Source organism: Schistocerca americana, chromosome 3 (genome assembly GCF_021461395.2).
Source record: "Schistocerca americana isolate TAMUIC-IGC-003095 chromosome 3, iqSchAmer2.1, whole genome shotgun sequence".
In the NCBI taxonomy this organism is placed as follows: domain Eukaryota; kingdom Metazoa; phylum Arthropoda; class Insecta; order Orthoptera; family Acrididae; genus Schistocerca; species Schistocerca americana.
In genome coordinates this window covers 124,418,028-124,562,206 of record NC_060121.1, presented here as the reverse complement: position 1 = coordinate 124,562,206, position 144,179 = coordinate 124,418,028, and the positions used below count along the sequence as shown (strand labels likewise).

The 144,179-nt window shown below is 41.7% G+C and overlaps 1 protein-coding gene and 3 non-coding genes across 4 annotated transcripts; 3 read left to right on the top strand and 1 right to left on the bottom strand.

The window, feature by feature from the left end:
• Positions 1-1,436: 1,436 nt before the first annotated feature.
• On the top strand, positions 1,437-1,644 carry LOC124608411. The gene has a single exon (XR_006979055.1). It is a non-coding gene; the product is annotated as a small nucleolar RNA U3 (small nucleolar RNA).
• A 6,331-nt stretch (positions 1,645-7,975) lies between these two features.
• LOC124608556 lies at positions 7,976-8,094 on the top strand. Its single transcript, XR_006979179.1, has one exon. It is a non-coding gene; the product is annotated as a U5 spliceosomal RNA (small nuclear RNA).
• A 1,738-nt stretch (positions 8,095-9,832) lies between these two features.
• On the top strand, positions 9,833-9,951 carry LOC124608559. The gene has a single exon (XR_006979181.1). It is a non-coding gene; the product is annotated as a U5 spliceosomal RNA (small nuclear RNA).
• A 32,955-nt stretch (positions 9,952-42,906) lies between these two features.
• On the bottom strand, positions 42,907-143,758 carry LOC124606906 (WW domain-binding protein 11). The gene is made up of 9 exons (XM_047139009.1): positions 143,440-143,758; positions 117,202-117,327; positions 106,223-106,320; positions 91,371-91,821; positions 86,308-86,564; positions 67,099-67,498; positions 52,411-52,702; positions 46,776-46,873; positions 42,907-43,287 (listed from the first exon to the last, which is right to left on the bottom strand). Exons 1-9 carry the CDS (start codon positions 143,501-143,503, stop codon positions 43,181-43,183), a joined length of 1,893 nt encoding a protein of 630 aa, XP_046994965.1. The 5' UTR covers positions 143,504-143,758; the 3' UTR covers positions 42,907-43,180.
• Positions 143,759-144,179: the final 421 nt, after the last annotated feature.

The following is a 144,179-nucleotide window of genomic DNA, read 5'->3' as shown; positions in this document are numbered from 1 at the left end:
GTCAACAGAACCTGACCCATTCTTCTGCTGTTGTTTCTCTCAAAAAAAAAAAAAAAAAAAAAAAAAAAAAAAAAAAAAAAAAAAAAAAAAAAAAAAAAAAAAAGCACTGTCACCTGTGTGTGCTGCTTCTGTTTGTCTGCTATTGCTAAATCTGTGTTATTTGCAAATTTTGGTGAAACTTAAGAGCATTTACCTGTTCAGTTTTGTGATATGCACTGCATTTATAAGCAGCCAGCCACTACAGATTGCCAAACATTGCATCTGTTCTACATGCAAGGAAAAAAGTGCATGCAAAATTGTTGTGTGTAATCTTGATCACAAGCCCCTCAGGAAAGAAAATAAGTACTGGTATTGTAAGTGTATTTGAATCTTGTATTGTAGCCTGTTCTATTGTCCATTATCAATCACCAAAGTTAAGAAGAGCAATCACATTTACATAGCAGTTACTGTCCATTTTGTAGCCATGGTTACATGGCTCACAAAACTCGTACTAATTTCAAAATTTGATGCAAATAAATGTAATATTTGGCTCTTCAAAAATAAATGTTTATTATTGATTTAACACACACACACACACACACACACACACACACACACACACAGAGAGAGAGAGAGAGAGAGAGAGAGAGAGAGAGAGAGAGAGAGAGAGAGAGAGAGTGTGTGTGTTCACTTCCTCAAAACACAGCACATCACAAATTTGTTTTAGTGATAATAAGACTTTAAATAACCACAAAATGAACAGAAATCCCGTCAGATGCAGGCCGCAATTCAAACATGCACGTAGCCACGCGCACAGCGTGGAATATTAGCACACTGTAATAAAGTCGACAGAAAACAAATCTCCAATCGATGAAACTTCCCTGCAGTAAACTAAGTAGCTGACTCACAAATTAAGAGTGGTTGGACAATTTAAATAAAGCGCAAATGTAATTTCAAGGACTAAACACGTGAAGTAGGTTTGTAATGAAAAAGTGTTATGTATCGTATCCGACCATGTGCTGTCAATTACGGGGCTGCGCAAAGTATGTATACGATCAAAATTTCGTTCTGTTCTTGACCTACGACTTATTGGAACGTAACCCCCCACACTGAAGACACACGTTACTTTGCTTGTGGACTTTGCCCTACTAATACCACTACGAGTACGAGTGTTTCGGAAGCTGCTCTGCTCACAATCGAGGCATCTATCGTCAAGCAGCTGAACTACGGACGTCTTGCAGCATTTCTCTCTCAGTTAGTGAAAATATTTTCTTCCGTCGAATAGAGGATAAAAATGCTGTTAAGAAGCAGCCATTGCGTATATTTAAATACCATAGAAGGAGGTTATGGAACTGTTTTTGCTAAAACTTGGACGTCGAGTGTGTGGTGTAGATTGTTCTTGAACGCTGTACAGTCCCAGCGTGGAGATAAGTATTCGAGTCGGCAGGTGGGCTAGCAAGATCATACTTCACAGGATCATTTCTGTAGTATGTCTTCAACTCTCTCTAGTTCAATACTGGAGTAGACGCAACCACGATGATGAGTGGTAGCACTTTCCCTGAGCGTGAGGCATGTGGTATGGGATTCGTAGGATCTCAACCGCAATCGATGATCGTTCACCATATCCTCTGGGGTGTGGGAAGGGAATTGTGCTTTCCGAGTGGTTTTTCAGTTGCAATGTAAAATAGGTTGTACTGTTCTAGTTACTTGGGTTATGATTATTTGGCTGGAAGTGACTAGTTGTCTGTATAATTCTCGTCGGTGTTTTGGGTTTATTGCTCCGAGTTGTAGTGTTTTGTTACGAAGGGTGAGCCGGGAGCACAAAGTATAATAATAGTAACCCACTACGGCCCAGTGGTCTGGGGTAAGTCTTCCGATTGGGCGCCACGTCGGTGATGTGTGTGGCATAAATAGTTTAACGTGGAATCCGAACCACGTGTCGTTTCTGGTGAATCTTCACATCACAGAGAAGTGGAGACTAGGTTGTTATTGGTACTCTCTGTACCACCTGGCCTGATGTCATTATAAAGTAGGTATAATATTTGCAGCAAGCACGTGTACGAGACCGTGGAGCTTACTTTTTGAGGCAGTGGATATTTCCACATGATCGTTACTAACGCCACATTTTTAATTCACTTGTTGCAGTTTCAGTGTGAAGGAAAAAATAACGTTTGCGCTCTAGAGTCGATCAGGTGTTGGTGTTCTTTACGTTTCTGCTCGCGTCGCTTGGAAACAATATGTATAACGTTTCAAATGCCCTGCCGTCCTAGTTCTGCTTGGTAGATGTCAGAAAAAAGTCTCGAAACCCCTGTCGCTGCCGTTCACTGTGACTGCAACGAACGAAGCAAAACGTCGCATTTTCATTACTTTATGATTATAGTTTTTTAAAAAATATTTTCTTTTCAAAATCGCTACACCATATATAGCCTTGATTAGTTCCGAATTATTAAATGTAGTGAACCTGCCTCCGTAGCCGAGGAGTGAACGGAGTGACGCTATTGCGTCAGTGACAGTATCCACTGCCGCTTTTTAATTACTGAGTAGCACTACAGACTCGACACTGTCTTAAAAGTGTGTAAGACTTGCTAATTTATAACAAACGTTAAATGCATTTTTCAGTCCGTTGAAGTACCAAGTGACATGTCAGTCCGAAGACTTGTGACCTAGGATCGCTGTTTTCAAGAAAACCCGGAAGTTCAAAGTTTCAGTACTGTCCCCAGCTGACAATCCTGGACGCGGCAGGAAAGCGGCTGCGGTTGGGTTGACGTAATGTACACAGGGTAGTATGCCCTGTTCTAAAGACAGACCAGCTGTCATAGCTTTGAAGAGGTTCAAGCTGCGTCAGTAAGTGAAACCGTCTCATGTCTTCAGTGCAGTGATACTTCCAAAATAACGTCGGGAAAATTCTTTATTTGTGTGCATGGCATCAGCAATTTCCGTATCAATAGTTATTCATATTGTTACTATGTATTCAACTACTGAAGATGATTTTTTTCCTTTATTGAATTTCGATTCCCCCCCCCCCCCAAGGGGGGTGTGCTGGCCGCAGCTTAGTATGCTGCTTTTCAGCCTACAGAATTTTTAAAACACAAGAAGATAAGAAACAATAAAAACAGGCAATAAAAAGGTGACTTAAATTGTAAAATGGCGGAAAATTGTGGAAAGTTAAAAAATAAAACAAAGGTTGGGCGATGCTAATAAAATACACAGGAAGCAGACAGGTAAAATAGTAGACAGACAATTAAAAAACATGGTGACAGTCTGGTTTCTGTTTGCAAGAGATACAAAATCACACCCAGCGACAGTATGATGTCCGTTAGCAACACTTCGGAAAAGACGCACAACACTTAACAATCGCTGGAAACACTGCACTAAAAAGTCGGCACGAAGATGACACACCACAGCCAACGGCTGATTGGAGGGTGGGTGGGGGGGCAGGGGACGTGGGTGGATGAGGGGGAAAAAAGGGGGGAAGAGAGGAGAAACGAAAAGAAGGGGGGGGGGGACCGACGGAGGGAGAGGACTCATAAGGGGTGGCAGGGCAGACGCGAGAGGGGATGGGGGAAAGGCCGGTATTACACTATCAAATTTCTTTGTCCAATATCTTTGTCAAAGATATTTGATAGTGTAATAGGGATCTTTGACAAATGTCGTCCAATATTTGATCAAATCTAGGCCGAGGCCGTATATTTGATCAAAGAAATCGCTTGTCTTCTGTTCACTGCAATGCGATATGTTACCACGCGGAGCGCTAGCATCGCTGCAGCGTTCTGTCGTCTGTAATGTTTTTATAACCATTGCCGGTAAATACAATTGGTGTGTGCCGACAACTACCGAATTAATAGAGATGTCTGAAGCTTATGAGGCGCTTTACAACGTGAGGCACCCTGAATACAAAAATACACTCCTGGAAATGGAAAAAAGAACACATTGACACCGGTGTGTCAGACCCACCATACTTGCTCCGGACACTGCGAGAGGGCTGTACAAGCAATGATCACACGCACGGCACAGCGGACACACCAGGAACCGCGGTGTTGGCCGTCGAATGGCGCTAGCTGCGCAGCATTTGTGCACCGCCGCCGTCAGTGTCAGCCAGTTTGCCGTGGCATACGGAGCTCCATCGCAGTCTTTAACACTGGTAGCATGCCGCGACAGCGTGGACGTGAACCGTATGTGCAGTTGACGGACTTTGAGCGAGGGCGTATAGTGGGCATGCGGGAGGCCGGGTGGACGTACCGCCGAATTGCTGAACACGTGGGGCGTGAGGTCTCCACAGTACATCGATGTTGTCGCCAGTGGTCGGCGGAAGGTGCACGTGCCCGTCGACCTGGGACCGGACCGCAGCGACGCACGGATGCACGCCAAGACCGTAGGATCCTACGCAGTGCCGTAGGGGACCGCACCGCCACTTCCCAGCAAATTAGGGGCACTGTTGCTCCTGGGGTATCGGCGAGGACCATTCGCAACCGTCTCCATGAAGCTGGGCTACGGTCCCGCACACCGTTAGGCCGTCTTCCGCTCACGCCCCAACATCGTGCAGCCCGCCTCCAGTGGTGTCGCGACAGGCGTGAATGGAGGGACGAATGGAGGCGTGTCGTCTTCAGCGATGAGAGTCGCTTCTGCCTTGGTGCCAATGATGGTCGTATGCGTGTTTGGTGCCGTGCAGGTGAGCGCCACAATCAGGACTGCATACGACCGAGGCACACAGGGCCAACACCCGGCATCATGGTGTGGGGAGCGATCTCCTACACTGGCCGTACACCACTGGTGATCGTCGAGGGGACACTGAATAGTGCACGGTACATCCAAACCGTCATCGAACCCATCGTTCTACCATTCCTAGACCGGCAAGGGAACTTGCTGTTCCAACAGGACAATGCACGTCCGCATGTATCCCGTGCCACCCAACGTGCTCTAGAAGGTGTAAGTCAACTACCCTGGCCAGCAAGATCTCCGGATCTGTCCCCCATTGAGCATGTTTGGGACTGGATGAAGCGTCGTCTCACGCGGTCTGTACGTCCAGCACGAACGCTGGTCCAACTGAGGCGCCAGGTGGAAATGGCATGGCAAGCCGTTCCACAGGACTACATCCAGCATCTCTACGATCGTCTCCATGGGAGAATAGCAGCCTGCATTGCTGCGAAAGGTGGATATACACTGTACTAGTGCCGACATTGTGCATGCTCTGTTGCCTGTGTCTATGTGCCTGTGGTTCTGTCAGTGTGATCATGTGATGTATCTGACCCCAGGAATGTGTCAATAAAGTTTCCCCTTCCTGGGACAATGAATTCACGGTGTTCTTATTTCAATTTTCAGGAGTGTACATTAAGAAGATTGGAGACCTAACCTGACCTAACCTAACATAACATAACCCTCTCCTGTAGCAAGGAATCGGAGTGTTATAGTGAGCCTGTCTTCTGAAGATATAGCAGTTCTTAAGTGAAAATTGTGCTTTGTGATATGAGGATACACTTCATTGAGCACATACAGAAATGTATGCTCATCCATTCTTAAGTAATTGATGTACGACTTGACGTCTTCCACTGTAAGCTCACGTAACAAGTTTTGTTGAATGCTTTTATCGTGTCGTCGTAAAACCCACGGCTTCACCCAGATTAGATTAGTTTTTTGTTCCATAGATCCGTGCTGAGGAGATCCTCGTGGATGTGGAACATGTCGATTTTTTTTTAAGCTGAAATAAAAATACTAATAGTATGAATAAATACAATACATCATTTGTTTCTATTAAGAATTTCGCCAATGGAGTAGAAGGAGTTGGCCAGTAGTAAGTCTTTCAGGCTCCTTTTAAACTGATCTTTATTTCTAACTAAATTTTTTATGTTTCCTGGCAAATTATTGAAGATGAGTGTTCCTGAGTAGTGGACCCCTTTTTGAACTAAAGTAAGTGTTTTTAAGTCCTTGTGCAGATCATTTTTGTTCCTGGTATTGTATGTATGAACTGAGTTGTTTGTTGGAAAAAGAGATATATTATTTACGACAAATTTTATTAAGAAGTAAATATACTGAGAGGCAGTAGTTAACCTGCAAGCCGGAAGTGTAGGGAGACTCTGTCATTTGGGCCTACGAGAGTTATAGTTTTTTTTTTGTTTGTTTCTCATGCCTAGATAACTGTACAAACATATCGTTGCATGTATTGTAATAATCATTACATATAATGATCCACATGCAACAATATCTCTACGGAAGTATCTAGGCATGAAATACAAAACAAAAAAAAGCTAACCTGCAAATCTCGTACGTCCAAACGACAGTCTCACTGTACTTCTGGCCCGCCAACAGTTTCATTTTCTTTCTTATTTTCCCCCAGTACCAATGCAAGAATCTGAAGTACCCAGTTCTTTGAAGAGGTTTCTGCAGGAGGTCCGTGAATTTACTCCACAAATAATACGTATTACACACTTTTGGACCTTGAAAACTTTTGTTTGACTTCAAGATTTACCCCAAAATATTATCCCATATGACATTATGGAATGAAAGTAGGCAAGCTTTTTCATTTTTATGTTGCCTATGTCTGCTAACACTCGAATTGCAAATACAGATTTGTTAAGGCGTTTCTGCAGTTCTGTGGTGTGCTCCTCCCAACTGAATTTATTGTCAAGTTGTAATCCCAGGACTTTTAAGACTGTCAACCTTGTATGTATGGTTCCATTTTTTTCCCCCACTTCTTTTCCGCATGTGCACACAATGCAATTGGAGTACGTAGAACTGCTGCGGTTAATAACAAGTTGTTGTCAGCCATCTTGAACTTTGACGAAAAATTTGATGACAGTGTAATACCCCTTGTAGCGCTACGTCAAAGATCTTTGTCAAATATATTGGACGGAATATTGGATCACATCTTTGATCAAATCTTTGACAAAGAAATTTGATAGTGTAATACCGGCCAAAGCAGAAGAGGGAAATGCAAAAGGACTCGGGGGGGGGGAGGGGGGGGAGAAAGGAGGCGGAGAGAGGGTAGGCAGGGAAAAAAACAGGATGAAGGAGGGGGGGGAGATGGAGCCCAGGAAAAAGACAGAGGAAGGGAGGGGGAGGTGAGGATCAGAGTTGATAGGAGGGATAAATGGAGGGAGCGAGGGCATCATCCGGGAGGAGGAGTTGACGGAAGCCACCTTGGGAAAGTAGATGTAGGGTGTAGAGATGGCGGATGGGGGTGGGGGACAACAGTGAAGGCGTGACAGAGGGCGGGGGTTGGAGAGGAGGAGAGCAACCAGGGAATGAGGGGGATCAAGGTGAAGGAAGGTGCAGAGGACAAGGATATGTTCGAGGAATAGCAGCAGATGGGGGAAAGGAATAATTTCATAGAGGATCCGCGTGGGGGACGGGAGGATTTATTTTCTTTTTTTTTTCGTCGCAATGCACTTTTAGTTTCATTAAGTTTAAATATAGCCAATGGTGGTATTTTCTCTCGTCACCTTTTGCTTTTAGTGTGGATATTATGTCTGCATTTTCTCCTCGGTAGCGGAACTCTAAATAAATTAAGAAAAAAGATGAGAGACTATAACTGGCGAACAGTGACGCAACAAGGCTGACCACGTAGTATAGTCGTATTTTCAGATGACCTATAACAGTTCGTTGGGCCGCTGCTGGGCGGAAGGCAGCGAGAGGCAAAACTTCCCACCACGTTCCCTCGCACGTGATTTCAGCTGCGTACTGTAGGTATTAGAGAGAGAGAGAGAGAGAGAGAGAGAGAGAGACGCCACTGTCTGTGCTGCCATCTCTTGCTTCCTCAATGAAAGTGGCCAATGAGCAGCCAGTAACGTAGCGAGCCAAGAAATGGATCTGATTAATGAAACAGCTTGTGGTTGCAATCACATGTGTTACTATCTCCAAATCAGAATGTATTCTCCAATACAATGACAATTAATACTTACTTACTGGCGAGATTATGTCCAAAACTTATTCTTACATGATGTGTTCTCGTTGAAAAGGACACAATGAGAAGTCATAAATATCGCAGAAATGTCAGCTTGTGTTACTCTGGCTTCCCTTCAAGACGAATAAATCTTTCGCCTTTTACTAAAGATTTCCGTGGAGGGGAGCATTAAATGAGTCTATAACTAATTTTTCTCAGTGCTCGGCATATGCCGAGCCACAATTTTAATTCGAAAGTAGGTATCATGATGAATACAGGTAAACTGCTGCGATGTTATTGCGAGTGTTAGTGACGTTTGAGAGTTAGTGACGGTGAAGCTCTTTTCTCGGAATAACGCCTAAAACGCGTTGTTCGAACCCGAAATAGCGCGTAACCGTTTTTGGTCGTCGGCGGTCTGAGCATTCACACGACACGACACATCGCGTCGAAAGAACGTCGTGACGTTGTAGCTGTAAAATACACACGAGAGGCGTTACTTCGTTAATCATGGTAGATCGTCATAAAATGCTGAAATTTAGTTTAAAGCAGCTTGCAATGACTGCTGTTGCACTTGATGAGGAACGAGAACAGTGAGCAAAACGAGCCGGTGTTAGAATAAAATGTTAAAAAATCGAGACTGTGAAGAGGAGTTCCACACACTTTCCAATGAGCTAAAGAGGAGTCATCGTTCTATAAATATTTCAGAATGCCAAAACAAGTTTTTTTGTACCTGTTAAGAAAGATACAAAGAGAAATTCAAGATTTAGGCGTCCAACATCACCACAGCAGAAGCTGATGGTTTGCTTAAGGTATGTCTGCATGGGCCATTTCGGTGAACTAAACAAAACAAAGATGGAGGTGCTAATTTCCGGCAGCAACAGGGAAATATCACGTGACTCCTTCAATGGCCCATGGAGGCATACTTCTCGAGAAACCTTGACGTGACGTTCTGCTGACGGCGTATGTAAATGCTGCCATCAGAGGAGAATGTTTTGATGTGACAGTGGCGTTCTGTCAAGTGTGGATCCACCTTTAGGAAAGCGGCTGCAATTGGGTTGACGTAATCTCTCACTCTTAGTATGCACTTCTCTAAAGACATTTTCTTTCATTCAACTAGGTGAAAATTCCAGCTGTAACTGAATGGAAGACGTTCAAGCGACGTAAATGAATGAAATAGTCTCACGTCTTCAGTGTGCTGATACTTCCAAAATAACGTCGGGCAAATTCTCTATTTATGTACATGGTATCGGTAATTTCTGCATCAATAGTTTATTAGTATTGTTACTATGTATTCAACTACTGAAGTCTGTTTTTTTTCGTTGCGATGCACTTTTCGTTTTATTCAGTTTAAACGTCGCCAATAGTAGGATTTTCTCTCGTCACCTCTTGCTTTTAATACCTGTGCATTTCCTCCTCGGCAGTGGAACTCAAAATTAATTTAAAAAAAAAGATAAAAAGTATCAGAGACTAAAATGGGCGAATAGTGACACAAGCTGACCATCTAGTATAGTCGTATTTTCGGATGACCTATAACAGAACAGTTCGTTGGGCCGTCGATGGGCGGAAGGCAGCGAGAATCTAAACTAGTTTCCCCACTCCACAGCGCGATATCTCGCACGTCAATTCAGCTGCGTATTGTAGATATGAGAGAGAGAGAGAGAGAGAGAGAGAGAGAGAGAGAGAGAGAGGGAGAGACACGCGCCATTGTCTGTGCTGCCATCTCTTGCCTCCTCAATGAAAGTAGCCACTGAGCAGCCAGTAACGTAGTGAGCCAAGAAATGGATCTGATTAATGAAACAGCTTGTAGTTGTAATCACATGTGTTACTATCTCCAAATCAGAATGTATTCTCCAATACAATGACAGTTAATACTTACTTACTGGCGAGATTATGTCCAAAACTTATTCTTACTTGATGTGTTCTCGTTGAAAAGGACACGATGAGAAGTCATAAGTATCGTAGAAATGTCAGCTTGTGTTACTCTGGCTTCCCTTCAAGACGAATAAATCTTTCGCCTTTTACTAAAGATTTCCGTGGAGGGGAGCATTAAATGAGTCTATAACTAATTTTTCTCAGTGCTCGGCATACGCTGAGCCACAAATTAAATTCAAATTAAGAAATTGCGATGGATAAAGGAAAACCGCTGAAATGTTATGGCGAGAGTTAGTGTCTGTTAAGCTCCATTCTTAGTATCGGGAAAAATGCCTAACTGGGGAATAAACTCGGGATACCATGGCGACTTCTGGCCGGTTACCGAGCTTGATCGGAGAATGTTTTCAAGATGGCAGGAATAGTGATAGATACAGACAATGATGACGATTTTTCGCTTATCAAAAACGAAGCCGCACTTCGCCTTTTAATGTTGTACGTGAGAACCTGGAATATATGACGGACCATGAGACTATAGAAATAAAAGAACAACACGAGACAAATTGTTTAACAATTCAATAGAAATTTAAAAAGGTAACTCGCCAGTCACTGTTTTAAGTGGTGTGGTTCTTTGATTTGATTATGTCTATTGTGGCACAGTCTGCTAAATAAAACGAAAGAACCATTTTCACTACTGCAGCACATGCCAGATAAACAAGGCTATTGCACGATTCGTCATTTTAATGTGGCTAATTTAGATAATTAACACGGTGTAAATGAACAGTATTATTTTAGAAAACAGACAAATAGTCTCATGGGTCCGTCATATATTCCAGGTTCTCACGTAAAACATTGAAAAAGACGAAGTGCGGCTTCGTTTTTGATAAGCGAAAAATCGTCATCTTGGAAACATTCATCGGTTAAGCTCGGTAACCGGCCAGAAGTTGCCAAGGTATCCCGAGTTTATTCTCCAGTTAGGCGTTTTTTCCCTATACTAAGAATGGAGCTTAACAGACACTAACTCTTGCCATAACATCGCAGCAGTTTCTCTGTATTTGTCGTGATATCTGAGTTTGTATTGAATGTGTGGCTCGGCATATGCCGAGCACTGAGAAATACTGTTCATTTACACCGTGTTAATTACCTAAATTAGCCACATTAAAATGACGAATCGTGCAATAGCCTTGTTTATCTGGCATGTGCTGCAGTAGTGAAAATGATTATTTCGTTTTATTTAGCAGACTATACCATAACAGACATAAACAAATCGAAGAACCACACCACTTCAAACAGTGACTGGCGAGTTACCTTTTTAAATTTCTCTTGGATTGTGAAACAATTTGTCTCGTGTTGTTCTTTTATTTCTCTCAGCAATGATTCTGTTCCACCAACGAACCAGCTACTACTGATATTCAAATATTGCGCCTCTGATGATTTACTTCGGTCCATAAGAAACTTCATTGGTATTGGCAAAGGGACATCCAACAGTATTGCTAAAAGGATATGTATGACACAGGACAGAGTCTACGAGAGACAGATTTTGTTAATTTTTTTCAGTTCTCTGGTGTAATTTAATTAAAAATAAAATAAACAACTATATTTGGAGTTAGATAATTTTAATCTGAAATCCTTTGCTTTAATTTTTGTTTTCTGATGCCAATTTTGAGCTTTATGCTCTAAAGTCTGCTTGTGTTGTTGTTGTTGTGGTCTTCAGTCCTGAGACTGGTTTGATGCAGCTCTCCATGCTACTCTATCCTGTGCAAGCTTCTTCATTTCCAAGTAACTATTGCACCCTACATTCTTCTGAATCTGCTTAGTGTATTCATCTCTTGGTCTCCCTCTACGATTTTTACCTTCCATGCTTGGTGATCCCTTGATGCCATAGAACATGTCCTACCAACTGATTTTTCTTCTAGACAAGTTGTGCCACAAATTCCTCTTCTCTCAATTCTGTTCAGTACCTTCTCATTAGTTATGTGATCTACCCATCTTATCTTCATCATTATTCTGTAGCACCACATTTTGAAAGCTTCTATTGTATTCTTGTCTAAACTATTTATCGTCCATGTTTCACATCCATACAGGGCTACACTCCATACATATACTCTGACAAAAGACTTTCTGACACTTAACTCTACACTCAATGTTAACAAATTTTTCTTCTTCAGAAACTCTTTTCTTGCCACTGCCAGTCTACATTTTATATCTTCCCTACTTCGACTATCATTAGTTATTTTGGTCCCCAAATAGTGAAACTCATCTACTACTTTAAGTGTCTCATTTCCTAATCTAATTCCCTCAGCATCACCTGATTTAGTTAGACTACATTCTATTATCCTCATTTTGCTTTTGTTGATGTTCATCTTATATCCTTCTTTCAAAACATTATCCATTCCGTTCAACTGCTCTTCCTTGTCCTTTGCTGTTTCTGACAGAATCACAATGTCATCGGCAAACCTCAAAGTTTGTATTTCTTCTCAACAGATTATAATTCCTACTCCAAATTTGTCTTTTGTTTCCTTTACTGCTTGCTCAATGCATAGATTGAGTAACATCGGGGAGAGGCTACAACCCTGTCGCACTCCCTTCCCAACCACTGCTTCCCTTTTGTGCCCCTTGACTCTTATTCTTTCACATTTGAGGACAGGTATTTTTATTCTGAAAACAAAACTGACAGTTTTAAGCTGAGATAACTGATAAATCGCTCCTCCAGTTGCTTCCCCTTCTCTCCCAGATAACAAATAGCTGCTGGAGATGATTGTACAAGCCAAAATTATGTATGAAATAGTTAATGTTTCTCAGACATTTAGGGTGGGATGCAGTAACAACCACCTCCAGTTTGGATATGTGCCAAAGGTACATTTCTACCTCAAGAATATGAAAATTGTTATGGTTCTTTCTTATAAAGATTGGCATTTTATTCTTGATAAATAACCTCAGGTCTTTTTTTAATGTTACATGATGTAACAGATGTGGACAGCCGAATCTGTCATCAGATATGGCATAATTTTTTGGGGTAATTCAAGTTATGTGGTATGGATTTTAAAACTTCAAAAAAGAATCATTAGGAAGATGTGTGCCACACATCCAAGAACCTCATGTCACCTATTGTTTAAAAAACTAAATATATTATCTGTCCTGTCACTATACAATTTTGAAATTCTGATTTTCCTGTACAGTAAACCTGAACATTCCAAAGAATTTCACTTCAAACGCACTTGCACAACTAGGCAAAAACAAAATTTTATGCTCCCTCCACACTGATTAAAGCTATATTCGATGACTCTTCAATACATTAGCATGAAAATGTACAATAAATTAAAGTGCTGTGATATTCTGAGCATGGAAATTGGTCGTCTAAAGAAAAAATTACATGAACACTTAGAGGAAAATTGTTACTATTCAGTGGAGGAGTTTATGAATGATGAGGTTATAATTTAAACCGAGCAACTAACATCTCTGTAAAAAAATATTTTTTGTACAAAAATGTAAAAGTATTGTACTGCTAGAAAATTGTTTGATAACTATACTTGTTATTATTTTGAAGTCCGTAAACTAAATCCCTAATATTATATATTGACATGTCTCCAGTACAACAGATAAACGTGATCTAAATATTGTATGTTATGAGATGAAATAAATCAGATCAAATCAAAACCTGTAGAGCAGCTCAGCTGTAGAATTGATTTTTCGTCATCCTGTGCAGCAGGTGTAACATTATTCTGGGAAAGGCCACCTCCCCACTGCAAGCACTTCTCACTCTTCAAGTCACAGAAAGAAATATGACCATAGCTGGAGGAGTTACTACTTTACAGTGACATAATGGTTTTCGTGATCTCTTGAGCACATTAAAAAATGGCTCTAACCACAATGGTACTTAACTTCTGAGGTCATCAGTCCCCTTCTTGAGCACATTATTTGGCAAAACTGATGTTTTGTGGTGAAGTATGCAGGTCCTGTTTAAGTAAATCTAATGAATCTGTTGTTGTCAAGTCAATTTCAGGTTCCAATACGGTTAGGAAGAATTAATTCAATTTATTAGACAATGATTTTAATTTCATTTCATCTGTCTCTCTTGCTAAATCTTCTTGGAATTTTAAATTTTATTTGCATAGTACATGGTTTTTACTTTTGGTGACACGGTTAAGGTTTTTGCTATACTGGTTGCATCATTCCATTAATTCTTGATTACAGCTCTTGCCATTAAATAAAGCTATGTCTTTCCAAAAGACACTTCAGTCCCAGATGTTAGCCAACTTTTCCCTGTAGCGTTCTCTGTTCCCGACCCATTGTAAAGAAGACTGGATTCATAATTTTGTAATAATAATTTTAGGAGAGAATTAAAGGTCTGTTCTACTGTGTATATTTGGTAAACTTCTTCCTATTTTTCATCCTATAAATTCTTCCTGTATAAAATTTAAATGAGTCAGTATTTACAATTCTGTGAAATTTTTACGATTATATTCTTAGCTAAACCAGGTTGATTGTGATGTTTTATTGCTGCTATCTGACCGTAATGGTCATATAAGCTGTTTATTATGAATCTCGCATCTGTTTCATTAAAGACAGTTCGATTTAAAAATAAATTCTCACTCACTTTGCACTAAGTTTTTCTGTTGTTGTTGGGAAATAGGATCAAACTGAAACTGGACATCCATATCTCAAGGTGCTCTCAGTTACAACTATCTGAGATGAAACGTATAGTGAAATCTGCACATGCAACAACTTCCCATTGTTTTCTGCAAGCCATATTAGTAGATATACTTCCATGCCTAATTACTGTTCAGCTTAATTTTTGCACTAGTCTGTGGCGTGAAACTTCGTTTTTATGCATCCAGTGAAAATGCATAACACAGAACTGATGAGATCGAAACATTTTTTTGTGTGGAATGTTATTATCATGTGCAATGTGAGTGGAAAAAAGAAACAATGCTGTATTACTGCTATTATCAAATTTTATTGCAGTTCAGTAATTTGATTTCCTGCTAAAACTTACCCTCGTATGTACATCCTATAAGAAGGGTAGTCTTAAAGTTTTAGTTATCACATCGGATACCTGTTAAAAATTTGTTTGTTTGTTTGCAGGTACATGTCTATAGGTCTGGTACACAATGAAATCTGTGTGCCACAGTGTCGTAGACCACTGCTAGAGGAGCTGAAACAAAATTATGCAGCCCTCCGATCTTCATCTACATCTATACTCTGCAAATCACTATAAAGTGCATGGTTCCATTCATGTGTGGAATGTGAGAAGAATGATTGTTTTCAATGCCCCTGTGCATGCTGTAATTAATTTAATGTTGTCCCCACAATTCTTATGGAATCAATATGTAGGAGGTTCCAGTGCATTCCTAGAGTCATCATTTAAAACCAGTTCATGAAACCTTGTTAGCATACATTCTTGGGATAGTTTCCATCTATCTTCAAGAGTCTGCCTGTTCAGTTGTTTCGACATCTCTGTGATGCTTTCCTGTGGGTCAAACAACTGTGACCATTTGTGTTGGCCTTCTCTGTATACATTCAATATCCCCTGTTATTCTCATTTGTTACAGTTCCCACACAGCTTTGTGTATTCTGGATAGATTTGTAAGCAATCTTCTTTGTAGACTGATACCTTTTCCCTAGTATTCCATCAATAAAGAGAAGTCTGCTACTTGCTTTACCCACGGCTGAGCCTATGTGATAATTCCATTTCATGTCACTACCATACCAAGTGTTGTTACAACCAGGTGTGTATATGAGTTTGCTGATTCCATTGGTGACTCACTAACATAGAATACTAGGTTTTCTTGTTTTGTGAAGTGCTCAGTTTTACATTTCTAAACATTTGGAGCACCTTTGCACCACTTTGAAATCTTAATCAAGGCCTGATTGAATATTTTTGCAGCCTCATTTAGACTGTACTTCATTGTTGGTAACTGCATAAACATAGAAAAATTGGAACATTTAGACTGTACTTCATTGTAGATAATTGCATGCACAGGATAGAGTAGCATGGAGAGCTGCATCAAACCAGTCTCAGGACTGAAGACCACAACAAAAACAACAACAACTGCATCAAAAAATATGAGGTTACAATTAATGTGTCCTCAAGGTCATTAATTAACTACATGAACAGCAAACAACCCATCACACTTTACCAGGAGTACAACTGCAGTTACTTCTACATCTGTCGATCACTCTCCATCCAAGATAAACATGCCTGAGTCCCTGCCAAGCAATTTTCAGTCCAGTCAAATTTTGCCTGATACCGCACACAGTCGTACTTTTGACAATAAGCTTAGGTGTGGTACTGAAGCTAATGCTTTTCAGAAATTGAGAAGCAGTGCATCTGCCTGAGAAACTTGATCCGTGGCTTTCATGATGTCATGTGAGAAGAGTTTGAATTGGATTTCACATGATCCGTATTTTAGAATTCTGTCCTGATTTCCATGTAGGAAGCTGTGCTGATTAAGATACTTCATTGCATTTGAGCTTAGAATATGTGCCAAGATTCTACAAAAAATGGATGACAAGGATATTAGACAGCAGTTTTGGGTGGATCACTTCTCCTACCCTTCTTGTAGACCAGTGTGACCTGCGTTTCCTTGCAACTGCTGGGCACAGTTTTTTATTGGGGGGTTCTATGGTAGATCGTAGTTAACAGAAGGGATAAGTCAACTGCAGATTGGACATATGAGGCGAGTTCAAAAAGTTTTGAGATTTTTAATTTTTTGTAAATAATTTTGTTTATTCATCTACGTTTATGTTATGTCCTTCAAAGTAGTCCCCATTAGGCACTATACACTAATACCAGCACTTCTTCCAATCTCTAGGTCACTTCTAAAACTTGATGGTTAGGATAACATTCAGCTCTTTCAGCAATGCACTTTTAATCTCATCTAAGCTTGTAAAATGATGGCCCTTTAAGGTTCTCTTTATTTTTGGAAACAAAAAAGTCACAAGGGGCAACATCTGGCGAGCACGGAGACTGGGGCATCATTACAATGTTGTTTCTTGCCAAAAATTCACAAACAGGCAATGGAGTGTGAGCAGGTGCATTATCATGGTGCAAAAACCTATAAATTATTTTGCCACAAATCCAGGTATCCCCCTCCACCTCTCCCCCACTTACAGTGTTTACATACTCCCAGGATTTCTTTGGGTTTTGTGAAAGTTCTTTCAACAGTATTCACCTACAGTAGTCATTGAATAGTGAATACTCTGTTCAAGAAACACAAGAGGAGGAGGTATACTTGGAAAAGGCCAGTGATACAGGAAACTTCAGTTAGATTACATCATGACCAGGCAGAGGTTCCAAGATCAGATACTGGATTGTCAGACGTACCCAGGAGCAGGCATAGACTCAGATCACAAAGTAGCGGTGATGAAGAGTAGGCTGCAGTTTAAGAGATTAGTCAGTGAGAATCAGTAAGCAGAGAACTGAGATACGGAAGGACTAAGGAATGATGAGATACGCTTGAAATTCTCTAAGGCTGTAGATACAGCAATAAGGAATAGCCCAGTTGGCAGTAGAGTTGAAGAGGAATTGTTGTTGTTGTTGTGGTCTTCAGTCCTGAGACTGGTTTGATGCAGCTCTCCATGCTACTCTATCCTGTGCAAGCTTCTTCATCTCCCAGTACCTACTGCAGCCTATATCCTCCTGAATCAGCTTAGTGTATTCATCTCTTGGTCTCCCTCTAGAATTTTTACCCTCCACGCTGCCCTCCAGTACTGAATTGGTGATCCCGTGATGCCTCAGAACATGTCCTACCAACCGATCCCTTCTTCTAGTCAAGTTGTGCCACAAACTCCTCTTCTCCCCAATTCTATTCAATACCTCCTCGTTAGTTACGTGATTTACCCATCTAATCTTCAGCATTCTTCTGTAGCACCACATTTCAAAAGCTTCTATTCTCTTCTTGCCTAAACTATTTATTGTCCATGTTTCACTTCCATACATGGCTACACTCCATACAAATACTTTCAGAAACAACTTCCTGACACTTAAATCAATACTCGATGTTAACAAATTTTTCTTCTTCAGAAACGCTTTCCTTGCCATTGCCAGTCTACATTTTATATCCTCTCTACTTCGACCATCATCAGTTATTTTGCTCCCCAAATAGCAAAACTCATTTACTACTTTAAGTGTCTCATTTCCTAATCTAATTCCCTCAGCATCACCCGACTTAATTCGACTACATTCCATTATCCTCGTTTTGCTTTTGTTGATGTTCATCTTATACCCTCCTTTCAAGACACTGTCCATTCCGTTCAATTGCTCTTCCAAGTCCTTTGCTGTCTCTGACAGAATTACGTCATCAGCGAACCTCAAAGTTTTTATTTCTTCTCCATGGATTTTAATACCTAATCCGAACTTTTCTTTTGTTTCCTTTACTGCTTGCTCAATATACAGATTGAATAGCATCGAGGAGAGGCAACAACCCTGTCTTACTCCCTTCCCAACCACTGCTTCCCTTTCGTACCCCTCGACTCTTATAACTGCCATCTGGTTTCTGTACAAATTGTAAATAGCCTTTCGCTCCCTGTATTTTACCCCTGCCACCTTTAGAATTTGAAAGAGAGTATTCCAGTCAGCATTGTCAAATGCTTTCTCTAAGTCTACAAATGCTAGAAACGTAGGTTTGCCTTCCCTTAATCTTTCTTTTAAGATAAGTCGTAGGGTCAGTATTGCCTCACGTGTTCCTACATTTCTACGGAATCCAAACTGATCTTCCCCGAGGTCAGCTTCTACCAGTTTTTCCATTCGTCTGTAAAGAATTCGCGTTAGTACTTTGCAGCTGTGACTTAATTAAAGTGATAGTTCGATAATTTTCACATCTGACAACACCTGCTTTCTTTGGGATTGGAATTACTATATTCTTCTTGAAGTCTGAGGGAATTTCGCCTGTCTCATACATCTTGCTCACGAGATGGTAGGGTTTTGTCAGGACTGGCTCTCCCAAGGCTGTCAGTAGTTCTAATGGAATGTTGTCTACTCCTGGAGCCTTGTTTCGACTCAGGTCTTTCAGTGCTCTGTCAAACTCTTCACGCAGTATCATATCTTCCATTTCATATTCATCTACCTCCTCTTCCATTTCCATAATATTGTTCTCAATAACATCGCCCCTATATAGAACCTCTATATACTCCTTCCATCTTTCTGCTTTCCCTTCTTTGCTTAGAACTGGGTTTCCATCTGAGCTCTTTATATTCAGGCAAGTGGTTCTCTATTCTCCAAAGGTCTCTTTAATTTTCCTGTAGGCAGTATCTATCTTACCCCTCGTGAGATAAGCCTCTACATTCTTACATTTGTCCTCTAGCCATCCCTGCTTAGCCATTTTGCACTTCCTGTCGATCTCATTTTTGAGCCGTTTGTATTCCTTTTTGCCTGCTTCACTTACTGTATTTTTGTGTTTTCTCCTTTCATCAATTAAATTCAGTATCTCTTCCATTACCCAAGGATTTCTACTAGCCCTCGTCTTTTTACCTAGTTGATCCTCTGCTGCCTTCACTATTTCATTCCTCAAAGCTACCCATTCTTCTTCTACTGTATCTCTTTCCCCCATTCCTGTCAATTGTTCTCTTATGCTCTCTCTGAAACTCTGTACAACCTCTGGTTCTTTCAGTTTATCCAGGTCCCATCTCCTTAAATTCCCACCTTTTTGCAGTTTCTTCAGTTTTAATCTACAGTTCATAACCAATAGATTGTGGTCAGAGCCCACATCTGCCCCTGGAAATGTCTTACAATTTAAAATCTGGTTCCTGAATCTCTGTCTTACCATTATATAATCTATCTGAAACCTTCTTGTATCTCCAGGGTTCTTCCATGTTTACAGCCTTTTTTCATGATTCTTGAACCAAGTGTTAGCTATGATTAAGTTATGCTCTGTGCAAAATTCTACCAGGTGGCTTCCTTTTTCATTTCTTATCCCCAATCCATATTCACCTACTACGTTTCCTTCTCTTCCTTTTCCTACTGTCGAATTCCAGTCACCCGTGATTATTAAATTTTCGTCTCCCTTCACTACCTGAATAATTTCTTTTATCTCATCATACACTTCATCAATTTCCTCATCATCTGCAGAGCTAGTTGGCATATAAACTTGTACTACTGTAGTAGGTGCGGGCTTCGTGTCTATCTTGGCCACAATAATGCGTTCACTATGCTGTTTGTAGTAGCTTACCTGCATTCCTATTCATTATTAAACCTACTCCTGCATTACCCCTATTTGATTTTGTATTTATAACCCTGTAGTCACCTGACGAGAAGTCTTGTTCCTCCTGCCACCAAACTTCACTAATTCCCACTATATCTAACTTTAACCTATCCATTTCCCTTTTTAAATTTTCTAACCTACCTGCCCGATTAAGGGATCTGACATTCCATGCTCCGATCCGTAGAACGCCAGTTTTCTTTCTCCTGATAACGACGTTTTCTTGAGTAGTCCCCGCCCGGAGATCCGAATGGGGGACTATTTTACCTCCGGAATATTTTACCCAAGAGGACGCCATCACCATTTAATAATACAGTAAAGCTGCATGCCCTCGGGAAAAATTACGGCCGTAGTTTCCCCTTGTTTTCAGCCATTCGCAGTACCACAACAGCAAAGCCGTTTTGGTTAGTGTTACAGGGCCAGATCAGTCAATCATCCAGACTGTTGCCCCTGCAACTACTGAAAAGGCTGCTGCCCCTCTTCAGGAACCACACGTTTGTCTGGCCTCTCAACAGATACCCCTCCGTTGTGGTTGCACCTACGGTACGGCTAACTGTATCGTTGAGGCACGCAAGCCTCCCCACCAATGGCAAGGTCCATGGTTCATGGGGGGAGGAATTGACGTCTCTAAAAAGGGCAATCACAGAAGTTGGAAAGAAAAAGATAGGTACAACAAAGGTAACTGTGAAGAAACTAAGGGTAACATTCTTCAGTTGGTCGATGAAAGAAGGAAATACAATAATATTCAGGGAAATTCAGGAATACGAAAACACAAGTCGCTGAGGAATGAGATAAATAGCAGGGAAGCTAAGATGGTATTGCTGCATGAAAAATGTGAAGAAATAAAAAAAGAAATGATTGTTTGAATGCCTGACTTGGCATATGGGAAAGTCAGATTCAGAAGAGATAGGGGATCTGTTATTAGAGTCAGAATTTAAGAGGGCTTTGGAGGACTTAAGATCAAATAAGGCAGGAGGGATAGAGAACATCCCATCAGAATTCCTAAAATCATTGGGGGAAGTGTCAACAAAACAACTATTCACGTAGGTCTGTAGAATGTTGAGTCTGTTGACATACCATCTATTGGAAAATTTTCATCCACAAGATTCTGAAGACTGCAAGAGCTGACAAGTGCGAGAATTACTGCACAATCAGCTTAACAGTTCATGCATCCAAGTCACTGACAAGAATAATATACAGAAGAATGGAAAAGAAAATTGCAGATGTGTTTGATGGTGATCAGTTTGGCTTTATGAACGGTAAGGACCAGGGAGGCAATTCTGACATTGCGGTTGATAATGGAAGCAAGGCTAAGAAAAGTCAAGACATGTTTGTAGGATTTGTCGACATAGAAAAAGGCGTTCAACAATGTAAAATGGTGCAAGATGTTCATTCTGAGAAAAACAGGGGTAAGCTATAGGCAGAGACGGGGAATAAACAGTATGTACAAGAGCCAAGAGGGAACAATGAGAATGTACGACCAAGAACCAAGTACTTGGATTAAAAAGGGTCTAAGATAGGGACTGTTCAATCTGTACATCGAAGAAGGAAATACAAAAATGTAAATGTTCAGGGAAATTCAGGAATACGGAAACACAAGTCGCTGAGGAATAAAAGAAAGGTTCAGGAGTGGAGTTAAAATTCAAGGTGAAAGGATATTGATGATATGGTTTGCTGATGACATTGCTGTTCTGAGTGAAAGTGAAGAAGAATTACATGATCTGCTGAATGGAATGAACAGTTTAATGAGTAGAGAATACAGATTGTGAGTAAACTGAAGAAATGCGAAAGTAATAAGAATTAGCAGAAATGAGAACAGGGTGAAACTTACCATCAGGATTGATGGTCACGAAGTAGATGAAGTTAAGGAATTGCGCTATCTAGGCAGCAAAATAACCAATGATGGACTAAGCAAGGGGGACATCAAAAGCAGGCTAGCACTGGCAAAACCTTAATATCAGGAAGAAATTTCTGAGAATGAGAATGTATGTTTGGAGTACAGCATTGTATGGTGATGAAACATGGACTGTGCGAAAACCAGAACAGAAGAGAGTCAAAGCATTTGAGACAGCAAATATGCAAGTGCTACTGTGAGATTAAGAGGTTGGCACAGGAGAGAAATTTGTGGTGGGCCGCATAAAACCAGTCAGAAGACTGATGACTCAAAAAAGATTCATTGAAGACTTCATACATTGCTCTCTTTTGACAGCCAAGTATGTTTCAGTCAGCATCTCTCTGTCAACAGCCCTTTGCTTTGGTTTATACCTATACCAAGGAGCATCTCCCACATTATGAACTGTTATATTGGATACATATCTAAGCCAGTGCAGGGTCAACAAGTCCTTTTAACTTGAGCCAAAGTTCCTCTACAGGGTCCTGTTCTGAGCTAAAAGTTTCAAGTTCCCTCATTGAGATATGATGGTACTGTTTCTTTGTCTAGTTTGCTGAACATATAAATCTTTCTGCTTGTTTTAGTTGTCCTTTTAACTTTGGTCTTCATAGTTGCTGTAACTGTCTCATGGTCACTGATACCAGTTTTGGTGTGGACATCCTCACAGAGGTCAGGTCTGTTGCCATTGACACTCGTATATTTCCATTATGAATAGGTTTCCGAAATATCCTTTCTAGGTGGTAGTCAGAGAGGGCATTTAGTTATGTTTCATAGGATGTTTTGATCATGCCCAACTCTAAAAGAACTATAGTTATCCCAATTGAATGTTGGCTGATGAAAGTGTCTGCTAATGATTGCAGTATGATTAGGCAGCTCATGTACAAGCTAACAGAGGTTTTCTTTAAAGTTGCCATTCAGGAAGTGAGTCTGATGGTTGATGGAAGGACCCAATTATAATTTTATGCCCATCCTCAATACTGAGTCTTGCCTAAACAATCTCGCATGCAGCTTCAATTTCTACTTCAGGGGATCTGATTTTTTTTTGTCTGCACCACTTCCATTTCCTGTTTCTCTGTTCTTGTATTCAGTTGAAATTTTCACAAAGATCTGATTGCTGTCAGCTTCATGTTTTAAACAGCTTTTGTGCCTTGTATCATGTGAGCTTCAGCACTTTAAGAGTGCTTCAAGCTCTGGGAGTTTGCTGTGAATGCTTTGGAGTTAACCACTAGGATTTCAACACTCTAATTACTTTTGAATACATTATGGGAGTGACAGTGATCAATATGTTACAGATATTTACTATTAAAAACAGTCTTGATCACGATTTATTTAGCATGGTGACCAGTTTTGACCACTACTGTGGTCACCTTCAGACCCATGAATAAGAACCTTCTCTAGCAGGAGGTGGTTCTTACTCATGGGTCTGAAGATGACCACAGTAGTGGTCGAAACCGGTCACCATCCTAAATAAATTGTGATCAAGACTGTTTTTAATAGTAAATATTTCAATACTCTCACTGACAAGAGGGAGGGGGGGGGGCATTTCTTTGGATCTACATTGATACTTCTGAGCCTCCTACATCTGGTGTCATCTGGATTGGATGAAAGGTCCCTAATTAAAAGACCCTTCTTTGCACTCCACACACGTGGGTAGCTGCCTCCAGTGTATAGTGCACACCTGAACCATTTAGGACTGTATAACTCTCAACCTATGGCACAAGTGTAGGTAGTCACAGTCTAGCTTGTCACAGAGCATTTGCAGTCTTGGGTCAACCCTTCCACTCATCTCAGAACTGTGAGAGGTGGTGGGGGGCACAATCTATTCTGGGGACAGTCCTGCAGGTTGTTAGCTTCATTGAAACTCCGTGAGCAAGGTTAGTATTCTCAACCTTCTATGCTAGTTGCTGAAATGATCCAAGTGTGATCTTGTGGCCCAGACATCATTTGTTGCAAAGTGTGCTACAATCTGCAGCTGTTCCATCAGTAGCTGCCGGATAGTCTCTTCACCACACTGAATGAGGCCCCTAGACATTAACCTTGAATGTACCTCGTGTTCCTTTCCATGCCTTACTGCCATTTCCCTAAGGGGTTTGAACTACCGACAATTAACAGACCGTGATATGTAGGCTTTCATGGCCGGCATCTTCATTAGTTAAAACACCAGGGCTGAGAGACCATGGTCGATCTATAAAACTACTTCTTCCTGATGTTTTCGTTGCCAACTGTGTGACACACTACACCCCTTAGCAACTTCTTGGGGTGTATAAAATTCCATGTAGCCGTGGGAAGGTTTATATTGGAACAACAAAAAGAAGTGTCAATACCTGCTTAACCAAACAGAAAAGGAACTGTCGACTAGGACATACCAAGAAATCAGCTGCTGCGGCACATGTTTTTAAAGATGATGATCATGAAATAAAATTTAGTGAGACAAGCGTGCTAGCCAGGACATCACATTATTATGCACGTATGTATAGGGAAGCTATAGAGATTAGAAACACCACAATAATTTTAATAGAGGGGAAGGCTTAAAGTTGGACAAGATATGGTAGTTGAATTTGCACCAATGATGTTGCAATTGATTACCTTCAATCGAGAATAATGACGTTAGTCAGAGATAGACTTTCAGCTGGCCCCACACGACATATGGTGGATATGAATGGGATCTCCACGGCCTGGCAGCCAGTCGTTGACTCACCTCGGAAGATGCCTGCAGTTGGCAGCGAAACGTCAGGAAGAAGTAGTTTTACAGATTGACCACGGCCTCTCGGCCTGGAAGTTTTAACTAATGGACTAACAAACCCCCTTGTCCCTTTGCGTATGCTGCCCCTTGACAAAGGACACTGTAGGTTTTCCAGCAGGTGAAGCAAGTCTCCTGGCTCAGTTACGGATTCCTCTTGAACCTGTTGGTTAGGTTGATGGGTGTTAACATCCTGTGTTCTTTCTGATTGCTGTCTCCCCAGTTCAAGACACCTAGACATACTATTGACATGTCACTCACATTCAATTGGGTGAATAATGTGGGTCCTGTATTTTCTGCCGGAGAGATATTATCCATAGTAGATGTGGTGTCTTTGGTGCCTGGAGTACCCAATTCTCAGTAGCGCTCCCAACACACCCATTTTGCAGTAGTTTCAAATTGCTGTACAGTAGTCGGGGCAATTTCCATTTGCTAACTAGTAGCAACCAACTTATCCCCTGCCTGCAAACAGCAAACCCAGTGAAGCTGCATTATTCCTGGTGCAGTATTTTGCAGGACAGTAAACAAATAATTTTGTACTAAGCTTTCAGATTCTCTTTTAATTTATGAGTGATACGCTATAACAGTAACTTTTTGGAACTTAAGTGATTTACAGCCAAAAACTATATATTTTACAACAGGATACTTGGTACATTTTACTGTTATGTGAAACGTTTTAGAAGTTACGGTCGCTAAGAAAATTTGACATTAGTGTTAATTTATGACAAATGCAGACAGTATACACTCCCGTTAGAGGGACAAACGACTGTAAAACAGAAAAACTGATTTACTACAAAACAACCGATGCAAAACACTCATAATGTATGAAAATCTTTGAAAGTGTCCAAAATTTCTTAGAAATGTACCCTTTTATCATCCAAATCTTCTTCTTCTACTTCTTGTGGCTTTACAACCCTGTATGGGTCGTTGCGTTCTTAACAATTTCAATCTGTTCTACCTTCTTGTTTACTTTTCTTCTCCATCCTCTTAGGACTCTTGATATTTGCTTCCAAACCACCCAGCCATCACCTACATAGTCTTCCTTTTAATCTTCCTCCTGTCAGTATCCATTGGAAGACCTTCTTTGCAGTTATTATGTCCATCATCCTTATGACATATCCCAACTGGGCTCTTTTAATTAACCTTTCAAGATCAGCTCCTTGTTCAAAAAATGGTTCAAATGGCTCTGAGCACTATGGGACTTAATATCTGTGGTCATTAGTCCCCTAGAGCTTAGAATTACTTAAACCTAACCAACCTAAGGACATCACACACATCCATGCCCGAGGCAGGATTCGAACCTGCGACTGTAGCGGTCTCAGCTCCTTGTATGAGATCAGGTACCATCATAATTTTGGATCCTGCTGTAAATTTTCCATAGTATTCATCATTAAAATACTCTGATTTGTTGTTCATCAGTGTTGGTCAGTGCCCATACTTCACATCCATATGTAACAACTGGGCTAATCATAACCTTATATATAATCATTTGGAGCTGTCAGTTTACCATCCTAGGTGTCATTAGATTTTTAAATGTATGATGATATCTATTACCACGTAAAATGCGGGTTTGTATTTAGTGGACATGGAATTTACTTTATTAATATTACCCCCTACCTATTCGAAAGCTCTAAATGCTGAATATTAACACCTGCCAGTGACAGTTAATCCAGGTTATTATACCTTGTTTTTCGGAAGTTCATGTATATAGTTTTTGATTTGACAATTTCCAGTCCTCTATACTGTGCACCGTCTTTCAGCTCCACAGTTCTTCTAAGGTCAAACGGAAAATCATTGTGGGAAGAGAATCACCTTGTTTACCTTTATTGATACTGAAACAGTCGGTTAATTCCCCATCCACTCTACTATTGTCTTGGAACCTACCAAGTTTGCCTTAGTAACCAAAATATGTTTGAGTGGTATGCCAAGGTTTTATATCTTCTAACATCTCTTCCCTATGCAGACTATCCGATGCCTGGTCGAAGCTCTTGTTGAGTTCATTGTACGTTTCATATTCTTTTTACTGTATTTGTCTCAATACAAATACTCGGTCCACAGTTGTTCTATTAAGCTTAAAGGCAAACTGATAACCACCCAGTATATCTTTCACACATGGGCCTAAGCTATCATATAGCATTCCAGATAAAACCTTATACAAGGGCTATGCCGAAAGTTTTTAGCAGCCCATAAACCGTAAGGCGGAGGACAATGGGGTTGTTTTCATTCGAAAGAGCGATGTTTTTCGACCTTGGGACGTGTGCGTGCAGCCCCTGGCTAGCAGTGATCCTTCCACAGTGCGGTAAGAAAGCACAGGCAGTGCTGAGTCAGAGATGGTGCAGGATGGAGCTATCGCGCTGCGACTTTCGCGCCATATTTTTTTACGATTATAAAAAGGGTTTAAGTGCCGAAGAATGCCATTCTTCTTTGCTGCGTGTTTTTGGTGAAGCTTCCCCTTCTAGGGCCACAGTTGGAAAATGGTTTCGCGAGTTTTCGAGGGGTCGGCAGTCAATTGAAGATGAACCTCGTCCTGGTCGGCCAGCAACAGCTGTGACTCCTGAAAACATTGATGCTGTGAGGAAAATGATCAAAGAAGATCCACATCTTACATTTTGCGACATTGAAGGGACCCTAAATATTGTATCAACAGCAGCACAGACCATCGTTCATAGTCACTTAGGCCTTACTAAGAGATGTGCCCGCTGGGTGCCACATTCCCTGACAGAAAGCCAAAAGGAGGCGAGAGTGGACTGGCATCGTTTCATGCTCGAAAAATTCAATGGAGGGAAGTCCCAAGACACCTACAATATCGTCACAGGTGATGAAACGTGGGTCTACCATTATGACCCTGAAACGAAGAGACAGTCTTCTGTGTGGTGCTTTCCAGGGGAGGAACCACCCACAAAAGTTCGATGAAGTCGGAATTCTGGAAAAAAGATGGTGGCAATTTTTTTCACAAAGATCGAGCATCTCACCTCTGCAACCTTGGACACATGTCGTACAGTCAATGCTGAATGGTACGTGAATGATTGTCTTCCAAAAGTCATCGCCACATGGAAGTCACAGCATCCAAAGTCCAAGAGTGGGCACCTTCTGCTGCATCACGACAATGCATCTGCACACAGGGCTGCCAGAACTTTGGAATTGTTGGAGAAGGAAAAAGTGCGAGTGTTACCCCATCCCCCCTATTCACCTGACATGGCCCCCTGTGACTTCTTTCTGTTCCCTAAGACTAAGGAAAGAATTCGAGGGCAGCGGTTTTCATCAGATGAAGAGGCCATTGCAGTGTACGAGAGTGCATTAAGTGACATCCCAAAAGAAGCTTGGACTGACACATTTTCTAAGTGGTTTCAGAGAATGGAAAAATGTATACATGCTAATGGAGAGTATTTTGAAAAGTTGTAAACGTTTTTTTGCAAATAAATTTTTTTCACACATTCTGTTAAAAACTTTCGGCATAGCCCTCGTATGCTGCATTCAGCCGAGTGTCCCTTCTGTAGGTTGAGCAGTGCCTTATCACCTTTCTTATATAGTGGCTGGATTATACCTTAAGTCCACTTTTCTGCAATTCTTTCTTGATTCTAGATTAAACAACTAAGTTAATGTGTCCATTTGTGTAAAGTAATGTCTTCCTTCAACAGCTCAGCAATTATTTCATTTCCTGGATATTTGAAGCCTATTATTTTATGTCTATATCCTTGTGTTATTTTAAGTTCTTATAAAACTTTCTACTCTCATTTCTGTTATAATGCTCTTTCGTGTCTCCTGTTTTTTAAGGCTTCTCTTTACTCTCTCCTGCATACCCTTACTGCTTCTATCCTCTTTCCATTATACTCAGTCTGGTTAATCATTGTAATTCGTTTTATCATCCAATTTGTCTACATTCCATTTCAGAATTCCCGTAGTTGGTATATCGGGTACACAACTCACAGTAGTCCTCCCAGCAAATCCATTTTCAGCAGCTTCTTACTGCTTGACAGTGGTCTGTGTGGTTTTCATATGCTTTAGTGGGACTACATTATTCCTGGTGCAATAGTTTACTGGTCAGTAAGCAAATAACTTTATACTAAGCTTGCAGATCCTCTTTTAATTTATGAGTCTGATATCCTATAACTATGACCAGTAACTTTTTGGGACTAAAGTGATTTACAGTGAAAGCAGAAAGCTTTGTACAGGTTTACTGTTCCTCTGAAACGTTTTACGGGTTATGGTCACTAAGAAAATTCGACATTAATGTTAATTTATGACAAATTTAGACAGTATACACTCCTATTGAAAGAGACAGGTAATGTGACACAATATTTACTTATTTACAGTAACTGTAAATCACAGAAACTGCTTTACTATGAAACAATATGTGAGGGTGGTTTGAAAAGTTCTTGGAGTCACCACGAGAGGGCAGCATTAGCGAGTTGTTCACGTGATATGCATTGGACTGCTGCCTGTAAACATGTGCTACGTCAGTGCTCTTGGAAGAGCACTGTGGTGGTGCCATGGCTCTGTTGTTGTTCCCACATAGTGATTTGCAAAAATGGAAAAAAAAAAAAAAAAAAAAAATCGAGATTCGAGCAGTGATTAAGTACTTCATAAAGAAAGATATGAAAGCAAAGTCATTCATACGGATTCTTATTTACATTTGGTCGGGAGAGCGTAGATGATGTACTGCGCACTGGTCGGCCAACGTGTGTCGCTACTCCAGAAATCATTGCAAAATGCACAAAATGGTCATGGAGAATCGCCGATTGAAAGTGCTTGAAATTGCTCACACTTGCCAGATGTCATCTGAAAGGGTATATCATATTTTAACTGAAGAATTACAAATGAAAAAAATAAGACAATGGACACATGTGCCGTTGCCATGGCAAAGTTACATGAACTAAGGTATGAATTGTTGCCACACCCGCCTTTTTCACGTGATGTGGCTCCGTCAGACTTCCATCTCTTCCCAAAACTGAAAATTTTTCTTGGTGGACGAAGAGTTGATAACTGGAGTTGCAAACTATATTGCAGGCCTGGAGGAAAGTCATTTTCGAGATGGGATGAAGGCACAGGAACATCGTTGGACCAAGTGCATTAATCTAAAAGGAGGCTACATTGAAACATAAAAAAAGTTTGTGATGTAAGTACTTTTTTTCTATTCCATTCCAAGACCTTTTCAAACCACCCATGTATACAAAACACTAGTAATTTATGAAAATCTTGGCAATTGTCTGAAACTTCTAAAAAATGTACCCCTTTCTCATGCATACACATAATTAAATTAGGGAAATGTTGAGTGTGGGATACTGTGGTCAGAGTTTCTGAAAAGCACAGGTGAAGTTTATAGTTGAGTATATAATATTACACAATATATCACACTTCTGGAAAGCACAGCTTATGTTTTTACCATTGATGATTCAGTGAAATACAATACATCATGTCACCCGCATGAGCTTTGTTAAAATTGGCTCAAAAAATGCATTTAATTTTATGTCAAGTCTTTGTACCTAAGTTTGATTTTATGTGACACATTTGATTTTACTGGAAGGCAAGGAAAATACAAGGAGTTGGCTTGTACACCTGAGTACAAGTAAATAAATCAGCAAATTGCATGGATTTTGTAACTCGGATGACTTTGCATTCCCTTTTACATCAGCGTGCCAAAGCTGAACACTGCAGCTCCTTAATATCTCACAAAAATGACTCGAAATGTAGAGCACAACAAATACACATCCACATTGGATGGCTGACTTGAATTGGTGGCATATAATTAGGTGGGGCTACAACAATCCATATTGAGTTGGAAGTGTATAGCGGTAGTGCACCATCATATGACAAAGTGATTCGATGATTCAAAGCCGAAGTAGTCTTAACAACGGAGCACCTCTCAGTGCAAAACATGAATCACAGGAGAAGTGGGGACCGACCCCACTGCTCAAAGGCCAGGTGACCTGTCAGCCTATGAGAAGTGGGGTCGATCCCCACCTCTCCTGCAATTCCAGATTTTTCACAGAGTGGTGGACTGTCGCCAGGTTCTCAGGTCAGTTTTAATGCTCTTCGGGGGTATGAGATAGAATCTTAACGTGTGTTCGCTTCAGAAGAGTGGGTGTAGTCCATACTAAATCTCTCAAACTTTAACCAATTTTATCCTGTAAAAATATGTATCCCCTGTGCTTTTTCCTGAGACGTGCCTTGCGGGACTGTTACAGTTCGTGCATTAACTGGGACTGTTACAGTTTGTGCATTAATTGATATGTGGACCATGAACAGGTGCCATTTACAACTGTACACTGGCCTCACTGCTGCATACGACTGCGTCGCCTCGCTGCACAGCCCACCACAGCCCCTGCCGCCTCATGAGTCTGTGAGGCAAGATTTATAAGCCTAGATATGCCAAAATGAAAGGAAAGAATAAACAAGCCCCCTGTTAACTATTGTGATTGCAACTCAGTCAGATGAAACAATTATTGTAAAATTATCCCTCAGAAAAACAACACACAATTATCCTCCCTTATCCCATAGGACCTTCGCCAAAAGCATTGCCTGCTCAAAGGAGCACTTGGTCAATCACAACTTTTATCAACAATAATCAGCACTCCTATGGAGGGGGAAGGAGGTGCAGGCAGCCAGCCACCTGATTGTAGGGCACCGGGGCAATTTTTTAAAATATTTTATTTGACTCTGAGTTGTTTTGTTGAGTTTACTGTCTATGGAGAAGCTGCCCCCACGGCCTGACCATTGTTCCAGCTACTGATGCCAAGCTACGGTGGCTTTGTTTTCATCGAAAGACAAGAATAAAAATATGGTGAAGCAAAACTGAATATAGCTGACAAATGTCTTCTAGCAGACATAACTACTTTTACTAGTGTGTAGTGCAGTAGAAACCATATCAGTTAGGGGGATCAGACTAATTCTCACTAAATTGAAGGTTAGCACTTCCTTCCACCAACACCTTCAACCATTAATTAGAAAGTTATTTCTTCATCAGCTTTATCTCCTTTCACCATTAGCTACAGATATTGGTAAAATTAAGAGGATTTGTACACTTTAAAAAGTGTTAGGAAAAATGCCAATAAAAATTTGTGTTGTGATTTAAGGTAATGCAATGGCTCTGAGCACTAGGGGCCTTAACATCTGTGGTCATCAGTCCCCTAGAACTTAGAACTACTTAAACCTAACTAACCTAAGGACATCACACACATCCATGCCCGAGGCAGGATTCGAATCTGCGACTGTAGCGGTCACGCGGTTCCAGACTGAAGTGCCTAGACCCGCACGGCCACACCGGCCGGCTAAGGTAATGCATTTTGTGTTGAAGAAGAAGAATGGCTCTAAGATCAAAACTGCATCATGTAATTTCTTCCCATTGATATCACATTCATCACCACAACCACTTATCATAGTTTCAAGAGTCTGATTATGGCCTTTTGCTTTCACTGTACCATATCTACAGATCATGCATATAACGTAGAAACGAAGCTCTTACTGTGACTGTCCTTAAGCTTGAATCTTTTAGTCAGCAGATAGCTGTGTCAGCAATAAAGTAGAGGAAAGTTACCTTAAAAGAGCATTCAGCTACGCTTTTATCAATGTGTTCATTTCTAGACTCGTAGGTAAACTGCTTCTTCACAAATAATGTTATCTGCTTTTTCAAATTGTGGCTGAGGTCCAAGTGTGCGAGCAAGCACACTATTAAAGCTCTCTTCTAATCTCCACTTCTTTTCAACTAGACCAGAGGTTCCCAAACTTTTGTTTGTCACGCCACCCTTCTGCCGAAAAGAAAACCTCTATGCACCCCCCTAAAAAAATATAGAGATTTTAATTAATTATCAAGAAACTATTGAAAAATTTGTGATGGTGACATCATGTAACATGGTGGGCTGTTGATCGAGTCACAGTTATTACATCATCAGTCTAGTCTAGTGATTATAAGCCAATCCTCAAGTAAAGAAAGTCCTTGGTAAACAAGGAAAAATATTTGCGACCTTTGCAGATTAGTGGATACGGGCCATTATTTTAAGTTTAGTGTAGCTTATTATTTTCACTCATTATCAAAAATAGTTACTTAGTCACGGTGTTAACGAACATCACTGATTTGTACGCCTATAGCACTCCCCATTGTCATTGTGCATAGGTTGGCATTTATGTCAACAACAACAGTTACCGAACGGCGACAAACGCCCAGTTCTCAGAACCAGACAAAAAATAAAAAATAAGTTTTACGAAATAATTTTGCAGACTACACAGAACTTTAAAAATTATGAATAAAACAACTTCCTTGCCTTGATTACATTCCCTTGCCGCACACAATTTCTTCACCAGTATACGATTTTAGGACTACTCTTCGCTTGCCATATCAAGGATAAACTTTTGCTGTGTCTTCATCAGAAGAAATACTATTATTAGTTGAAATAACATACCACACGTAACATCAGAATCCATAAGGATCACACGCAGTATTTATATTTAAATCAGATTCACTATGTTTATTCTATATTGTTTCTTCGAAATAGTTTTTTATAATTTTACAGTATTACCTACATATAAGGATAGTTAGGAGAAAAATAACAAGTTCTCTTATAATGTGACATATTTATTATAAAAATATTATTTCCACACACATATGGCAAGAAACAAACAAATAAATCAATGTGAAGGATGAGCTTGCATATTTTTTACAGGATTTTGAATTTTTGGCTGAATAGTAGAAACTGTGCAACGTAAATCATTGGCAATACTGAGTTTACTTCTAAGCTAATTTTTTATCGCCTCTACCACTGAAAATGCTCTTTCGCACAAATAAGTGCTTGAAAATGGTAAATACAGTTTCAGTGCTTGTTCTGCTGTGCTGGGATACACCGTGAGATATTTCACCCAAAATAAAGGCTTATCCACCTTCTCAAAGTCATACTTCACTGCAGAATCATTTTTAATTTCTAAGGCTTCCTCTTGTAGTCTGTCTGGCAACACATCCATGTCAACGTGAAATGGATCCGTCGCTAACCTATAATAAATTTTATCATCACAACTGTTAGGGAAGTATCGTTCGAATTCATCAATGAGGTGCTGCAAATGGTTCGATATTTTACTCTTACAAGGGAACCTCCCCATCGCACCCCCCTCAGATTTAGTAATAAGTTGGCACAGTGGATAGGCCTTGAAAAACTGAACACAGATCAATTGAGGAAACAGGAAGAAGTTGTGTGGAACTATGAAGAAAATAAGAAAATATACAAACTGAGTAGTCCATGCACAAGATAGGCAACATCAATAATAGTGTGAGCTCAGGAGCACCATGGTCTCGTGGTTTGTGTGAGCAACTGTGGAACTGGAGGTCCTTGGTTCAAGTCTTCCCTCGAGTGAAAATTTTAATTTTTTATTTTCAGACTATTATTATCTGACAAACTCTTATGTTTTCATTGCTTTTTTGGGAGTGATTATCACATCGACAAGAAACCTAAATCGGGAAAGGTAGAAGAATTTTTTTACCCATTCGCCAAGTGTAAAAGTTAGGTGGGTCGACAACATATTCCTGTCATGTGACGCACATGCAGTTACCAGTGTCGCATAGAATATATCAGACGTGTGTTCCTGTGAAGAAATCGGTTGACCTATGACATTGCAATCAAATGTTTTCGGTTCCCATTGGAAAAGCACGTCCTTTCATCTACTAATCGCACGGTTTTGCGGTGCGGTCTCAAAGCAGAGACACTAAACTTATTACAGTGAACAGAGACATCAATGAACAAACGGGCAGATCATAACTTTGCGAAAATAAAGAAAGTAAACTTTTCACACGAGGGAAGACTTGAACCAAGGACTTCTCATTCTGCAGCTGCTCACGCTAACCACGGCACTCCTGAGCCCACGCTCTCCTTGATGTCGCATATCTTGCGCATGGACTACTCAGTTTGTATATTTTGCTTATTTTTTTCATAGTTCCACACAACTTCTTCCTGTTTCCTCAATTGATCTGTGTTCAGTTTTTCAAGGCCTATCCACTGCGCCAACTTACAACTAAATCTGAGGGGACTGCGATGGGGAGGTTCCCTTGTTAGTATCAGTATCCTTAAAATCGTTTTGAAATTGGGCTTCTTCCAGGATTCCAAACAATCTGGGAAAGCAGGAATAATTGCAGGCTAAAATTTTACGTTTCCATAGTTGCAAATTATCAGTAAACGCTTTGATGGCATCCCGATGAAAAATTATGATTGACTCTCCACCTTGTAATTTAAAATTCAATGTGTTTAAAGATTCGAAAATATCTGACAGATAAGCCAATGCAACATGAACACCGGGCTTTCTAAATTCCACATACAATTCAGTTTGTTTGTTATTTTCCAAAAACTGCATCACTTCATCTCGAAGTTCAAATAATCTTCCTAACATATTTCCTTTTGAGAGCCAGCGTACTTCTGTATGAAATAAAAGTGTTTTATACTCTGCTCCCAAGTTTTCATAAAGAGGCGTAAACGTGGAATTTAACGCACTCTTTTTTAATATGATTCACAATTTTGATGCACAATTTCAAGACATCATTGAGTTCCTTTGGAAGTGTCTTAGCTGCCAATGCTTGACGGTGTATTACACAGTGGATAGCAGTAACACTAGGGTTTTTTTCTCTGACCATCTGCACGAATCCTGAGCGACATCCAGGCATTGATGGGGCGCCTTGTGTGCATACGCCTATCAGTTTCTGACATGATAACTCATTTTTACAAAAGAATTCAGAGACGGCTGCCATTATATGAATTGCATTTGAAGTTTTTAACTCTGTAGAAAACAGCAACTCTTCTTTAATTGCTTCATTTTCTATATAGTGAACGAAAGCTAGCAGTTGGCAACAATTTGCAACGTCAGTACTCTCGTCTAACTATTGCGAAAAACTGCGATTGTTTGACGGCTGTAACTAATTGATTTTGTACGTCTTCGGCCATATCATCAATCTGACATTTCACAGTATTGTCAGAAAGCGGTATTTGTGAAAGTTTTTATTTACTTTCTGACCCAAGAACAATATCAGCAGCTTTCAACAAACGGGATTTGACTAGTGTCTCTCCAATAATATGACTTTTCTTGGTCCTTGAAATAAGTAGTGATAACTAATACAAGGCTTCCAGTACCTTTTCTGATGTCTGAGCGAAGGATCCAGCAGTTTCCAATTTCATCCGTTTCAAATTATCACATTTTGCCGCAAAAAAATTCCTTCGGCTTCTCTTTCAATGCACCATGTTTTGCCCACAAATGGCGTTCCAGACGAGAAGGTCTCATGGAATCATTGCTCAATACCTCATAGCAAATAACACATTGCGGCTGGTCAACACGATTTTTTTTGTATAGGAGCAAAACTGTATTTGATATAATCATCATTATATTTATGTTTTTTCATGACACTCATGGTGAAGTAAAAAGAAAACAAGAAGTTAACAATATAATTTCGCACTAACACTGATTTTACTGAGGCACAACTGTCAAAGATTCAACGCGATTTCAGCAAAATCCAATACATCAGATGTGTCAACAACTGCAAGCAACCAGCTGAAATAAAGAAAAGCTACTGTCATCTGTCGGCACCTCAGATGACTGCCTGTGAGGAGTGGGGCGAAGAACGGGGAGGCCCAGCCGCAGCGCAGGTAGTCAGTGCACTGTCTGTCTGCGACCTGGTAGCCGAGCAGGGCTCTTGCTGGGAGAAGCGGGCTTTTCCCGGATTAGGGCGGAAACAGTCCACAGGCACCCTAAGAATTTGCTACCTGTTCTGTGGTGCTGTTCTGGGCAGTGCAGCCTGGGGTTTTATGCGAAAATCGTTTTCGTGCCCCATCTTTCGTTACTTATAAATGAAATGTTATAAGTTTTGAGATAACATCAATGAATTGGTTGTTAAATTTCACAGTAATTAAGTAAGGTCATGGATACACCTCACACATCGCAGGAAACTGTGCACAGTGCCAAGCAGTTATCTCTGTACTCGTACCAAAAGAAGCCAGTGTCGCAGCAAAGAACGTACACTAATTTCAAACGAAATTATGCCGTATTTCAAAAATGTAGAAGAAAAATAACTGTTCTGTCAGATAAGTAATCCGAATGAAAGAGCTGTAGTACTGACCGTTCGGAAAAAAAAAAAAAAGAAAAAAATAGCCTCACTAATGGACTTCATTGTAGCCTCACTAATGGACTTCATTGTCTACCTAGCTGGGTTATGTTTCATTGTTAGCACTCACGACAATGTTTCCAGAACGGCGTGAAGTACTCTGCTTAGAACAACCACTTGTACTAGTTTCGCATTCACGTCGTGCACATTTTTCTGGTGACAAAGGGTATAACCCTGGCGTCCAAATTACGAACCCGCCAGTTCATTTGAAGCGTATACAGTCTGTTAAAGTCACTGTAATCGCATCACATGGGGATCCGCGGGTTGACAGAGTAATGAAATGGCATTTTTGCGGTTACGCGGTATAAGTGATTATTACTCTGATGAACATAGCCTACTACGGCTAAAAGTTATAACATAATTATGTTCAGTTCATGTGTACAAATGTACGGAATAGTTAATACCTGACTTTTCTGTTTTCCAATTGTCAGAAGTAAGTTATTTATAAATCTGATACATTCGAATTAACGCATATCACCTTCGTAATTTTGAGAGTTTCTGTGTGTTACATTATAAACGTGATCTTCAAAAGCTGTATGTTCTAGGATAGGTTATTGAGATATGATTGCGGGAAGTGGGAGGCCAAATGATTGCATTTAGCACCATAATCTATCATTAATACCTGCACATTCATTTTTATTAAAATATTGATATAAACCCCCCTATGAACCATGGACCTTGCCGTTGGTGGGGCGGCTTGCGTGCCTTAGCGATACAGATAGCCGTACCGTAGGTGCAACCACAACGGAGGGGTACCTGTTGAGAGGCCAGACAAACGTGTGGTTCCTGAAGAGGGGCAGCAGCCTTTTCAGTAGTTGCAGGGGCAACAGTCTGGATGACTGATCTGGCCATGTAACACTAACCAAAATGGCCTTGCTGCTGTGGTTCTGTGAATGGCTGAAAGCAAGGGGAAACTACAGCCGTAATTTTTCCCGAGGGCATGCAGCTTTACTGTATGATTAAATGATGATGGCGTCCTCTTGGGTAAAATATTCCGGAGGTAAAATAGTCCCCCATTCGGATCTCCGGGCGGGGACTACTCAAGAGGATGTCATTATCAGGAGAAAGAAAACTGGCGTTCTACGGATCGGAGTGTGGAATGTCAGATCCCTTAATCGGGCAGGTAGGTTAGAAAATTTATATAGGGATATGGATAGGTTAAAGTTAGATATAGTGGGAATTAGTGAAGTTCAGTGGCAGGAGGAACAAGACTTCTGGTCATGTGACTACAGGGTTATAAACTCAAAATCAAATAGGGGTAATGCAGGAGTAGGTTTAATAATGAATAGGAATGCGGGTAAGCTACTACAAACAGCATAGTGAACGCATTATTGTGGCCAAGATAGATACGAAGCCCACACCTACTACAGTAGTACAAGTTTATATGCCAACTAGCTCTGCAGATGACAAAGAAATTGAAGAAATGTATGATGAAATAAAAGAAATTATTCAGATAGTGAAGGGAGCCGAAAATTTAATAGTCATGGGTGACTGGAATTCGAGTGTAGGAAAAGGGAGAGAAGGAAACGTAGTAGGTGAATATGGATTGGGGCTAAGAAATGAAAGAGGAAGCCGCCTGGTAGAATTTTGCACAGAGCACAACATAATCATAGCTAACACTTGGTTTAAGAATCATGAAAGAAGGTTGTATACATGGAAGAACCCTGGAGATACTAAAAGGTATCAGATAGGTTATATAATGGTAAGACAGAGATTTAGGAACCAGGTTTTAAACTGTAAGACATTTCCAGGGGCAGATGTGGACTCTGACCACAATCTATTGGTTATGACCTGTAGATTAAAACTGAAGAAACTGCAAAAAGGTGGGAATTTAAGGAGATGGGACCTGGATAAACTGAAAGAACCAGAGGTTGTACATAGTTTCAGGGAGAGCATAAGGGAACAATTGACAGGAATGGGGGAAAGAAATACAGTAGAAGAAGAATGGGTAGCTTTGAGGGATGAAGTAGTGAAGGCAGCAGAGGATCAAGTAGGTAAAAAGACGAGGGCTAGTAGAAATTCTTGGGTAACAGAAGAAATATTGAATTTAGGGCTAGTAGAAATTCTTGGGTAACAGAAGAAATATTGAATTTAATTGATGAAAGGAGAAAATACAAAAATGCAGTAAGTGAAGCAGGCAAAAAGGAATACAAACGGCTCAAAAATGAGATCGACAGGAAGTGCAAAATGGCTAAGCAGGGATAGCTAGAGGACAAATGTAAGGATGTAGAGGCTTATCTCACTAGGGGTAAGATAGATACTGCCTACAGGAAAATTAAAGAGACCTCACCAGTTTGGGAACCTCTGAACTAGACGCACAGCATTCTGTAAGTTTACTGTAATTCTCTGGAGAACTTTTCTCACCTGCTTGATCCTTTGAATGATTTCGCACCAGACCACTGTTTCCATGTCAGCCTTCCATCTATGTATAAAACCCAAAAATGTACATACCAAACAGGTTATTGTACAGATAACATTCACAGAAGATTGTTCATTTGGTACACATGGTTTAAAGTTGACAAATATCAGGATATTCTTGTAAGAAGCAGTTCCATTTGTAAGTTATGGTATATACGTAGATTACGGGCTATGAGGGAAACAAGTTGATCATGTGTGGAATAAAAAACCAACCAATTTATTAAGAATATTAGCCTTTCACTGAGGCACAAATGTTTGTGTAGTTTGACTCTGCTTTATAAGGTACAGATTTTTGTTGAGAAAACTAAAATTAGTAGGAACCAGAACGGCTGGCCTCTGCTTGCCTTCTGGAGGCGTAATTTCAGTACGGTCAACAGAAACATTTAAAAGTAGTAAAAGCTATTTTGTAATTCCTTCCTTAGAGAGGAAAAGAGAGGCAAGTCACTCTCACCCAGGCTGAGAGGGCTCAAATGTTTATGAATATGATGGAGACGAGCATGAAGGAGAAGGCATCAGAGAGGAGGTCATTACATTTGTAAGAACTGTGTCATCTGAATTCCAGAAATAATAGGAAGACTTAGTGTGAATAAAACTGGATCACGACGAAGAGAAATCAGAATTGGGATGATTACTGAAATTCTAATGTCTGTAGTAAAGAAACACTTAACGCGTATATTTCAAACCATTATATTAGTAGATGAAGTGAAATACACTCCTGGAAATGGAAAAAAGAACACATTGACACCGGTGTGTCAGACCCACCATACTTGCTCTGGACACTGCGAGAGGGCTGTACAAGCAATGATCACACGCACGGCACAGCGGACACACCAGGAACCGCGGTGTTGGCCGTCGAATGGCGCTAGCTGCGCAGCATTTGTGCACCGCCGCCGTCAGTGTCAGCCAGTTTGCCGTGGCATACGGAGCTCCATCGCAGTCTTTAACACTGGTAGCATGCCGCGACAGCGTGGACGTGAACCGTATGTGCAGTTGACGGACTTTGGGCGAGGGCGTATAGTGGGCATGCGGGAGGCCGGGTGGACGTACCGCCGAATTGCTGAACACGTGGGGCGTGAGGTCTCCACAGTACATCGATGTTGTCACCAGTGGTCGGCGGAAGGTGCACGTGCCCGTCGACCAGGGACCGGACCGCAGCGACGCACGGATGCACGCCAAGACCGTAGGATCTTACGCAGTGCCGTAGGGGACCGCACCGCCACTTCCCAGCAAATTAGGGACACTGTTGCTCCTGGGGTATCGGCGAGGACCATTCGCAACCGTCTCCATGAAGCTGGGCTACGGTCCCGCACACCGTTAGGCCGTCTTCCGCTCACGCCCCAACATCGTGCAGCCTGCCTCCAGTGGTGTCGCGACAGGCGTGAATGGAGGGACGAATGGAGACGTGTCGTCTTCAGCGATGAGAGTCGCTTCTGCCTTGGTGCCAATGATGGTCGTATGCGTGTTTGGCGCCGTGCAGGTGAGCGCCACAATCAGGACTGCATACGACCGAGGCACACAGGGCCAACACCCGGCATCATGGTGTGGGGAGCGATCTCCTACACTGGCCGTACACCACTGGTGATCGTCGAGGGGACACTGAATAGTGCACGGTACATCCAAACCGTCATCGAACCCATCGTTCTACCATTCCTAGACCGGCAAGGGAACTTGCTGTTCCAACAGGACAATGCACGTCCGCATGTATCCCGTGCCACCCAACGTGCTCTAGAAGGTGTAAGTCAACTACCCTGGCCAGCAAGATCTCCGGATCTGTCCCCCATTGAGCATGTTTGGGACTAGATGAAGCGTCGTCTCTCGCGGTCTGCACGTCCAGCACGAACGCTGGTCCAACTGAGGCGCCAGGTGGAAATGGCATGGCAAGCCGTTCCACAGGACTACATCCAGCACCTCTACGATCGTCTCCATGGGAGAATAGCAGCCTGCATTGCTGCGAAAGGTGGATATACACTGTACTAGTGCCGACATTGTGCATGCTCTGTTGCCTGTGTCTATGTGCCTGTGGTTCTGTCAGTGTGATCATGTGATGTATCTGACCCCAGAAATGTGTCAATAAAGTTTCCCCTTCCCGGGACAATGAATTCACGGTGTTCTTATTTCAATTTCCAGGAATGTAAATACATAACCACAATACCAGGCACAGATTAGATCATCACATGATTTGCAGAAGTCTGCCACTAACAACAAATGATCTTTATATTAGAGGAACAAAGTGACATAATCACTATAAAATTAACTGAAATATTGACTGGTGACATTTTTACGAAGTTGCTTAATCGTATCCTGAAATGCTCCTATATGATGGAAATGGCATAAAAAAAATTTAAGCATCAACTTTGTGTTAGCCACAAATTTAGTGGTAAATAGCATGACACTGTATAAATGTTCTGAAGTGTAAAATTACATGTCACAAGCACAAATTAATAACATGGATAGGCACATAAAAAATCCAAAATGATTGTCACATTGGGGGGTGGGGGGGGGGGGGGGGCAGGAATGCATGTATAAACACACTGCACATTATATTTGGGGTGGGTTTATAAGAAGTAACAGTTCATCTCCAAGAATGCAAAAGTCCGGCTTTAATTTTTAGCATGAGGATATACTTGTCATCAGTTCCTTTAGAACTTTAAAACATTTTACAGTTCATTTCTAAGCTTAACTGATTTTTGATTATATGGTTACAAGTCTGCTACTGCGAACCATGTGTGTTATGCTGGTCAGGGTATTACTTTAATTACATTTTCCTATTTATATTGGACAAGTCACCACCACGTTTAGTGACTGAGAAATATGGAAAAATCACCCTAAAAAATAGCAAGTTCTCTGTTTCAATTCACTAGTGAAGATGCTGAGTTGCAGAAAGGCACAACAAGAAAACTGTCACTCAATTTGTCAAGGCCTTTGTCAAAATTGGACAACACAGACACTCGCGCAAACTCAACTCTCACACACATGACCACAGTCTGGCAGCTGGAGCCAGAGACTATGGTCTTGTGTGTGTGTGTGAGTTGCATTTGCTTGAGTGTGTGTATGTTGTCTAATTTTGACAAAGGCTTTGTTGGCCGAAAGCTAATTGTGTAACAGTCTTTTTGTTGTGCCTTTCTGCAACTCATCCTCTCCGCTATATGGCGAGTAGCAACTATCGTTTTCATTATATTGTTACATTCCATACTGGATTTTCCAATTCTTTCAATTCTCTTATTATTGGTACTTTTCTTCTCAATTTTTCACCAATGTTTTGTACACTGTTAACCAAAATTCAGGACCTCTTTGTTTGACCGTTCATTAAACGTGTGTTTTAGCCAGAAGGGCTATGTTGTATACTTTTATTCCTGCTGTGAAACTTAGTGCCTTTCCTCCACTGCTTTTTTCACATATAGAGAAGTAAGCTCATATACATATATTGTCAATTTAATAAGGTGAGCAGGACCTATCAGAGAATTTTAAAATATATTATAAATTTTTTTTTTTTTTCCCCGCAAGCCCAGCAGTTGGTAAACTGATGTAAGGCGTAAGGAATTGCATACAATCACTACTACAACAATTCGAGTATTGTAACATATAGTTTTGTTTTCAAGAAACTTCAGTATGATTTATGATGATGTACAATATGATGGATGGGCTCCAAGCACAAGGAAGCCTTTGATAAAATAATTATGATTATTAATGATAAAGACTGCAAAGTGAAGTGTGCACACAGTCTCAAAACTCAAAGTGATTTCTCAAAAGTTTTCACTAATGTGAAGGTTCATTTCTGTACCAAATTCTTTTGCCTCTGTCCAACAAATATTAACAAGTCTGAAACACAATTAGTTTAATATTTTTTTGTTTAACATCAGTTTCCACAAATATGAGCTTAGTGACAGTGATACTGTACATAGTGTCTATTGCAATTTCATTACTTGCATTAGTTTGCTGGTAGATAGTGACAAAAACAAACTTGTACATATTTGACAGTCTATTACTTTATGACATTAACGCCTACTTAAATGCTCTCCCACATTCAAGCAATTGCATTCACCAAGTGTTTGTTTCATAACTATCGAACAATAAACACACATATTCACAGAAGGCCTTCCATCTCACGCATGAACTGCATGTAGGCATCATCTTTTGTCTGCTGGCCCGTTGCCGGATTTGGTTTCGGAACTATAGCTTCTGCCCTTGGTTCTGGAAAAGAAAAAGGAAGCCTAGATTGAAATGTTCGTTAACAATTGTAAGAAACATTATAACTTGAAGTTAACCAGCTGCATATTTCCATTTGGAATATACCTTTCTATTGAATGACAAGTACAGATATTCCTGGCAATAATGGAACATGGCAGGCAGCATCACAACAGCATTTGTTGAAACAGTCAAATGTGTACATTAAAGAATAACACACACAGCTTAAAGTAACAATAGATAATAGAGAAAAATTGTGATAAATGTGGTGCCATTCACATTGTAACAACTTGAGATGAGTGCCTCTGGTGAAACTACAAAACCATTGCCTGCATATAAGTGAACTCTGTTAAAGGGCAGTTTTCGCACAAGACACAATAAAGTGTCTATCACTGGTTTTAATAGTTAATGTGGCAATAAGACATGTTGTTGTTGTGGTCTTCAGTCCAGCTCTCCATGCTACTCTATACTGTGCAAGCTCCTTCATCTCCCAGTACCTACTGCAACCTACACCCTTCTGAACCTGCTTAGTGTATTCATCTCTTGGTCTCCCTCTACGATTTTTACCCTCCACGCTGCCCTCCAATACTAAATTGGTGATCCCTTCATGCCTCAGAACATGTCCTACCAAGCGATCCCTTCTTCTAGTCAAGTTGTGCCAGAAATTTCTCTTCTCCCCAATTCTATTCAGTACCTCCTCATTAGTTATGTGATCTACCCATCTAATCTTCAGCCCTGACATTTAAATCTATACTCGATATTAACAAATTTCTCTTCTTCAGAAACGCTTTCCTTGCCATTGCCAGTCTACATTTTATATCCTCTACTTCGACCATCATCAGTTATTTTGCTCCCCAAATAGCAAAACTCATTTACTGCATTAAGTGTCTCATTTCCTGTTCTTATTCCCTCAGCGTCCCCCAACTTAATTAGACTACATTCTATTATCCTCGTTTTGCTTTTGTTGATGTTCATCTTATATCCTCCTTTCAAGACACTGTCCATTCCTTTCAGCTGCTCTTCCAGGTCCTTTGCTGTCTCTGACAGAATTACAATGTCATAGGTGAACCTCAAAGTTTTTATTTCTTCTCCATGGATTTTAATACTTACTCTGGATTTTTCTTTTGTATCCTTTACTGCTTGCTCAGTATACAGATCAAATAATATCGGGGATAGGCTACAACCCTCCCTTCCCAACCACTGCTTCCCTTTCATGTCCCTTGACTCATATAACTGCCATCTGCTTTCTGTACAAATTGTAATTAGCCTTTCGCTCCCTGTATTTTACCCCTGCCACCTGCAGAATTTGAAAGAGAGTATTCCAGTCAACATTGTCAAAAGCTTTCTCTAAGTCTACAAATGCTAGAGATGTAGGTTTGCCTTTCCTTAATCTATCTTCTAAGATAAGCCGTAGGGTCAGTATTGCCTCACGTGTTCCAATATTTCTACGGAATCCAAACTGATCTTCCCCGAGGTCGGCTTCTACCAGTTTCTCCATTTGTCTGTAAAGAATTCACGTTAGTATTATGCAGCCGTGACTTATTAAATTGATAGTTTGGAAATTTTCACATCTGTCAACACCTTCTTTCTTTGGGATTCTTCTTGAAGTCTGAGGGTATTTCAACCGTCTCACACACCTTGCTCACCAGATAGTAGCGTTTTGTCAGGGCTGGCACTCCCAAGGCTGTCAGTAGTCCTAATGGAATGATGTCTACTCCCGAGGCCTTGTTTCGGCTGTGGTCTCTCAGTGTTCTGTCAAACTCTTCACGCAGTATCATATCTCCCATTCCATCTTCATCTACAACCTCTGCCATTTCCATAATATTGTCCTCAAGTACATCGATCTTGCACAGACCCTCTATATACTCCTTCCACCTTTCTGCTTTCCCTTCCTTGCTTAGAACTGGGTTTCCATCTGAGCTCTTGATATTCATACAAGTGGTTCTCTTTTCTCCAAAGGTCTCTTTAATTTTGCTGTAGGCTGTATCTATCTTACTCCTAATGAGATTTGCCTCTTTATCCTTACATTTGTCATCTAGCCATCCCTGCTTAGCCATTTTGCACTTCCTGTCGATCTCATTTTTGAGACGTTTGTATTCCTTTTTGCCTACTTCATTTATTGCATTTTTTATATTTTCTCCTTTCATCAATTAAATTCAATATTTCTTCTGTTACCCAAGGATTTCTACTAGCCCTCGTCTTTTTACCTACTTGATCCTCTGCTGCCTTCGCTATTTCGTCCCTCAAAGCTACCCATTCTTCTTCTACTGTATTTCTTTCCCCCATTCCTATCAATTGTTCCCTTATGCTGTCCCTGAAACTCTGTACAACCTCTGGTTCTTTCAGTTTATCCAGGTCCCATCTCCTTAAATTCCCACCTTTTTGCAGTTTCTTCAGTTTTAATCTACAGTTCAGAACCATAGATTGTGGTCAGAGTCCACACTTAGCCCTGGAAATGTCTTACAGTTTAAAACCTGGTTCCTAAATCTCTGTCTTACCATTATATAATCTATTTGAAACCAGGCCTTTTCCATGTATACAACCTTCTTTCATGATTCTTGAACCAAGTGTTAGCTATGAGTAAGTTATGCTCTGTGCAAAATTTTACCAGCCGTCTTCCTCTTTCACTTCTTATCACCATTCCATATTCACCTACTTCATTTCCTTCTCTTCCTTTTCCTACTATCAAATTCCAGTCACCCATGACAATTAAATTTTTCCAGAATGAGATATTCACTCTGCAGTGGAGTGTGCGCTGATATGAAACTTCCTGGCAGATTAAAACTGTGTGCCCGACCGAGACTCGAACTCGGGACCTTTGCCTTCCGCGGGCAAGTGCTCTACCATCTGAGCTACCGAAGCACGACTCACGCCCGGTACTCACAGCTTTACTTCTGCCAGTATCTCGTCTGCTACCTTCCAAACTTTATAGAAGCTCTCCTGCGAACCTAGAGCACTTGCCCGCGAAAGGCAAAGGTCCCGAGTTTGAGTCTCGGTCCGGCACACAGTTTTAATCTGCCAGGAAGTTTCAACATATTGTTTAACTAAATTTCACATTACACTAATTTCGGACAGTTCCATCAAACGGGCACATAAAAATCCATTGGAAAAAAAAAAAGTGAAACGAATCGGCATTTTCTGTTGACACTGGGTGAAACATGAGGAACAGCATTTTGTATTCCTGAAGATTACACTAACACTTTGTTTGGATTTTACAATACTGAGTTGTCTAAATTAGAATGGACCTTGTACACCCCAGTATTGGACAATACATTTCTTACAAAACTAATTTAACATACTCATATTTTTGTTGTGCATGTAAAAATGTTATGTACAGCATACTTTCTTTGGCAGGTCAAGAAAATTTCTTAATGGAAAATGTTGAGATTATCTTCTTTTGAACAAGTGTTTACTTAACTAAAGTAAGCCACTGGATTATCAAAGTAAGGCTTGTTGGCTATGATATTTGAGTCAACAAATTAAGTATAACAAACCTGACACAACTGATCCCTTGACTTCTTTCTTCTTTTTGTCTTCACGTTTAACTCTAAGAGCTGTCGGTAAGAATCTGGTTACATCAGCACTCAAGTTCCTAAAAGAAGGAAAAACAGTTTTCTTTAACAGTACAAAGAAGATCATTGTCATAAGGAAAGAAATTGACATCAAATCATTAATGCACTTACAGAAAAGGACAAAGAAATTTGTACACGTTGATAGTAAAAGATACTGCACAAGCTGTTTCTCGTCATATGTGTATGTCTACCATCTGCAGGTGCACTACTAATATCAAACAACTTATTTCATGATTAGTGATAGATTCCGTTATGGGAATTGACTCTGCCCCCCCCCCCCCCCCCCCACACACACACACACAGAGACAGAGACACACATAAATCTAAACTTAACAGTGACAATTTAATTCCAACTTTCTTTTAGATCAAATTCTGAATGTCACTAATAATTTATAAAAGCTAAATTCTGTGTAAATGAGGATTAACACATGAGCAGGAAGAGTCTGACGCATGTGGACTAGTAGTGTAATTAGCCAGACAGATTTCCTTTCAACCTAAGGGCAGTCGAAGAACGTGATTAAAGTTCCGGAGCTCCCCACAGTCGCAATATGGCAAGGGTATGAGGTGGAGCCTATAAAGATGATATCAGTAGCAGCTATGGTTGAATTTTTCAAGCTGGCAATGATTATCACAAAATGTCTCGCAGTCCCTACGACAGTTAAATTACAGTTCAGAGCCCCTTTTAAAGCATACCACTGGACCTTCGGTAAATGCTGATGGATTCGCCTGCACAAGGTGCCCTTGTCTCCCATGCCTTGTCCCAGTCACTTTTGGCCATGCCTCCAACCACAATAATGAGATCTGTGGGAATGCATCACCCTCTCATGTCATTGTCATGCACTTAATCAATTGGTCGGCTTTTTACTTCTCCCCAATCCCAGTATGGTCCTTCACCCACACAAACGAGACCACCTGGTTTGGTACAGCTCTGATAAACCAGCACCTATTTGATATGTAACATCTAACTTGCCTTGCCAATTAAAGGAAGTACTGACACTGTATTAGAAAAAAAACCTAAACTCTTAAGTATAAGTATTAGGTCTCTCAACATTCTCTTGGCTCACAAAATAGCATATTCGAGAAAACCACTGTGAATAGTATTACTCAAAATATAGATGAATGCCTCCTTGTGCTACAAGGAAAAGTTGACCTATACGAACTGGCTTATGGGTTTCAAGATATGCCTGAGAAAAGATTACTAATGATCAATAATTATGAGTGTGCAACCTTGAGTTTATCCAGTCTCTTGCTAAGCATGCATCCGTTGGTAAAGATATCAAGGATGTACGAGCAGAGAGTTAATTGAACCTGCATCTAAACAGATTGATTGTGGTTCAGTAATCTTAATTGTAGTATCACTTTTGTTCTGGACATCCATGCTTTAAATTGAAATCTTTTATACCCTAGGTCTCGGTTTGAATTATTAGGAAGGACAACGTCCTATATACTATAGTTCAAAGTACTGAACATTGCAGTTTGAATTTTAGTTTGGATAAAAGTATTGGGACACTTGTTTGTACTTCAGAGATTAGGTACTGGGGACTAAACTGTTCGAGAATCTTGAAATTTACGTATTTGATTCATTTGTGACTAAACTTATGTCGGTTACCAGAAATAATGATCACCAAATAAATCAAGCAATATCATTGATCTTTAGGCCTCTGCCAAAAATGTTCCGACTACTGAGATGACGAATAGTGTGTCAGGTGTCAGTACACTGCGAGGTTTACCCTATGACTGCAGACAATCTTATGTCGGGTAAACAAGTGCACTGTGGAACAACTTGGGAAATATTGTGAGGGTTGTCTACACAATCCCAAAAAATCTACTATAGCTGAGCATATACTCTAGCGAACAGCCACCAGATCAAGTCTGATGACATTCCTGCTGTGGTTCAGGCAGTGTAATGAAAGAAACCACTGAAACAAAAATCCCAAACAACACACTTAATAGAGACAGTGACCAACAGCTTAGTGTGGCATGGGATTCAGGAATCATGAAGTTGAGGTGGGTGCACCAAATACAGAGGTAACATATGCCCATATATGCCAACATTGTGGACACTTGTGACATCACAGCGGGCAGCTGGAGCACATAAGGGCGTTCTAGCAGCTTATCAGCAGTAATTGGCAATGGTCAAAGATTACTTAATCAAAATTTAGTGGCATTTTAACAACTTGACACATTACTGAATGAATGTTAGTGGCACGTGATGTGTGCATTTTTTAAAAAACTGGAAGTACTGATATGCATAATTTTAGGAGCAGCTATTCGCTTTATGTGTGGCAGCAGGTCCTGTCAAGGGATGATTGTTGTGATTTGGACTGCAAATTTATTTTTCATTCTTAATTTGAAACTGATGTTAAGTTCTTGATCTGGCATCTAATGCAGAGAGAGACTATTTTGTGTGTCTGGTTATATTTATTTCAGTTGTAGTTTTCTTGTGTTTGTACATAAATGTTTTTGGTGAACAAGCATTTGTTAGTGAGTAAGCTGTTATTTGTAATACAATGTCTGGAATACACTAATGATTGTGCAAACATAAGAACAGTCCTCTTGACTATCACACGTGTCTTTGTTTCCCCATTATCCAGGATCAGGCCCGATTACGACATTCATGGCACTTCCTATTGTTTGTCTTAGTGAATTAGTTTTCAGTTAATTAATATAAAATAGTTTAGGTACACAAAATATTCAGTCTGTGATGGAAATACCAGCATGATTATGTATAGTTTGGTTCCGGTACCATTTGAGCGCCATGCCAAGATTAATATTGTAGTGTGCTCTTCCATGTGTCTTGAGTTGTCGTTTCCATTGTATGCACAATATTTCTAAGACCGATCCAGCCATCTTCTTCAGGTGCTGCAAATTTAACTGTTGGCTGCCTGTACTCCGGGCACCAAATACACGTAGCACCAGCTGGGTCAGTTGCCCGAAATGTTGTGGGTAAAATGGAAACAGCAGCTTGGCATAATGTCTGGAAGCACACTATTAATCAATTGTGCTGGGGGAACATGAGAGATCACAGGCCTGGATTGACCTGCTGCAGTGTTGCATGCGTATATTGCAATCTTTTGGCAAATATAATTATGTAAATTTGCATGCATCACAATAATCACAGATTGGCCAGGTTATAATCATTGATCGAGCTTATGATCCTTGCTTCTGATGTCTTGTATTCAACTGGACAAGAGAGTGTATTGCTCACTGAATGCAACTGATATTGAATGTACAGTTTATGTTATTACTTGCATATTCATGTAAGAACAGGCTTTTAGGAGAGCTTAATGTTTTATAAATTTGATACCAATTTCTGTGAACCTAAGTTTACTATTTACTTAAATGTTCCCATTTTGATCCCGCTCAATTTAGTTTAAAATCCTATCCTTTTTTGTGACTTTATTCATTTTATGTGCTTAACAGGAAACACTATGATCTGAAAGCATCAGATCATGTGGCTGGAACCTTCTGTTCTTGAATGAAACACATCAAATTTGACAAACTGGATTTTGGATCAAATGTTTGACAGCCAAGTATTGTGAAGACTGGCGAATATCTTTATAATGGTCACTAAACAACTGCCCATGGTCACTACCTGGTGTTTAATTGGTTGTGGTCATGTAGTTACATCGTATTCCTGTCGCAGAGAAACCATGAACATTCAAATCAGAAAAGGTGAAACATCAGATTAATCCTTTGATTGGTGTGTATGAGACTTACGAGCCCTGCTGCATTCTGTCATGCTTCTACCCATGCACCCAACACTTCTGACGAACTTTTTTCTTGTTGTTTTAGGCACTGGAATGGGTCTGGGAGAGTTGTGAATACTTTTTACACTATTTACAGCAGTATGTAACAATGATACAGAAATATGGAATAAACAGAATAACAGGATGTGCCCTGAAATGCCATCTGTTGGGTTTACAGCAAACTACAAAGGGTGCTGAATCAAATTGATAACAAAGTTGTGTACTGCATGTCGAAATACTACGTGTTGGGTTTAGAGCAAATAATAAAGTAGACTGAACAAAATTAAAAATCATCAATCTCAAATCTGACAGCAGCAGAATCCAAATGCCATCAGAATAATTAGACTGAGGGAGGAAAGAGAAGTTATAACAAACTGAAAAAAGCAGTGTAACAAAAATAATTGTACCATGAGAATAATGAGAACACACTTAGAACAGCAGACATAAATCAATTAAGAACCGCTCCAAGGTGCCAAGAAACGGCTGGCAAATTAGGGAATAGTATGGAAATGTTAATTTAAATTTAAAAAAAAAAGGTGATGCTACCATCTAAAGCAGACATTAACGGCCACGTAATGAATTAAATATTATGAATAAAATTCCGTAGAGTCAAATAGAACATGTTAAAATGGAGTTGACACACGAATAAATTGCTCAAGAAGTTTGGTAATGTATTACACAATCGTTAAAAATGGAGGATTTGTGATTGCACAGGCATTTTTAAAGTGATTAATGTGGAATTTATATTCACCTACTTTTTGGCTTGCTGGCTCTGCTCTTCCAGCTACTAACTTCATTTGAAAAAATTGGTTCTTTTATGTATCATCTCATCTCTGGCAAGTAGCTTCATGCTAAATATATCTCAATGATTGTAGATTTAGTTTATATTTCATAGCTGATGGGCACAAATTCCTAATGTAATTTTGGTACCCCCTTTCAAAAAAGGAAAACTTAAAGTAAGCTTCCAGTCCTTTCTTGGCTGTATGGAACCAACAGAGAACTTTTCGCCTCAAATCCCTGAAGAAACAATGCCTAATTATCTGCCTAAAGAAGCAAGAAATAAAAAAAAAAATCTATCACAACAAGAGACTGAAAAAGAAACTATGCACTGAAGACGAAATTATAGCAGAATGGCTAAAGTCAGCAATACTCAATATAAAGAATACCATTGCAACTGGTCAAATGTCTAGCAATTGCAGTGATATAACAGGATAAAATTGAGCAAATTAAAGAGCAAAAAGTGATCTTAAGGAATCAAAAATTTGTGATACAAAATCTTCATTATAGTTGGTAGCTGTGCATGGTGGTAGCTTACTATCATGAACACAGATGCTACACAAATGTGTAAGCTGTTTGTGAAGCAGAATCCTAGTAGCTTGATTCATTGTCTGGCAATCATAATACTGGAAGCAATAAGTTATCACTATAAATTACAACTTCCACTTGAATTAATATCTGGCTGTGTCACTGTCCTCTTCAGTTCTAGGTGACACATTGATATGAAGTATACAACATATCACTTGAACAGTTTGCATAATTAAATTAATTTTTGCTGTACGATTATTGAAAAACCTTTGTTTTCTGCTTGGTCAATGCTTCACACAGAATTTGAATATATGACACTGTACGACCAATGATAGTGATTGTCTTACTTGAACAGCACTTTTAGCTAATATAAAATATGATATTTCACAGTGTAATATCAGCTTCATGGTGTTAATGCATATCACATATATTTCCTGTTACTAACTCACAGTTTGGAAAGCGCAAGGTGGTATTTAAAGTAGGAAGATACCAGAGGGTCTCACCTGATCTGTGGCTTGGCCTCGATTGTTGCTCCCTGTGGTTTCTTGGGATCTGCTGCACCTCCCTGTGCTCCTGCAGCCCCACCTGCCCTGTTGATCAGCTGAGGTGCAGCAGTGAGTACGTTGGGCGTTGCAGCCACGGCAGGTGGAGGAGCTCCTGGAGGGGGAGCTGCAGATACTGGTACACTAACGGCACCCAACTGACCTGCTGTCGGTGGTGGCAGCCCTGCCATGCCGGGCAAACCCATACGCGGTGGCAGCGCTGTTGGAGGTCGCAGCAGTCTAGGCGGCAGTCCTGTGTGGCATGCAGGGATAATTAAAGAGTGATCTGAAAGCATTATTATGTTTGCCAACATGTCTTTGAGTATAAATCTGCTACACAAAGCCACATCTGTCAAAGGAGATATATTTTTGATGTGTCCAAATAAGCGGGTGATAAAATTTTTGCAAGCCAAGCGGTACATTTGGATGTATAAGATGCACCCAAATGAAATGGAGACTATAATTATATGGAAAGAAAATTTAATAAAAATATTACAATTACAGTTCATGTTGAAGAGTACAGCTTTACGTAATCACCATTGACACACCACTGATATCGATACACAGATCCCAGCATGTAGAAAGGGGGTGGATGGCTTCAGTGTAGTAACTCCTGCACTGTAGACAGATCCAATTTTCCATGGTGCCCTGCACATCTTTGTCACGGTGAAACTCTGTTTTTTCACAGACTGTTTTATGGGGCTGTAGATATGCAATCACATGCAGTGGCGGATTTACTTCCATATATGTCCACCAGCCAGGCCTAAGGGTGGCACCTTAAGGGAGGGCAGCATTTTATGCTCTGTACTCATTTTAACCTTTTACGTTTTAAAATAACTCCACTTACAAACAACAAAAACTTTTAATATTGTTAAACAACTTGCTAGTTCAATAGAAATTTAACATTGGGTTTCTGTCTGGTATCAGTCTCATAATTATTCAAAATATTTTGAAGTAAGCTGTCAGGATGGCAATCTACAATACAATGTTTGAAACGTTATTATTTCGAGAAAGTTGTTGGCTTCCACTTAACCCTACCATGTTTCCCCGTGAAAATATCAGGACCCCTGAAAACCTGTGATAAATTAATCAGCAGTTTCTTAAATACTGCAACATGTGTGGGCCTCAGTACATAAAACCAGACTCTACTTAAATTTCTTGTAGAAATTACGGTGAAGTTTCAAGTCAACCCTCCATTACTGTAATTAATGTGAAAGCTCTGTGGTCTTCAATATCTGAGCTTTGATTTAATGACACCCATTTAACAAAACATGTTGATACTGGGAATGTTTTACATTTTTAAACATATGTTTATACGAAAAGAACGTAAGCAGAATATCTAATAATGTGTGAAATAAACTTCACAACAGTTTAAACATTTTACTTATTTACTTAGTTACTTTTTTTTGGCAAAAAAAGAAAAAATAGAAGAAACCAACTTTCGTTTGTCTCATTTATTGTGCTGCAGCCTGCATGATATCAATGTTCCCACTCTGTGCAATCAAATAGTACAACAATGCATTGCAAATTTTATATTAAATTTCTTAACTATGTTTAATTTCTTTGAAAAAAGGTTATTTTTATTTTATGTTGGAACAAAGGGCGCATTTGCGTGTAAACATAACAGCAGTGTTCACACAAATGACAACACACAATATCAACGGCCAACAAGATACATTTTGCAGCCTGTCTTCTCTGCTCACAGATACCACTACAATGTTATAAGAATAAGTGGGATAAGAGTCGATCCAGCACACCTCAAAGAAATTGCAAAAGTTATTTGCTTTTTGAATGAGAAAGACAGTGTCAAGAATATTTAGAACATATTTGTGTCCCAGCTAAAATTCCAGCGATGTGGGAAACAGAATTCAAGAAAGGGACTGTCCCATTTTCTTTACGGGACGAATTCCAGCCAGCAGGAGTGCTTCTACTGTTTACTGACAACAGAGAAACAGGCGACAATGAAATTAAATTATTCTGCATAGTCATTCTCTCATAGCACAGTTACATCGAGTAATCTGAGTTGGTCAGTTCATTGCTCCGTGTTTAAAGGAAAAATCTTTGTGCTCGTGTGCCACATTTAAAGTAAAAAGCTTTGTGCTCAATGTGCGGTGTAGTACGACTGGAACTGGACACAGTCTTTCTTTCCTTTCACAAACTTTTTTCTTTTGTTTCGACTGTTGGCTGACAATTTTGTAAGTGCCTTATCATGAATAACAGTGAAAAAAGCAAGTGTGCAAAATTAAGTGGGGCAGCATTTCAGAAATTATCGAAGGAAAGGCAAGAATGAGAAGCCAATGTTCTAAAAATGCTTTGCGGAGTAGATAAATTTTTTGTAAGAAATGTTGCTAGTTCGACTTTGCGGAGTAGACAAATTTTTTGAAAGAAATATTGCTAGTTCGACTTCGAGTTCAAGTAGTAGGGATGGTATATTTCTGGCACTGCAGCTGTTGTAAAAGTAGTACATACAGACAAAACAAAAGCTAAAAATGAAGAAAAGCAAATTGTTCCTGATTTCAAGTTTCACAAAAAAGTAAGTGTCGAATAACATTGTTAGTGGTGATCCTGCAGAATAGTGTGTCAATGAGTCAACAATCGACATTCTCTTACAACATGGCATTAATCAAAATTGTAACGGTGATTTTTCTAATTTAAGATGATCAATAGGGAAAACCAGATATTGTACTGTAAACTTTTAAATGGCGAATCAGCTTTGCACGATTTTCTAGTATACTCCTGTAGCATAGGTGCTGTTTTTTGTGTACCATGTAAGTTGTTCGGAGGCAAGGCTGCGACATCTACTAATGGTATTGCAGATTGGAAAAATATTTCTAATATTTTATCTAATCATGAGAATTCACTTGAAAACAAAAATTCTGAGTTATCACTCATAACAAGAAAAAAGTCACTTGGAACAATAGATAACCATTTCGAGTCATATGTTGAGACAGAAAAAAATGTAATGGTGCAGTGTGTTGAAAAGGGTGTTTGCAGTAATGAAGAAGCTAACATGTCGTGGACTTCCCCTAAGTGACACGTTGAAAGATTCTATTCATTACACAATAATCAATTTATATGTCTCTTGATCTTATAGCCGAGTTTGATCCTTTTCTCGCAGAGCACATTGAATGATGTGGAAATCCAGGGCAGGGACATACAAGTTATCTTTCTTCAACAATCTGTGATGAAATAATAGAGCTTTTTTCTGGATGAATAAAAATTATCGTAAGTGAAATAAAACAGGTCAAATATTTCTCTATAACAGTATATTCTGCTGCAGACATTTCACATATTGATCAATTATCTTTCATATTGAGATATGTGAATGAGAATGGTGAACCTGTTGAACGTTTCCTTCTGATTTTACCAAACTCAGGACATTAAGTCCGAAAACTTAGCTGAGGCTGTACTAAAAGTCCTGTAAGCTGTTGTTGGGAAGCATGTTCATTTTTCAATGTAGTGCAAAACCTTTATAATTTTTTCTCTGCTTCTACACAGCACTGGGATAAACTTCTTTCTTTCATGAAACCAGGAAGCAAAATGGTAAAAAGTTTATCAAAAACATGTGAGGCAGGAAGAGAGGAAGCGTGTGTAAGTCTATTTGAAAACTGGGAGGGCATTATCAATGCCCTCACACATATTGCCAATATGAAATGAGGTTTCAGCTTCACTGAATCAATTCAGTAGACTAGAAACAGTATTCATGATGACGCAAAGTGTAAATATTGGTACTAAAATAGTCCATGTATTATATGAATCACCTGTAGGATTTATTGCATCTATTCGTGGTGTGTTCAACTATTATGAAAATAAATCCATAGAGATTGTGACTGATATAGACTATGAATGCACCTATAAAAGCTCACGGAAACGCAAAATTCATGATGACGAAGAACTGGACTCTAAAAAAGTTTATCTGACTGGAAGGGAAAAATTTGGAGTACTGAACAACTTGTACACCAAATTAACAAGGAGAAAGGAAAGCTATAACACACTGTTGGACCGGATGCATATTCTAAGTGTCTACTGAAATGTTATAGTTATCGCAGGAATATACATTACAGTTCATGTTTCCAAATGTTGATATTGTTCTTACAATATTTCTATAGTTATCACAGGAATATACATTACAGTTCATGTTTCTGAATGTTGACATTGTTCTTAGAATATTTCTATGTATGGCACTTATAAATTGTTCAGCAGAACACTCATTTTCGGCTCTTAAAAGACTGAAATTGTACCTATGTTCTACATTGTCTGAGGAGAGATTGAACACCTTGTCCATTCTTCCCATCGAAGTCGACCTCCCAATTGATAACCATCTGAACTATGAAGATATGATCAACGAGTTTTCTGCCATCAAAGCCAGACACAAACTTTCCTGACTAGTGAGTTTGTTCATTTATTCATAGTGAGTTTGTTCATTTATTCATATTAGTTTCAAAAACTTAAGATTATAATGTGATTTTTATTATAACTTAGAGCACTTTCATTGGATTTACAAGCTACGTATTATGTGTTTATTTTACACTTGCTGATGGCAGAATGCTAAACAATACCTGAACGACCCAGCCACTCGGCACTGTACAGTCAAGTCATTCTGATACTGTAGTATGTTACATACAACTGATGCGTATAGCAGGTGTCTACTGAAATGTTATAGTTATGTAAAAGCTTTGCTAATACCGTTAGAAAGAGCTATGGTGAGAGCAGTAGCTGCAGTACAAAACTGTTCAGCCCTTACATGGATTAAAGGTATTGTGTACACTTATTATGCAGCATCTAGCTACACGCACCCTAATGCTTTACACATTAACTATTAGATTATAAAACAAATTTGATTTTTCCACACTAGTCTGTAAAATTATGTAATAGTAAACACAGTTCTGTGTTTGTTCATCTGAATTTAGTTATTAGGTCATGCACTGAAATCTCTATTTCATTTTCATTTCTTACACTTTCCTATCACGTATTAATACCGATCGTGTCTTGTTTTTATCTGCTACACATTCAAGTTATTAGATCATAAAATGACAGTTTGATTTTTATTTTGGAAAAGTTATTTTCCTTGTGTTCATTTCTGTTGTCTCTCGACAGAAGAAGTGTTAACAAAATGATGTTTGTTTTATTCCGCTGCCGTACACCAAGCACAGTTCAGGAACCAGCTTACATTTTGATTGAGCGCAACTAGACAGCTCTGTGTCCTTCTGAATAATGAATGGCAGAGAACAGAAACAGCTCATAGCGCTCCCACCCAAAATGGCAATTGTTAAGTGATCGGGTAATAATTTTTTTTTTTTTTGGGGGGGGGGGGTGTTTGCATATAATATGGTGTATCTAAGGGGGTGAAATTTTTAAATCCGCCACTGGCCACATGTGGAGGTGCCGGAGTAGATGTCTTTCTTCATTGAAAAAGAAACTGAGCATCACTTTTCCACCTTTCAGGTCAGAGTGGGCTTTCTTCTTGGATGAGGAGAGCTGGGTGGCTGCCACTCAATGCTTAGCCATTTAGGGGCAGGGTCGAAGTGGTGACACACCATTTCATCACATGCCACAATCTGGACAATTAAATCCATTCCTCCTTGCTCCACATATCTCGACAGATGGTCAGGTAAACAAGCACTGTCACAGTCTCCTAATTCTCTGGAACATGCTTGGGCACCCACTGTGCTATAACGAAGCTTCTTGTTAATTATGTAAGGGCACAAATCATTTTCTTATCACCAGATCAACAGCAATGTCACATATGAGTCATTCCATTTTTGTAAAATTTGCTGTGTTCACTGCGCATGACCAAATCACAGAATTTTGGCACAAGTAAGGCAAGAGTAACAGTCACTCGAAGTTCACATATTTATTGATAAAAAGGTGGTGGTATAATGTAGCACAGTAAGTTACTACAGTCAACAGGCTGATGGCAAGCATTTATAATATATAAAGTCACTCACTAATCAAGCAATGGAAAATCAAGGATGGAATGTAACATATGAAAAGGAAAGTCGCTACTCATCATATGGCAGAGATGCTGAATCACAGGTGGGTACAACCAACATACATGTTTAAGGCATTCTGATATAACAAAGGAAATGTGATCAATTGCACCACGCTTTTCTGTATGTCTATAATAAAAAACAAATGGATGAAAACCCATGCACCCCAGCCTACAGGACAAATGCATGTTGTTGTTGTTGTTGTGGTCTTCAGTCCTGAGACTGGTTTGATGCAGCTCTCCATGCTACTCTATTCTGTGCAAGCTTTTTCATCTCCCAGTACCTACTGCAACCTACATCCTTCTGAATCTGCTTAGTGTATTCATCTCTTGGTCTCCCTCTACGATTTTTACCCTCCACGCTGCCCTCCAATACTAAATTGGTGATCCCTTGATGCCTCAGAACATGTCCTACCAACCGATCCCTTCTTCTGGTCAAGTTGTGCCACAAACTTCTCTTCTCCCCAATCCTATTCAATACTTCCTCATTAGTTATGTGATCTACCCATCTAATCTTCAGCATTCTTCTGTAGCACCACATTTCGAAAGCTTCTATTCTCTTCTTGTCCAAACTATTTATCGTCCATGTTTCACTTCCATACATGGCTACACTCCATACGAATACTTTAAGAAATGACTTCCTGACACTTAAATCAATACTCGATGTTAACAAATTTCTCTTCTTCAGAAACACTTTCCTTGCCATTGCCAGCCTACATTTTATATCCTCTCTACTTCGACCATCATCAGTTATTTTGCTCCCCAAATAGCAAAACTCCTTTACTACTTTAAGTGCCTCATTTCCTAATCTAATTCCCTCAGCATCACCCGACTTAATTAGACTACATTCCATTATCCTTGTTTTGCTTTTGTTGATGTTCATCTTATATCCTCCTTTCAAGACACTGTCCATTCCATTCAACTGCTCTTCCAAGTCCTTTGCTGTCTCTGACAGAATTACAATGTCATCAGCGAACCACAAAGTTTTTATTTCTTCTCCATGAATTTTAATACCTACTCCGAATTTTTCTTTTGTTTCCTTTACTGCTTGCTCAATATACAGATTGAACAACATCGGGGAGAGGCTACAACCCTGTCTTACTCCCTTCCCAACCACTGCTTCCCTTTCATGTCCCTCGACTCTTATAATTGCCATCTGGTTTCTGTACAAATTGTAAATAGCCTTTCGCTCCCTGTATTTTACCCCTGCCACCTTTAGAATTTGAAAGAGAGTATTCCAGTCAACATTGTCAAAAGCTTTCTCTAAGTCTACAAGTGCTAGAAACGTAGGTTTGCCTTTCCTTAATCTTTCTTCTAAGATAAGTCGTAAGGTCAGTATTGCCTCACGTGTTCCAGTGTTTCTACAGAATCCAAACTGATCTTCCCCGAGGTTGGCTTCTACTAGTTTTTCCATTCGTCTGTAAAGAATTCATGTTAGTATTTTGCAGCTGTGACTTATTAAGCTGATAGTTCGGACAAATGCATAATTTTCTGTAAAATCACATATTGCAGTGTATTCATTGTTACCAAGTGTCTCTTTCGGATGTTGTAGAAATTCAGACTGTCAGGTGACTATCAAGAAATGCAACAAAAGCTTTTTTCATTTGTCTGCAAGGTTTTCCAAGAAGTCTTCCACGCACAATACACATATCTGGAGAGCTGTTCTACCTACACATGTCCACAGTTTACATGTTATGTCATCAATTCCATTTTCATCAAACAACTCTTGCAGGTGTGTCATGATAGAATGTGTACCTGGACAATTTTCACATGAGGATTAGAGCATTTTGGCTGTGCAGGATTACAAATCCAACCAAGACAGTGTTTATAAGTGCTATGTTGACAGTGTGCATCATGTGCCAACTCTTTTCATCTGGAACCTTTCAACAGGAGCTTCACGTTTTTGTGAATACTGTGAACCCACACACTATGGGTGGCAGCTGCACCAGCCAAAACACAGTTGGGTCACAACTGGCAGATTTTTGATAATCCTGTTTTCAGTCCTGGGTGTCCGCCTTTGAATGCTTGATACAGCCCATGCGGGTTTCCCAACAGTAGTCGCTTCCTTTATGAATCCTGGAACCATTTTCCCCGACAAAAACAATATCCTTCTTCCTAGGCAATCAGCGGCTTATATTGTCTCTGTTGTAAAATTCTATGATACCATTCACAGTTTGTTCACTTAAGATACATTTAGGTCTTGGACTTGGAAGCCACTAAGATATTACATCTACATCTACATCTACATCTACATCGATACTCCGCAAGCCACCCAACGGTGTGTGGCGGAGGGCACTTTACGTGCCACTGTCATTACCTCCCTTTCCTGTTCCAGTCGCGTATGGTTCGCGGGAAGAACGACTGTCTGAAAGCCTCCGTGCGCGCTCTAATCTCTCTAATTTTACATTCGTGATCTCCTCGGGAAGTATAAGTAGGGGGAAGCAATATATTCGATACCTCATCCAGAAACGCACCCTCTCGAAACCTGGCGAGCAAGCTACACCGCGATGCAGAGCGCCTCTCTTGCAGAGTCTGCCACTTGAGTTTATTAAACATCTCCGTAACGCTATCACGGTTACCAAATAACCCAGTGACGAAACGCGCCGCTCTTCTTTGGATCTTCTCTATCTCCTCCGTCAACCCGACCTGGTACGGATCCCACACTGATGAGCAATACTCAAGTATAGGTCGAACGAGTGTTTTGTAAGCCACCTCCTTTGTTGATGGACTACATTTTCTAAGCACTCTCCCAATGAATCTCAACCTGGTACCCGCCTTACCAACAATTAGTTTTATATGATCATTCCACTTCAAATCGTTCCGTACGCATACTCCCAGATATTTTACAGAAGTAACTGCTACCAGTGTTTGTTCCGCTATCATATAATCATACAATAAGGGATCCTTCTTTCTATGTATTCGCAATACATTACATTTGTCTATGTTAAGGGTCAGTTGCCACTCCCTGCACCAAGTGCCTATCCGCTGCAGATCTTCCTGTATTTCGCTACAATTTTCTAATGCAGCAACTTCTCTGTATACTACAGCATCATCCGCGAAAAGCCGCATGGAACTTCCGACACTATCTACTAAGTCATTTATATATATTGTGAAAAGCAATGGTCCCATAACACTCCCCTGTGGCACGCCAGAGGTTACTTTAACGTCTGTAGACGTCTCTCCATTGATAACAACATGCTGTGTTCTGTTTGCTAAAAACTCTTCAATCCAGCCACACAGCTGGTCTGATATTCCGTAGGCTCTTACTTTGTTTATCAGGCGACAGTGCGGAACTGTATCGAACGCCTTCCGGAAGTCAAGAAAAATAGCATCTACCTGGGAGCCTGTATCTAATATTTTCTGGGTCTCATGAACAAATAAGGCGAGTTGGGTCTCACACGATCGCTGTTTCCGGAATCCATGTTGATTCCTACATAGTAGATTCTGGGTTTCCAGAAATGACATGATACGCGAGCAAAAAACATGTTCTAAAATTCTACAAGAGATCGACGTAAGAGATATAGGTCTATAGTTTTGCGCATCTGCTCGACGACCCTTCTTGAAGACTGGGACTATCTGTGCTCTTTTCCAATCATTTGGAACCCTCCGTTCCTCTAGAGACTTGCGGTACACGGCTGTTAGAAGGGGGGCAAGTTCTTTCGCGTACTCTGTGTAGAATCGAATTGGTATCCCGTCAGGTCCAGTGGACTTTCCTCTATTGAGTGATTCCAGTTGCTTTTCTATTCCTTGGACACTTATTTCGATGTCAGCCATTTTTTCGTTTGTGCGAGGATTTAGAGAAGGAACTGCAGTGCGGTCTTCCTCTGTGAAACAGCTTTGGAAAAAGGTGTTTAGTATTTCAGCTTTACGCGTGTCATCCTCTGTTTCAATGCCATCATCATCCCGTAGTGTCTGGATATGCTGTTTCGAGCCACTTACTGATTTAACGTAAGACCAGAACTTCCTAGGATTTTCTGTCAAGTCGGTACATAGAATTTTACTTTCGAATTCAATGAACGCTTCACGCATAGCCCTCCTTACGCTAACTTTGACATCGTTTAGCTTCTGTTTGTCTGAGAGGTTTTGGCTGCGTTTAAACTTGGAGTGGAGCTCTCTTTGCTTTCGCAGTAGTTTCCTAACTTTGTTGTTGTACCACGGTGGGTTTTTCCCGTCCCTCACAGTTTTACTCGGCACGTACCTGTCTAAAACGCATTTTACGATTGCCTTGAACTTTTTCCATAAACACTCAACATTGTCAGTGTCGGAACAGAAATTTTCGTTTTGATCTGTTAGGTAGTCTGAAATCTGCCTTCTATTACTCTTGCTAAACAGATAAAGCTTCCTCCCTTTTTTTATATTCCTATTAACTTCCATATTCAGGGATGCTGCAACGGCCTTATGATCACTGATTCCCTGTTCTGTACATACAGAGTCGAAAAGTTCGGGTCTGTTTGTTATCAGTAGGTCCAATATGTTATCTCCACGAGTCGGTTCTCTGTTTAATTGCTCGAGGTAATTTTCGGATAGTGCACTCAGTATAATGTCACTCGATGCTCTGTCCCTACCACCCATCCTAAACATCTGAGTGTCCCAGTCTATATCTGGTAAATTGAAATCTCCACCTAAGACTATAACATGCTGAGAAAATTTATGTGAAATGTATTCCAAATTTTCTCTCAGTTGTTCTGCCACTAATGCTGCTGAGTCGGGAGGTCGGTAAAAGGAGCCAATTATTAACCTAGTTCGGTTGTTTAGTGTAACCTCCACCCATAATAATTCACAGGAACTATCCACTTCTACTTCACTACAGGATAAACTACTACTAACAGCGATGAACACTCCACCACCGGTTGCATGCAATCTATCCTTTCTAAACACCGTCTGTACCTTTGTAAAAATTTCGGCAGAATTTATCTCTGGCTTAAGCCAGCTTTCCGTACCTATAACGATTTCAGCTTCGGTGCTTTCTATCAGCGCTTGAAGTTCCGGTACTTTACCAACGCAGCTTCGACAGTTGACAATTACAATACCGATTGCTGCTTGGTCCCCGCATGTCCTGACTTTGCCCCGCACCCGTTGAGGCTGTTGCCCTTTCTGTACTTGCCCAAGGCCATCTAACCTAAAAAACCGCCCAGCCCACGCCACACAACCCCTGCTACCCGTGTAGCCGCTTGTTGCTTGTAGTGGACTCCTGACCTATCCAGCGGAACCCGAAACCCCACCACCCTATGGCGCAAGTCGAGGAATCTGCAGCCCACACGGTCGCAGAACCGTCTCAGCCTCTGATTCAGACCCTCCACTCGGCTCTGTACCAAAGGTCCGCAGTCAGTCCTGTCGACGATGCTGCAGATGGTGAGCTCTGCTTTCATCCCGCTAGCGAGACTGGCAGTCTTCACCAAATCAGATAGCCGCCGGAAGCCAGAGAGGATTTCCTCCGATCCATAGCGACACACATCATTGGTGCCGACATGAGCGACCACCTGCAGATGGGTGCACCCTGTACCCTTCATGGCATCCGGAAGGACCCTTTCCACATCTGGAATGACTCCCCCCGGTATGCACACGGAGTGCACATTGGTTTTCTTCCCCTCTCTTGCTGCCATTTCCCTAAGGAGCCCCATTACGCGCCTGACGTTGGAGCTCCCAACTACCATTAAGCCCACCCTCTGCGACTGCCCGGATCTTGCAGACTGAGGGGCAACCTCTGGAACAGGACAAGCAGCCATGTCAGGCCGAAGATCAGTATCAGCCTGAGACAGAGCCTGAAACCGGTTCGTCAGACAAACTGGAGAGGCTTTCCGTTCAGCCCTCCGGAATGTCTTTCGCCCCCTGCCACACCTTGAAACGACCTCCCACTCTACCACAGGTGAGGGATCAGCCTCAATGCGGGCAGTATCCCGGGCAACCACAGTCGTAGTCCGATCAGGGGATGCGTGGGACGAGCTGGCCGTCCCCGACAAACCCCCATCCCGACCCCCACAGTGATGCCCATTGGCAACAGCCTCAAGCTGTGTGACCGAAGCCAACACTGCCTGAAGCTGGGAGCGAAGGGATGCCAACTCAGCCTGCATCCGAACACAGCAGTTGCAGTCCCTATCCATGCTAAAAACTGTTTTGCTAAGAACGTCTGAACTAATCTACAGAGAGCGCAAACAAATCGACAAAATTTAAACGGTTATTAAAATACAAGATTGCCTAGTAAATGCAGTAATGCTGCTACTTGCGCACTGCTGACACTGCTCGGCGGCGGAAGGAGACTAAGCGAAATTACACTATTCAGGTACTAAAACACGATGCTACACTCTCAAATACTATAATACGCCCGAAATTTATGAATTAAACAATGCAAGAACCAAAAACACGCAAAGAAATTAAGAATTAAACTATGTAACAAATGAGTGAGCTAGGAGTATACGACTTGCTGCTCAGCTGCTTATCCAACGGCGGCAGGGAGCATTCTTTGACTAATTGGTTTAATTTTCTCACTAAGTAGTTACAGGCTCCAAAATTCATTTTCAATCCTTTGAATGCTCCAACTTTTTGGAAGAAGTGTCAGAATTTAGACCTTCTCACTGCTTCTGGTGCTAGTACCACTTGCATCATCATTTCAGATTCAACATTTGTTTCATGATCTGCATTTTCTTCCACACTAGGTACATATTTACTTCGGAATACTGCGGACACTTGCTTGAACTTTTTCTGTGCATATTTTCTCTCCCAGTCTCTTCTTCTCCAGTGGGGACTTGCCAAGAGGTACCACACTATCACTTAATGCATCTAAAGCTATTTTTCAGCCTACAGATGTGTCTGACTCATCTGAGGAGCTATGCAGGTTTGTGGTTTCCATTCGTTTCAATGTTGTTGGAACAGCCACAGACCCTGTACCTGAGATAATTTTTTTCTACATTTATCACATATTTTGTAGTTATGTCATGATGACACCGATCATATCAACCATCCACATTTGCACTTAAGCTTTTTCTTGTATCTGTTGGGTCCATGTTCCTTGAATGGATTATAGCCATACATGATCTTCTCAAACTACATCTTCATGGCAGATATGTATAATTTCAACGCACTATGTATTTTGCAGCAACTACCTGTCTACACATAGCAGCCACACTGCAATCCAATATTTGATAGCTTGACACTGGAGTGCCTACATTGTTATCTTACTGTGCACTGTTATAACACCAGCTTTTTAATAATAAACTTGTTTTTTCAGTGCTTTGTGTCATATTGTTGGTATCTGAAAACAATTTATTTTGCATTAATGCAACATGTTGCTGTACCTATTACTATACATCTCCTAATCTCATTGACATCCTAACCTGATTTTTTACTATGTTGTATAGTGCAACAAGAAGAAGCAAATATAACTTTTTCATCAGTTTTGAAGGTGACATGTTTTGTGATATTCAAGGTCAAAAGTCAAGGTCACTGACCTTAATTGTGTACATTCTTTGAATATGACAAAATTGCATACCATTGGAAAGCTAGCTTCAGACCTTTCCAAAATTACATGGTTCACTGTTCTATCTTTATTAGAACAGAAGATACAGCCATTTATGTCAGCAGTATTTGTCAAATTTTCCACACATTTTTAGGACTTCGAGCGGTCATTACTCTTTGTCTTACTTATGTTAAATTCTGTGATTTGGTATTTTTCATTCCCTTGTCATGTGCAATGAACACACCAAATTTTATGAAAATCGAAGAGGGTCAGGTTGAAAATTGTATTTTTCTTTGTCGGTTTGAAATGAACGCCTCTCGTGTGGCCACTTGTGTTTTGTTGTTGTAAGTGGTGCATTTTCTAATACTGCTGCAGTAGTGGGCTAAAGTAAAACTCTTCATTGGATTATCAGTTCTTATCGGTCAACATTCAAAATTTAGCTGAAAATGAAAACGATGAAAGATTCCTGGAATTCTAAAAAATATCTGGGTTTTTCCTGGATGAAAAATTCTCTGTTTTTTCCCAGATTTCCTGGTAGTCCATAAAGATGAACATCAACAAAAGTAAAACAAAGGTGATGGAATATAGTCAAATCAAGTTATGCTGAGGGAATTAGATCAAGAAATGAAATCTTAAAATTAGTTGACAAGTTCTGCTATTTGGGCAGCAAAATAACTGATGATGCCTGAACTAGTGAGGATATAAAATGCAAAATGGCAATAGCAAGAAAGGATTTCTGAAACAGAGGAATGTTTTAACACTGAATATAAATTTAAGTGTTGGGAAGTCTTTTCTGAAGGTATCTGTCTAGGGTGTAGCCTTGTACAAAAGTTAAGACTAGATGAGAATAAAATCTTTTGAAATGTGGTGGTACAGAAGAATGCTGAAGACATGTAACTAATGAGGAGGTACTAAATCAATCTGTTCATAGGACACAACTCGAGGCAGGAATTGTCAAATGGTAATGCAAGGAAGTGTGTGTGTGTGTGTGTGTGTGTGTGTGTGTGTGTGTTGGGGGGGGGGGGGGGGTGTTAAAATTACTGAGGGAGACCAAGGCTGAAATGGCGTAAAGCAGGTCCAAGTGGATGTAGGCTGTAGTTAAAAGGTGCTTGCACAGGACTGACTACTGTGTACAGTTACATCAAACTAGTCTTTGGCAGACTGAAGACCACAACGTTCAGCAATAACAATGAAGCACAGTACTCACCTGGTGGAGGACCAGGAGGCAGCCTTAGGTTGAGCCTCGGGGGCAGGCCCGGTGGTGGGCCAGGTGGTAAGCCGGGGCGGCCAGGAGGTGGACCCGGGGGGAGGCGAATCCCTATAGGTGGCGGCATCCCCGGTCGCAGTGGCGGCGGCCTGAACATCACTGGCAGCATTCCCAGTGGCGGTGGCGGTTGCTGCGCGTTCTCCGACACTGTGGGGGGCGGCACGCTCGTGTCAGTGGCAGCTGTTTCGGGCAGTGCACCTGCACCGGTGACATCGGCCTTTGGTGCACCACTCCCCTGCTTTGAATTTTCTTCTCCTCCATCCTCTGCCTCCAGTACAGATAATCTAGCACTCAGATCAGCAGCACGGTCTTGCTCGCGCTTCCGATGAACTTCTTCCATCTGAAATTGGGATACAATAATGTGTACACGTAAAGTATTTTACACTGTCAATCCTTCTTCACTAAATCATTACGCCAGTGTGAAAGTCATGTGTCCATCCACCTCACCTCCTTAGCAGTGTCAGAAAGTATCACTGCAGCCATGTGCGGATGCATTTGGGTGCCACCATGATTTTGTGTGTGTGTGTGTGTGTGTGTGTGTGTGTGTGTGTGTGTGGTTGAAACCATATTACATGATATTGCATGTAACTTCTTTCACTTTACTGAAAATTTCAAGATCTTGAGCTCATTTGCAACAATATTTTGTCCAAGATGAAATAAAGATAGTTTCAGATTGCATACAAATGCACAATTTCACCCCAGGATGAAATAAAGATTAGCTATGTCTTTCACATTCCATATAAATGCACATGTGCCCCCGTGAGATTGCTTTGTTTTTATTAGTATTATTATTTTTACATTGTCCAACTACACAAAAAAACAATACCATGAAGGATACAAAAGAACTTCTAATCTAAAAACGCAATGATTGCAGAATAGTAAGAACAAAAAATGGTGATAACACGAGGGGCAAAGATAGAAAGTGGACACTAGGCTTGGTTGTTCTGGCTGGAGATGGTACACACCCTTGCCTTCCCCTGACCTTTAAACTGGTTTACCTGTCTTCTTATTTTAGGGCAATATTATACAGTTTAACACAGTTTGTTGGTTGATTTTCGGGAGGGGACCAAACAGAGAGGTCACCGCACCCATTGAATTAGGGAAGGATGGAGAAGAAATTCGGGTGTGCCCTTTTGAAAGGAACCATCCCAGAATTTGTGTGGAGCAATTTTGGGAAATCACGGAAAACCTAAATCAGGAAGGCTGGACATGGATTTGAACCGCCATCCTTCCGAATACGAGTCCAGTGTGCAGCTCAACATGGACTCGGAACCACAGTGCAACCTGGCATGTTTTCCACTTACAGATATTACCAGAGGTGGAAACAAAGATGAACCACAGAACTTTGGATCTGCCCAAATAACAAAAAACTGTGTTACATAACTAAATAACATGATGGAGACAAAAGACTGTATACTGAGAAAAGAGAAAAGTAACAAAGTCCTCTGGAACACAGGGTCCCGGGTTCGATTCCTGGGTTGGAGATTTTCTCTGCCCAGGGACTAGGTGTTTGTGTTGTCCTCATCATTTTCATCATCATTCCGGGGTGGTGACAGGAAGGGCATCTGGCCACCCCTTTAACTAACCATGCCAAACTCACTAATAACCTTGCCGACACTGTGGCCATGCGGGATAAGGCACATGCAGAAGAAGAAGAAGAAGACAAGGAAGTATTGGCAACAAGCACCACTGGTTCAGTAACCACCAGTGAAATACCTTGTTAGTTGTCTGGCAGCTTATGTAGGTAGTTGTCATATAGCATAGGAAACTTTTTGAAAGAGTAAGTATTTGAGTGAAAAATTAATACTGGCCAATGCAGGATATAATTTAAAAACAAAACAAAATATAGTATGAATTCCTCTACAAGGTTCTTAGTGCCTTGCTAAAATAGTCTGACGAATAGGATTAAATACACAAAACTTACAAAGTACATGATACACAAACTCGCAAAGGACTGGTACAATTCAATATGCTGAAACCTACCCAGGAATTTTTCACACAGGAAGAATACACTGAAAGGAATGCAGTGCCAAAATTTAGCTGCCAGGATACTCTGCAAATATTAAAAACAAAAACTGTTAAAGTTACTCATTTCTGTCACATGAAGAACTGCTTATAATAGTGGTTTGTACAACCCCTCCTGCCTAGTGCATGAATTGCTGAATAAGCAGGTTAGCTGTGACAAAGGGATGTAGTGCCACATAGTGTGAAGTCTAAATGCAAACAATGAATTTTAACCGCTTAAACAATCCTAAAAATTTTCCAAACCATTAGTTTTTTTTAATAACTTGCAGTTCATATCGACAGCTATACTATTGGAGAGATGTAATTGTTACACAAGTGACTAGTAGGGATAAGAAAATCAGGGCAGTGCATGACGTTACATTACAGATAACTTTCACCAGTATGGACTTTAATCTGTTGATAGTAAATATTTTATAACAATCCCTGTACTGCAGTTGCTTATGACAATTTTTGAATATTGTATATTTTGCCAACAATGAAACAGTCCTGCAGTCATCACAAAAATGCAAAGTATCAATTGGATGGTATAAACAAACTTTTTCCACATACAAGGCACACTTGACAAAAGAAAAATTGGTGCATTCAGGCACTTTACACTATAGTTCAATTCTTTTATCTTGGCGGCTCGCGCATGCCCACCCAGACGTGGGAGATTGCTGCATTGCCAGTTGCACACAGCGCACGCGCCAAGAGCAGCAGCGCCATAATACAGCATAATTCGCAAGCTTACGTTTAGGGGGGAGCGCGCAGTTCATGAGGTAAAGCCACCACGGCCGCATTAACCCTTTCACTGCTACAAAGACGTGCTCCCTGCATTCCGCGCTGTGCGCGATTTTGTCACTGCACTGCTCGCCTGTGCAGACACATGGTGTTCCGACTGCTTTGACACTCTTATCATTCGCGCCCGGTGTAAATAAAATTTTTATTACAGTCGCGAAAGACGGAATATTTCTCAATATTACATACGACACCTATGTGGTACTTAAATTAAATGAGATATTGTTATACAGTAAATTTTATATGAAATTTAGGTATCTTGTCGACATTTCATTCTCAACATTGTGGCAATTAAAATCGACCATACGGAAAGTATACGCTATGGACTTTTACCTCTGCATCCTCTTCAAAATTTCGTGCAATGGTTTACTACATTTAATGCTGCACAATAACTGCATTGAACATCGAAACAAAATTGTCATTTTTGGGGGAAGGTATCAGTCTAGAAAATGTGTAAAAATCAAATTTTCTGGGCAAATTGTTTTTGTGAAATCGAATGATAATAGTGTCAAATCAGTGGGAACACCATGTGTCTGCACAGGCGAGCAGTGCAGTGATGGCAAAATCGCGCACACCGCGGAATGCGGGGAGCACGTGTCTGCAGCAGCAAAAGGGTTAATGAAGAGACAAAGCACTAGAAATTTCAAAACATTGCATTCAAATGAATAAAATTCGTGAAGTAAGACACTTCGATATTGTTTTTAAATAAAGAAAATATTAAGCATCGCACAAGGTTTGAACTCATAACCTTTCAATTCATAGCCCAATACCTTAACTGTTACACTAACGCAGCTCGTTTGGCAATGTTACTCCATGAGGACTCTAACGCGTTACGCAAAATACTGACAAACACGGTTGGCATGATTATGAATTACTCATGCTTCGTCGAAGTACAATAGGAAATAAACAATTACCACTGTTCTTTATTGCGAAAAACGGTTTGTGAGATTGATACAAACACCTTTCCTTGCTATCGCCTGAATTACGAGGCTTATTGCTTGTTTGGTTTAATTAATTAATAGAATATGAAGCAATTGGTATAAAGAATACTGTTTTCAAACTTTCTATAAAAGAAAGTCTGCTATCAAGACATTGCTTTTGTTCTATTACTTTATTTATGACTGAACATTTCTAAAACTGAAGACACTCGTCTGTGCTCTGCACTGCAGTCGAGATCTGGCAACGTTGTTCTCTGTTCATTGGCTAACTGTGTTTTGTGACGTCGGCCGCCAACATAAATGACGCGCACTCTAATTACTAGTGTTTTATTTAGATAGAACTGAAATGCAGTAAGCAATGGTCATGGCTGTTGTTCCGCATATTGTGCTGCATACCAAGGTATACTTGATCAAATTCGAAAATATGGTGATGCAAACTGAAAGCAGAAATGACTGAAGTTTAACAATACTTGCCCACTGAGTCTTTAGCTGTGGCATATGTGAATAAAATAATCTTGGTTTTCAAACTGAGTCAGTTTGAATAAAAATCTTGAGCTTTCAATGGCTATCTTTACCATTGTTGTCAGAAGTACAAATCACGGACTGCCAGTGTTGTCATGGTTTTCCGCTTACATAGGAACAATTGCAGCATCTGGCACCAACCAGAGAGGGTCGAAACAATGTGTGCAGAAGGTGATTTGGGCAGTCATAGCAGTTATGGCCCACTGCGTGACTGAGCGATGTCAAATGGCACGAGGGGCCCGCGGCACATTTTAACCCTTTAACTGCTCTGGACGTGTTATCCTGCGCATCTTTGTACGTGTCCCTGTGTGCTCTGACCATGTTTACGCATGCCACCAGTCCTTCTACCTGGTACTCTGAATGTGTCTACGCATAGTCACGTTCAGAGTACCAGGTAGAAGGATTGGTGGCACACGTAAACACGGTCAGAGCACACAGGGACAGGAACAAAGGCACGTGCATTAACAACTCCAGAGCAGTTAAAGGATTAAACCACCGCTCCTGCCTCCTTACAAGTGTCAGGCATCCATCTTCGCTCCCTTTCAATATCCAAAGCCTGTCAGGCATCCATCTTCGCTCCCTTTCAATATCCAAAGCCTGTCCCCACGCCTTACTAAATGTGTACCTCTTGTCTCTATGAAAATTGTTGCTCTTTATTTTAATATCAGCCACCACCTCTATAACGCAATATCCCAATATGTTGATACTGAAAGAGAGCACAAAGATGGACGATTGACCCTTACACTGAGACAGGAGTGGCTGTTTCAAATGTGGCACTAGCCCCTTGTGCCACCTGACATCACTCAGTCTCGTGGTGACCTGGAGCTGCTAGTGGCTGCCCAACTCACCTTCCACAACAGAACGTTTTGGCCCTCTCTGATTGGTGCAAGCTGCTCCAATTGTACCTACATAAGCAGAAAACTGAGCCAGCTCTAGCAGTCAGTGGTTTGTACTCCTGACAACGATGGCAGAGATAGCAATCGAAAACTGGTGATTTTTATTCGAATTGACATAGTTTAAAAGTCAAGATTTTTCTTTTAACAGCACTGTTCTGCTGATTAACCTGAAATGACAAAGAGGTATTGGAAATTACGCTGTCTGGCAATTTTCTGAAAAATACTTTGCACTGTTGAAAATTTTTTTCATCGAGAGGCTGAATCACACTATTTGCTGCATATGTGAGATCAGAGTTATATTGCGTCCTCCTCCTAAAGACAGCGGTATCATTATTCTACGCCAAGTGTTCAACAGAAGCAGTGAATTATTTTCTGCAAATGGTAAGAAAACTTTTAGTATGTAACAATAAACATTATTTTCTCCCATTTTTAATTATTAGACTTTTGCAAGTCAACAGTCCTTTTTCTTAATTTTTGGTCCCAGTTTGCCCTGACGTTCCTGAAGACAAAGATTAAACTGCAGAAACAATACCCCTCCGAAACTTATCACTGACATTGTTGTACCGTATTTACCGAAGTATAAGATGACCCTGAATACAAAACACCCCCATCCCTCTTTTCAAAATCTCCTTGAGAAAAAATTATTTTTAACTTACTTTTACTAATCAAAAATGCAAACAGTTTTATTGACTTAGTAACTGCCTAAAAAGTTAACATTATGCCTATTCTAAATTTATGCCATTTACTGTTACATTTTGGTAATACAATGAGAATTAAATAAACCAAATGACACTCTTTACATTAATTTGTAGACTGTTTTCTTTTCCTCCTCCTTGGATTACTAACCTGTCACCTGTGGTCTCACTATATTTAATCATCATCACCCTAATGGTACAGCTGTGGAATCCGTACCTTTGTTGTCACAAATATTTGGCTGTTCAGAAGAATATGTCATGATTTCTAAGGTTATGGTTACAGTGGGACCTGAGAACATGCTGTTTTCTTTCCAGATATCTACTGGATTTTGCTTCTATACTGATGAGAGAGTGTTACAATGTCTGTTGCTTTCAAAGATATTGTCTGCCCATCACTCTCATTATCTGCATAGAATCAGCAGTGAACACAACCCCTTTTATCCTGCCATACAACATGGTGAGTGTCGACAACATTTGCACCACAGAACACTCAGTACGCCACTGGTCCCTATCTGTACTTTTAGTATCTCCTGCATAAATGAAAACTACTATTGAGTTTTTGTTCAATTTTCAAGTCAGTTCAATTCCAGTTACAAACAGATTCAGTCAAACTATAGTTTAAACACAGAACATGTTCCTAAAAAGCCGAAGTATGCAGAACAGATTCCCATGGTTGGCAATATGACAATCTGCTGCCCATACTCTACCGTATTTACTCGAATCTAAGCCGCACCTGAAAAATGAGACTCGAAATAAAGGAAAAAAAAAATTTAACGAATCTAAGCCGCACCTGAAATTTGAGACTCGAAATTCAAGGGGAGAGAAAAGTTTTAGGCCACACCTCCAAATTGAAACAAAGTTGGTCCATTGTAATACGACACACAATTTACGTCGAATGAATGACAATACAGCGACAGTAGTTTGGTTCGAGTCGTAAGCTTAGCAGTTACGCTTTACCAGGTAGCCATTGCTATGCGTCAGGCACTCCGTCCGTATTTATACGAGTACCCTTCCTTTTTCACATGCTCTGTCTGGTTTGAATCGATTGCTTATTTTGCTTTGATTTGATAAGTGCCGTTTTCTTTGTTATAGGTGTTCACGTCATCCTGAGCTGAAAATGCATTACTGTACTGTGTCATGCATTGTTTGTCGCACCCTGATGTGCGTGTTTACGGCCTGTCGCCGCTCGTGGCACGGCTTGCTTTTGTGCGCGCTACCGCCGGAATCGTCTCATTAGCGAAACAATGACAAGAGACTGCTATTTGTTGTTACTTACACTGCTGCTTTCTTTGATAATGATCAACAAGAACCAAATAATAGACTGCGTATGATAGAACATGTTCTGAACGAGAGTTCGGCGAAAATTTTTCTCCGTTTGAAAATCTTTGCGGCCGCCTCTTTAGTACATCAAATTCTGCACAGAAACTAGAGTCATCTTAGATTTAAAAATCTAGTCAGTTGCCGTGCTTCATTTCTGACCGTATCACATTAGGCATAAGAATAATACGAATATAAACATGACACGATACGTATATTCTTCCGCGTTTGCTATTGTCTCACTCTAGTTTCGTAGTTTATTAGGCAGACAGGATTTAAATGAGATAGCAGCAAACGCGAAAGAATACATGGCAAAATGTTTATATTCGATTATTCTTATGGTGAAGAGAATACTGCATGTGATTCACATTTCATCAGGTTCCTATTAGCAACCATCTCTTCTCACAGGTAGGAAAAAATTCAGAACGTAAAGTTGGCCATATTGACAAACATCCTAAACAGTCTTGCTAGACGGATTTTCGTAGTACATTGAAATTTTGCTACATTCGAAGATGAACAATACGAAATTTGTATTTACTTCGTTGGATAATGTATGAAAATGCAGTGGTCGAAACTCGGGGCGGGGAAAAAAAAGCTCGTCTTCCACCTTTCTTTTTTTAATTTATTTACTGACGCAGAGATTTTGGCGAAAGTATTTATCTTTGTGCCTACAAAGCATACCTGTGTAGCGCTACATATATTCGACAGCAGAAGTTATAGTTGTAGCGGCACCTACCAACATTTTTCAGAACTTCGCTTGCTTTGCACTCGATTCTAAGTTGCAGGCAGTTTTTTGGATTACAAAAATCGGAAAAAAAGTGCGGCTTAGATTCGAGTAAATACGGTACTCCTCTCCCTGCACTCATTCTAGTTCTCAGCCATTCTGATTTCATTGTTCTCCTTCACCCTTTCTGCAATATTGCACTTGAGCGCAACTGTGAAACAGTGCCTGCAGTATCATGTGTAACAACAGCTACTAGGACATAAATTAAAGAGTGCAGTCATGAGTCAGTTCGATTCTCAAATTTTCGCTCATCCCGTGATCGTGATCTACTTATATCTGTGGCAAGTCTTGTGTTGTGATTCATTCTCATGATTTCAATTACAATCAGTTTAGTATGATTTATTTTGTTTGTTAGACATTTCAGTCTGACTTAATTTTCCTCTTTGTTTCATCTGAATTTCACCATCATATTCTAAGGCTGGTAACATTTTTACCTGGCATTCTAATACATGAACAGCGACCGAATTTCTCATTTGCAACCCACTTAGTAAATCATTACTGTCTCTCATACTCAAATAAAATATTGGTCTGGTTGCAGTGCCAAGTAATGCTGGCTGCAGGACGGCATTTTCCCTTTTGAATGTTCCCTTTACTTAATAAGCAGGATTAATTTTTGTATTTGGTATCCACAAATGTATTGGAACTTTTATTGCAAACCGGTTCAAATACTACAAGAGTATGTAAGGTGACAGAATTTAACGATGTTTCCTCTTGTGTTTCACAAAATTGTTAAATTTTAAGCAGATCAGTAGACTGTTGTAGTGGCTAGTTCATAGCTGCTTGCATATCATTTGTACTAGTGCCATGTGATTGTTTGAGCAACATCGATACAGTAGTGAGTACTTTGGGCTGTTGGGAGACCTTGAGCTATATGAATGTGAGTATTGCTTGCCCACAAGTGCCCTTCAGAATGTTTCTGAATAAAGCTGCGTGTGACCTCAATAGGCAATGCTTCATTTATTAGTGTAAGATGACCCTATATACTCTTATTAAAAAACATAAAAATGTTGACCTCCACAACAATAGTTTAATCTTGGAATATAAGGTGACTTGTATTTTTTGAATGATGAATTTGGGAATAAACCTCATCTTATAATTGGGTAAATATGGTATATGAATGAGTCATAGCACCCATTGAGTGCGCGAGTGACTCTTGTTTGTTTTTCGCTCAAAACAATAAAGCGCAACTGGCAAGAAATCTGACTGACTGGCTTTATACACAGTTTTTGAGAGGTAACAAGAAGCTTTGTCTTCACGTCCACTACGAATCTCTATAATATTACCTATTAATGACATCTCTACAGGTTTACTCAAAGTAAACTTAATAATTTTGGGACTATCTTTCCCTTATAATTTCCTGAATCTGTTTAACCAGGTCTAAGAGGCTTTGAAATCAGTAATGTTCATCTCACTTGAACTTCAGAGTGTCCAGTCTTTTAGAGCTCCCTCGGAAACAGTGCACTGACTATCTCAAGCAGTTCTGAATCTTTCAAATAGCTTTACTTTGACACTTTTGAGAGTTTCATTTTGATGCATATTTCGTACTTCATGTAAATCTTCTTCCATATGCACAATTCATGTTCATATTTTATAAAACGAATGTGGCTTTGCACACTGCTTTTCTATTTTGTTTCACAAAAGAAATTTAAGACTTTTCTTTCTTACTGAAAACTATTACTGTGTATGTTTTCTTTAGGCTTGGAAGACACTCCATTTTTCTTCTGGACTGGGCACAACAATCATCATCTGAGTTATTTAAAGTTTTGTCTACGTTTTCACAATTTCTAATGAAATGTGACATCACTGGAATGAATGTCCTATGATAATACACACATCAAAAAAAGTTTAGTTCCCAGAACTCCTGAAGATAGACGTTGGCGGTGCATATTGTATCACAGACACAGTCCCTTTCACTGTTCATTAGATGGAGGGGGTCCGACAGCTGATCAGTTCCAGTCATTCCACCAGGAAGGAGGTACACAGCTCGTGTTGTCTGTAGTTCAACCATGCCTAGGCGGTCAATACCACGGTTCGATCACGTCAGCATTCTTACTTTGTGCCAGGGAGGGCTCTCAGCAAGGGAAGTGTCCAGACGTCTCAGAGTGAACCAAAACAATGGTGTTTGAACATGGAGTAGATAGAGAGAGATAGAAACTGTCGATGACATGCCTCGCTCACGCTGCCCAAGACTGCAGTGGATGACCTCTACCTATGGATTATGGCTCGGAGGAACCCTGATAGCAGTGCCACTGTGTTGGATGATGCTTTTCGTGCAGCCACAGGACATCGTGTTATGACTCAAACTGTGTGCAATAGGCTCATGATGTGCAACTTCACTCCCAATGTCCATGGCGAGGTCCATCTTTGCAATCACAACACCATGCAGTGTGGTACAAATAGGCCCAACAACATGCCGAATGGACTGCTCAGGATTGGCATCACGTTTTCTTCACTGATGAGTGTTGCATATGCCTTAAACCAGACAATTGGAGATGTGTTTGGCTGAATCGAGTGCAGTGAGGTGGAGGTTCCCTGATGTTTTGTGGTGGCGTTATGTGGGGCCGACATATGCAGTTGGTGGTCATGGAAGGTGCCATAACGGCTGTACGATACATGAATGTCATCCTCCAACTGATAGTGCAACCATATAGGCAGCATATTGGCGATGCATTCACCTTCATGGATGACAATTCGCAACCCAATCGTGCACATCTTGTGAATGACTTACTTCAGGATAACGACATTGCTCGACTAGAGTGGCCGCAGGCTCTCCAGACATGAACCCTATCGAACATGTCTGGGATAGATTGAAAAGTGCTGTTTATGGATGATGTGACCCACCAACCACTATAAGGGATCTACGCTGAATCGCCGTTGAAGAGTGGGACAATCTGGACCAACAGTGCCTTGATGTACTTGTGGATAGTATGCCATGACAAATGCAGGCATACATCAATGCAAGAGGACGGAATCAAGCTGACGCAAAACCTTTTTTTGATGTGCGTAGATATAATACATACACAGGTCTTCAAGAGCAATAAGTGGTTTCGATTGCATATCCATACCACATTCTTCATATTTCATTTTTGTCAGGTTGGAAACATTAATTGGATTCCACGTTACAATGAAAGTCTGGAAGCTGCACAAAGACATGTGCTACTAGCAAGCATATACCAAGAAATCATAAAGAAAATTATTTCAGTTTTGTCTCCATTACTAACACTTAGTGATAAAGCAAAGGCAACTGCTAATTATTATGGACATTAAATGGGTTGCGAATTGAGCAAATAGTAACTGTGAACAATCGTCTAGGAGATACTATCAACAGAAACTGAAACGTTATACAAATTATGATCATGTTGTGCTGTGTTATGTATTTACCAATGTGTTGTTAACCAAGTGCATGTGCCCACAGTGTTGTGGAAGCACTGTCTGCTACAATTATAGCAGTGGTATAATGTCTCCAGCCACCTGGCGAGCTACAAATTCAGAAAATTTCAACATTCTTTTTTTAAAATACCTGCAGTGTATCTTAGCAGCTAACATTTTCACACTGTGTTTCTTTCAGTGTATTCTTACTGTATAAAAATTTTTAGGTTTCCCGCCCCAGCACAGGTGATATGGAAAACGATGGTAGCCACTAGACAGCGTGGCCGCGCATCGTGTGGTTGATGCGGGTCGCCACTGCTAGGGCTGCCGCGTGGACCCACTCACTAAGCCAGCCTATCGACAGCTGCTGTGTCCCTTTCAAGCTGGGAGCACAATCAGTTACAATTTCTGTGCACTACAGTACTAATCTCACAATACATCGTTATCTTGGTTCTGAGTTTGCTATGTCTTAGAAACTCAATTTTAGATCTCTGTTTGCTTTCTAGACTTACTATTCTGACATGCCATGTCCACTGTCTGTCATTCTTTCTTTTTGTCTGCCTGTTGTTCTCTGATGACTCACTGTTGACGTTTTTGGCAAGTCGGCTAGTCACCACTAGTTCTCAAATTGTTCCGAACTTGTCTGATTCTTACACACAAAAGTATGTAATTTTGACACTTGTTGGCAGATTAAAACTGTGTGCCGGAGTGAGACTCCAACTTGGGACCTTTGCCTTCCACACCCAAGTGCTCTGCCAACTGAGATACACCGGCACAATTCACGACCCATCCTCACAACTTTACTTCTTCCAGTACCTCATTTCCTACCTTCCAAACTTCACAGAAGCTCTCCTGCAAAACTTGCAAGACTAGCACTCCTGAAAGAAAGGATATTGTGGAAGGCAAAGGTCCCAACTTCGAGTTCAGTCCGGCACACAATTTTAATCTGCCAACAGGTGTCAAAGGTAATTTCTTTTGTGTGTCTTTTACATTTTACTAAAAATTTCTAAACTGAGTTCCTCTAGTTTATCAAGTTGCCACTGCATGCCCTATTTGATTTTGGCTGATGCTAGGTGACGTCCCTCCATTATACATGCTGGCTGCTTTAGACGGCCGACAACTTTTTCTGGAAATCCTCCTATCTTCCTATGCTTGTGTTGATCTAGTGGAATAATTTTTTACTCCAGGAACACTCATAATGACTTTCTCCTGCTCTCTATAACAGTCTTATCAGACCCTTGCAGTCTGAAAGATTGTATATGTCTCCACATTTGCTAAGCATCTGAACCTGTGTAGTGCTACACATCTGTTCCTTATTGCTGAGTGCACTGCTCACTTCACCAAGTGACAAGCTGTCTTAGGAGAGCATTTGGTATTGGTACTTCCTGAATTATATTCTGTCGTGTTATAAAAAGGACCATTTGTGCCAAAACAGTCTTGTTAATTTGATGTATATTACAATAGTTGCAATATTAGAAAGACCTATTTCATTTTATCTAGCAGACAGTGACAAAATAGACATAATCAGATCAAGAAACCACAACAGTCATGGGTACTATTCGTATTAACAGCTTTTTCAGCTTTTTCGATTTTTGTGTAGCAAAACATTTGATGACCTTTGATGAGGTAATAGATTCTTTCGCAGTCGGGAATGCACACCATGTAAAGTTGTAGCAAGATAGAGAGAAAAAACAGCTAGGAAGAAATGTATACTGTCTTGCGTGTTTCTTGCCTTTATGTATTCTATATTTAATATTATGTCACACAAAACAGCATGTTGTTAGTTAATAGGCAATAAAGAGTGCAAATTTTCTGAAGAGTTATTGTTCTCCCAGTTACAAATCTTCCCATCCAGTATTATAAAAAGAGGGGCAGGATGTCAAACCTGTCCTGAATATAGTTTGATGGCATCCAGTACAAAATATACACGTTTGAATCCTACAGAACGAAATTCAGTGACGTGCAATAGAATAATACGGTGTAAAGGAGCATGGCGCTGCACTTTGGCCAACCTAAGAGGAAATAATATGTCTCACATGGCGTCGAACATTTATGTTTTATGTATCAGACTCTTCAGAAAGATGTGTGCTACAAAATAAACATATTTCTGAAAAGTCCTATTCCAAAACGCTCGCGGGAGGGGGTGAGGGCACTATCTACTATTGCCCCAGTTCGGAAATATAGTAAATCCAGGGCTGATGTGCAGAGCAATCTGAGTTGTAGTGGGGAGGTGGGTAGTCTCCACCTGACCCGTGTTTATGTTTAATAAAAACAGAACGGATTTCTGTCGCTGGTAGCTATCAAGTGAATTAAAATACATTCACATAATTAGGGAAGGCTAAAACGTTTTATCAGCATTAATCACCTTGCCAGACAATGAAGTTCTTTTGTCAGTTTGCTACAGAAATTTGGCTTTTATTAATTTTTTCCACTGAGGCAGTCAATTTATTTGAAACAAAGTGTTTACCGTATTTACTCGAATCTACGCCGCAACTTTTTTCCGGTTTTTGTAATCAAAAAAACCACCTGCGGCTTAGAATCGAGTGCAAAGCAAGCGGAAGTTCTGAAAAATGTTGGTAGGTGCTGCCACAACTAACTTCTGCCATCGAATATATGTAGCGCTTCACAAGCATGCTTTGTAGGCACAAAGATAAATACTGGCGCCAAAACCTCTGCGTCAGTAAACAAATTTAAAAAAAAGTGGAAGACGAGCTTTTTTTCCTCCGCCCCGAGTTTCGACCACTGCATTTTCATGCATAATCCATCGAAGTAAATACAAATTCCGTATTGTTTATCTTCGAATGTTGCAGCGTTTCAATGTACTACGTAAATCCGACTGGCAAGACTGTTAGGGATGTTTGTCAATATGGCCAACTCTACGTTCTGAATTTTTCCTACCTGTGAGAAGAGATAGTTGCTAATAGGAACTTTTATGAATTGTGAATCACATGCAGTATTCTCCTCACCATAAGAATAATTCGAATATAAACATTTTGCCATGTATTCTTTCGTGTTTGCTGCTATCTCATTTAAATTCTGTGTGCCTAATAAACTACGAAACTAGAGTGAGACAACAGAAAACACGGAAGAATACACATATGATGTCATGTTTATATTCGTATTATTCTTATGCGTAATAGTGATACAGTCAGAAATGAAGTACGGCAATTGACTAGATTTTTAAATCTAAGATTACTCTAATTTCTGTGCAGAATTTGATGTACTAAAGAGGCGCCTGCAAAGATTTTCAAACGGAGAAAAATTTTCGCTAAACTCTCATTCAGAACATATTCTATCATACGCAGTCTATTATTTGGTTCTTGTTGGTCATTATCAAAGAAATCAGCAGTATAAGTAACAACAAATAGCAGTCTCTTGCCATTGTTTCGCTAATGAGACGATTGTAAGCGGCGGTAGCACGCACAAAAGCAAGCCATGCCGTGAGCGGCGACAGGCCATAAACACTCATTATCAAAATGCGACAAACAATGCATGACACAGTACAGTAATGCATCCAGCTTAGAGTGACGCACGTGATAAAGGAAGGGTACCCGTATAAATACGGACGGAGCGCCTGACACATAGCAATGGCTATCTGGTAAAGCGTAACTGTTAAGCTTACATCTCGAACCAAACTACTGTAGCTGTATCGTCATTCATTTGACCTAAATTGTGTCTCATATTACAATGGACCAACTTTGTTTCGATTTGAAGGTGCAGCCTAAAACTTTCCTCTCCCCTTGAATTTCGAGTCTCAAATTTCAGGTGCGGCTTAGATTCGAGAAAATTTTTTTTCCTTGATTTCGAGTCTCATTTTTCAGGTGCAGCTTAGATTCGAGTAAATACGGTAATTCGAAACTATTGGCTAGTTTCAACTGTTCGCAGCATTTTAAGTGCATGTTTTCAGCTTCTAGTATGTATGGCATAATAAAGAACCAAGCACGAGATAATACAATACTGGTACTCCAAGAAAATTTACATCCCGAAAAGCGCACTGAAAAGCCTACTTCATTGTTGAGGCCTGCTTCATTGGGAATCTGGACATACGAATGTGCACTTTAAACCGGATCACGCATTTTAGTTTGGTTCATAAAATTCCGATGCTTTTGTAGTAGCCTTTGATGTCTTATTTCTTTTATGTAAGATATTTTAATGTTTCACACGTACGAACATACGGGCTCCCTATGTCATCGTAGCTGCGCAAGCCCAGTGACGCCTATCTGGCACTCTGGCAACTGCTGGAACAAACCTGTTTCTAACAGGTTATTGCGAATGGTGGTTTGAAAAGCGTTACTTTCAAAGTAAATTTCCTTTTACACAAGATGAACTATGTCCGAGAATGTATGATGAATTTCTGAAATTGCAGAGTGTTTGACTCTCATTAAAAATCAACTCTCTGATGACGAGCCAGTTAGAAGAATTTCGAGCCCAGAAAATCAGATATTTATGTCGTTATTAAAAATTTTACTGGCACATTCGTGTGATGTATCTTAAAGTGTAACACGCACAGAAAGATCAACGTTATATGTGAAAGATTAGCGTAGCTTCTCTTGCAGCTTATTAATCTTCGAGACCAATATTATATGTGAAAGCTTTGCTGTTCTTGTAGCAACACTATGTAAGTTAATTTAAACTGTAACTTTTCCTATTTGTTTTTTCTCGCTACTTGGCAGTGATGTTGCTACTGCCTGACTGCATCATGTGTCCTATGCTCTGAATAGCCACTGTCATCGGATTGCGAGATCACGTGAGATGAGCTATGAATGGCTTACAAAGGTTTACAAAGGTGCATCGCAATCTCAATTTCAATGCTTTCAGAAAGTAACAGACGAGGTTTAGTGGACTTCGAATTTAAATAATATGAAAATATGCAGCGTACATGTTACTGCACATCAAAGATCTTTCCAAAAAGTGTTTTTCCCGTGAGTTTCATTTTCTAAAGTGCTGGGAAATTCTACACCGCTGTATAAAACCAAACCATTCAAAGGATTTGTAAGTTTTACAGTTCTGACAGATAGTATACTGTCACATAACACGGAAAAAGTGTATTTTCACCTGGAAGAAAGTGTATCTTTTAACACGGAAATTCAGGTTTTTTTTTTTTCCCTTGGCCGCGTGTACACCCTGGATGGTATGAGTTCAATGTCTGAGGAAAACAGTGAGAAATTACCATACAAAACCGCTGGGGGCAACTCTTGCACACTGTGTGTCCACGCATACTGTCAATAGACCATACCACTAGGATTGCCAATATACCAAGAAATGCTATTGTTATGACTGTGTCCAACACTTTTCTGTGTAGGTCGAACAAGCACAACATCCCATGTTACAACCATGCAAGGCACAGAGCGAGTGAGGCAAAGTAGAAAGAATGTGTCGATCAGTCCATTGCCTACCCCACTCCATCCTGCTTACACCTCGTTCCCACCAGTGTTGAGAAATGCAAGTGCATAATAAAGGATTTTATTTGGAATTACTGAAATTAGCAAAACATTACCTGAAATTCCAGGCAATAATGCCAACACTGAATGAGAGTTCTGTTTCATAAATGACCAATGAACCCAAGGATAAATTGCAAACCGACACAATCACTAAGATATTGCGTAATTTAAAATTATCCTGTCAAGAGCTACATGAAATGATTTCTAAGAAAAATAAAATTCTTGATAAAGTGGGTTTAGGAGAGAAATTGTAATACTTACTTACATATTAATGTTATTCATTTATAAGACAATCTGAAGTGAAAGTTTCTGAACATATTTTCACTTTCTGCCCCAGAACAATGTATAATTACATTGTTCAACAGGCAGCTTGCAGTTTATTTTGACATACATTATCTGAGGAAAAAGACATCAATTAAGAAGACAGAGCTTAATTGCTATCATAACTGCTAAATTATAAAGGTGCTTACAGTTTTTTTATTTTTTCTTTTAGTTGAGGCACATTTATGTTGGGTCTTGCAAACAACTGACTGTAACTGATTATTAATAAATGATTGAAAATACCCAACTGACTGAAAATACCCAACCGACTATTTGTACTCAAAATTTATAATCCGGCTTTTAGAGCAGAAAGGCCAGCTGAATATAAACACAAAATCTGGTTTTTTCTGTTTTTGGATCTGTCAAGCCTACGCATCACACAGCAAAAAGTACATTATTGTCTCTGCGATGATGCAGTACTGATTCAAATGCCTTATGTTTTTTGCTAGTTTCTAAGCCATAGGTTTTAGAAAAATATCAGTTATACAGAACTAAAATATCAGTACTGGTTTTAATCAGACATTTCTTCCCCCATCCCCAAGCATCAGTACTGCCCACCAGCAGTGCACGCATCCCTAACCACAGTGCTGCGAGCAGGTCAGTGCTTTGCTGGCTTCCCACCAGCTGCACCTGGCTGGATACTGCCCTGGACACTATCATCTGGCCGAGCCCCAGCACTCTTGTATCCCGGCAGCCAGTGTTGGTTCAAGCACTGGTCTCCCCTCAGCTGCTGCTGCACTCTCTTAACATCCCACTGGCCAGCCCGCACCTTGAGTGAGGTGGACACTATCTACGATATTGACCAGATGCTGACCAAGGACCTCGTGGAGCTGGATTACCATTGAGATACTATCATTTTACGAGAAATTGCTATTATTTTTTATTACACTTCGAACTGTGAACAATTCATTTATTTGAAACTTCCTGGCAGATTAAAACTGTGTGCCCGCCCGAGACTCGAACTCGGGACCTTTGCCTTTCGCGGGCAAGTGCTCTACCAACTGAGCTACCCAAGCACGACTCACGCCCGGTACTCACAGCTTTACTTCTGCCAGTATCTCGTCTCCTACCTTCCTACCTTCCAGTTCATTTATGTATTTACCAATAAATGTATTTCTTTCATGTACCCTGGGAGCCGAATTTGTTACGTTCTATCTTCTTCATGAAGTAAGGACAAAAGACATCAAATCAAGGACACACACAAGTCGGCCTCTCCCTCACCTGGAGGCTGAATTATCTGCCCAGCCTCTTCAATCTTTCCCAGACAACCCTATTTCCTCACCGAGAAAGTAACATACTGGTCAATTAGCATATGTAATTATCTTAATGTACAAGAGATATGGGATACTGATTGGTTTCTGGTTTTGTTGGTCTGGTCTGTGGGTTGCTAGTCAAGTTAGGAAAACTTCAAGAGTCCTCAAAATGTTTGAATTAATTCAACATACAACTTCAAACTAACTGTTGCCAGTACATAGAGACATTGGATTGTAATCACAGAACAGAGTGTTTGAGCATATGCCAAGTCACAGCTTACTTGGCATTTTATCCTACCAGTTATATAATGGTCAATGGAAAGAGTAAGGTAACCGCACATAACAGCTTAACTAGATAGCCAGTGGTTAGCTTTACTCCTTCCATTAACAGATTATGTCTGTTAGAACCAAATGGTCAGTTTTGTTACTTTATCACATTTTTGTTCCAGCTCAGTCAAAACTATTTTACCATAAATTTTTTTTAACAGACACACATTTTTCTGCAAACCTTTTACAGAAGTTGGTCTAAGATTTTAGCATGAGTACTTTGTTTTATTTTTACAGGCAGTAAATGTCATGTTCTCATTCTTTATAGCCTTGTAATACAGAGAATGAGCCACTATACCAATAAATTACCAGCTACAACTAGCGACATGCCTCTAAAGATGGAAAATTTTTCTTCCACATTTTGTGTGTGTGTGTGTGTGTGTGTGTGTTTACAGTGTTATAAGACAGAAGCTATGTACTGAAGCAGCTACAGTGTTCTTGACATCTGAAACATTTCTGCATTCAAACTGGGCATATTACTCACCTCTTTCATGAATTGGTCAATGTCTTGGCCAGCCATAGCTAACATTTTTTGTTGCAAAGATGTTGGTTTGGGAGCCCCTGAAGTTTGACTGTCATCATTTTTCTCCTTGGAATTGTTCTCTCCTTTGTCAACTGCTGCATCATCTGTTGTACCTTCTGCATTCTCGTCATCATCATCATCGTCGTCAGCAAATCTGATCACACGTGATCGCTTATCAGATGCTTCAGCAGCTGCACGCTCTGCTACTACTGCATCACCTACAAAATATTAAAACATCAAACACTGTGTTCTTGAAGTTACCACACTGCGAAATCTATGATGTTTGTATGGTCATAGAAAATTATAACAGTGATCAACATTTAAAGGCAGCCCTTTCATATCAGTCTTATTCCGAATATAATGACATTTCATTAATTATCATCTTACCTACCGACAGTACAGTGATATAAGGAAAAGGTAAACAGGACACAATTACGGATGGAAAATGTGTGGTTCACGCAAAATGGGACAATCAGCTGCACAGTTTGTGCCCGTTCTTATGTGATATGTTCCCTTGATTTTTGAGTTTTTTCTTTTGGTGATATAATGACCTCTCCATCAGATCTTTCCATGGGTCTATATTTCATGTGACTATACAGTGAAGCCCCTATGTATGAGCACCTGCCAAACATCCTAGAGGACCTGAAGATTGCTAAACACAAAAAGCACCAACTTTAGAAGCAAATATGGCTAATGAGTTTATATCTTTTCTGCTCATTCTAAAGACATTCATTTACTCTGGAACACCTAATATTCCATTCGACAATAACATATTTAGTAACTGTCTTGTGTTAGCTCCCCTTCCCTATACACAGAGTAGCTGTTTTGCATGGGACAATCCAAACAGCACAGGCACTGAAGCAGCTGTTTAAGTCATTAGCATTGTTTTGAGCAGCACTTACAGCAGCTAGAAGACTTATGTTTGCAGCTGGTTACATTTTGGCACTGGACATTTATAGGCATAGATGGATGGTTAATTACCGTACCCAAATAGAATGTTGCACAGTAACTGCAGAATTATATAAAGCCAGGCATGTTACAGAGGGAGACTGAGGCTCAAATAAGACACGCAGATTCAGGTGTATGTAGGTTGTAGTCATAATGCAGATATAAAGAGGGCTTGAATGGGAGGCAAGTATGGAAAGCTGCATCAAACCAATCTTTGGACTGATGACGACAACAACAACTAGTTAAAGAAAATGCATGTAGGCAATTCACACACTTAAATAAATGTGTATGCTATAAAATACGGCTAAAATCACATGTCTGAGTGATATTCATTAAACAATACCCAAAGAGCAAGTAGGTGGGGGCAAGAGGGGGGAGGGGGGGGGGGGGGGGGGTGTATCACTAGTTGCATGAATAGTATCTAAGAGTAATATATTCATCTTTACTAAATTTTAGGCCAGTAGACTGTAAATGGCCAGCATGCTGTCATACTGATAAATAAATAAATGTGCATATATCCTGAAAACGGACCCAAACCATGATAAATAGTAGTACAAATAAGTGGAGCATGTAACTAACTAACTAAATAAATAATCAGGAGAAGAAGCAGACAATGTGAGGCCCAAGGTTTTGTGGGTGCTCACCAACACCAGTTAGTCATCAGCAGTCACCTGAGAAGGCAACAAGTCACACTGCCAAAAATTCCTAAGTATTAATGACTATAACCAGCTAAACATCTAAGAAAAATTTAAATTAGGTTTTGTTGTTGCCATTTTATCAACCACAGCAAAGTCACATAAAGAACAGTTCTTGTGAAGTTGACAATGACTGGCTGACTTATGTTGTTATAGGGTGTTGTGCAGCAATTATATTTCAAGTCCTTGAGAATGATTAGCACACCGATTATCACAAATCTGATGACAGGTGGAAATGAATAAATAGTAGCAACAGTTCCAACAGCAGGAGGAGGTCAGAGATTTTGAAAGAATTTTAATTCTAGTTCATGTGGATGGCAGTCACTGGTGCCTGTCTGCAGTCAACATGAAGCTGTAGAAAAGGAATGAGAGTTTGGGACTGATGATATAGTTTGATTTATAGGTATAAAAAGGTTTATGACACTGTTAAAAGGGAAGAGAGATGGCAAGGTCTGAAGAGACTGGAACTGCCAAAAGGACTGGCAACTCAAAATCACAAACATGTATAACAAATGCCCAAATTGTGTTATAATAGATAGCAAAAAGTTGCATTGCTTTACAACAGTTAGAGGGGTTCGACAAAGAGTGTGTTCTCATCAATGCTCTTCAATATGGTCATGGGCAACATGATAAGAAGTTCACCAATGGTCAACAGCAGATGATATGAAAATCATAGCATATGCAGATGATGTGATGAGAAGGGAAAACAATGAATAGAAATTTCAATAACAACTAAACAAATGGCCGAGGGTAATTGAAGAAGCTGACATGAAAATAAATTTAACAAACACTGGTGCAATGAAAGTCAGCACAAAAAATGAAAAAAAAAAAGGATGTAAGTTGTAATACAAAAATTATTAAAGAACTAGAGAAGTACACAAACCAAGAAAGGAAGGGCTAAATTTTGGAGAGGATACAAAATAGCTCAAAAATTTATATTGTTTATCAGACATAATTAAGAATTGGAGAAAACCTGAGGAAGAAAAGATTATGATACACAATTTATCTACTTGTTTTGACTTATGGATCGGAATACTGAACTCGGACAAAGAAAGATCGAAGCAGAATGCAAGTGACACGAGATGTGCTTTGTATCCTGAGTAAGATGAGAAGGGACAGGATAATGATTGAAACAATGCAAAACATGCTTCAATCAATGCTCTAGAAGAAAGTATGGAGAGAAATAGCCTGAAATGGTTTGGCCAGAATGGGACAAGATAGACTTTTAAGAAGTACTCTGGAATGGCCAGAATCTAAAAGAAAACCAATTGGAACACCACAAGCAAGATGGCGAGACCAGATGAAGGATAATGTGAACTGAAGAGGACTACAATGGGAGGAAATGTAGGATGATAGACTGTGAGAGAAAGCAGAAGATTGGAAGGGGCTCTGTGAATGACCCGCATAAGAAGAAGCGTTTCAGAAGAAGAAGAGTGACAGACTGAAGTGGATACCAGGTCCCTGGAGCAGACAACATTCCCTCAAAATTATTGAGATGTTTAGGACAGCCAGCCATGACAAAACTACTACACTTGTTGTGCAAGATGTATGAGGCAGGGGAAATACCCTTAGACTTCAAGAACACTGTAATAATCTCAAGAAGGCAGGGTGCTGACAGATGTAAATACTATAGAACCAACAGTTTAATAAGTCACAGTTACAAATTACTTCCAGAAGAATGGCATAACTAGTAGAAGCTGACCTTGGGGAAGAGCAGTTTGGATTCTGGAGAAACGTAGGAACAAGTGAGATAATACTGACCCCGCACCTTATCTTAGAAGACAAGTTGAAGAAAGGTACACCATTTGAAAATTTAGCAAACACTTTTGACAATACTAAGTGTACTGTTCTTTCAAATTTTGAAGGTATCAGGGATAAAATATGTGAGTGAAAGGTTATTTACAACTTGTACATTAATCAGACTGCAGTTTTAAGTGGCAAAGTATATGAAAGGGAATCACTAACTGAGAGTGGAGTGACACAGGGTTGCAGTAGCCTATCCCACATGTTATTTAATCTGTACATTGAGCAAGATGTAAAGCAGATTGAGGAGACAGTTGGAAAGGGAATTAAAGTTAGGGAGTAGAAATAACTTCGAGTTTCACCAATGACACTGTAATTCTGTCAGAGATGGCAAAGTACTTGGAAGAGTAGTTGTACAGAATGAAAAGTGTCTCGAAAATATATTGTATGATGAACATGAACAAAAATAAAACAAGGGTAATGGGATGTAGTCAAATTAAATCAAGTGATGCTGAGGGAATGAGATTAGGAAATAAGACACTAAATGTAATACATGAATTTTACCATTTGGGCAGCAAAATAAGTGTTGATGGCTGAAGTAGAGTGGATGTAAACTGCAGACTTGTAACACAAAGAAAAGCACTCCTGAAAAACAGGAATTTGTTAACATCTAATATAAATATAGAAGTTAAGATGCACTTACTGAAGATATTAGAATCGAGACTGACACTGTACAGAAGTGAAACTTGGACAATAAGTGGTTCAAACAAAAAGATAATAAACACTTACGAAACGTGGTGCTACAGAATGATGCTGAAGATTAAATGGGCAGATTGAACAAATAATGAGGATGTACTGGATCTGACTGTACTTTTTGTCCAATGTGAGAATTTTTTTACTAAATGAGAAAGCCTGAATGAAGCTACTCTCACTATTAGGTGATTGCTGCATCACTATTTTCTCTCTCTCTGTAATTGAAATTTCAAAGTGATCCTTCAGTCAACATGGCAACTGCCAATAACAGATGACAATAGGCTGTATTTCATGCGTCAACTATGTTTAAAGTGAAATTAGACTCTAATTTGGGTCACTTAGCAAAAAAATTACAAGTGCTGAAAGAAGAAGTAGTAAATCACAATTTGTAATGAATTATTTGATCACATTGCTTATGACTAAGGCAGACTCCGATTTCAGGTCCTTCTGTCCATTTTCTCTATTGATACATTAATTTGGAAAGTTACAAGAACAAACTGTATCTACATGTGTTGTTATATTCACCTGCTGCTCAAGCAGATAAATTCTATTATTCCTATCAGCATAGATTTCTTGTATAAGTTTCCTTGCTTGGCTCGGAACATTTACTGCTATGTACCACATACAGCATAGCTTTTAGACGTCACTGGTTTTCAATTTAGGGATTGCTGATGAATAAATAATAGGGGTACTAAATACAATACATATGTCAATGGGAATCACAATTTTAGAAAGTATATCGTGAATGAACATCTAAAACTTCCACTGGAGAAGGATGCCAATTACAATTCCATTTATCGAATCTCCAAAAATCGAATTTCGGAATGCTATGGCGAATCTGCCTACGGTTTTATCAGCAATGAAGTGACAACATAGTTTACTTACCATCTTGCTCCATCGGTTCTTCATCTCCGCTATCATCACTGAGCTCTGGAGGAGGCCCGGGTGGTACTCCTGGGTTCTTCTTTGTTTTTGGAGGGCCAGTGCCAGCATAGGCTGAAGTCTTTTTAAGTATTCCAGGCGGAGGGGGCAGTGTGAGGCCTGGGGGCAGGGGGACTCCTGCCAGAGCTGCTGCCCCTGATAGGTGGTGGGGTGGGATGAGGCCCACCAGCGGGTCTGCCGTGGGAAGCGGTATCTGGGAAGGAATGCCTGCAAACAGCATCGAGTCCGGGTGGACTGACGAGGGAAGCTGCAGTGTCGGGAGAGGAATGTCATCGACTTGGACCTGCTGAGCGTGCCGCACCGACTCGGCATATGCGACGAGGGCCGCTCGGCGTTTTTCGTACTCTACTTCCATCCGCTTCAGCTCTGCCCATTTTTCTGGATCTTCTTTATCCTATCACACAAATTGAAATGTTCAATATTGTCCACAAGAATGTAATTTTTGCAACTGAATCAGGGCAATAACAAGATGTTACACAAACTTAAAATTTCTGTTCAACATTTATTACCTGGACTTTACCATAACAATTATGCCTCATTTACTTCTACACAAATCTACCCGCACAGAATACCGGCAGCTATAAACACAATAAAATCAGGCAACTGAGAACCACATTCTGTCACAATTAGTAACACTCTTGGAAGGACCAACAATGGCTAAACTGTTCCTCCTGATAGACACAAGACACGAGACAGGCAAATATCCTCAAACATCAAGGAGAATTTATATTATTTATTTATCAGTTTCTGTGGGAACATCCGAGCTAAAGCTATTTGCTCATGGAATGAGTCAGTGCACAGTTTACAGAATGCTGATTAGAAAATTTATAAACAAATACTTAAAGAATTTATGAAACACAAAAAAATGAGTGTATACGAATTAATAACACATTACAAAGAACAGTTCTCAACTACTGCAAGGAACTCCTAGATAGGACAGGAGGGATGTCACAAGGAAACTTTCAACTTCGGCTTGAATACTTTGGGTTTTTCACTCTATTTTTTTGTTTTTCCATACAGTGTTTACTGAATGATTGTTACAGTTTTTTCTGAATGAGTTAATGTATTCCACAACAAATTTCATGGTGGAACATATGTACACGGACAACAGCGTTAGAATTCAGAGACACCTGAATAGCAATTGCGTGCATAAAGAATATTATTCTTAGTGAGTTTCCCAAAATACAACACCATATGAGGAAACAAGCCCTCATGTTTCTGTGTCAGTGACAAGCGGAGGCAGATGCTTGCTGATGTGAGTTTATCAAACTCTCAGTTTAATAAGACATGATTGTAAAATACTAACATAACTTATCTATAGATTGATGAAGGACTAGAATAAGTCGACTGGGTAGAAGATGAGTTTGGCTTCTGGAAGAATGCAAGAAAATGTGACGTAATACCTACCCTAAGACATAGCTTAGGTGGTAAATTAAAGTAAGTCAAACCAAAATTTAAAATGTTTGTAGATTTAGAAAAAAAACTTTTGATAATTTTCTTTGAAATTCTGAAGATGGCATGAATAAAATGTTAGAAGTAAAATGTCATTTACAACCTGTACAGAAACAAAACTGATTTGAAGGATGTGAAAGGGAAGCAGTAGTTGGGAAGGGAGTGAGACATACTATACAACCCATACATTGAGCAAGAAATAAAGGAAACTAACGAGAAATATTGAAGGTAATTAACATTTAGGGAGAAGAAATTAAAAAAAAATTAAGATTTGCTGATGACAATGTAAATGCTTGTTGATGATTGCACAGCAGCACTCCACCACAGGACAGTCAGTCTTTGTAGAGGGCCTGGGGAATTTATAGTAGGTAGGTTAGCAATTTGGTGGATCACCCAGTCATTCATGGATGCTTCCAGAACATTCAAGTACAGTCATTTGTCTGTAGAGTTTTCATTTAGAGTTACTGAGTATCCACTTGGTTACTAACTTATGGGTATTGCGTAATTTGATTGGTGAACCCAGATCACAACGTGGTTATTTAAGTACAAATAGTTTCTCATTTCTCACAAAGATTTGTGTGGTTGGACCAGAGAGCAAATTGGGGTATTAATGGAGAAGAACCATCGTGTAACAATTTGGAAGTGAGTGCTCTGTCCCATGTTCAAAAGACATAACTCTTCTCTTTGTATCAGGCTCTCAAAAGCTGTACCCAGGGAATATGTGGTGACAGAATCCCACTGTCTGCATTAAAATCTCTCAGGTGAACTATGGCATGTGCTTGCTCAGATCTTCATTGGGAATAGGTATACAAAAGATAATTATGGTCACACCATGCACGCACATGTATTATTGCAGCAAATGACTTGCTTGCAAGTTGGTGCTGAGGGGAGATGCAAGGAATGGTATTCATCACTGACAAATACAGCAACATCAACTTTAGGCCTCTTGCCAGGCCATTACTATTCCACTGGGGCGTGGCAACCATTTATTGGTAAAGTATTACATTCATCAATGTTGAGATTAACAAAAGTTTTAACCCTAGAACAGATAGAAGAAAAAGTTCCAAAGTTAGCAAAACATAGATTTTAAACAACAACTCCAAAAAAGTTCTTTTATTGTTTATTAGTATTTAAATTTATCATACATTTCTTTTAAAATAGAATTCCTCCAAAAATCTTCAAATTAAGTTATTTAGCATTTAAAAACATTCTTGAACATTTAGAATCATTTTTTGGAATTTGAAAAGTATTATTAAAAGTTATGAATTTAGGACTGTTACATCCCGCCAGCAGACATTGTAATGGAGGCAGATGAGCTGGTGTGGGTAGAGCACTGGAAGTGTGAAAACATGCTATAGAGGGAGTACACAAAGTGTAGTATCAGCAGACAGTGTAGTGCAGTGGCATTGTCATGCCTGTGGATATACTAAAGTAGGCACAAAGGATTTTCTTATGCATGTTATGGCCTTATAGCTTTCCTCTGTTCCTAGTGTTAAGTTTCGGATACTATAGATCCTGCTAGTAGAAACAGTTTTAGCTACGGAAGGAACAGCAGCAGCAGGAGCAGATGCAGATGCTGCTAAACCACAATGAGGACTTGCTTTGTGCCCTTGACCAGCCAGTAGTGAGCCAGACGCCCGCTCTTCAGTTTTCTTACCCAACCCCAGCCACTGTTTACCAGTTTTGATGAGCCTACGGTAACATGGGAAATTAGCTCCAGCAGTTCTTGCACTGCCAGGTAAGGCATATCATCGATCTGGTTGATAAGGCCACGTTGTTGTAAAGCAGTATGGGTTTATATGAAGTTGTCCAAAATTTGAAGCCTTCTACTGAGCCCGAGAAACTTCCCTTTGATGAGCCTTTCTGGTTGCTGACATGGTATTATGAACATCAGATCCATGTGGTGATGATGTGAGTGCAATTGAACCAGCACCACAAGGGGCCAGGGCAGTCCTGTGTGGCCTGCATGGTCGATTTGCAGGGTCTCCTGTGCTAGTGTCATTTTCAGTGTCCACAACGTGCTGCCTCTTCTGCAGACTCACCAATTCGGGACAATATTGTCTGGTTAGTATCTGATCCCAAGGTTCAGACTACGGCATTGACTTGTCCAACCCTTCTTTAGCTGTCATAGCCCAGATTCCAGAATTGTGTGAGATAACAGTAGCTGCAAGGTATGTCCTTTCTGATAATTAGCAGGTGGCTCAACTAGGTGTGCACAGTAAACAGCCCCCAGTTCCCCGTGGGGTACCCCAGGCAGTCTCGCCTCCTGTCATGTCACTGTGTGTATACGATTAAGGTGCAGTGGTACTGGACTTCTTTGCCCGGGTCGTACTAGGCAGGTCCACATCAGCTGCAGTGTCATAACTCCTATCCAAGATATTTTTTCGGTCCTTGCTGTCATTCTCCTTCTGCTCATTGGGTGAGCCAATGGTCCTTCCCGCACATGGAGGCCGTGTGTGGAGTTTGGTGAGCTGTGAGTCAATCACCAGAAACTTGTGTGTTTTTGCTGCACTCTGGGGCCATTTCCAATGCCTTGGCATGTTTTGATGATGATGGTTGCGGATGAGCAGCTGGTCAAATTTCAAGTAGACATGTTGAGTGACAGTCAGCCTCATTATTTTGCATATGTACAGCTCTTGGGATGCCTGGAGTTGCAATGACCACTATGGCAGCTAGTATTTTGTAGTAAACAATGTGTTCCTTTGTGGGGGCAATTCTCTGCACATTATAAGGATGTGGAACAGCGACTTAACATTTTTAGTAATCAGTTCATGCACAAAATATTTTTGTGCTAGATGCTTTTTCTCCTTTTGGCTTCCAGATTGTTGTCAAACTGCATTTAGTCTGCCAATTCATTTCTTTTCTTGATTTGGACACACTACTGCGGCCATACAGGTCATTGTTTGAGAACACCGTGGGCACAACAGAAGGTTTTGAGGCACATGTTTCTCTTAAGCTATTAGTAGTACTTAAATTTTGTCACCCCCACCCCATTCCCTTCTTCAAGTGCAACAAGGTAAACGCTGAGTTGCAGCACTGGCTCCATCAAGGCGTTGTTTCTCCTATTTTGTCAAGATAATAAGGAAGAATGAAGGAAGGAAGACTAGGTTTAAGATCCAACTGACACTGAGGTCATTAGAACAGAGCACAAACTCAGATTGTGTCAAGGATGGGAAAGGAAGTCAGCCATGCACTTTCAAAGGAACCATCCCAGCATTTGCCTGGAGCAATTTAGGAAAATCACAGAAAACCTAAATCCAGATGGCTGGATGTGGGTTTGAACCGTTGTCCTCCTGAATGCGAGTCCAGTGTGCTAACCATGCGAAACTCAGATAGTCAAGTCAGTGAGCCATGTCTTTGGTGGTGAATCAGAAGCCAGATGGCACTGTGTGCCTTTGTGGTGATTTTAAACAGGGGGCAAATGCGCATTGTGGTGCAGGTTCCTATCCAATTCTGCAGCAGGCAGAGTTGTTGGCAAAGTTACCCAGGGGGGGGGGGGGGGGCATTATCTTTCACATATCGATATGAGCGATGCCTATCTGCAGTTGAACGCCGTTTCACAGGCTTTCTTGGTTCTCAGCACCCAATCTGCACTTTACCAACTTAATCGCTTGCCTTTTGGAATCTCGTCTATGCTGGGAATTTATCAATGGTATCTGGAGCAGCCGATTCAAGAAATTCCCTGTTGCATCAATTACCTGGTTGGCACCTGGGTAATGGACTCTATTGGGAGGAGCATTTACAAAACATTAATCAATTTTGCAACACCTGCTGGAGGATGGCCTTCATTGCAAGTTGGGAAGGTATATTTTTACTCCCCACAAAGGTATATTTTTACCCCCCCACAGGTGCTTTTTTTGGGACATGTGGTTAGCAAAGATGGCCTCGATCCTACAGATGACCACATCAAAACCATCACCTACCAGCTGGCATCCAAGATCCTCACAGAGCTCCAGTCTATTTTGGGTAGGATTTCATACCATGCACCGGGCAGTGCACATTCGCCATCTTCTTAACTGGCTTCGCCAAAAGGGTGTTAAGCATGTATGGTCTGCGGATTGTCATAGAGCTTTTTCAGTCTCTCAAGCAGTGTTTGTGCTCTGCTTTCTGTTTACTCCAAGTAAACCTTTAACTGTGGCATATGAGAGTTATCAGTATTGCTTGGTGGAGTCATGTCACATTGGGTCTTGTCCTATTGGAACCCGGATGACAGTGAACAACCCACTGCTTATCTATCGAAAACACTTCTACTGCACAGTGTAATTATTCACAGGTGGGAAAGGAGATGCTAGCTATTACTTTTGGAGTAAAGAAGTTTCATGTTTCCCTCTATGGGGCAAGGTTCCTCCTCATTGCCAACCATAAGCTGCTGGTTCCTTTGCCTGGTTCTCATTTTAAGTTGCCAGATAGGAGAGCCCACTGACTGCAGAGGTGGGCTCTCTTTCTCAGTAACTATTGCTATAACATTCATTACCGCTCCACTGCCCAGTGCGCCAATGCTGATGCACTTTTGCAGCTACCAGTGGAGCCTGACCCAGAGTTCGAAGGCAGGAGGCTGGTGTGTTCGCATTGGATGGTACCAAACCCTGTCAGATTTCCAGTTAACAGTGTGAAATGTCACAACTGTTGGAAAATTGTTTTACCTGTCCAGGTGGGTTAGCTGTGGGGCGCCTTTTTGGGGGCAGATTCTGCATGGGATATGTTTTTCTCTTATGTGACTGACTCAACACTGTGCAGGGGTCCTCACGCTTACATCAGAGGAGCAATGCTGCTGAGTGGTCATTCCTCCAGCACTGCATCCTCACACACTCCATTTGCTGTATGCGTTGCACTGGGGTGTGATTTATACCAAATGAAGATGTCCCTCTTCCTGCGATGATGCTTTGTTGAGTTTTCTGACGTGCCAGGTGACATCAGTCACTGGGTGCAGTCCAGTGGAATGCTTGCGTGGGTGCCAGCTGCGGTGTCCTGCATTTGGTGCACACTGAATCGCATTCGCCGGATAAACGTGGTCCACTGCATTTTCCTTCCAGGACCCAGTCCTTTGGCCAGGGGTGGCTGGCAGGTGTCACAGTGAGCCACAAAGATCAGCAGTTCTCGGTGGTGGATGTTGGTTGGTGGCAGCTTTTGTGTGCACAATGGTATCCACCATTCGACTACCGCTCTGTTTCACCTGGCCCCTAACTTGGAAGTGGAACACTTCATACACACATTCAAGAACCAAATGAAGAAGTCTCTCATTCCGCGATGATGCGTTGTTGAGTTTTCTGAGAATGTGACATCAGCCAATGGGGTTGTTGAGTTTTCTGAGAATGTGACATCAGCCATTGGGTGCAGTCCAGAGGAAAGCTTGTGTGGGTTCCAGCTGCAGGGCTGCTGGATTTAGTGCACACTGTGTCACATCCCCGGACCAACGTGGCCCACTGCATTTTCCTTCCTGGACTCAATTCTTTGGCCCGTAAAGGGAGCGGCTGACAGGTGTCATGGTGAGCCATGAAGATCAGGCGTTCTCAGTAGTGGATGTTGGCTGGTGGCAGATGACGTGTCATGCAAATTAGTTGCACCTGCATTGTGTTGGGGAACTGTCGCTGCAATCTCCCAGTCAGCTGAGCAGCAGAGTTGGTCATGATGCTGCTCCAGGGGTAGACTCACACTTGCAGCAGTTCACCTCCCCACTGCTACCATGTCTGTGCCCCCTGCCATCCTTCTCTCACCTGCACCCTTGGATCCCAGCGAGGCTAGCACTTGCACCTGTCGATGTGGAGCCCATGGATCCTGATCTGCCCTCTTCCCCCTCTGCCCCCCCCCCCCTCCCTTTGCTAGCAGAGGGGGCCTCGCATCCACTGCTGCCAGCTGACCCTCCATTGCCTCAGCCTCTGTGCCCCTCCGACCTCCGAGTGGAGCCCATTTCAGGAACAAAATTATGATCCATATCTGAATCATCAGCATCACTTATACAAAACCCTACAGTTATCTGCCCCTCATGTTTCCCTGAATGGTATCATCCACCAAGCCAACTTCAAACTGCAACAATATGCCAGACTTCACCTAAAAAAGCTATCCTATCTTCTCCTAAACTACCTGAACAGGGTTTCCCTTTCTGTCCTTCTGCAGCTCCCTAAACAGCCACATCATCAACCAGCACTCCTCTCCTACAAACCGAGCTTGGCAGACTTCCTTAACATCTCACAGCCTTCACTACTGCCTCCCAGAATAACCTGTAATCACAGGAACCAATCAACAGTCCGATGTCCTTAAACTCTCATCTAAAGCACTCTCTCCTCCTGAATTATCGGCATTATCTAAGGGTCTCACTTTCAGCCCTAAACCTGCATTTGATCATGTTGCTTTGGTGAAGGACCTACTTTCCTTCACATGTAATATTCACTGGAAATATCACTTTACAAGCCAATCCAAAAACCTTCCCAACATCAAACCTGACATTGAACAGCAAACCTGACATTGGACCCCCCAGTTCAGACCACGATCCCAACTTCATCCGCCACCACTACCTCAAAATCATGCCTTAGAAGCTTTCCTTATTCCTCACACCCAGCATTGCTTCACAACCCTACAGGTTCCTACAACATGACCCTAACCTGTCCTCTGCGGAAATCCAGGCTCTATGTTCCCTAAAAGTTGATGACTCCCTCATTATCCTCCCAGCAGACAAAGGATCTACCACTGTAGTACTTGACCGAAAGCAGTACGTTAGTGAAGGCCTACGCCAGCTGTCTGACACCACTACATACAGCGTCTGCCATCAAGATCCCATCCCTATGATTAAAACTGAGCTGCAGTGCCTCCTTAAAACATGAGGGCACCTCAAGCCATAGAGCTTCTCACCCCACCCAAACCTTTTACCTTCTTTCTAAGGTCCACAAACCCAATCACCCAGGCCGTCCTATAGTTGCTGGCTTCAAAGGACCCACCAAACATATAACTGCCTTAGTCAATCAACATCTGCAACCCATAGTACAAAGACTCACCCCCTACATCAAAGATGCCAACCGTCCCACCTCCATCAACCTTGCTTGTCGCCACTGATGCTACTTCCCTCTATACCAACATCCCCCACCTTCATGGTCTGTCTGCTGCTGAACATTTCCTCAGTCAGTGCCCACCTGATTTCAAACCTATGACATCTTTCCCACTCACCTTAATCAACTTTATACTTACCAACAACTACCTCATCTTTGAGGGGCAGACATACAAACATATCAGGGGTACGGCCATGGGAACCAGGATGGTTCCTTCCTATGCCAACCTTTTCCTGCGTCACTTGGAGGGCGCTTTCCTGGAATCCAGAAGTGAAGCCTCTGATTTGGTTTAGATACACTGATGATATCTTTACCATATGGACCCATGGTGAGGCTGACCTGCTAAAATGGTCCTATTCCGAATCCCATGGCACTTTCCTTGATGTTGACCTCATCCTCACCGAAGGCCAGCTACACACTTCCATCCTTAAACCTATCAACAAACAAAACTACTTATATTTTGACAATTGCTATCCTTTCCATGTCACAGGTTCCCTCCCATACAGCCTTGGCATCCAAGGCAAACATAGTTGTACAGATGCACAGACTCTTTACAGCAATACAGCACCATTCTCACCTCAGCCTTCACTGCACATAATTACCCCACTAGCCTAGAATTTCTGGGCCATCACATCCAATCCTGGTCCTGCTGATCCCTCCCAAAAACAACTTCGGAGCACTACCCTGTTGACTCAGTATTATCCCGGTCTGGAACGAGTTAATCAGTTACTTCGACCGGGCCATGACTTTCTAAAATCATGCATTGGAATGAGATCCATTCTGCCTGAAATTTTGCCCAACCACACCTAGAATAGTTTTCTGTTGCCCTCCCTATCTCCACAGTATTCTTGTCAGACACTTTGCTGCTCCTGCACCCATCTCCCTACCCTATGGCTCCTACCCCTGTGACAGTCCCTGCTGTAAGACTTGCCTTATGCACCCTCCTACCACCATCTATAGTAGCCCTGTAACTTGCAAAACATATTATATCAAAGGAGAGCCATCTGTTAAACAGCACGTCATGTACCAACTGTTATGTAAACACTGTTCAGCCTTCTACCTCGGCATGACTACCACCAAATTATCAATTAGGATGAATGGGCATAGGCAGTGTGGATATCCTGTTGCACAGCACGCTCTACAACATGACAATCCTGACCTCGGCACCTGTTTCACCACACGCACCATCTGGATTCTTCCCCCAGACACCAGTTCCTGAGAACTCCGCAGGTGGGAGAACTAGCACTACAATATATCCTCGGTTCTCATCATTCACCTGGCCTTAATTTACGTTCATTTCTTCCCTCTCTGTGTTTCTTCACAGTAACTACTCTTTGCTTCACTCCATTTTAGTTTTTTACTCTTTCAATGTCTTTTTACCCCCCCTCCCCCCAACCTCTGTTACATACAATGCATTTAGCTTCTCACTCTTATTAAGTCGTGCATGATGTTTAAGCAGTAATCTTTGTCTGCAAATTAACCTGTCTTCAGCCTTTAAGCTCTCAGGTTTTCAAATCTTGTCCAATGCAGTCCCCAACAATCAGTCTTTCCTTCTCATCCTTTGCGGTAAATCTCCCCTGACCCGCAGTTCTGGGCGACTTTCCCAAAATCTACCCCTTTTACTAGACCTCTCCAATCCTCTTCCTTCACCCACATTCCTCCCATTCAACCCTTCTGACTGAAGGAGGAGCCACTGGCTCCGAAAGCTTGCCAATTACAACCATCTTTTATGTGTGTGTTCTGCCGCCGCTTGTACAGTATACAATAAAATACAGTAGCACATCTGTTAATGTCAGATGAACATGTCCTAATCAATGATTTGAACATTAACATATGTGCTACTGTGTATTTTATTGTATACAGTGTTATTCATGACATAACGATCATGTTGATTGCAACATGTCCAGCTAATGTTAACAGATGTGCTACTCTGTATTTCATTGTATGCTACGTCTTTTATGATGTAACAATCATCTTTGAGTGCTACATATAAGAACAAGGCTAAGCGCACAAGGTGCTTCTTGATTTTAGATGTTTTATTCTTAACAAACCTTTATATTATCTCCTACACTTTATCTACGTGACAACTTGGAATGAGGTCCAACTCAGAATGAACACATTTTATAACACAAATTTTTGATGACCTAAAGAACACAGTCAAAGTCTGTCAAAACTTGCAGTATATAAATAACAAAATGGTTATGCGATCTTGTCTTTAGAAAGTTTTTACCACGTAAAACAGATCACTCCTTCTACTTTGCAAACATGCAAAAATTCAAACAGTTTTTCAATTTCTTCCTGATTTACTGGACACTACCAAGCTATTTTTGAGCAGTTTTATTGTATGCAGTCAGTATAAAAAGAAAAGTGCAAAAGCAGACAAAGCTAACGTAAACAGATGGTCTGCATCTTTCAGACCTACAACATGTCTCTTCAAGCATCAACAATCAACTGGAGAGTAATGTGGAGTGACAAAACTAGTAGTGGTCTCTAGGACTGTTAAGTGAAAGCTTACTCATAAGTACCATACTCTTGCAGTTATTTTTTTATAAGAGAGAGAGAGAGAGAGAGAGAGAGAGAGAGAGAGAGAGAGAGAGATTGTCACAATTTTATCAGTAAACTGTCGAAATGTAATAAAGTTCCCGAATTTACTGCCTTTCAGCAACATTCTCACACTCAAATTATTCTTGGGACTGAGAGCTGGCAGAAGCCCGAAGTGGAAAGCAGTGGAATGTATATAGAAAAGAAGATTAGAGGCCATAGGAGGAGGACTGTTTACTGCAGCTGGCAAAACTATTCTCTCTATTGAGGTCGAAGCTGAGTGTTGCGTATAACAGGTGTTGGTGAAACCAAGTTAATTGTTAGATGTTTTTACTGGCCACCTGATTCTGCTGTGACATTTCTAGAGTCATTCAAAGAAAATCTATGGTCAATAGCACGTAAGTACCCATATCACGCAATAATGGTTGGAGGCAGGACTTTAACCTGCTGAGTATATACTAGGATGTCTATGCATTCATTACAAGGGAAGGGGGAGTACAGACAGACAGTTATGCGAAATACTTCTGAACATGTTTTCTGAAAATTGTCTTGAGCAGCTAGCTCGCCAGGCCATATGCATCAATAATATTTTAGACCTTGTAGCTACAAATAGGCCAGACCTTATTGAGAATGTTTCTGCTAGATAGAGCATATAAGCACTTAGACATTAACATCTCACTTAGACATTAACATCTCACTTAGTGAATTGGCATCACTCAGTTCCGGTAAAATGGATGCAGAGGAATAACGGGTAAAGTTTAAGCAGGTTGTAAATCGTGGTCTGGAGAGTTATGTGCCTACTAAGTGGATAAAAGGTAGAAAAGACTCACCATGGTTTCATAACTAAATTCAGCGGGTGCTGAGGAAGCAGAGGCTGTCACACTCTTGGTTCAAAAGAGATTGCATAAATGATGACAAGTGACGGGCAGAGAACCAAGAAAATTCTGATTGTATGTAAAATCGCTAAGCAGGTCTAAGGCTTCCATTCAGTCCTTTGTTGACTTGTCTGGCATGCCAGTTAAAGACAGCAAAATGAAAGCTGAAGTTTTCAATTTCATGTTCAAGAATAGTACAAACATACCGTCATTCGACCATCGGACAGAATCCCGTATGGACAACACAGTAATAAGTATATCCGACACAGAAAAACAGCTGAAGGATTTGAAAGTAAATAAATCACCAGGTCCACATGGAATCCCAGTTCAATTTTACAAAGCGCACTCTATGGCTCTGGCCCCTTACCTAACTTGCATTTATCGTGAATCTCTCACCCCGCACCAAGTCCCAAGCAACTGGAAAAAATCACAGGTGACTCCAGTATATAACAAAGGTAAAAGGGGACTGATGTTGTTCTCTGTATACATAAATGATTTGGCCGACATGGTGAGCAGCAATCTGCAGTCGATAGCAGACGATGCCATGGTGTACAGTAAGGTGTCAAAGTTGAGTGATTATAGGCTCTACAAGACGACATAGACAAAATTTCCAGTTGGTGTAGTGAATGGCAGTTAGCCTTAAATGTGGAAAAATGTAAGTTAATGCAGATGAGTAGGAAGACCAAACCTGTAATATTCTGATGCAGTATTACCATTGTCCTGTGTGACACTGTCAAGTCGTTTAAATACATGGGCATAACGTAGCAAAGAGGTATGAGGTGGAATGAGCACATGAAAACTGTGGTACAGGACGTGAATAGTCAACTTCACTTTACTGGGAGAATTTTAGGAAAGAGTGGTTCACCTGTAAAGGAGACCGCATATAGAATGCTGGTGGATCTATTCTTGAGTACTGCTCGAGTATTGGGACCCGGACCAGGTAGGCATTGAAGCAATTCTGTAGTGGGTTCCTAGATTTGTTACCAGTAGGTTCAAACAACACATAAGTGTTATGGAGATGCTTGCTTTGGGCATACAAATAGGAATCCCTGGAGGGAAGGCAATGCTCTTTTTGAGAAACACTATTGAGAAAATTTAAAGAACCGCTACTTGAAGCTGTCTGCCGAGTGATTCTATTGCTGCCAACATACATTGCGCATAGTTATCACAAGGATAAAATATGAGAAATTAGTGCTCTTACGAAGGCATACAGTGAGTCGTTTTTTCCTCACTCTGTATGCGAGTGGCACAGGAAAGGAAATGACTAGTAGTGACACAGTGTATCCTCCGCCATGCACCATATGGGTAGCTTTCGGAGTAGTATCTATGTAGATGTAGAGAGAGAGAGAGAGAGAGAGAGAGAGAGAGAGAGAGAGAGAGAGAGTGGGTCCAAGAGAGAGTCCTCATCCATTCTAGGGCTAATGATGTAGATTGTGGCAATGCTTTATATGGATTTCTGGTTTCAGCTTAAGGCATATGTCTTGCTATCTCCTTTTTTAATTTATGAATACAGTGCGATCAAGGATGCAGACTGCATGGTTGCTCTGCAGTTGGCACATCCACATAGATCCTGTTTGTGCATATCTGAACTACATTTCCCACATGTTGCTTGCCCTTTGCATCAGATGGTACTGTGGCCACATTTCTGGAATATACAGAGGACGACGACACAGGCTCTGATATAACCCAGCAGCTTACATGAATTTAACACCTGAATAAAAGCTGAAGATACTTGTTAATTCTCTTGATAGCTCCTTGTATCTCAGCCACTCTTATTTTTCCACCCTTTCTGTAGTTCCTGTACTAAATGCAATACACTGATATATTCCAAAATGCCCTGACCAAAAGTTAGTACAGCATAAAAAGAAGACTTCATAGGACATTTCAAATTCAGTAATGCAGTTGCTCGGAATGATGTTGATATCTACATTAAATGTGTTCCATTGTAAATGTGTTTTTTTTTTCCTTTTTTTAAATATAGAAAGAGAATAATCAATGACACTTTCATCTTATCTTCCAATAACCCAAAATACATTTACTAGACACTATATGTGGCTTGTTAATGTTAATGACATTCTGATCTGATGAAATTACCAGAAGAATGGCATATAGGCTTTCTTATTAGGCTGCATGTGAATGTTCACAAGTTGTCTGCTCAATCTGCAGGGAGTCCTATTATAAGAAGTAATAGTCTTCCACGAAGAAATGGGGAGATGATAGTCATTCCAGACTGAGCCACACTTTTTGGAACAAACCTAACATAACTACACTGATGCAAGTTCCTCAGGCTGCTGCCCATTTAGTGGCCTCAGAAGCCATGGTGCACAGCTTACCTCAAGACTTTTCTGAGAGATGGACAGGGTTGCACCATCCTCTTGACATACCCAGACACTTGGTTTTGCTACCAATCATAGCTTGTATGGTACCATTTCCTGCAGCTCTTCCTTCCATCATCTCTCAGTCTACTGATTCAACAGCTATGCAGTAGTTGATATGGGAGCAGCCAAGTTCAACAGCATGCTCCTTTTGGCCTTACCTCATCTTGCTTGTGTCTCTTAAGAGTCCAACTTGCCCTATTTCCAAACAGAATGCTACATATTCCCCCTCTTTTTGTAACAGGAGAAGGTAGCTACAAATCATCTGAACTATTCTCTCTTCTCGATGCAGCTAATGAGCTGCTCTGTGAGCAGTGAGAGAAGAGCAGATGAGAAAGTTTTTTTCTCTGCTCCATTGCCTTGAAGGTACAATTCTGTCTCTGCGGCATTAGTTGCATAAATCTTACATCTTGTACACTTCTGTCAACAACTGTGCAACTGTGTTTAGAGTGTTGGTATATTCACCGTGTAAATTAAACAAACAACTGGTACAATTTATGTTCTATACTTACATACATTGTCAACACTCGCTCCAATGTCTCCTTTAACTTCTTTCTCTTGTCTTTTAAAACTTTCTCATTTAGAGGTGGTGGATGCAGAACATTGTACTCTGAAATAAAATAACGTAAAGCATACATAAACCACAAGCTATCAAAATAATCCACAGCGCCATAACATAACATTACACCATATGATAAAACACAAAACAGTGCACTAACACAGCTTTTTGTATAATGGAATACTGCTTCTACAGAAAGCGTTAAAGATCAAAACCATGTTTTACAAATTTTCCAGTGAAAAGTATAGATAAGCAATATAATTATACTTGTAAGAATTTAGTTGATGGTACTGCAAAATGAACTCTACTATGACTGTAGACTTTCTAGCACAAGGAACCCAATATGTCCCCAATGAGGTAATGTCGGAAGTAAAACTAGTGTAGGGTGTACCAAGAGGATATACGATTTGACTATTACTACTCACATCATCATCATGAATAACAACATTGGTAGACCCCTGTCCACTGGAAAAGACAATGGTCAAAAAGTGTTACAAAATACGGAAAGACTTACTGATTATTTGAGATTAGTACAAAGATAACAAAGGATTCTCAATAATACGCAGATGTAATTTAATTCCTTTTAAAATTTCCACAGATCTGTGTGTCTGAAAGCACAGCATATAACAACTCACTACAGTCAATCACAATGTGAAATACTTTACTGAATGCAATGCCTACTCATTCAAGGGCAGTGTTACTCAATCTGAAATCTTTGCCAAATAGTATTAACAAAGTGGTAAAGGTTGAAAGTAGATTGACATGTCTCAACACTTTTTCTTTTTTTATTACTGCAAGAGCATCACAGATATGTTCAATAAACTCCAGTGCAGAAACATAAGACACTATACACCACTAATACAATTAAACTCGAATATAACTGTGACAATAAAACTGGAGCAAATCACAGTTATTTCAGTTTTTCATAGCAGACACCATTCACAAGCAGAATGCGAGGGGATGAAAAGTAATATTCCTACCTCATTCCAATGACTAAAACCATATAAAAAAATTTTAAAATATTGAAATGTGCGTTTTCTACCACCCATCATAAAACGCTGCATTATTCTATAACCAATGTTTGAAGGTTAATGAATCTAATGACTACTGACACACAAGTCACTAAAGAAACAATACAATCTAACAGACAACTAAGACCAGGAGATTCACAACAGTCATAACTGATATATTATTTGGCAAACAGCTAATGATCTGTATGAAACAATATAGGTTAACACATACAATACTTACAAAGCCAATTTCTAAAAATAGAAATTGCTAAGTTGTTGTGCATTCTTCCCTTATTCATCAGTGATCTGCCAATGTGGACTAATTAAAACAGAGTGAAGTGGAACACAATGCACACTTGACAAAGGCAGCACGTGGACATGTTACATCATTTTTGGTGTACTGGCAATGCAGCAGACCAGCTTTCAGAGTCACAGTGATCAAGCTGTCAACATCTCCGTCACAAGCTAGTTCACTCTGCTGCATTTTAATCACTTCATTGAAACTCCATGTTTGTACTTAGGCAAAGAATTATGACTAAATACTGCAGGTGTTAATTCAACGCACCATTCAACCTGACCAGATTTCTTACAAATTTGGCGCATTTGGGAATCCAGATAAGAGATGGAAAACTACCAATTTGCACAGGTATATGACAATTGTGGAGAAAGTTGCAGGCCTGCAAAGTACTGGAACTGTGTAAGTTTAAAATGTCTGTCTCTAAGGATGGAAGATTAGGTTTTAACATACCGTCGACACTGAGGTCATTAAGAGATCGAGCACAAACCCAGATTGTTTCGAGGATCGGGTGTGAAATCACCCATGCCCTTTGAAAAGAACCACCTTGACATTTGCAATTTAGGGTAATCACAGAAAAACCTAAATCTGGACAACTGGATGGAGAATTGAACCATTGCCCTGCCGCATACAAGTCCAGTGTTCTAACTTTAGTACCTTCCGCCGCAGAAGTCGAACACGCAGCAGAACAAATGGACATGGTCAGCCCATAGAGGGCTCCGCCTCCGCGGTGGCTATTCCGCGCAGCGGCTCTCGCGCAGCGAGGGTGCCATCGCTAAGCCACGTGCAGACAGCAGCCAATAGCCGCTCCCTCCAGTTTCGTATATAAGGACCCGCTCTGCCCTAGTCCAGCCAGTCTGGTACTCGCTCTGGATTTCGTTTCTATCTTGGCGGTACTGCGTTCTGGTCGTTGCTCGTTGTTGACATTTGCCTGGCTCTGGTTCCGAGTGGATTTACGTTTGGTGTTTGGTGTTGTGGTTTACACAAGACTTCGCTGTTTATCTCTTCCTTGTTGTGTTGCTCATAGTCGGTCGTGGTTGGTTGTTGTCAGTTGTCATTGGTCTGTCGTCCGACTCGTCCTGTGTTTACCCGGTGGTGCGTGCTCCACCGCCGGCGGCTTCCCCGCCTGGCGGCTCCGATCCGCAGCCCAAGGCGTTCCCACTGTTGATTGTGGTTACTACATTTGGTGACGAGGTAAACGGAACATAGGAGTATGGAAGAGAAATTACTCACTCTCTTAGAGCAACAGCAGCAGCTCATGTGGCTGCAGCAGCAGCAGCAGTTGGTCTTACAGACCTCACTGCAGTTGCTCTCGGACAGGGTCAATAAGCGGGATTCCCTCCCACCTCTTTCCCCAGGTGCCCCGCTTTCAGACACATTCCCATGTCCGCTGTCGTTCCCACCGTTCAACGACGCAAAAGAGGATTGGGAAACGTACCTGCATTGTCTGAAGCAACATTTCACGGCCTTTCAGGTGTCGGATGACTCTCTGCAGCGGTCGTTGTTCTTGTCTTGGGCCTCACCGGACACGTTTTACTTGCTCCGCAAGTTGGCACCGTTGGCCGACCGCGTGGCTCTCTCCTTTCACGAGATCTGTGTGTTGCTAACTATTATTCCCAGCGCTACCACGTGGTTGCATCTCGCTAGGAATTCCATCAATACCACAAGCAGCCAGGTCAGTCCTACTATTCCTGGGTGACGGATTTGCAAGGCCTCAGCCGCAAAGGCAACTTCACGTGCACCAATCAGCAGTGCAAGGTGGCAGATTCGTTAATTCGGGATGTGGTCGTTCAACTGGCGCCTGATCTACAGGTCCGCACTGCGGCGTTAAAGTTGGACAACCCCTCGTTGCAAGACATTCTACGTATTGCCCATTCCTTCGAAATTGCTCAAGCGGCAAACGAACGTCTCATGGCACGGCCCCACGTGGCAGCGGTCGAGTCCACTTCCCGCTCCACTCCTTATCGCCGTCGACGGGGCGCAGTCTCCAGGGGGCACCGCTGTCAAGATTCCTCGCTGTCTGACGTCTCTATGGCGTCCGAACCGTCGGTCGCCCCTCGACGTCGGCCGCGTGGCCCCCTCCCGTTGTGCCCCCAGTGCTTCTCGGCTCACACTCGAGCTGACTGTCCCCATTGCTGGAAGACCTGTTCGCTCTGTGAGAAAGAGGGCTACCTTCGATCTGTCTGTCGTAGCCGCTCGACCCGCCCCCGTCCCGCCCCTGCGGGCCAACAGGAGGCCGTCCATGCTTTACACGAAGTCGCCCCTCGGACCGACACATTGGCTCAGAAGTTATTCCTCACCCTACGCATCTTTAATGAGGACGTCCGTTTCCAGGTCGATACGGGGGCCACAGTTTCTTTGGTCAAGCTGACGATGTATGCACGTCTCGGGTCTCCAGAATTGTCCCCACCCTCTCGGAGGTTGGTCGCCTACAGCGACGGTTCCATCCCTCTCTGTGGGCATTTTTCTGTCATGGCCATCTACAAAAACATTCCCCGGCCCCTTACCCTATTTGTGGTGGACCACCCGTCGGCTTCGAACATTTTTGGATTAGATGCGTTTACACGGTTTGGCTTTTCCATTCAAGACGAAGTGCAGTTCGTTTCAAGTACGGTTCCATTTCAGGACCTAGACGATCTGTGTGCGTCCTTTTCCTCCCTGTTTCAGGCAGACCTGAGCTGCACTTCCGATTTCCAGGCACACATCACTTTACTGCCGAATGCACGGCCTCGCTTTTGTCGGGCTCAGCCTATCCCGGTATCGGGCTCGGCCTATCCCCGTAGCTTTGTGTGCGGCCGTCAAGCAGGAACTCGATCGGCTCCAGGCTGCGGGGGTTATCGAGCCAGTACAATCGAGTGCCTGGGCAACGCCCTTAGTGGTCATCACGAAACCCAATGGATTGCTTCGTCTTTGTGGGGATTTTGGGGCTATGGTCAACACTCAGTCTTTGCTCAAAACTTATCCCATTCCTCGACAGGAAGACCTTCTCGCTAAACTGGCGGGTGGCGAGTACTTTTCTAAGATTGATCTGGCAGAAGCCTATCACAAATTGCCGTTGTATGAGGAATCGCAGGCCATCGTTGTCATCAACACGCCTTTCGGTCTCTATAAATACAAGCGTCTTCCGTTTGGCATTTCGTCTGCCCCTGCGATTTTCCAGCGGTATCTCGAGCAACTTACGCAACCAATACCGGCTTGTGTCAATTGCCTCTATGATATCTTAGTCACGGGGCGCACGCGCCAGGAACATCTGGGCAACCTCAGTACCTTATTTCACGCCCTGCAGGCTGCGGGTTTACGTTGTCGACTGGAGAAGTGCAATTTTTTTCAACTGGAGGTGGAGTACTTAGGACATTGACTCAGTAAAGATGGCATTCGCCCTTCGGACCGCAATGTTGCAGCCATCGATGCCTTTCCCCATCAACGAAACTAATCCAAACTCCATGTATTTTTGGGAAAAGTCACTTATTACTTAACGTTCTTACCCCAAGCTGCCCACGTCGCGCATCCCCTAAATCGCCTGTGTCACAAAGGGGTACCTTACACGTGGACTTCTGCCTGCGATTAGGCTTTCACCCGCCTGAAGACGATGCTGATATCTGCCCCTTGCCTGACGCCTTTCTCTCCGGATCATCCCTTGGTGGTGGCGGCCGATGCCTCAGCGTACGGGATTGAGGCAGTCCTGGCACACAGGAATGAGGATGGGTCGGAACAACCTGTGGCATATGCATCCAAGACGTTAACCCCTGCGCAAAGGAATTACTCTCAGATCGAAAAGGAGGCTCTTGCCATTATTTTTGCAGTTCAGGAATTTCACATTTACCTGTTCAGGGCGCAGTTCAGCCTCCTCACGAATCACAAGCCCTTAGTGTGGCTTTTCGGGTCCCATTCGCACCTCCCAGAACGGACGGCTCAGTGTCTTCAGTGCTGGGCGTTGTTCTTGCGTAATTACACTTACACCTTCCGCTATAAGCCCACCAGTCAACACACTAATGCAGATGCCTTGTCCCGTCTCCCAGCAGGACCCGATCCAGCGTTCGACCAGCAGGAAGTCCTGTGCTTCCACATCGACTCTGCCCGCCGGGAGACTCTTGATAGATTTCCTCTGACAGCCACGCAAATCGCCGCTTCCATGCTCAGGGACCCCATTCTGCGGCACGTCCTCCGCTATGTGACCCATGGTTGGCCTCCCTACCTTACCCGACGTTTGAAAACTGACTTCAGCCTGTGGCGTCACGTCTCGCACAGACTTTCGGTGATGGAGGACGTCCTCCTGTTGTCTACGGACTCGGATGCCCATTGGGTGATCATCCCTCCGGACTTAACGCCACCGCGTCCTGCACTTATTACACCGCGGACACTGGAGGATGTCTCGCATGAAGGCATTGGCTCGATGATATGTCTATTGGCCAGGGATCAATGGAGACATTGAGCACCTGGCCCGTGGTTGCACAGTGTGTGCCCGTCATCAGGCTACTCCTCCACAATCTTTCGCGCCCTGGCCAATACCCAGCCAACCATGGGACAGGATCCATCTCGATTTTGCAGGCCCCTTCTTAGGCTCCTCATCATTGATGCCTATTCCAAATACCCATATGTGGTTCGCATGGTGTCCACCACCAGTGACGCCACCCTCACCGCCTTGGCCCAGGTGTTGCCCATTGAAGGCCTTCCTCAGACGTTGGTCACAGATAACGAGCCCCAATTCACGGTGTCCTCGTTCCAGACCTTCTGCTCCGCTAACGGTATCAAACACATTCGCTCCCCCCCCCCCCCCCCCCCCCCCCCACCTCCATCCTTCATCCAATGGCACGGTGGAACGCCTGGTCCACACTTTCAAAACAGCAGCTGATGAAATCAGTGGAGCCGTTGGCCACCACCTCGGCCCTCACCTTGCTTCTAAGCACCTACCGCACTACGCCGGTGGCCGGTCATAGTCCTGCCGAACTCCGTCACGGGCGACAACCTCGAATCCTCCTCCACCTGCTGACACCATCCCCTTCTGGGCCCCGCTCTCGCTCCTCCCGGCACTACGCCCCGGGCAGGGCCGTGTGGGCCCGCTCCTATGGCAGCACACCTGCATGGACACCCGCTACGGTGACAGCGGCTCACGGGCGGCGAGTGACGACCATACAGACACACAGAGGGCTCGAGCGTCGCCACCATAACCAACTCCGCCCTCGGGCCCCTGCCTTGATTCCTCCCCCACTGCCTTCCCTGCTTCCTGGTGCGGACACACCCCTCGAGGTGGAGCCCTTCCCTTCAACCTCCATCTCCTCGCCGGCTCTGCAGACACCCCTTCCGTCTTGCCGGGGTGTAGAGACGCCCTCTGACCCCCTGCCCTCTGATGACACCTTGATGGATGCCACTGACAGTCTGCCCTCCCATCTCCCAGTGGTCCCTCCGGACGTCTCACAACCCGTGCCCTCGTTCCGCCCACCTAGGCATCGTCTGGGGCATTTCCGCCCCCATGCACCAATTTCGGGGGTGAGGGATCTAGTACCTTCCGCCGCGGAAGTCGAACACGCGGCAGAACAAATGGACGTGGTCAGCCCATAGAGGGCTCCGCCTCCACGGCAGCTATTCCACGCAGCGGCTCTTGCGCAGCGAGGGTGCCACCGCTAAGCCACGTGCAGACAGCAGCCAATAGTCGCTCCCTCCGGTTTCGTATATAGGGACCCGCTCTGCCCTAGTCCAGCCAGTCTGGCACTCGCTCTGGATTTCGTTTCTATCTTGGCGGTACTGCATTCTGGTCGTTGCTCGTTGTTGACATTTGCCTGACTCTGGTTCCGAGTGGATTTACGTTTGGTGTTTCGTGTTGTGGTTTCCACAAGCCTCCGTTGTTTATCTCCTCCTTGTTGTGTCGCTCATAGTCGGTCGTGGTCGGTTGTTGTCAGTTGTCGTTGGTCTGTCGTCCGACTCGTCCTGTGTTTACCCGGTGGTGCGTGCTCCACTGCCAGCGGCTTCCCCGCCTGGCAGCTCCGATCCGGAGCCGAAGGCATTCCCGCCGTTGGTTGTGGTTACTACACTAACTACTGCATCATCTCACTCAGATGTCTGTCTTAACATAAATAACTATGATTCTGTTCTAATCCAGATAAAGCAATGAAATGAATCATTGAAAAAAGTAATGAGTGGACTATTAAAATAATATGCAACATAGTATCTTCCTAATAATTTTCACTCGCAAGGTCACTGACCTTGACCTTGGCCTTTAATATTTCAGAACATCCAGCCTTCAATTTTTTGGAAAAGAAAGAAGTATTGTATACTATAGTATGTTACAATAAACATGGTAAATATGAAGATCAGCACACAAAAGGCTTCACACTCAAAAATTTATTTAATTTTAATTTACATCACTTCTCTCACAACATCCAGTATGCAGTTACGAATCCAGTTTTATGCTCTCTCTAACATGGAGTGGCACAATCAAACAACTGGCAATCTAAGTCTGCAACAACAGCCATTATTTTGATATTGTTTTATCAGGCAATCAGTTTCAACATTCCAATCACCTAATTGGGCCTGTTGCATGAATGACACCAAGTACCACATGTGCATGTATAACACAAGTTAAGTCACCAATATTCAAATCTGTTTCTGTAGAGATTCGGACTTCATGAGATACACTATGTTATCAAAAGTATCCAGACACCTAGCTGAAAACGACTTAAAAGTTCGTGGTGCCCTCCATCAGTAATGCTGGAATTCAATATGGTGTTGGCCCACCCTTAGCCTTGATTACAGCTTCCACTCTCCCAAGCATATGTTCAATCAGGTGCTGGAAGGTTTCTTGGGGAACGGCAGCCCATTCTTCACGGAGTGCTACACCGAGGAGAGGTATCAATGTTGGTCAGTGAGGCCTGGCACGAAGTCGGCATCCCAAAACATCCCAAAGGTGTTCTATAGGATTCAGGTCAGGACTTTGTGCAGGCCAGTCCATTATAGCAATGTTATTGTCGTGTAACCACTCCGCCAAAGGCCGTGCATTATGAGTAGATGCTCGGTCTTGTTGAAAGATGCAATCGCCATCCCCGAATTGCTCTTCGACAGTGGCGTCAATGTAGGCCTGTGCTGTCATAGTGCCTCGCAAAACAAGGGGTGCAAGGCCCCTTCATGAACATGAAAAACACGAGCACACCATAACACTACCACCTCTGAATTTTACTGCTGGCACTACACAGACTGGTAGATGACATTCACTGGGCATTCACCATACCCACACCATATCATTGGATCGCCACATTGTGTACCGTGATTCGCCACTCCACACAACGTTTTTCCACTGTTCAGTCATCCAATGTTTACACTCCTTAGTCCACGCGAGGCATCATTAGGTATTTACCGGCATGATGCGTGGCTTATGAGCAGCTGCTCGACCATGAAATCCAAGTTTTCTCACCTGTCATAGTACTTGCAGTGGATCCTGATGCAGTTTTAGAATTCCTGTGTGATGGTCTGGATAGATGTCTGCCTATTACACATTACGCCCCTCTTCAACTGTTGGCGGTCTCCATCAGTCAACTGATGAGGTCAGCTTGAATGCTTTTGTGCTGTACACGTCCCTTCATGTTTCCAATTCATTATCACATCATAAACAGTGGACGTAGGGATGTTTAGCAGCCTGGAAATCTCACGTGCAGACATATGACACAAGTGATACCCAGTCACCTGACCACGTTTGAAGTCCATGAGTTCCACAGAGCACCCCATTCTGCTCTCTCACAACATACAATGACTACTGAGGTCACTAATATGGAGTACGTGGCAGTAGGTGGCAGCACAATGCACCTAATAAGAAAAACATATGTTTTTGGGGGTGTCCGGATGCTTTTGATCGCATAGTGTATCTTTAGATACCTTAACTTTGTGAACATGAGTGCTCTTCTCACATGTGATGGGAACTCAACTGTAGTCACATGTGTGCTCTTTACACATGTGGCTGCAACTGAGTTGCTGTCACATTTGTGAAGAGCACACATGCTCATGAAGTTCAGATATCTACAGAACCAGATACAAATATTGGTGCCTTGTCTTATACATGCATGAGTGGTACTCCGTGTCATTCATGCAACAGGTTTGAAGATGACATGACTGGAATGTCAGAATTGGTTGCCTGATGAAACAATATCAAAATATAGGTGGTACAGTATTATTACATTTCATTGACCAGCTGCTGTCCCATGTTTCCGAGCCCAATATGGAGTTACCTTTAAGGAATCGTGTCAAATTTGGCTACGGCATACTCAAACAAAGGCTCGAAACAGCAGCCACCAATAGCAGTCACTATTATTCTGACCAACTGGTGAACATTTCTTGCTGTAAACAGCCAACAAGACAGATTTTTATCTCAACCAGTTTAGTTTGTTACATGGCAGTGGCTTGTTTACTATAACTGCAGAGTACATGTTCTGTGAAGTAGTATTTATAGTTTAGTGGTTTGTAAAAATGGATCTTAAGTTCCTTCATGTTTCCACTTCATTATCACATCACAAACAGTGGACGTAGGGATGTTTAGGAGCCTGGAAATCTCACGTGCAGACATATGACAATCCGTTTAAAGAATGAGGTCATGCAAGAGTACAGAGAATTTGAGGAATGTTCGGGAGTGTCGGTACTCAAGTGTCCTAATGTATTGGTAGGTGGAAAAATTTACAGAAAATGTATAAAGCAAATATCACAAAATCTTTCCATCTTTACAGGTGTAGCCTTAGTTATCTTAAGTACTTCCACACATAAGATGTAAGCGAAGATGAAATAACATCTAATTACATACTGGATTCTTTAAATACTAGCCTTCAGTATTTAAGTGAATCGCCTGTGAAGAAAAAGAGGCTTATGTGTGAGAAAAAATACCCAAGTAAAAACTGAAAAAATGTTGCCTCAGTGTTGGAACATACTTCTGTGGCACAACTAGAAAAAGAAAGGTATGGAAAAAAATTGCAGGAAGCCAAATAACAGTAAGTTTTGCAATTCAGACAGTATGTGCGACAAAATACAAATTTTTAAAGTACATCCAAATAGTTCAAGTACAAGGAGAAACCATGAAAGAATTATCCATTTCAGGTTTGATAAGAGCAGCAAACGAGCAGCAGAACATGCCATATTAGTGACACCAAATTCAAAGACATAGATAAAACACTGTGTGAGAAAGCCATTAAACGTGTACATGATTTTTATTGTGATCACAATATGAGCTATGTGATGCCAGGAAGAAAAGATTGTGTGTGTGTGTGTGTGATCTTAACCAATTGTGTGCATAGTTCAAAGCCACATACCCAGCTGTAAAAACTGGATTCTCAAAATTTTGAGTTGTGCCCAAAGCACTGTGTTCATATCTCACACCAGAAATTTTAAGTTAACGGTTGAAGAGTGTAAATGAAAAGAATTAAAAGTGTGAAGAACACCTCCCAAGTGGGTAGCTGCTTTCAAGAATAAAGACAAATATGTTGCAGGAATCGCCCATGTAATTAACAATGAACACTAGTATTGTAAATTTCATAATATGACTAGCCACATAAAAAAATTCTATGTTAAAATTAAGCTTGTTAGGTAACACCCACTTTGAAAAATAAAAATAAAGCAACTCATGCAAAAATTTAATAGAGGAGATAAGCTACGTACCCATTTGATCAATCTTCTCCATTTCTGCAATAAGCTGAACTGGGTCCTTTCCTTTCAGCACTGCTGCTCTGACCATCTGTCTTTGTTTCTTGTTTTTCTTCAGTTCTTTCTTCCTTGCTTCTTTTCCTGAACAAGAGGCATTTGGTGCAGATGAGCCATGCATGGGAATAGCAAGTTGATACAAGGACATAAATAGCGAAACATACGTTTTTGCTAACACTACCAAAACAATTCTTTAATGTCGTTTGTATGTAATTTACCACACAAGGGAGACAGGAGCCCTTAATTCAAAACTGTGAGCAGTTGTTTAACATGATGTGTAATTTAAATTGAAGAAATGACAGAGCTAAACATCTCTCAGCATGGAACATTGAGACACAGTTCTGTCTCAGCTGGTTCAGAGAGGCTAAGGTAACAGGGCTCCATGACCTTGTTGAAGGAACCATTCCAGTATTCACCAGTCATCATCATCATCGGATAATAATTTACTTACCCTCATACTTTAGTTTCTGGAAAGGAGAGCTTCCATTTTTAAGTTGTACAGCTTTTATTTTAAAAAATCTTTTTTTTTAATTTTTCAAGGGTAATCTATATCTCCACCGAAATTGTTTCTTACTAATTTCTTGGTTACAATGTTTATTTCTATTGTCTTTGTTGCAGTTATTTCTTATCACTTTCTTTGATGCAGTTACTTCTTTTCACCTTCATTGTTGCAGATATTTCTTACACTTTGTTGTAGTTTCTTGTAAGTTCCTTTGTCGTGGTTGTTAATTGCATGTTTCTGTATTGTAGTTGTTCAATGCCAATTTGTTTACTGAAGAGGTTTCTAAGAAATCTGAGACCATCCAGTGAGTTCTGTTTTCATGAGGAGTTTGCCAGTTGACACAGTTGCATTGTGTTTTGAGGAAAGGACAGTTTGAAATGTCTTCTGAGTGGGGTCACAGGAGAGTGAAGTGTGCTGACTATTTGCATATTCATAAAAGAGTGATATACAAGACGAACAAAAAAACAGATTTTGTTCAGGTTGGGAATAAATGCTTTCATTTGAAGACTGTTTCAAAATGAAGATGTTTCCAGCGATGACCTAAATATTTTGACAGAATAAAAACAATGACAGTATCTGAACAAGGTGAAGCCCCCCATGGTGCAGATGATGCAAATTCTGCATCAATAGAGGAAGAATTAAATATCCTGAATCACTTAACTACAGAGGTAGGTATTAGTCCTGTTAAGAAACCATGGTCAGTGAAGTTGAGTCATAAGCTCTATGCATCAAGAAAGCGCAGAGAAATTACTAAAGCTATGAATGAATACATTACAGCAAAACTGACCACACTCTTCAAAATAGAAATTCCATCTTCACAAGAAAATGAACCAATGCACTCTTGCCAGGAATTTTTTACAAATATCAATTCAGCTGTCGAATACTGTGCATCCTACAGTGAAAACGTGCAAGTTTTAACTATTATTCCACAGATATTTTCAAAGAAAACAATTTTGAGCTGTATTCCATCAGTATCAAAGTACATGGTAGACAACTCTAGAAGTGTGAGGTCTGTAAAAGGAGTCTTTGGAAGACCAGATCCCTACTATGATCATCCTATAGAAACAGGTCAAGTTCAAATAGAGCAGTCATTTTATCTGGAAGATAAATGGGACTGTTCTCGCCGAGTGCCAACAAAAAAGACACTATAACTGTAACAGTTGAAGGTCAAAAGGTTGTGAAAGTGAAGAGGTACATGACTGGCAGTAGTAAAAAAGTTTTGTAGTTTGTAAGGGCAACTATGCAACTTCACATATTGGAAGATCAAAATTTTATGCACTATGACCTGAGCAGGTAGTTACACACACACACACACACACACACACACACACACACACACACACACACACACACACACACGTAGAGTTGTCCGTTTATGTGTATACTGAGCAAATTTTGAACTTTGTGTGATAACTTTGAAGAATTTACTGGAGCACGTGACATATGACACCTTGATTGGGTGCGTGAAGTTATTAGTAGTCTGTGACGTACAGCGAGAGACTTGTTTGTTTTAAGAATGTGGTGACTGCCCTGGAAAGGCAGGACTGTCTTTACAGACACTTTGCCTGGAAGACGTAGCAGATAACTCTGCAGAAAATACATATGCGACATGGGAGGAAAATAAACTAATTAAGAAAATGTTGCCTTTGACAGTTTCATTGATGAACTTGGTAAATGGTCAGTGAAAGCAGTAACACATCAGCATCTGAAGAAATTGCAACAACAATACGTTGCAGAAGTGGAAGGGTGTGTACAGGCTGAAGAACTATCTTTAGTGCTTCACTGTGATTTTGCTGAGAACTGGTCTGTAGTTCTCCTACAAGGAGTAATGACCAGGTTTCAATTTTTACAAGAGTGACATATTTTCAAAACAAGACCACAAGTGTTGCAGTTATAAGTGATGACACAGGACATGACTCAGCATATGCTTTGCTAGCAATGTGCAAAATTCTTCTATTGGAAACAGGGGCAAAATTCTTCTATTGCAAACAGGGGCAGAGCAGATCATCATTATTTCTGATGGTGCTCCCAGTTATTTTAAAAATCATTACCAGCCGTTTGAACTGAGTAAGTCACTTGTGCCAACTGACTGGATATACAGTGCTACTGGTCATGGGAAGGGGCCTTGTGATGGTGTAGGAGGCCTGCTGAAGCACTATGCTACAAAACATAATCTTTCCAGGTCAAATACAGCTGTGATTCAGAATGCTGAGGATTTTACTAGAGTCGTGAAATCTTACACTTCCACAACCCTCATTCTTTTGTCCAAAGAGGAAATCAAACAATTCCGTGAGCAGAAAACAGAAGAATGGTTCACACAAATTAATCCTGTGAAAGGAATTCAGAAGACACATTTTTGGACTCAAAGTGATGGGAAAACTCATATTGCACATGCTTTGATGAGCAAGAAAGAAGAAATTTCGTTTGTTCAGCCAACAACTCTTGAGTCATGTGTTCACTGAATATGCAGTTCTGTGCTCTTGTACCGAGTTGTACCCAGAGTCAATTATAGTTTAAAAATTCAAATGTTGCAATTTTTAACTATTCATTCCAAAAAACGTAAGTCGCCTAATGTTACAGTAATAATGTGAAATACTTTTGTAATGAAACAATGGAGTAGAATGATTTTTCATTATTTAATTAAATTTTAGGTTACACTAATCATCTTTTCAATTATTTATGACAAATATTGATTTTATGACTGAAGCAGTATGGAAAGTACAAGTAGGCAGTGTTTTCTTGGACAGTATCAGCAAGATACATGCCTTGTGTGAATGAACTGACCAGTGAAGAACAAGAACTTTTATTATGGAGAAGCAACAGTCATTTATATTGTGATTTAAGTGTTTCGCGTGTGTGTGTGTGTGTGTGTGTGTGTGTGTGTGTGTGTGTGTTTTAAAACAAAGACAGGTACCTGCGCAGATTCTCTCTACATAAGAAAATTTGCTGTGATCCCTTCAAGCCCCATAAACAATCTGTTTCATCTGGACTGCGTGTGAAATTGGTTTAGAAAAGGCAAAGACCTTCAAAATGAGAGGCTTTAGCGTTATTCCTGGGGAGAAAATGTGCCCAACCTTATTAATGCAAAACAAGCAAGTGACGACTCATCACCAGACTATATAAACGACATTAATGTGAAGGTGCAGACTCCTGAAAAATGTGTGCTCAATATTAGCTTAACTAGCTTAGGAGTATCTCCTGCAAAGCTGCATTCAGTTTCTCGGCATAGTCGGTATGCAGCAGCAAAACGAAAATTGGAATCAGCAGCTGGGGCTCTGAAAACTAAAATTTCACATACATATCAAGTTCAGCTGGCTGCTGATGCAAGCATGATCCCTGGCAGTGATTTAACAGAACTGGAAGAAAAGGCAAGACATCATGATGAACTCATGGACAAAATAAAACAGAAATTTGAATATGCAAATAATCGTGAAAAAATTTAGTTACTTACTCTTGTGCCACCAACTTGGTCTCGACAGAAAGTCAGTTCCAAATTTCAGGTTTCTGAATATTTGGTACGACAAGCAAGAGCTCTTTTAATGGAGAAGGGTATTTTATCAATGGCTGAGCAGAAAAGAGGAAAGACATTGCCACGCAATACAGTGCAAAAGGTAAAGTGTTTTTATTTGGATGATGAAAACACAAGAATAATGCAAAACCGATTACTGGAACATGGTCTGTGCATCACATTGTACCAATATCACCAACCAAGATTGGAGCAAAAAGGCTGAGCTGTGATATGGATTTTAGTACTGTGCAGCCCAACTGCTATGTTGCTTGTGCATATGACTATTCTTGGAATTTGGGAATTGTTGAGAAGATGAATTGTGAAGAAGGAGATGTTACAGTAAGGTTCATGCATCCTCATGGACCATCCATGTCCTTCTACTGGCCTGATAATGATGTTTGTGATGTTTCTTTCTCTCATATTTTGTGTGAAGCTGATATCACCACAGCAACAGGCCGTACTTATTCTCCAAGCAAAGAGTCCTCAAAAATGGTGGAGGAAAAGTGTTTCTCATATAAAAAAAATATTATCTAAGCATCAAAGTGTCTTGTCACATGTGTAGTTCTGAATAAACTTGAATGCAGATTCCAGCACCAGAATTTTGTGCAGTGTCCTCAAAGTCTTTCGTGATGGCATACATGAATAAAATGTTCTCTATTTTCCAGCCACGTCAATTTGAATAAAAATCCTCGAGCCATCTCTGCCATCGTCGTCAGGAGTTCACTGACTGCTACGGTTTCTCGCTTATATGGGCATGATGACATCACCAGCAGCCAATCAGATCGACCCAATGTGGCGCGCGTAAGTCGACCAGGGCAGCTAGCGGAGCTAATGCCTGTGGCAGCACCGGTGACGTCAGGTGGCGCCAGGGGCAGGCGCCACGTCTGAAACTGCCACTCCCGCATCGCGCATCTGTCTTTGCTTTCTTTCGATGTCCAACGCCCACACCCCTGCCTTGCTGAGTGTGTATCCCTGGTCTCCGTTGAAATCGTTTTTGTTTAAACGAATCTTGGCCGCTTCTTTGATAATGAAGTCCCAACATGTAGACACATGAGCTAACACTTTTGTATTTTTGAACTGTATTTTATGTCCGTTTTCTAGGCAGTGCTCTACTATGGGCGACTTGTCAAGCTCCCTTTGTTTTATATGGCGCTTGTGCTCAGTTCGATGCTCTGCATCTGTGCAAATTGTTTGTCCAATATACATGCTGCCACATTCACAGGGTACACCATACACACCGGGCACTCGAGGAGCAATGTCGTTTTTAACAGGGCGCAACATATTTTGTATCCTGGGGGCGGGGAACACTGGTCTTAGCCCACGTTTCTGCAGCAGACATCCTAACTTAATGCTAGTTGCTCCACAGTATGGCAGGAATACAGTCTGTTTGGTCTCTTCTACTGATTCACCATGTGTCTTTCGTCAGCGGCCCTTGAAAGTGTTTGCAATGTCTCTTTTGCTGTATCCATTTTCCCTGGGGGGGATGGGGGGGGGGGGGGGGGGGGGGGAAACGTTTTCAGTTCTGCAATTCAGACTGTAGGATCAGAGATAATCTTGGCTTTATGAACCAACGTGTTCAGGACAGCTATCTTGTGTCGATCATATGAATGGTGTCCATCCCAACATTAAATTTACTGTCAAGATGGAGAAGCATGGCAAGCTACCATTCTTGGATGTTTTGGTTGAGTGGAAGGCAGGAGGCCAGCTTGGTCATTCAGTGTAGTGGAAACCAACACACACTGATCAGTACTTGAATGGCAATAGTTTCCACCACCCTGTACACAAGAAAGCTGTCCTGAACATGTCGGTTCATAGAGCCAAGATTATCTCTGACAACAACCACCTACAGTCTGAATTGCAGAACTTAAAACCTGTTTTCAGGGAAAATGAATACAGCAAAAGAGACATTGCAAACACTATCAAGGGCCGCCGACAAAAGACATCTGCTGAATCAGTAGGAAAGGCCAAAAGGACTGTATTTCTGCCATACTGTGGAGCAACTAGCAGTAAGTTAGGACGTATGCTGTAGAAACATGGGCTAAGACCAGTGTTCCGGCCCGCCCCCAGGATACGAGATATGTTGCGCCCTGTTAAAGACGACATTGCTGTTCGAGTGCCCGGAGTGTACAGTGTACCCTGTGAATGTGGCAGCATGTATATTGGACAAACAATTCGCACAGTTGCGGAGCGTTGTACTGAGCACAAGCACCATAAAAAATAAAGGGAGCTTGACAAGTCGGCCATAGTGGAGCATTTCCTAGAAAACAGACATAAAAGTAGGTTCGTAAATACAAAAGTGTTTTTGGGACTCCGTTACAAAGGAAGAAGCCGAGATTCGTTTAAACAACAATAACTTCAACAGAGACCAGGGATACACACTCAGCAGGGCATGGGGGTGGGCGTTGGACATCGAAAAAAACCAAAGACAGATGCGCGATGTGGGAGCGGCCTGCCTCTGGTGCCACCTGATGTCACCGGTGCTGCCACGGGCAATAGCTCCACTAGCTGCCCGGGTCGACATACGCGCGAGCGCCACATTGGGTCGATCTGATTGGCTGCTGATGATGTCATCATGCCTATATAAGTGAGAAACCGTAGCAGCCCTGGCAGTCAGTGAACTTCTGACGACGATGGCGGAGATGGTCATCGAAAGCTCGAGGATTTTATTCGAATTGACATGGCTGGAAAACTGAGAATGTTTTATTCATTTTGTGCAGTGTTGACAGTACTGGCTTTTGACAAAATGCTTAAATATTATACACAAAATGCTATGTATTTTTACATTGAGTTAATTTGGTTATGGCAGAGGTAAGAAAGTGTTCATATGTCATGTAATGCCCAAGTTGCCCTATATTTTAAAATGTGTAATTTTGTTTCATATATTGCAATTTTTGTTCCATTTGGATGTTGTTATGTGCACTTATGCTGTTAATGTCTCTTGGGTAGTAATTGTACAGGGTGTTCGTAAATGAATATCGGGGTTTTAATGCTTTATAACATTTATTACATTCAACTTACAGTTATAAATGGTATGTCCAATGAAAGAGCAACTCAAACAGTTGTGTTTGGCTCCAGTGCGCAATGTTTCCACCACAATCCGCTAGATTGATTGAACTTCACTGCACCCAAGCACTGGGTAGGCCGCAAGGGGCCCAATGACACGGCTTGCTTTGCATGAACCTCCACATTCACTGGACCTAACGCCATGCGATTTTTTCCTTTGGGGTTTCAACAAGGATCGCGTGTATGTGCCTCCACTACAAGCAGACCTCCCTAAATTAAGAAACCAGATTGAAGCAGCTACTGCTACAATCAGTGAAGACACACTTATCAACATTTGGGAAGAACTCGGCTATAAACTTGATGTGTGCCGTGTGACAAATATTGGTCACATTGAATATTTATTAGGTTCTTGGTAAAACTGTTTGAGTTGATCTTTCATTTGACGTAGCATTTATAGTTGTAAGTTTAATATAATAAATATTATAAAGCATTAAAACCCCGATATTCATTTGTAAACACCCTGCATTTCTCTCCAGTGCCATTAATTTCAAAACTGATTTTTTTGTATGATGAAATTTTATTACTTGTGGATCACTTTCTAATGTTTTTGGTGTTATATAATTGTCCAAAATATTTTTTCTAATTTAATAATAAAATTAAATAAAATTAATTTACAAAAATTTAATTGGACAATTTTAACATGTTTTCAGAAACTACATGTCCGAAAGGATATTCAGGGAAAAAACTGTTGGCATACCATATTTGTTTAAAAACTGCAGCCAATTTTCAAATTTTTACAGTTTGCTTTGAAGTAATGCATTGCATCAAACTTTCAGCAATTGCTACCAACATAATGTATATAAAGCAATAAAAATTGGCATAAGTTCATGATATTAGATAGAAAAGCAGTACACAAAATCTCAGTTCACAACTAGATAATGGGTGTCATGGCCTGGATGACTTGATGTGGTATGACATTCAAAACGGTGTGCGCAGTGTCATCTTTGGAGGGCTGTACCTCGAAGCAGAAAATTTTTTGGAGAAAACAAAAAAATACGTGTCCCTTACTTAGTCCCCCATTTTAACAGATGCTTAATTCAATAACATCTGAGACTATTAAGGTAAGATTTTTTTCCTAGCCTGCCTGAACTGATATGGACTACGCCCATAACTATTTCCACTTTTAATGTTTGTGCTTGACTCTTATTAATAGTAATCAGGAAGGCCACTTTCAAAGAGAACTGCTAGCAACTGAAGTTGAAAGGCAAGTTTGCTGGGATGATAGGAAATTGTGGTATCAATACTGTCACTCCGTTGACTCCGGATGGTGATGATGGTGGCCTCCATTATATGACTTCTCAGCTCTGTAATGCGTAACCTGGTGCTGTTGCACAATCTTGTTGCATTCAGGTTACACATCAGTATGACGGGCACATCCACCCTCAGCTCCAACTCGTGGAATGGCACACCCAACTGTTCTAATGAGTTAAGAAACTCTACATGTGTCGTCTCTTGTCATCACTGTATCGACTGAGGTGTAGGTGGTTCCTCACCAGGTACTTAATCAATAATTTCGTGTTTCCAACCAACTTGTTCTTGTCTACAATATTACTCTCACAGATAACCAGTCCTTGTTTTTAGGAATAGGAGGTAGCCAATGTGTTAAATCAGGGTACAGGTTCATCTAAATCCATCCTGCCGCATGAGTGTGAAGGAGTAACAAACATACTAACTTGATGAAAAAAGAAATAAATGATTTCCAGATTGGTGCAGTGCAAATTTTAGAATATCTGCACGTGCAATAATGTCATCTGCCCCCACATGTGTACCTGTGATCAGCAGATATGCTCAAATACCATAATCAAATACAGCCTCACTAAGAGCCTATCACATTCTTCATGTTAAGGCATGACATCTCTCTGTCATACAGCATTTAAATGACACCACTGTTGTGAGTCTTCAAGCGTCTCGGAAGCTATAACGTAAGCCTGTTGGTCAGTGTCCAAAATGCAACAGGCTTGAGTGGAAGTATTGTTAATCCCTTCGAGGTATGTATAAGCATTCAATTCATTATGGTGAATCATATTATGTCAGATATGTTAAGCAATAAAAGCATTTTCAGAAATATGGTACAGTTCAAAAGTCAAAGACTAAATAGTTTTTCCTATGAGTAATTATTGTTCCATATTTCCCGTTATGTTCTTCAAATCAATATTAATATCCATCACGCTTCCACTATCATCTGTTAGTGTACTACCTAGAGCAAAACAATTTGTTCACTTGTTTCAGAGTTGTATTTCTGACAGTCATGTTTGACTTCACTTCCTTGTCCAACGTTTCTATTACGATCATTTTGGTTTTCTTTCTGTTTCACTTTAGCTTATGGTTGTGTGACAAGATAGTCAATATGCTAAAAAGAAAATACGTAATTTCCTTTTCTAAATCTTGTGCGGCTATACCATATACAAATCTAAAGCAACACCTTTGTTAACCAGTTATTTACATTCCTTTTGTTTCATTTGTCATTGCTTCAAAGTACATTTTCAATTAACAGATAAAAAAAGAAAACTAGAGGGAATGGTTTTTGTTGTGACAGTGCCACGACATTTAACAGTGCCGCCACGGCAGTACGCGCAAACGGCGATAGAGGCGCTCCGCAACTCGGTTGAGCGCGGAAGCGCCACCTAGCTACGAACGGCGCCGGCCACATGTCACGGCACGGCAGTCGAATAAGGGATACTGAGTTGTTATAATGTAACCAGCTATTGTTTCTAAGTGAGTGTGTTTGAATATCAACGCAATTATTGGTGATTAAAGGTTATAACACTTTTTGGTGACGAGGTCGGATATTTTCACTGCGTTGTGGATTTGTGTGTTCGTGACGGGGCAGACATGGAACAGCTTATGCAAGCGCTCATTGAACAACAAAACACAGTTGACGGCTGCTATTCAGGTGTTGTCGACGTCGCTTACTCATCGTCTGTCTTCCTCTTCTCCGCCTCCATTCCCTCCTTACAACGAGGCCGCTGAAGACTAGGAGGATTATGAGAAGCGTTTGCGGCAACACTTCTTGGCTTTCTGCATTGTCGATGCTCCTATGTGTAAGTCGGTATTTCTATCTTGGATTTCCCCACGGATCTGTCAGCTACTATCTCAGTTAGCCCCTCTGCGGGAACCTGCCTCTCTGTCCTTCCAAGAAATGTGTGACTTATTGTCTAACTATTACCGAAAAAACATCCACGTCGTTGCCGCCCGCGTGGCGTTCTACCGGTGTCGTAAACAGCGCCATCAATCTTACCGGGCTTGGGTGGCGGAACTACACAGTCTGAGTAGGAAATGTCAGTTTGTCACGGACACTCATCATGAGTCTTATGCTGATTCAATGGTTAGGGATGCTATTCTACGGCTTGCTCCTGATAAAGAAGTTCGGCAACGTGCCCTACAACTGCCAAACCCATCGTCGTCGGAAGTTCTAAGCATCGCTCAATCCTTTGAAGTGTCTCACGCTGCTGGCACGCAAATAGACGCGTGGTGTGATGTAGGCGCTGTACAGTCAACTTTCGACACGGACAATTTGCCTGTTTCACAGGAGAACGAAGATGTGGCGGTGGTTCACTCGCATAAACACCATCGCGTTGGGCCGCAACGCTCGCAGCAACAACAGCAACCACAGAAGCAGGTTCGTTCCGCACTTCCTTCTTGTCCACGTTGTTTTGTACAGCATGACAGGGCCGCGTGTCCAAAATGTTGCGCCACGTGTAATTCATGTAGGAAAAAAGGCCACATTACTTCTGTGTGTCAGTCCCCTAAAGTTCCTGTCGACGAAGATGAGGCATCGGACATGGATGTTAACTGTGTGCTTTCTCAAACAAATAAGTTGTTTGTTACTGTTCGTGTTCTGGATAAAGACATTCGCATGCAAGTGGACACTGGCTCTGCAGTAACTCTCATTAATTCTCGCACGTATTTGGAGTTGGGCTCCCCTCCCTTGTCTCCAGTTACGTGAAATCTGACAACTTACAATAAACAGAAAATTCCTATCATTGGCCAGTTTGATGCATCCACTGCGTACAAGTCCGTTGTTAGGCCCCTCACGTTTTATGTGGTGGATCATGCGGGCACTGAAAACCTGTTCGGTTTTGATGCTTTCCAGTTGTTCGGGTTCTCCATTGATGATGATGTGCACCTCATATCTGAGGATATTCCGTATCAACAGCTGGATGGATTGTGTTCTGAATTTTCGTCCATGTTCTCTGCTGGTCTGGGTCGTGCCAAGGATTTTGAAGCCCACATTACTCTTAAACCTACAGCTCGCCCTAAGTTTTTCCAGGCACGCCCTATTCTGGTAGCGTTGCGTGCACCTGTCAAGGCTGAGATAGACAGGTTAACAGCTTCAGGGATTCTCCTTCCTGTTACCTCCAGCGAATGGGCATCGCCAATCGTGGTAGTTTCTAAACCAAACGGGAGTCTGCGATTGTGTGGTGATTTTAAAGCCACTGTCAACGCTCAGAGCCTCATTGACACTTATCCTCTTCCCCGTCCTGAGGAGTTATTTACCAAGCTCGCTGGGGGCCAGTTCTTTTCCAAAGTTGACTTATCGGAGGCGTACCATCAGTTGCCATTGGATGCTTCTTCCAAGGAATTTCTCGTCATCAACACTCCTTGTGGGTTGTATCAGTACCAGCGGTTACCAATTGGCATCGCTAGCGCACCGGCCATTTTTCAGCAGTTTTTGGAACAGCTTACAGCTTCCGTTCCTGGCTGTATAAACTATCTGGATGACATTGTTGTCACGGGGGCCTCCACTGAGGAGCACCTTCGCAATTTGCGTTCACTGTTTCGGGTTTTGCATTCGGCTGGGTTGAGGTGCAATCTGGACAAGTCACAGTTCTTCCAACCCTCCATTGTGTATCTTGGTTTCCACTTGTCCCGTGAGGGTATACATCCTCTACGTCAGCACGTTGCGGCCATTAACGCTCTACCCCGGCCGTCTACGGTCAAAGAACTTCAGGCATTTCTAGGCAAGATTGCTTATTATCACAAATTCATTCCATCCGCGGTGTCAGTAGCTCATCCTCTGCATCAGCTGTTACGAAAAAACGTCCCTTTCTGTTGGTCCGACGAGTGTGAGCAGGCTTTTGTCCGCCTGAAGGCTCATTTGCAGTCGGCGCCTTGTCTTGCCACATTCCGTCCGGGTCAGCACTTGGTTCTGGCGACTGACGTGTCACAGTATGGCCTAGGGGCTGCTCTCGCCCATCGGTATGAGGATGAGTCGGAACGACCCATCGCCTATGCTTCCAAGACCCTGAACGATCCGCAACGGCGTTACTCTCAAATCGAAAAGGAGGCACTCGCTATCATTTATGCTCTAAAACAGTTCCGCGTTTTTTTGTATGGTACTAAGTTTCACCTCATCACCGACCACAAGCCGTTGGTCTCTCTGTTCAGCCCATCAGCGTCACTTCTGGATAAGGCAGCTCACCGCCTGCAACGTTGGGCCTTATACTTGTCTCGTTTTCGCTATGAGATTCACTATCGCCCCACGGCCCTTTCGATCGTGATGAACTACTCTGTTTCCACATTGATGAGGAAGAACGTCGGGCAGTCGAGGGTTTTCCACTTACAGGTTAGCAGGCCACGTCGGCTGCTGCGCGGGACCCGGTCCTGCGTCAGGTGAACGGTTTTGTTCAACGGGGTTGGCCGGGCAGGACCCAGGGCCGGGCATCGGATCCCCTTCGCAACTACCATGCCTTGTGCCTTCGTCTGTCTGTTTGTGATGGTGTTGTTCTTCTGGCCACGGATGGCACATCTCCACGGGTCGTGGTGCCAGCCTCTCTTCGCAAAGATGTTCTCAAACTGTTGCATGAAGGCCATTGGGGTATTTCTTGGACTAAGTCCCTGGCCCGCAGGCACGTTTATTGGCCCGGTATTGATTTGGGCATCGCCCACATGGTTGCTGCGTGTGGTCAGTGTGCTCAACAACTGGCTGCACCTTGTACAATGCCCTCTCCGTGGCCTGATCCGGCGCAGCCATGGGAACGGGTGCACGCTGACTTTGCCGGCCCCTTCCTCGGTACTTATTGGCTACTGTTGATTGACGCCATCTCGAAGTTTCCGTTTGTTGTTCGATGTCTGTCGCCCACCACTGCGGCGACGACGCTGGCTTTGTGCAAAATCTTTGCGCTAGAAGGTCTTCCATCCACGATCGTCACGGACAATGGCCCTCAGTTCTCTTCGCAGGCCTTCCGTGATTTTTGTACTGGACAAAGGATTCATCATGTTACAGCACCGCCCTTCCATCTGCAATCGAATGGGGCGGTCGAGCGCCTTGTCCGCACTTTCAAAAGTCAGATGAAAAAATTCCTTAGCGATTTTTCCACAGATGACACTCTGCTGCAATTTCTGAGTTCTTATCGCTTCACGCCTCTGGGTGATCACAGCCCTGCTGAACTCATGCATGGCCGACAACCGCGCACTGTACTGCACCTGCTTCACCCTGTCAGGCCTTGTGCTGTGTCCCCTAGTGTGGGAAAATACTCGGTGGGCGCCGACGTGTGGGCACGAGGGTATGGATCGCACCCTAAATGGATTCCAGGGGTGGTCAAGGCTCTTCGCGGCCGCCGGCTTTGTGAAATACATACGGACGACGGCATGGTTGCTCGCCATTACGACCAGATGCGCTCACGAGTGGTGGCCACGCCGGTGCCACCGCCCCTTCCTTCGCCTCCACCAGCCCGAGAAGCCAGTCCTGTCACTGCTGCCGATCTACCATGCGTGTTGATGCAGCCGCCGTCGCTACTGTTTCCGAGTACGCAGGAACCGGCCCCAGTCGCGACGCTGCCTTCTTCGGGACCCATCTCCCTGGAGCACACCCCCAGGCCCACGACACCTATGGATGCTGCTCCGGAGTTTTCACCCATCATCTCGTCCAGGAGGCACGTTCCACGCACGAGCTTCCGTCCTGGACATTTTCGACCATACTCTCGTGTCTCTCCGCGGGATCTTCTCGGGGCCTCACAAGAGGCCATGGATGTCTCTGCACTGTCCATGTCTCCAAGGAAGTGAGTGCGGTTTTTTTTTTTTTTTTTCAAGGGGGAAAAGTGTTGTGACAGTGCCACGACATTTAACAGTGCCGCCACGACAGTACACACAAACGGCGATAGAGGCGCTCCGCAACTCAGCTGAGAGCTGGAGCGCCACCTAGCTACGAACGGCGCCGGCCGCATGTCACGGCACAGTAGTCGAATAAGGGATACTGAGTTGTTATCATGTAACCAGCTATTGTTTCTAAGTGAGTGTGTTTGAATATCCACGCAATTATTGGTGATTAAAGGTTATAACAGTTTTGTTGAATGATTCTTCCTATGCCTGTTCTAGCCACTTTTGTCATGCCATTAATGTATCTTTCTGTACAATGGTCTTGCACAAACTGAGGATCACTCATCCTATCCTTGTCTCTTCTAACTTGCCTAATTCCCCAAAGAGTACCTTCCAGTCTACTGTGTCAAGAGCCATTTCTAAATGAACAAATATTGTTTGTTTTCCTTTTCCTTTCAATCCTTTTTTATTAGATAATACATAGAGCTCTTGCAACTTCTCTCTTCCTTTATATATCCTAAATCTAAATAGGCCAATCAAGTGCCCACGGAATTGCCCGATGCACCTGGAGCGGCCGGTGGTGGGGGGGGACGCGTGTGTGAGGTTTGTGTCCTGGCGTCCGTTTCTGTCTGCTCCGTCCTTGGCCCTTGGTGGAATGGAGCGTTCATCTCTGATTTTCCTGATTGCAGGCTCCCAGGCTGTGCTGAGATGGTAGCCACTGTCGCAGTAGATTAGGTTGTTGTGTAACTGCATTTCTATGGACTCTTTGATGACTGAGTCCCAAAATCCGTTTGTACTGCATATTTTCTTTGTGTCCTCGAAATTGAAGGTGTGCTTCTCGTCAATACTATGTTCGGCCACAGCAGATTTGTTTGATTTTTCCCGCTCCATGGAAAATGGTCTTCACTTTATGTTTCTTGAGAATTCTCGCGATCCTGGCTGTTGGAAGACCTGTGTACGGCATGAACGCACAGCCCATTGCTTCGTCTTCATCCGACTCTCTTCTCTCTTCTTGTGGTCGGTCTTCAGAGCTCTCCTTATTTGTGTCTCACTGTATCCATTTTTCCTGAAGGTGTCTTGAGGTGTTGCAATTCTCCTGGCAAACTTGCTTATCACAGATGGACCTGGCCCTGTGCACTAAGGTGTTGGGTACAGAATTGCATTGCGCAGGGTGGTGGCAGCTGTTGGCATTAAGAGAGAGATCCGTGTGTGTTTTGTTTCTCTACACTGAGTGTCCCAGCGTGCCGTCCATGTTTCTTGTGATCAGGATATCCAGAAAGGGTAAGCTTCTGTTCTCTTCTATCTCCATGTTGAATTTGATATTTCCATGTATACCATTGAGGCATTTATGGAACTCTAGCAGCAGTGTCCAGTGCTAGCTGTTCAAAGTGATCCATGTATAAGTTGGCTATGCCTGGTGCTAGAGGAGGGGGGGGGGCATAGCTACACCTCTCTATCTATTCATAGAACTTCCCACCACATTTGAAATAGGTGGTGGTTAGCACATGACAAAAGAGCTTGAGGATATCCTCCTCAAAGTGTTCTTCGAGTAAAGCCAGGGAGTCTTCTATTGGTGCTCGTGTGAATAAGGATGTCACATCGAAGCTGACTAGTACGCCTTAATTTTCCAGCCGCATGCCCTGTAGTACCTTTACAAACTCTGTCGAGTTTTTCACATGGTGTGGACCGTAACCCACCAAGGGCTCTAGCATCTGTGATAAATGCTTAGCAATACCACATGTCAGCGAGTTAATAGTGTTGGCCGGCAGCAGGAAGTGGAGAGCGGTCCAGCAGAGAGATCAGCCTGCAACCAACGATATCCCGACACTTCGCCCGAAGGTGATGGAGACGCATTCCATCAAAACGTTGCTACGAGACAATGACACTACTCGGCTGACAACCCGTGAAGATTTCATATATGAAATTCGCCAAGAAAGCCTGCACTCATATATAGCTTTAACAATGTTTAGGCTAAAATGTCCTCATGATGAACAGAGTGTAAGGTCTTTACTGGTTGTGAAGGACCATATAGAAAACAGACACAGTTCAGCTGTGACCAAACAAAGGCTGTGTAAAATAACAGCAGAGAGTATCTTTCTGCCCACTGGACCTGTCACTAATAATGCACTTTAAGATCTTCAGATCCCTTGCCGGCAGATGCTTCAAGTGTGGCAATAAGGTGAGCTGGTCACCAACACCAAGGCACACGAACTTAACTGATTCCTTGAAACTAAGAATGCTACTTCACAGCTGCAGTAGGGTTCAGTAAAAACATGACATATGTGATTCAAATGGACACACATTTATCTGTGGAAAAACTGAAGCCTGTGGTTTTAGCCCATATTTCTAGTCTTTTTAATGTTATTTGCAGTTGTTTCTAGAGCATAAGATAAACAACAGCTTGAAAAATCATCCACAAAATAAAGCAATGAATAGATGGTTGGTTGGTTGGGGTTTAAGGGGCCAAACAGCAAGGTCATCAGTCCCTTGTTTCAAATGTGGTCCATTCCGATAGTGTGACATCTCAGAAAAGTCAGAACAATAAAACGGAAAAGGCTACAAAAATGTAAAAGGGCAGTCATGTTGTCAATGGTAAAAACAAAATGAGATAAGTCAGCAAGAGAGCGAACCCAACGCTATGCTGAAGCAGCAGAGGCAAGACCACCTGCGACTTAAAAGATGCAACCACTACGGGAAAAGAAGACTAACCAATCCTTTTAAAAAAAAAAAAGAGTAAAAGGGGAAGAAGAGGATCTCAGCCAGGGATGGGAGTCAGGAATCTCCAAACACGGCTTACAGTGGGAGATACCCCAACACTCACCGCCCTGCCCCGACACCAGAGAGAGATTAAAAACCTTAAAACTGAGAATAAAAACCACTTTCCCAGAGGAAACCAAGAACCAGGGCAACCATCCGGGAATCGTCAGCCAACATCAAAGGTAAAGTGCAGGGGAGTCTGTACTTAGCACGCAGAGCGAAAAGAAGGGGGCATTCAACCAAAATGTGGGCTACTGACTGGAAGGCTCCACAACCACAAAGTGGGGGTGGCTCATCACACAAAAGAAAACCATGGGTCAGCCTGGTATGGCCAATGCGGAGACGACACAGTGTGGTCGAGTCCTTTCGGGAGAGGCAAAAGAAAGAACGCCACAGGCGTGGTGTCAGCTTAATCACACGAAGTTTGTAAGACAGGGAAGTAGCCTCCCACGAGTTGGCCCATGATTGTGCGAAGTGGGATTTGATGTGAAGCCGTAAATCCGCTGCAGGAGGGGTTACAGAAAACGGGGGGTAAGTGACTGCTCCCCCAGCCAAACAATCAGCGAGCTCATTATCCGGGATACCCACATGGCCAGGGACCCAAAGGAAGTCAATGGAACAAGCAGCACAGTGAATATCAGCGGGATGGTCATGGATGGCAGAGACCAAGGGATGGCGCGAAAAACACGTCAATAGCCAGAAGGCCACTCATTGAGTCCGTACATAACAAAACGCGGTTGTGTTGGGAGTGTTTAATAAAGGTAAGGGCCTGGGAAATCGCCATCAATTCCGCAGTAAACACCCCACATGTAGGTGGCAGCAGATGATTTTCTGTTCCAACAGAGGACGTGAAGGCATACCCCACATGATTAGCAGATTTAGAGCCATCAGTGTAAAAAACAACAGCATCCCCAGCATCTCGAAACTCCCATAAAATTCGGCGGAAAAAGGAACGGAACATCTTAGGATCTTAGGGACGGGGAAGGGGGTGGGGGGGGGGGTGATCGAATCTTTCGGACCTAGGAGGAGATCCATCCGAATCCGAGGAATCAACCAAGGGGGGGTGGAGCGGAGGGAGCGAGGAAGACAGGACAAAGAAGGAAGCTGAAAATCACGGCAAAGAGACGCAAGGCGGAGCCCAACTGGTAAACCCGCCCGAGGGCGGGAATCGGGTGGGCGACGTCCATGGTCTGGGAACAGGATAGAATAGGAAGGATGAGTGGGAGAGGAACGGATAGCGAGTGCATAAGACACCAGAAGCTGGGACTGCCGAACAGAAAGGGGGGCGATCCCAGCTTCAACTAGGAGACTATCAATAGGGCTAGTAGGGAAGGCACCAGTGGCCAAACGGATACCACGATGGTGGACTGGATCCAGTATGTGCAGTGTAGAAGGAGCAGCCGAACCATAAACTTGGCAACCATAGTCCAAGCGAGACAGAACTAGAGCACCATAAAGACGGAGAAGGAGGGAGCGGTCCGCACCCCAAGAGGAGTGGGCCAGGAAGCGAAGGACATTGAGTTTACAGAAACATCCTACCTTCAGAAGTCTGATATGGGGCAGCCAAGTGAGCTTGTTGTCGAAAAGAAGACCCAGGAAACGAAACTGTTGCACCACAGGCAATCGTTGTGCATCGAGATAGAGCTCTGGATCAGGGTGGATCGTAGTACGGCAACGGAAGTGGACAGACCACCCGTGATTTTAAAGGAGATAATTGAAACCCTTGTGAGAGGGTCTATGCAGAGGCACGCCGTATAGCTCCCTGGAGCTGCCTCTGCAGAGGCCATCAAAGAAGAACTAACCCAAATGCAGAAATCATCCACATACAGGGCAGGGGCAACCAAAGGACCGACAGAGGCCACAAGTCCATCGATAGCAATGAGGAAAAGAAGTACACTCAAGACAGAACCCTGTGGGATGCCCGTCTCCTCGGTCCGTGGAGAACTAAAAACAGTACCAACCCGAACCCTGAATGACCGATGGAACAGGAACTGGCAGATAAAAATCGGGAGTGGGCCCCGAAGACCCCACTGATGAAGGGTAAGTAAGATGTGATGGCGCCAGGCCGTGTCATAGGCCTTGTATAGGTCAAAAAATACTGCAACCAAATGGCGGCACTGGGAAAAAGCCTGCCGAACTGTGGATTCCAAGCGAAGTAAATGATCGATCAGAGACCGTCCCACTCAGAAGCCACACTGGTAAGGGGACAATAGATCCCGAGATTCGAGGACCCAATTGAGCCGACGGGCTACCATCCGTTCAAGTAACTTGCAAACAACATTGGTCAGACTAATTGGCCGATAGCTGTCAACAAAGAGGGGGTTCTTACCAGGTTTAAGGACAGGAACCATGATGCTATCCCTCCACTGAGAAGGGAAGTCACCCTGGAGCCAGATATGGTTAAACACCCGGAGAAGATGTTGCCATTGTGGAGCATTGAGATGTTGAAGCAGTTGGTTATGAATGGAGTCTGGGCCAGGGGCTGTATCATGGAAGAGAAAGTGCAGAAAGAAATTCCCATTCAGTAAAAGGTTCGTTGTAAGATTCTGACTGACAAGGGGTAAAACATAAGGTGGAAGCTTCGGTCCGCTGTTTCTGGTGAAGGAAAGCAGCTGGATAGGAGGCTGATGCTGATACCATTGCAAAATGGGTCACAAGATGTTCCGCAAGAATCAACGGGTCCGTACAAAGGCCATCTGGGAGCTGAAGGCCTGGGAGGGTGGACTGCCGATGGCAGCCTTGGAGAGAGCGAAGTGTAGCCCATACCCGTGACATAGGGACAGTAGAACCGAGGTAAGAAACAAATTGTTCCCAACATATCCGTTTGCTCTGTTTGATTAAATAACAGGTTTGGTGCGAAGGCGTTTAAAGGTAATAAGGCTGGCAACGGATGGGTGCCTCTTAAGGTGTTGCAAAGCTGGATGGCGTTCACGGGTGGCAATGGTCGTACTCCACTACGGGACTTGACGGCGACGAAATGGTCCAGATGAGCGTGGTACAGCAAGGCTAGCAGCGCGAACAATCGTGTCAGACAAGTCGCATAGGACGTCATCAATACAACCCGTCAAAGAGGGAGAAAACACGACCTGTGCAGTGTATAGAGGCCAATCAGCGCATTGGAAAGACCAACAAGGTAGCCTGTCCATCAGGGAGTGGGAAGGGAGAGAGAGAGAATCAACGGGAAATGGCCACTATCACAAAGGTCATTGTGTGGTGACCAGTGTAATGAAGGGAGGAGAGAGGGAGAAGAAAGAGAAAGATCAATGGCAGAAAAGGTACCATGACCGGCACTGAAATGAGTAGGGGAGCATTCATTAAGAAGGCACTAGTTGTGGTCTGTAAAAAACTGATCTAAGAGAAGACCTCGTCTAGATGGAAATGCACTGCCCCACAAGGGATGATGAGCATTAAAATCCCCGAGGAGGAGGAACGGAGGAGGAAGTTGCTGAAGAAGGGCAGTTAAGGCAGCAGGTGTAAAGAGTCCTGTCAGGAGGGAGATAAAAATTGCAAACCGTGGCCTCAGAGTCCAGGTGGACCCTAACAGCAACCACTTCCAATGTAGTTTGAAGAGGAGGGAGATAAAAATTGCAAACCGTGGCCTCAGAGTCCAGGTGGACCCTAACAGCAACCACTTCCAATGTAGTTTGAAGAGGAATCCACGTGCTAGCAATGTCTGTACGGACCAATGTACATACGCAACCAGAAGCCCGCAGGGGTCCGACCTGATTTCGACAGAAAACACGGAACCCACAGATGGTCGGTGAGTGATCATCAGTAAAATGAGATTCCTGTAGAACCACACAAGCTGCAGAGTAAGACGAAATAAGGGATTTCAATTCCGGAGGGTGACGGTAGTATCCATTACAATTCCATTGGATAACCACAGTACGAGGATTTAAATGGGGGTTGAACAGGCTAAAGCCAGTCATACCGCCGGGTCACCACCCGTCACCGACATGGAGGGGGCGACATCCATGAACGACAGGTCAGAATCTGGTGGTGAAGCCGGGGATGGGACCTCTGGTGACACTAGAGGCTCTTTGTCGCGGGACTTATGTTTCTTCTTCCTTTCTGGTTGAGATCGAGGAGGGCTGTGTGGCATAAAGGAGCCAGCTCCAGCAAGATCGGAAACAGAAAGAGATCGGGCGACCTGGGGGCCGACAGACTGCGGTTCTCGTGGTCGTCGCGTGCCAGCAGACCTTTGGCCTGGAAGGTGCTGGGAAGGGGCATCCCGGGAGGGGTGCCCTCGACCGGCAGACGCCAAAGGAGTGGGACACTTCTCCGGCTGGGGAGGGGGAGCAGCACCCAGAGGAGAAGGTGTGGGAGCCACACGGAAGGGGGGGAGGGGGGAGAAGAGGGGTCCGGGATTGGGGTTGGGAAGGGGGAGGAAGGTGTGAAGATGTAACTAAAGCATAACTAGACGTCATGGACACAGGGTGAAGACGTGTATACTTCTTACGAGCCTCTGTGTATGTTAAATGATCAAGGGACTTATACTCCTGTATCTTCTTTTCCTTCTTATATACTGGCCAATCTGGTGAACATGGAGAATGATTGCCATGACAATTAACACACAAAGAAGGGGGAACACAGGGACTCCCCTCATGGAGTGGACGTCCACAGCCACCACAGGGATGGGCCTGCGAACAGTGGGAAGACGTGTCCAAAACGCAAGCACTTAAAGCACCTCATAGGAGGTGGGATGTGCGGCTTCACATCACATCGATAAACTATAATCTTTACTTTCTCAGGGAGGGTATCCCCTTCAAAGGCCAGGATAAAGGCACCAGTATCAATGCGATTGTCCTTAGGATCCTTCTGAACACGCTGAACAAAGTGAACACCCCGCTGTCCGAGATTGTCCCGAAGTTCCACATCAGTTTGAAGGATGAGGTCCCTGTGAAAAATCACACCTTGAACCATATTGAGAGACTGGTGGGGGGTAATGGACACAGGAATTGTGCCAAGATGGGTACAGGCATGAAGGGCCGCAGACTGGACAGCTGAGGAGAGCCCCTGATCGGAGTGGGTGGTATCAGGGCGGACACTATGCAAATGAAACACATACGGGTCCAGAACTCTGGCCATTCTGCTGCGACCGTCTCTCTGCGTGGAACTGATTCTTCTAGCGCTGCTTCTCCTGCCCCTTCGGCCTTCCCTTCCATGGCTACCCCCTGGGACGAAGGTCAGGCCCGTCGGCTAGGGGCGAAACCTTTCCCCCGCTATCTGGTTTGCACAAGTACTGATGGGGATACCTTCATCAATACCAAACCTTTGTTCTTTGTGGAACACATTGAAGACAAGTTTGGCGAAGTGGACTCCCTGAGCAAGATGCGGTTGGGTTCGTTGCTGATCAAAACTGCTTCAGCATTCAATTTCACTACAAGCCACATGTATGGAACAGTGCCAAAAGCCTTCCGGAAATCCAGAAATACGGTATCAATTTGAAATCCCTTGTAAATAGCACTCAACATTTCGTGCGAGTAAAGAGTAAGTTGTGTCTCACAAGAACGATATTTTCTAAATCTGTGTTGACTGTGTGTCAGTAGACCGTTTTCTTCGAGGTAATTCATAATCTTTGAACACAATATATGTTCCAAAATCCTGCTGCATATCGACGTTAATGACATGGGCCTGCAATTTAGTGGAATATATTAGAATTTGATGATTTACACAGTCAAATGCTTTTGTTAGGTCACAAAATATGCCAATCACTTTCAGTTTTTTGTTGATAGATTCCAAGAGTTTGCCAGTAAATGCAAATACTGCATCTTCTGTTGACAAACCTTCCTGAAATCTAAACTGACTTTTGCTGAACATATTGTGTTCACTGAGATGCTTAACTATCCTGGCATGCAATAGTTTCTCTAAAACCTTTGAAAAGATTGTCAGTAGTGATATTGGCCTATAGTTAGCAGTATCCGTCTTATCCCCGTTCTTATACAGCGGTTTTACAACTGCATACTTAAGCCTCTCAGGAACTATTTCTTACTTAAGTGACACACCAAAAATCACCAAAAATGTGGCAAAGGACTTTACTTACATGGCTGGAGCAGTATTCTAATAATTTGTTAGAAATGTCGTCAATTCCAGCAGAGTTTTTACTTTTCAGGGATTTAATAACTCTTTCAATTTCTTGAACAGTGTCTGTTTTTACCTTCATGTGTTGTACTGAACCAGGTACTCTAGCTTTCAAAAGATTGATGGCTGGCTTCATGGACCCTCGTAAACCTATTTTTTCTGTTACTGCCAAAAAAATTGTTGTTGAATGTGTCTGCAACTGTTTTTGGATCGCTAACGAGATTACCCTCACTTTTGATTTGGATAGTTTCACTACACACTGCATCCCCCCCCCCTCCCCCCCGTTTCCTTCTTCACAAATTTCCAGATAGTTTTTACTTTATTGCTCGAATTGTCAATTTCTGCCTTCAAGCACATGTTCTTTGCTGCCTGAATGGTCTTATTCAGAACTTTATTGTAGATTTTATAGTGTGTAATCCTATTGTTATCATTTGAACTCCTGGCTGCAGCATATAGTTCTCTTCTTGTTTTACAAGAGATTTTGATGCCTTTAGCAATCCAAGGCTTGTTTCCAGATTTGAACAGGTTTTCTCTCACTGATTTTTTAGGAAATGCTTATTCAAAAAGGCTTGTAACTTCACTGATAAATATATTAAATATTAAATCTTGAATTAACATCAACTGTAGCATATACAGGAGACCAGTCCACAAGCTGTAATTGCTGATTAAAGGTTTCAGTGGTGTGCCTGTTTATAATCCGAAATGTTTTCCAAATGAAATTTTCTTTTCTTTGTACACTCATTTGGTTTAGAGTGAGGAATTGCCCTTCATGATCAGAGAGACCATTTACAATATTTTTCATGGTTAAATTATTGCAAATATCCTTATCTACAAATACATTATCTATTAAAGTGATAGAGCTGGCAGTTACTGTAGTTGGAGTGTCCACCAATGGTACTAAATTGTAACAGTACATTACATGTTCAAAGTCTGTTTTGTTTCTATTTTCTGTTAAAAAGTCCACATTGAAGTTACCAATAACAATGATAGATTTAGTTTACCTACATAGGTGGGACAGAAGTGATTCCGTTTGTCTTAGAAATACATTTAGATTTCCAGCAGGTGCCCTGTAAACAGCCAGAACAATAACAGTTGCATTGTCTGCTGTTAACTCAATGCCACACATCTCAAAATGTTGTTCATCACAGTATTTGCTTAAATCTAGGGATTTATACACTATATTATTTTTTATAAATATTGCAACACCACCTTTTCCATAACAGATCTACAGTAATGAGTAGCTAAACTAAAGTTCTCAATCTGTAGCCTGTGGATTCCACTCATAACGTAAATCAGCCTCACTTTCACACTTGTCTTTTAAATTTATTAGCAACTGGTCTATTTTATTCTTGAGGCTACATATATTTTGGTGGAATAAAGACAAAGTTTGATTTTTTCTCACCTCTGCATGTTTGCTAGGAGTGGCTTTTTTCAGTACATTAGTTGATAGTATTGCTTGAGGTGTGGAAAACTCATATTGAACACACGAGATAGATGCTTCACGCAACTTTGAAGCTGAGTTTGTTTTCTGTTGCGTGTAGGGTGGGCGATAGTCATCGCTCAAGATGTTGTTTTAGTTGTTAGTTCCGCCACTGACGATTCTGCTGCTTTTGAGGATACTTCTTTTTCTTTTGCTGAGACTGGTCCCATACCAGTACATGGAATTTTTCTGTTTGCTCTCTCTCTGTTCGCAATGATTTCATTTATCGGTTTACATACAAAGTTTTTTCCTTCATAATTTAGATGCATTCTGTGTTTGGTATCTGTCCAATTTGCCTATATCTAGGACGCTACATTTTCCAAACAAAGGTTGTATATGGAGCTATTGCATCAGCATACTCTGAAAGGAACCTAACTGGTATAGAGTCTGGACCAGAGGACTTGCTTTTATTAAGTGATTTAAAATGCTTCACTACTCTGAGGTATCTACTTCTACGTTACTCATGTTGGCAGCTTTTCTCGACTCGAGTTTTGCAATATTTACTTCGTATTCTTTTGTGAAGGCATTTCGGTAATCGAGACCTCTGATTTCTAGACATACAATAAGCAGGGAGAGTATCACAACTGTACCTTCTGAGAACCAGGGTACTGTCCATCAGGCCACATTCTGTTAAAAACCATGTGGAAGTAGTCTTTCACATCAATGTAAATATTGTGTGATGTGCTGTAGTGCATTTTGTCTGTCCTTGATGATGTACTGAGAGTCACAGACATCACATGCTCTAATCCTTCTAACAAAAGGGGCAGTTGTACTCTCCAGTGTTACTAGACATTACGTCGACCTGTATTCTCTCAACTAAGTTGCATCTTAATTGAGATGAACGATCCTAATTGTCATTGTATTTAATTTGTTCAAAGTATTTTGCCATTCTCTGAGCTACAGGTTCTGGTCTAACAATCAGAATAGCACCAACTTGTACAGCCACTGGAGAGTACGCATTACCTTTCTCAGTAATCCTTTCCATCAACTTTTGCTGATGGTGCAAAACTGTTAATGGACTGTAAAATTTCTTGTCATAACCACAGTTTTCTCTCTCTGCTAATGCATCAAGCTTTTGCCTGAGCAACGTAGGATTGCCAGCAGATAGATCTGATGAAATAGATTTTGAATATTTCATCATTAACAATTTACTTAACATACTTTGAAATAATAGACACATGGTATAGGACCAACAACATTTAAAGCTTCAAAGTTTGTGAGATTATGATGACATATCTGAAACTAGTTGCAGCAAGATAGTATTACAGCAGCTTTTTGGTGCATATATTAAAATGTCAACATTAAACTGCTGGTAAAGGGAAAGCCTACTGGTTGTCTTATAAACATTTTTAGAACTACAGCTAAATAATCAAAATATGCTATGGTACAGTGAAAAATAATAGGCCATATTCTGTCAACGAAATAGCATAAATCGTAGACTTCTTTATTTCCAAGACCCGAACGGTTAAGACATGCAAAATATGCTCAATCACGTTAGTTAAGTATTTCCTAGAAAAATGGATTAGTACTGAACTGTGAGTTTGTAATCAAGGCAAAAAAGCATTGTCATAATGAGAAATTCAGCATTACAACTACGCGAATCGCATCAAGGCTGAATTCCCAACTCTGAATGCAACATTGTTTTCATTCTAAAAAGACGCAAGAAAAACTGACAAAAAGTGTTTAATGCTACACATAAACACCAATATTTATATGAGCGGCTAAAATAAATTTAAATTTATGTACACGTTTAGATGTTATACTTACTCGCCTGATCTGTTGGGTTCATATATTTACCACTCTTGGTGGTATTTATTGACCTCCTACCCATTTTGGAGGCTGTTGCAGCTTGTACCTCTTAAGTTAACCTTAGTTTACTTGCACTCAGAACTTCTTAGATTCACTGTTCTTATGACAAGGAGTCATAACGAACTATTATTCACAGGAGAACTGATGTGGCACTTCGTGTCCTTGCAGTTTTCTACGTCCACGTCCAAATACATATTAACATCACCGCATAAATACCATCCTTCCACTTTCGGTATAACAACAAGACGCCGACACTCGATCAACAAACCTGCCAAGGATGTAACTAAATCAAGATGCCGACTTTTTTAGCATTTATCTTTGGCGCACAGTAAGTCGTATTGCAGTGAGCCAGTACAAATATCGACCACATGTAGAGAAAAGTGTGCAAGTTCTCACTGGCAAAGAAGAGCGACTACACAGTCGATGACAGAATAAAATTTGAAATTCACTTTTATTTCCATTTTCAAGTCAATATACGGGATGGTAAAGCTCTTTTCAGACAGTACTTTAGTATATACAGTTGCTTCATCTGCGAAAATTCGGAAGTTAGTGTTAACACACAACATAGATCGCAACACGTTTCTGGAGGTAAACTTGAAGTTACTGCCACATCTGACCAAAATCCTCAATCCAACATAACATGGTACATCTTGCCTACCCAGAAATTCTCAATCCATTCACGGAGTTCGCTTAATCCA

Bases quoted from the DNA above. Each gene is read 5' to 3' on its own strand.
- LOC124606906 (XM_047139009.1), bottom strand. From the start codon at position 143,503: ATGGGTAGGAGGTCAATAAATACCACCAAGAGTGGTAAATATATGAAC. The intron at 91,822-106,222 runs GTAAGTATAGAA...TTTGTGTGATAG, and splicing joins AGCGAGTGTTGACAATGTAT to GATAAAGAAGATCCAGAAAA. The intron at 43,288-46,775 runs GTTTGTTATACT...TTTCTTTTCCAG, and splicing joins CAAGGGATCAGTTGTGTCAG to AACCAAGGGCAGAAGCTATA.